We start from the raw sequence: 144179 nt of genomic DNA, 5'->3' as shown, positions 1-144179 counted from the left end.
CATCACAAAATGCTTTACTAATGAAGTACTTTACTTTCAAAATGTAATGCCTGTTGTAATGTAACGTGTGTACAGCAAGCTCCCACAATATGAAAATGACTAGGCAGGCTGTCTGGGAGATAGCTATCAGCCAGGATATTCGGAATAACACCCCTGCCTCTTTCAAATAGTGCCATGCTGTCTGTTATGAATCGGCAGACTGGGCCTTGGTTTAAGATCTCAGGTACCAGCGAACAGGTCAGACAGTGTGGCCTTCTGTCAGTACTGCACTGGAAAGTCAGCCTTGACTTTGTACACACATCCTGGAGTGGGACCTGAATGCAAAGTCTTGCAAATCAGTGGCAAGGTTGAGCCACACTGATAAATAAGGGAGGTTGACAAACAGTAATGACTGACCACTGATCAAATTGAAAACTGTTTTATTTTTACAACGTTTTCATCACTTGCCCTATGATTCATGATTGTGGACTTCTCTTACCTCCCTGGTGTCTATTTATTGTTGGCCAGTCTCATTATTGGGTGAGGAGGTGACTAACACTATGAGGCTCAATACTGACTACCTACACCATGCATTTAAACTGACAAGGATGCGAGACTCTCACTTGAGCCTGGCCCACTAAGAATTGGCTCACCTGCCAGCTCTACCAACCAGCTTTGGTTTGAAAATCCTCTTTATCTTTCCCAACAGATACTTAACAATAGAAAGTGCCGGGAGTACTCAAGTCAATGGTCTTTCCTAATTGTGCATAACCAGCATTTATTTTGTCTTGAATAATAAAAGAAAATATCCTGTATGCCTTCTTAATCACTTTATCTACTGTCATGCTCTTTTTGGAGCTATGTGGACATTCCCTTCCACAGCTCACTGCTCAGCTTCCTTCCAATCATTGTTGAATCCCTTGCCTAGTTTGTCCTTGTCAAATATATTACTTCACACTTCTCTGGAATGAATTTTGCCTGACCAGTCCATTGCTAAATTCTTGCAGCCAACAGCATTTTTCCTCATTATCAACCAAACTGCCAACTTCTGCATCACACTCACAAACTTTATCCACATTCCTTACGTTTAAATTTAATTCATTGACTCCTACCACGGACCCAATCCCGACCCCGTACCGAATCCAGTTAAACCAATGAGAAACACAAGAAGACCCGTCAATGATTGCTCTTTGCTTTCTGCCACTGATTCAATGCAGATCTGCCATCATTTTAACTCCTTTGGTCTCCCATCAAGCTGAAACCATCAGTGCCTCAGAGACCAAAATTGTGACCATTGACTTATACCCATACAAAGGATCAACTTTCGTCGTCCTGATGCTCTGCTAGTATGATCGCAATGAGGTTGAATTGACAAATCTGGAGAAAGATCAATCAGACACCTTTCAATGGAAAGCTTTTTTTTCTGAGGCCCATTTCTTCCTGATGAAAACCTTTCTTTAAAATTAAAAAGGTTCTCTCCGAATCGGCAGACAGAAGAAGATAGCACGCAGTGTTCTTACCAATAATAATCACAAGTACAAATCATTTCAATTAAATGAAGATTAAAGGGAAAAATGATTTGTGTTTAAATTCCTTTATACTAAAATATCTGAGCTTAATTGCAGCAACCATGTCTTATATTATCATCTGAGATTCTGAAACAGCTTCATGTCATTTCTTAAAATATTGCTGCAATTCAAAAGGTCAGAGCAGTTTATAATTGACTGGAACTAATGGCAGTCTGGTTGTGTGGGACTGCGCCAGGTGGGGGTTGGTTGAACTCTCTTCTTTAACTTGGAATGATTAAAACATTTTGAAATAGTGTATGCGAGAATAAGATGTCTCTTTAATTTGACGAAATTGTGCCTTTAAATTAAACATTAATGTCAGCAAAGTGATCATTCTAATGTGTTGACCAGTGATCTTAATCATGTTTGCAACCCACATCAAATCTCTGCTATGTATGTACTGACATGCAAAAATCATATCATCTTCAGCATCATTCTATTCTGACCAAAATCGTTTAAGGGAGACAAGTCAGATAATTATTATGTTCAGGATCTGACCCTTATATCTGCAAATTAATATTGATGACACACATTATAGATTATCTCACTGAGTACATTTCAGAACATTAGGGACAGGATATTCAATCAATGGAGCCTGTTCTATTATACTTTCAGACTGTGGCTGATCTCCACCTTGGATCCATTTGACTTACAGAGGTTTATAAAATCAAGAGGGACATGGATCGGGTGAATAGCCAGGGTCCTTTTCCCAGAGTAGGCGAGTCCAGAACTACAAGGCATAGGCTCAAGATGAGAGGGGAAAGATTTGAAAAGGATCTAAGGGGCAACTTTTCACACAGAGGGTGGTATGTGTATGGAATGAGCTGCCAGAGGAAGAGATGGAGGCTGGTACAATTGCAACATTTAAAAGGCATCAATATGGGAACATGAATAGGAAGGGGTTAGAGCGATATGGGCCAAATGCTGGCAAATAGGACTAGATTAACTTAGGATATCTGGTCAGCATGGACAAGTTGGACCGAAGGATTGATTTCTGTGCTGCACAACTCTATGACTCTATGGCACCATTGCTTCATATCCCTTGACGTCTTTACCCAATAAAAAGGTGAACTGAATCCCAATGATATAACAAAAGGTGCTCATCCAACACCATTAATGTAGCACACAGGGAGTGAACGTCAGGATAGGCTTAACATAAGGAGCCCAGGTGCATGAGTGAAGCAATACATTTTAAGCAAACTTTGGAAAGCTGAGGGAATTGGAGCAAAGTAGATGCAGTTAGAGAAGGGAGAGAATGGAATGCCAAAATGGTGAGTAATAATGGTCTAATGTTGTGCTCATCTAAATAACCCTGATGGGGATTCTGAGTGCACTATCACTGACGTTTTTGAAAGAGGGGAATTTTCTACCTTTACTGCCTGAGTGGTAACTGATCCCTCCATAGCTGAATACTTCACATGGAATGTCATCAATTCCTTGCAAATTTCTCACTGAAAATTGCTCTGTGGCCTTTGTGACCTCTGCTTGAGAAAGTTTGAACGTGAACTCTTCACACCAGTGGTGCTGTGCAAGTGTCTTTATTTTGGAGGCAAAGAGGTGTATTCTCCATTGAGTTCTGGCCAATAGTTATCCAGGTCTTAAAAGCAGTTATTGAGTCTTTATCGCTTTGGTGTTTTTGGGATCATGCTGTGCACCAATTGATGGCTGTGTTCCTTCACTGGCTACACTTCAAAAATACTTCTTTGGCTGGAAAGACTTTTGGACATTAGATTAGATTACTTACAGTGTGGAAACAGGCCCTTCGGCCCAACAAGTCCACACCGCCCCACCGAAGCGTAACCCACCCATACCCCTACATCTACATCTACCCCTTACCTAACACTATGGGCAATTTAGCATGGCCAATTCACCTGGCCTGCACATTTTTGGACTGTGGGAGGAAACCGGAGCACCCGGAGGAAACCCACGCAGACACGGGGAGAACGTGCAAACTCCACACAGTCAGTCGCCTGAGGCGGAAATTGAATCCGGGTCTCAGGCGCTGTGAGGCAGCAGTGCTAACCACTGTGCCACCGTGCCGCCCATCTTGAGATAAAAAGAAATGTAAGTCACTTTTTTATTTATTTCCACTCCAGACATTCCAATAACCATGGTGTGGCACGGTGGCTCAGTGGTTAGCACTGCTGCCTTGCAGTACTAGAAACTTGGGTTTGATTCTCACCTTGAGTGACCATCTGGTGAAATTGGACTGGACTAATTATCTCAAGACAAGGGTTCAACTCTCACCAGAGCAGCTGGGGAATTTTAGTTCAATAAATCTGCCATAAAAGTTACCAATAGTGATCCTGAAATTACCAGATTGTCATAAAATAAAGGGAGGGAAAAATAGAGGTAAACCTTTAGCAGCAATGAACTGCATTTATATAGAACCTTTAACATTTTAAGCTTTCCCAAGAGGACATCAATGGCATCATTTCACATGAAGGATTGTTGATTTATGAGATTGTTGAAGTGCTCCACCCAACAAGTGAGAAGTTCAGGCCTATTTTCTAGGAGCTGATGGCTTTCCACTGTAAATCTTTGTACATCAGGAACACCCTTCAGTCTGGTCTCCCCAAAAGTCAAAATCACCTGATAACAGACACCTGTCCATTTTTGGTCTGTCTAAGACTATTCTTTTACCACCATGTCACAGAGTCATGGAATTAGGCAGCACGTAAACAGACCCCTCAGTCCAACTCACCTGTGCTAACCAGATATGCGAAACTGACCTCGACTCATTTGCGAGCAATTGGCCCATATCTCTCTAAACCCTTCCTATTCATATACCCATCCAGAGGCCTCTTAAATGCTGTAATTGGACCAGCCTCCACCACCTCCTCTGACAGCTCGTTCCATACGTATACAACCCCTTGCGTGAAAAAGTTGCCCCTCAGGTCTCTTTTAAATCTTTTCTCTCTCATCTTAAACCGAGGCCCTCTAGTTTTGGACTTTTCTGCTCTGGGGAAAAGACCTTGGCTATTCACTGTGTCTATTCCCCCTCATGATTTTATAAAGCTCTATAAGGTCTCCCCTCAGCTGTTTTGGAAAGCAGTTTGAAGCTCTTTAAGGTTGACTTTCAGCTTGTCTTACTATCCAAGCTGGGGGTGTCCTGTGGGGTGGGTGATTGGGTTCATCTGGGGTCATTGACTTTGGTATCCAGGTATCCTCCATGTCAACCACATGACGACCCAGCAAAGCTAATGAACATGCTCGAGATACATGCAACATTTGACAAGAACCTCAGGCCTGATGTTGCAAATAGATCTCAGACAGTGAAGATGGAATGCTTCTAGTTGCTTACTGTGATAACAGGAGGCTATCCAAGTCTCACATCCTTGATGAAGGGATGTAAGAGCCATTGCTTGATATACTGTAACCTTTGCTATGGAACAGGCCCCATTTGCTTTCCAAAATCTGTGAGACAACCTGCCAAAGGTTGAGCTTGATTTATGTGATGTGGTGGGTTGATAGTATTTTATTCATTCATGGCACATGAGTGCCGCTAGCTGGAGCAGCATTTATTGCCCATCTCCAGTTGCCTTGGAAGGTGATGGTGAGCTGCCTTCCCAAATGGCTGCCATCTATGTGACCTGGGTGGAGCCACAAAGCCACTGGGGAGGGAATTCCAGGACTCTGACCCAGCGACAGTGAAAGAATGGCCATGCATTTCCAAGTCAGGATGGCAAGTGGCTTGGACGGGAACCTGCGGGGGTGGGGGGGGGGGGGGGGGGGGGGGGGGTGGTCTTCCCAAGTACCTGTTCCCCTTGACCTTCTGAATGGCAGTGGTCATTCCCAAGCCTTGGGCTGTCAGTGCTCCCGTTCAGAACATCTGTGCAGATGTGGGGTGAGGAGAATCTCGGAGTTCAGCTCTCATCCCCTTCTCAAAGCGGAATACTTTGCAGGCATGGAATAAAGCACTGAAAATATCCAACAGGTCAGGAGAATTTTGTAGAGGGGAAAATAGAGGTAAACCTTCAGGAGCAACATCTTGCATTTATATAGAACCTTGAGCATTTTAAATTTTCCCAAGAAATTGGACACTGAGCTCCATATGGAGACAGGCAATCTAAAGTCTGGACAAAGAGGTTGCATACAAAAGAGCAACTGGGAGGACGAGAGCAATGACAAGAGGGTTGGAGAGGAAATTCCAGAGTTTAGGTAACCGAGGCATCGCTGCCAATGTTGGAAAATCAGGAATGTCACCCAATGACCCTGAAACATGCGATCTGATTCCCTCTGCACAGATGCTGTCTGACCCGTTATGCATTTCCAGCCTTTTCTGATTATTTTTCTCCCGGGCTCGAGAGACAAGACCATATGGGGAAAGCACTCTGAGGCTGTGAAATCAGCTGACACTGTGTCTCCTGTGAGCGAATCAGTGAACAACCTCGGGATGAGTATTAGAGAGAGGCAACAACAATATTCAGAAATTCTTGAAAGCAAGATGTACAACTGGTGCCTGTGCCAGGCTCTTTAAATTATTGATACACATGAATCAAAACAGACTGTTGGAGAAATAGAAACAGATCATCTTAAAGTAACGGGTTTTCATAGTTACATTGGGAGGGAATGGAGAGAGGAATGCAACGCTTTCTATTTTACACCTAGTGATGATATTAAACAGTTTAGAGTTAAGCATAACTTGAGCCATGTCAGATCACCTCATTGGACTGTATTTACGAAATGTTTGTGCACAATTACTGAATTGTCTAAAACAAGTAAAAAGGCTGGCAATTCTACAAATAGTGTGCTATTTACAAAGCTTTTGCTAAAACACTGCGTGTCCAAATTCAAACAGGATTGTGTTAGGACATGTCAGTGTCAGGTGGACGGTGCTGAGGAGCAAGAAGGGAGGAGGTGCTGTTTAGTCACACGCTTAGTTATGTTGTCAAACTAGTAATCCAGAGGACTGGACTTATTATCTCGAGACAAGGGTTCAACACTCACCAGAGCAGCTGAGGAATTTTAATTCAATAAATCTGCCATAAAAGTTACTAATAGTGATCCTGAAATTACCAGATTGTCATAAAAAACATCTGGCCTACTGATGCCCTTTAGGGATAAAATAAATCTGGCCTGATGCAGACCCAGAGAATTGTGATTGACTCCTAACCGCCCTCTGGAATGGCCCAGCAAGCCATTCAGTTGTACTCTAGATGGCAGTTCACCACTGAAATAACTCCACAGAGGCTGGTGTCCTGGCTCCGAGTCACCCCTTATTTACACACGGAGAGTCCTTGACACTGATCCAGCTCCCGCAGAACCAGCTCCCAGAGTGAGCAGGAGGTCTGACACCTATCTGTCAGTCAGAGCTCCCTGATTGAAGGCTTAACAGCTCCAATCAAAGAATTCCTATTCTATGAGGTCCACTTGGCTACAACCATCACCTTCTCAAGGGTAATTCTGGATGGCAATAAATGCCAGAGGTACCAAAACCTGTGAATGAATTAAAAAAAAACTTCAAGCGCAGGAAATCTGGAAATAAGTGCTGTCAGTACATAGTTGGTCATGAGGAATCCCTCGCTAAGGGCATTGTGACTCTGCAGACAACACATGGACACCACCTTGTTCCATGAGTGAATTTTTAAAAAATGACAGTAGCAGTGAAAGAATATGATATTTCAGTCTCTGTTCGAGCTGTTGCCCATCCTTGGGCTTGTCAACTACGTCTGTGGGTACCTGCCTTGCCTGGATATGAAAGGAGTTGTGGGTTCTAATCCTGTCCCAGGATCTTGTGCTCTCAGTTCCAGGATGAAGTCAATTCTGCACTATTCAAGGAGAATCTGTCAAATGGAGATGTTAAGATCAGACCCTTTCTGGATTATCTGGTGCAGAATTAAATAATTGTGTAGCTATTATTTGAAGAAGAATTATCCCCGTTGTCTCACAACCAGTACTGCTGGAGTGGTTGATTTATTTCATGGACATTTATATGATCTTGCTCTGCACAAACTCACTGCCACATTTCCTGTATTATGAAAGCGACCACATCTCAAAAATATTCAATTATGTGTGAAGCGCTTTATAATGTTTTGAGATCTTGAAAGATATATAGACACAAGTTCCTTCTTTCTTGTTGACCTGGTTGGCATTGTTCAGTGCTGTTGCATCTGAGTGTTCCTGTATACATATTATATATACAAGGTTATGGGTTAGTGCTGGTGTATTCACATGTGAGGCTGATTGCAGATGAATCAGCTAAGCTTCTTGTAGAGATGCAGCATGAAGCTATTTTCAGTTGTTTTTAATTGAAGTTAGTGTTTCTCTCCTGACGAGCTTCTAATTGTAAAATTGCAATATGGTCCCATGCACATGAATCAGTGCGATTTATGCCAGGTTGTTTTTAACCACATGCTTTGTAAGAATTACTTTTGTTCAATCATAATATCTTGAAAGGATTTGTTGGTGAGACAAGAGGGACAGGAGAGGGAGGAAAGTCATGCAAAACGGAAAAATGGATCTGGCCAAAGAAGGATGGACCTGATGGGTGAAATGGCTTTTCGTTTCTGCTGTAAAATCTTTGTAGTTGGAACGATTAAAAACATAGCACTGCCAAAGCCAATAGAATTACGAAAGTGAACTTTATGGTCAGAATGCATGTAGAAATGTGTAACTGTCTGACCAATCAGGCCTTCCCAGAGAACCTTATAGTTGCCCACTGTGCCTTGCAGTGCCAGAGACCTGGGTTCGATTCTTGCTTCGGGCGACTGTTTCATGGAAAATTGTGAAGTTCTTTGGCCAATAATTATCCTTCAATCTACATCAGTAAAGAAAAGCAACAGATTATCAAGACATTAGCACATTGCTGCTTTTGGGAGCTTACTGTTCTCAACTTGGCTGCTACATTTCCCAGATTACAAACACTTTGCTTGAATGCCTTGGATTCCTCTCAGCACTTTCGAAGCACGCTGTAAAACCTAATGTGAGGTTTCACAATTCTCCCCCTGTCTGTGTGGGTTTCCTCCTGCTATCCAAAGATGTGCAGGCCAGGTGAATTGGCCATGCTAAATCCCCAAGTAGGGGTAAATGTAGGGTAGAAGAATGGGTCTGGGTGGGTTACTCTTCAGAGGGTTGCTGGGCCGAATGGCCTGTTTCCACACTGTAGGGAATCTAATCTAATTCTCCACTTAGTGAACTTACTTGTGATATATCAAAACCAAACTTATCTTATTAATCAGAGACATGCATTTGCAAATAAGAAGTCCAAACTGTAGAGGAATCTAGTCATGTAGGCTCATGGAGATATTTTAATAAAAGTTTAGTATTTGTCTATATGTATAATAATTGAGTGGGAGTTTCAAAACAGTTTTATTTACAGACACCACAGACTCAACAACTTCACCTCCACCCACCAGAGCAGCGAAATAAAAGTGCAGACTTCTGTATTTTATAAACTCAAAATGTGAACCCAGGCTTTGAACATATCCTTTAATCTTAAACGAAAGCTGTGATTCTCAAAGATGAAATGACTAAGATGTAATCCAAAGTACCTTCTCCATAGAAATGAATTCTGTGATCTTCAAAGAAGTGAGGGTCAGTAGGCTGTTTTATACAAGCTGAACTGGTTTAGTAAACCTCACATTAGGTTTTACAGCGTGCTTCGAAAGTGCTGAGAGGAATCCAAGGCATTCAAGCAAAGTGTTTGTAATCTGGGAAATGTAGCAGCCAAATTGAGAACAGTAAGCTCCCAAAAGCAGCAATGTGCTAATGTCTTGATAATCTGTTGTTTTTCTTTACTGATGTAGATTGAAGGATAATTATTGGCCAAAGAACTTCACAATTTTCCATGAAACAGTACTATTGGTTCCTTTACTTATACCTGGGAGGGCAGGCAGGGTCATACTTTAATGTATCAGCTAAAAGATGGCATCACCCTCACTGTAGCTTTCCCTCAGCATTGGGAGCATTCAACAAGATTGTTCCAACACAGTGGCTCAGTGGTTAGCACTACTACCTCACAGCATCAGGCACCCAGGTTCAATTCCACCCTTGGGTGACTGTCTATGTGGAGTTTGTGTGTTATCCCTGTGCCTGTGTGGGTTTCCCCTGGGTACTCCATTTTTCCCCCACAGTCCAAAGGTTGGATGGATTGGCTATGCTAAATTACCCAAGGATATGTGAATTAGCTATGGGAAATGCTGGGTTATAAGGTTGGGGGTGGGATGTTCCTCGGAGCGTCACTGTGGACTTGATGGGCTGAATGGCCTACATCTGCACTGTGGGGGATTCCATGATGTGTAAATCATTGAGATGGAGCCTTCAGTTCTTTAAATATTCTACCCACAGAGCTACAGGCTGATAATAGTCTGGAATTGGTAGTTTTATTCTGTTCATTTTACTGTCTCTGGAGAGTGAAACAGTGAGCAGGACACCAAAAACAGTTAATATTTGGCACTACCCTCACTAAAGGGTTAATGATGTCACAGTGACACTAGGATTATTTAATGGGTCAAATTCTGAGAATAGGATGACCATGTAAGACCAAATGTCATAGGGACAGAAGTAAAGGAATCAAGGTTATGGGGAAGAGGCAGCAAAATGCAATAGTGCATGGGGGGCACTTGCTTTTATCAGCTGTGGCAGAGATGATAACAACAGGGAGGTTATGTAAGAGCTGTACAAAACTTTGGTTAGACCACAGTCGGAGTACTGTGTGCAATCCTGATAAAGGAAGGATATGATTGTACTGGAGGAAAAATTCATAGAAATAGAACATAGAACATTACAGCGCAGTACAGGCCCTTTGGCCCTCGATGTTGCACTGACCTGTGAAACCAATCCGAAGCCCATCTAACCGACTCTATTCCATTATCATCTATATGTTTATTCAAGGATCGTTTAAATGCCCTTAAAGTTGGCGAGTCAACTACTGTTGCAGGCAGAGGGTTCCATGTTCTTAATACTCTGTGAGTAAAGAAACTACCTCTGACATCTGTTCTATATTTGTCACCCCTCAATTTAAAACTATGTCCCCTCTTGCTAGCCATCACCATCTGAGGAAAAAGGCTCTCCCTGTCCACCCTATCTAACCCTCTGATTATCTTGTATGTCTCTATTAAGTCACCTCTCAAGCTTCTTCTCTCTAACGAAAACAGCCTCAAGTCCTTCAGCCTTTCCTCATAAGCCCTTCCCTCCATACCAGGCAACATCCTGGTAAACTATCTCTCCACCCTTTCCAATGCTTCCACATCCTTCCAATAATGCGGTGACCAAAACTGTACGCAATACTCTAGGTACACCAGAGTATTGTACAGCTGCAACATGTCCTCATGGGTCCGAAACTCAGTCCCTCTGCCAATAAAAACAAACACACCATATACCTTCATAACAACCCTATCAATCTGGGTGGCAACTTTCAGGGATCTGCGCACATGGAGACCAAGATCTCTGTGCTCATCTTACCGTTAGCCCAGTACTCTGCATTCCTGTTACTTCTTCTAAAGTGAATCACCTCACAATTTTCTGCATTAAACTCCATTTGCCACCTCTCAGCACAATTCTGCAACTTATCTATGTTCCTTTGTAACCTGAAACATCCTTTTGCACTGTCCACAACTCCATCGACCTTAGTCTCATCCACAAATTTACTAACCCATCCTTCTATGCCCTCATCCAGGTCATTTATAAAAATGACAAACAGCAGTGGCCCCAAAACAGATCCTTGCGGTACACCACTAGCAACTGAACTCCAGGATGAACATTTCCCATCAACCACCACCTTCTGTCTTCTTACACCTAGCCAATTTCAGATCCACACCACTAAATCACTCTCAATCCCATGTCTCTGTACTTTCTGTCGAGAGTGTGGTGTTGGAAAAGCACAGCAGGTCAGGCAGCATCTGAGGAGCAGGAGAATTGATTTTCCTGCTCCTCAAATGCTGCCTGACCTGCTGTGCTTTTCCAGCACCACACTCTCAACTCTGATATCCAGCATTTGCAGTCCTCACTTTCTCCTTCTCCATATTTTGTGCAATAGCCTACCATGGGGAACCTTATCAAACGCTTTACTGAAATCCATACTCACCACATCAACCGCTTTATTCTCATCCACCTGTTTGGTTACCTTCTCAAAGAACTCAATAAGGTTTATGAGGCACGGTAAAAACAATGACTGCAGATGCTGAATACCAAATACTAGATTAGTGGTGCTGGAGGAGCACAGCAGTTCAGGCAGCATCCAACGAGCAGCGAAATCGACGTTTCGGGCAAAAGCCCTTCATCAGGAATAAAGGCAGTGAGCCTGAAGCATGGAGAGATAAGCTAGAGGAGGGTGGGGGTGGGGAGAAAGTAGCATAGAGTACAATGGGTGAGTGGGGGAGGAGATGAAGGTGATAGGTCAAGGAGGAGAGGGTGGAGTGGATAGTTGGAAAAGAAGATAGGCAGGTAGGACAAGTCCGGCCAAGTCAAGGAGACAGTTACTGAGCTGGAAGTTTGAAACTCGGATGAGGTGGGGGAAGGGGAAATGAGGAAGCTGTTGAAGTCCACATTGATGCCCTGGGGTTGAAGTGTTCCGAGGCAGAAGATGAGGCGTTCTTCCTCCAGGCGTCGGGTGGTGAGGGAGCGGCGGTGAAGGAGACCCAGGACCTCCATGTCCTCGGCAGAGTGGGAGGGGGAGTTGAAATGTTGGGCCACGGGGCGGTTTGGTTGATTGGTGCGGGTGTCTCGGAGATGTTCCCTAAAGCGCTCTGCTAGGAGGCGCCCAGTCTCCCCAGTGTAGAGGAGACCACATCGGGAGCAACGGATACAATAAATGATATTAGTGGATGTGCAGGTGAAACTTTGATGGAGGTGGAAGGCTCCTTTAGGGCCTTGGATAGAGGTGAGGGAGGAGGTGTGGGCGCAGGTTTGACAGTTCCTGTGGTGGCAGGGGAAAGTGCCAGAATGGGAGGGTGGGTCGTAGGGGGGTGTGGACCTGACCAGGTAGTCACGGAGGGAACGGTCTTTGCGGAAGGTGGAAAGGGGTGGGGAGGGAAATATATCCCTGGTGGTGGGGTCTTTTTGGAGATGGTGGAAATGTCGGTGGATGATTTGGTTGATGCGAAGGTTTGTAGGGTGGAAGGTGAGCACCAGGGGCGTTCTGTCCTTGTTACGGTTGGAGGGGTGCGGTCTGAGGGCGGAGGTGCGGGATGTGGACGAGATGCGTTGGAGGGCATCTTTAACCACGTGGGAAGGGAAATTGCGGTCTCTAAAGAAGGAGGCCATCTGGTGTGTTCTATGGTGGAACGGATCCTCCTGGGAGCAGATACGGCAGAGGCGGAGAAATTGGGAATACGGGATGGCATTTGTGCAAGAGATAGGGTGGGAAGAGGTGTAATCCAGGTAGCTATGGGAGTCGGTGGGTTTGTAAAAAATGTCAGTGTCAAGTCGGTCGTCACTAATGGAGATGGAGAGGTCCAGGAAGGGGAGCGAGGTGTCAGAGATGGTCCAGGTAAATTTAAGATCAGGGTGGAATGTGTTGGTGAAGTTGATGAATTGCTCAACCTCCTCGCGGGAGCACGAGGTGGCGCCAATGCAGTCATCAATGTAGCAGAGGAAGAGGTGGGGAGTGGTGCCGGTGTAATTACGGAAGATCAACTGTTGCCGGTGTAATTACGGAAGATCAACTGTTTGCCGGTGTAATTACGGAAGATCCACACCACTAAATCACTCTCAATCCCATGTCTCTGTACTTTCTGTCGAGAGTGTGGTGTTGGAAAAGCACAGTAGGTCAGGCAGCATCTGAGGAGCAGGAGAATTGATTTTCCTGCTCCTCAAATGCTGCCTGACCTGCTGTGCTTTTCCAGCACCACACTCTCAACTCTGATATCCAGCATTTGCAGTCCTCACTTTCTCCTTCTCCATATTTTGTGCAATAGCCTACCATGGGGAACCTTATCAAACGCTTTACTGAAATCCATACTCACCACATCAACCGCTTTATTCTCATCCACCTGTTTGGTTACCTTCTCAAAGAACTCAATAAGGTTTATGAGGCACGGTAAAAACAATGACTGCAGATGCTGAATACCAAATACTAGATTAGTGGTGCTGGAGGAGCACAGCAGTTCAGGCAGCATCCAACGAGCAGCGAAATCGACGTTTCGGGCAAAAGCCCTTCATCAGGAATAAAGGCAGTGAGCCTGAAGCATGGAGAGATAAGCTAGAGGAGGGTGGGGGTGGGGAGAAAGTAGCATAGAGTACAATGGGTGAGTGGGGGAGGAGATGAAGGTGATAGGTCAAGGAGGAGAGGGTGGAGTGGATAGTTGGAAAAGAAGATAGGCAGGTAGGACAAGTCCGGCCAAGTCAAGGAGACAGTTACTGAGCTGGAAGTTTGAAACTCGGATGAGGTGGGGGAAGGGGAAATGAGGAAGCTGTTGAAGTCCACATTGATGCCCTGGGGTTGAAGTGTTCCGAGGCAGAAGATGAGGCGTTCTTCCTCCAGGCATCGGGTGGTGAGGGAGCGGCGGTGAAGGAGACCCAGGACCTCCATGTCCTCGGCAGAGTGGGAGGGGGAGTTGAAATGTTGGGCCACGGGGCGTTTTGGTTGATTGGTGCGGGTGTCTCGGAGATGTTCCCTAAAGCGCTCTGCTAGGAGGCGCCCAGTCTCCCCAGTGTAGAGGAGACCACATCGGGAGCAACGGATACAATAAATGATATTAGTGGATGTGCAGGTGAAACTTTGATGGAGGTGGAAGGCTCCTTTAGGGCCTTGGATAGAGGTGAGGGAGGAGGTGTGGGCGCAGGTTTGACAGTTCCTGTGGTGGCAGGGGAAAGTGCCAGAATGGGAGGGTGGGTCGTAGGGGGGTGTGGACCTGACCAGGTAGTCACGGAGGGAACGGTCTTTGCGGAAGGTGGAAAGGGGTGGGGAGGGAAATATATCCCTGGTGGTGGGGTCTTTTTGGAGATGGTGGAAATGTCGGTGGATGATTTGGTTGATGCGAAGGTTTGTAGGGTGGAAGGTGAGCACCAGGGGCGTTCTGTCCTTGTTACGGTTGGAGGGGTGCGGTCTGAGGGCGGAGGTGCGGGATGTGGACGAGATGCGTTGGAGGGCATCTTTAACCACGTGGGAAGGGAAATTGCGGTCTCTAAAGAAGGAGGCCATCTGGTGTGTTCTATGGTGGAACGGATCCTCCTGGGAGCAGATACGGCAGAGGCGGAGAAATTGGGAATACGGGATGGCATTTGTGCAAGAGATAGGGTGGGAAGAGGTGTAATCCAGGTAGCTATGGGAGTCGGTGGGTTTGTAAAAAATGTCAGTGTCAAGTCGGTCGTCACTAATGGAGATGGAGAGGTCCAGGAAGGGGAGCGAGGTGTCAGAGATGGTCCAGGTAAATTTAAGATCAGGGTGGAATGTGTTGGTGAAGTTGATGAATTGCTCAACCTCCTCGCGGGAGCACGAGGTGGCGCCAATGCAGTCATCAATGTAGCAGAGGAAGAGGTGGGGAGTGGTGCCGGTGTAATTACGGAAGATCAACTGTTTGCCGGTGTAATTACGGAAGATCAACTGTTGATCTTCCGTAATTACACCGACACCACTCCCCACCTCTTCCTCCGCTACATTGATGACTGCATTGGCGCCACCTCATGCTCCCGCGAGGAGGTTGAGCAATTAATCAACTTCACCAACACATTCCACCCTGACCTTAAATTTACCTGGACCATCTCTGATACCTCGCTCCCCTTCCTGGACCTCTCCATCTACATTAGTGACGACCGACTTGACACTGACATTTTTTACAAACCCACCGACTCCCATAGCTACCTGGATTACACCTCTTCCCACCCTATCTCTTGCAAAAATGCCATCCCGTATTCCCAATTTCTCCGCCTCCACCGTATCAGCTCCCAGGAGGACCAGTTCCACCATAGAACACACCAGATGGCCTCCTTCTTTAGAGACCGCAATTTCCCTTCCCACGTGGTTAAAGATGCCCTCCAACGCATCTCGTCCACATCCCGCACCTCCGCCCTCAGACCCCACCCCTCCAACCGTAACAAGGACAGAACGCCCCTGGTGCTCACCTTCCACCCTACAAACCTTCGCATCAACCAAATCATCCGCCGACATTTCCGCCACCTCCAAAAAGACCCCACCACCAGGGATATATTTCCCTCCCCACCCCTTTCCACCTTCCGCAAAGACCGTTCCCTCCGTGACTACCTGGTCAGGTCCACACCCCCCTACGACCCACCCTCCCATTCTGGCACTTTCCCCTGTCACTGCAGGAACTGTAAAACCTGCGCCCACACCTCCTCCGTCACCTCTATCCAAGGCCCTAAAGGAGCCTTCCACCTCCATCAAAGTTTCACCTGCACATCCACTAATATCATTTATTGTATCCGTTGCTCCCGATGTGGTCTCCTCTACATTGGGGAGACTGGGCGCCTCCTAGCAGAGCGCTTTAGGGAACATCTCCGAGACACCCGCACCAATCAACCAAACCGCCCCGTGGCCCAACATTTCAACTCCCCCTCCCACTCTGCCGAGGACATGGAAGTCCTGGGCCTCCTTCACCGCCGCTCCCTCACCACCAGACGCCTGGAGGAAGAACGCCTCATCTTCTGCCTCCGAACACTTCAACCCCAGGGCATCAATGTGGACTTCAACAGCTTCCTCATTTCCCCTTCCCCCACCTCATCCGAGTTTCAAACTTCCAGCTCAGCACTGTCTCCTTGACTTGTCCGGATTTGTCCGACCTGCCTATCTTCTTTTCCACCTATCCACTCCACCCTCTCCTCCTTGACCTATCACCTTCATCTCCTCCCCCACTCACCCATTGTACTCTATGCTACTCTCTCCCCACCCCCACCCTCCTCTAGCTTGTCTCTCCATGCTTCTGGCTCACTGCCTTTATTCCTGATGAAGGGCTTTTGCCCGAAACATCGATTTCGCTGCTCGTTGGATGCTGCCTGAACTGCTGTGCTCTTCCAGCACCACTAATCCAGTTTATGAGGCACGACCTACCCTTCACAAAACCATGTTGACAATCCCTAATAAAATTATTCCTTTCTAGATGATTACGAATCCTATCTCTTATAATCCTTTCCAAACTTTACCCAGAACAGAAGTAAGACTCACTGGTCTATAATTACCAGGATGGTCTCTACTCCCCTTCTTGAACAAAGGGACAACATTTGCTATCCTCCAGTCTTCTGCCATTATTCCTGTAGACAATGACGACATAAAGATCAAAGCCAAAGGCTCTGCAATCTCCTCCCTTGCTTCCCAGAGAATCTTAGGATAAATCCCATCCAACCCAGGGAACATATCTATTTTCACACTTCCCAGAATTACTAACACCTCTTCCTTATGAATCTCAATCCAGTCTCGAATAATAGCCTATATCTCAGTATCTCCTCGACAACATTGTCTTTTTCCTGTGTGAACACTGACAAAAAATATTCATTTTGCGCCACTCCTTTCTCCTTGGACTCTGTGCACAACTTCCCACTGCTGTCCTTGACTGGCCCTAATCTTACTTTAGTCATTCTTTTATTCCTGGCATACCTAAAGAAAGCTTTCAGGTTTTCCTTGATCCTACCTGCCAAAGACTTCACATGTCCTCTCCTGGCTCTTCTTAGCTCTCTCTTTAGGGCTTCCCTGTGTAACTTGTCGCTCTCCAGCAGCCTAACTGAGCCTTCACATCTCATCCTAACATAAGCCTTCTTCTTCCTCTTGACAAGAGATTCAACTTCCTTAGTAAACCACGGCTCCCTTGCTTCACCACTTCCTCCCTGCCTGACCAGTACATACTTATCAAGGAGTGGAGAAGAATGAGGGGGAACCTGATAGTGGTGCGTAAAGTTTGAGGAACATGGACAGAGTGGACAGGAAGTAGGTGTTCCTCATAGCTGAAGGGTCATTAACAAGGAAGCATGATTTTAAGGTTTAGGCCTGGGAGTTTAGAGGGGATATAAGGAAAATGTTTTCCATCCAGAGGGTGATGAAAATCTGATGGAAATCTGGAGTGCACTTCCTGGAAAGGTAGTTGAGGTGGGAAACCCCATAACCTTTAAAATGTATGTGGAGCAGCGCTTGAAATGTCATAATTTTCAAGTTCTTGGGTCAAGTGTCGCCAAGTGGGATTGGTAGAAAAGTTATTACAGTCTTGATGGGCTGAAGGGCCTCTTCTGTGCTGTATTACTCTATGACTTAGTGTGCCTTTAAATAGACCATTCAGCCATTTAGTGTCCTCCTCCATTCATTGAGATCATGGCTGATCTGATAGTCTTCAGCCCCGATTTCCTGTCTTTTCCCCAAAACCTCGATCCCTTACTGATTAAAAAAAGTCTGTCTATCTCAGCCTTGAACATACATAAAAACCCAGCCTCTACAGTTAGCTGTCTTCTCTACTATAGAAAATTACACAGATTCACCATCTTCTGACAGAAGAAATTCCTCCTCATCTCTATCCTAAAAGGTGACCCCTTACCCTGACGTTATTCCCTTTGGATCTCAACTCTCCCACATGGGAAAACAATCTTTCCATATCTACCCGGTCAAACCCCCCAAAGGTCGTATCTGTAGGATGTATAGTCTTGAGTCTATCCATTCTAATGCACTCCTGCACAGTCTTCTACACTGAACCACTTGACATCATCCCAAACTCTCTGTTTTCTTACTCATGCCATATCTCTCTGATCCACAACACTATTAGATCCTGAGCCAAAACCCCATTCCCCCACAGACCTGACATTCACCTTGCTCTGGGATCTGACAATCTCTACTCTGAGGACCTGGCACTCACCCTGTCACCAGGCCAGTCAACCCCTCTGTAAATGGAGACCCCAACAACTCCTTTCCCATTATTGGAGCTGACACTCCCTGCCCCACCACTTCTTCCACCACTAGACCTGACAAACCCTCACCACCCCCTTGAAGATCCCACAACCTGCCCTAAATGTCGCTTTGCCAATGTGTGTCCTCGCATCCTACTTGCTTGTCAAGCTAACCACCTGGACACTATCCACCTGGTACCCTAACCACCTGGCTCACTACCCACCTGGTACACTAACCACCTGGCTCAGTACCCAGCTGGTACCCTAACCACCTGGCTCACTACCCACCTGGTACACTAACCACCTGGCTCACTACCCACCTGGTACCCTAACCACCTGGCTCAGTACCCAGCTGGTACCTTAACCACCTGGCTCAGTACCCACCTGGTACCCTAACCACCTGGCTCAGTACCCAGCTGGTACCTTAATCACCTGGCTCAGTACCCACCTGGTACCCTAACCACCTGGCTCAGTACTCAGCTGGAATGCTACCCACCTGGCACACTACCCATCTGGTACCCTAACCAGATGGCACAATACTCACTTAATACCCTAATCACCTGTCACACTACCCATCTGGTGTCCTAGTCACCTGGCTCACTACCCTTACCCACCTGGCACTCTTCACCCCGCCAGGGCATTTTACCCTCCATGTGCCCTAACCACACAGTTACCTTCTGTAATTATCATTTGACAGCATTTCTCAATGTAGCTGCCAGTGATGATGGACTGTTAAATTACAGACACAGCAACTGACTGCTGAGAGAAACAGGACTTGATTCACCTTCCCCTGACTGTTCTGCGGGGGAGTAGGAGCTGTCAGAATGGAAGCATTACTCCACATTTCTGAAGGAGTCCTGACTAGAATCTCCCTTCAGAAATGTAGAGCTCTTTAGTTGCAAATGGAATGGAATGACAGCCCACATCAGATTGCCGTTCACGAGGAAGATCCAGGCAAAATACTTTCGAGCAAGCTTTCAGGTACCTGCCCTAATATCTCACATAGTTTGGTGTTATATTTTGGTTTGGATTGCATCTGTGAAATGCTTGATCACCTTAAAGATATTCTGTAAGTACGAGCTCTTGTTATTGTTGTATTGCCTTAAGTATAGATCAGTAAGGATTAAATGAGTAATTGAGGTGATTAAGGTAATTAAAGGGTTTGATTGAGGAGGATGTTTTTCTGGTGCAGTGATAGTGTCCCTACCTCTCAGCCAGAAGGCCCAGGTTCCCATCTGCACATGCTTAAGAGAATTGTGAGAGAAAGTATTTCCCCCCGGTGGGGGAGCAGACAGAACAACCAGTGTCTGTTTGGGGTGAAGTGGGGAAGCACTTCTTCACCCAAAGGGTAGTGAAAATCTGGATCTCTCTCCCCAAACCACTTTTGAGACTAGAAAATAACAAAACCGGGATTAATCAGTTTGGATTAGGAATGGATAATTAAGGGAGGGATATAGAACCAAGATGGCTGAATAGAATTAATAGACAGATGAGCTATGATCTAATTTCAAGATATAAGAGAGTCGAATGGCCTTCCCTCCCTTTGCCCCAGTGACCATCTTCAGTGGTTTGCCTGAGAATTTATCTATTCAGAAAGATGTTAGTTAATGTGTGTACATTGCCAATGCCACATGAGGGTGTGTGTATAAATGTACACACACATACATACTGTCTGATATCACTGGTATCAGAGCAGGCGTATGCCACCTGTCAGGTTAGTAATCTAGATTTCCCCTTTTGCATTAGTTTAAGCAAGTTGACTCATATGTTACATTAGGTTCCCATTAAAACCCAGTCATTAACTTCTTGGCTTTAACTATGCTAATGACCACATTGACATCTCCAGCCCAAGGACCCATGTTCGATTCCAGCCTCGGCCTACGTGGAGTTTGACGTTTTCCTCGTGCCTGCCTGGGTTTCCTCCGGGTGCTCCGGTTTCCTCCCACATTCCAAAGGTGTGCAGGTTAAGTAGATAGGCCGAGGAAATGCGAAGTGTCAGGGATACGTTGAGGATTGGGGCTTTGTCTGCGTGGCATGTTCTTCAGAGAGTCGGTACAGACTCAATGGGCCAAATGACCTCTTCCTGCACTGTAGAGAATTTATGAACACATTAAGCCAGTGCCTTTGAAGTGGTACATAAAGGCAACTAAAACACCTGGCTACCAAGAAAGTAGAACTAGCAGTTTTGCATCAGATTGAGATGATCCCATCAAAGGTTAACATAAGTAATGACAGGAAAGAAGTGACTGAATTATCCCAAATGTTAAAATCAGGTATAAATGCTTTGGAGAATGCAGTGTTTCTAGAGTCGTCCACACAAATACCACCTCACACTTCTTGAGAAACTATAGGTTTCTAACCATTCCGTAAACCAATGGTTTATGGGTGGCACGGTGGCACAGTAGTTAGCACTGCTGCCTCACAGCGCCTGAGACCCGGGTTCAATTCCCACCTCAGGCGACTGACTGTGTGGAGTTTGCACGTTCTCCCCGTGTCTGTGTGGGTTTCCTCCGGGTGCTCCGGTTTTCTCCCTCAGTCCAAAGATGTGCAGGTTAGGTTAATTGGCCATGCTAAATTGCCCGTAGTGTTAGGTAAGGTCGGTGTGGACTTGTTGGGCCGAAGGGCCTGTTTCCACACTGTAATGTAATGTAATCTAATCTAAAAGAAATCTAATCAATGTTAAAACCACATCAGGAGCAATAAAGCAAAACGGTTTATTTGAAATGCTTATTCAATCCACGCTCCCTATATAGGAGACAGCTACCTGAGGATACAGTCCGAGTGGAAAGAGTTCTTGCCTTATGGTAAATCGGATAATTTGCTCATTTGTTTCAAATAGTTTCTAAAATATCTCAACTCACAAATAAATTGGCTTCTTTTATCATGCGAACATGGAAAATGCAGGGCAGCTGTCTGGAAGAAGCTAATTGAATTACTAGTCTGTTAGAAAGACTGCTGAGTATTTTATATGCTAATTCTAGTGGCATGTCAATCACAAGGAGCTGCAATTTCAATTAGTTTCCAGTTCAAAAATCAGCAGGAAAACTTTGCAATATTAACATATGCAGTTTAACAGACTGTAAATTAAGCAAGTTTAATTTCTGTGCTGGCATATTGAATTGTTAAACAATATTTTAGGATGCCAGTGCTTCTCGAACATTAACACCCACCTTCGAAAGAAACTGAATTTACAGGACTAGTTATAACATGAAATATTCCCCATGGTAAAAATCACACTGTGGATTATTATTAGTTCTGGCTGGTGATTTTATTGTCCTGAGTATGCTGGGAATCTGCATCCTATGAGCTATGGTAATCTGAAAATTCCAGAGTTAAATTCTGAACCACTGAAGGCCTGGCTATGGAGTAGTGAAGGAAATTGTGGATGCATGGATACCAGAATTGAAGGAATACAGAATTCCTGGAGAGTTGTAGGGCTGGATGAGGTTACAGATTAGGGTGAGGGTCTGACTATGGAGGGTTCTGAACTCTCAAAGGATAAGAATCCTAAAGTTATTGTTCTGTTTGACCATGTGCCAATGTAGGTCAGCGAGGACAGACTGAATTCGTAGCAATCAGCCATTTGGCCCATTAACCGTAAAATGCTCTGTGAACGGTTGGGCTGTGAAGGCAGTGTCACATCGACACAGAAACTGCAGCCTAACTGGTCCACAGGGGAATAGCAGGCAACTGAAGGGAATGTAGCAACGATGTCAGAAGCTGTGATTAAAGATTTCCTCTCGACTGTTGGAACAGACCAGATGTGGAATATTTACTGAAGCCTTCTCGTGAGAGGTAATTACAAACAGCAGTGTAAAATAAAACCTGAAAGACAATTACAAACAGCACCAGGCAGAAAGCAGACTGTGGTAAATTTGCCATCTTTCACTGTCAATTTCTATTTCTGTTCAGTGCAAGGAAATGAACTATAAATGATTTTATTCAGCTGAAAACAAGCTGCGAACAAATTAGTTTTCAGGTAACTTACATTGGTATTGCAGTTCATTTCGTGGTACCTTCAGTTGCTTTTCACAAGCACTGATTGTTGCTGTTACCCTGGGCTACTTGCACTGTCACAGACTAATGGTACATGTGCGTCCTGGAAAGTGACCAATTTTTGCTGGAAGATTTACCTTCAAACATTGCAAAGCCTTTAACTCTGAGCCAGGTGGCTAGAGCTCAAATCTGACCTACTGTAGAGGCATGCCCTACCATCTCTGAACAGGTTGATTTTGAGAATATCTGCAGTTAGGCTCGTCATCTTTGGTTACACGTATTTCTGAAGTCTTTGTCATGCGATCTCCCATTCCAACTACTTCTATGCTGGACCAACAGCCCTTTCTTCAGCCTGTGAAGTTATAACAACTATCAAAGCGAATGGTTAAAAAATATGAAACATAAACCACACTTTTTTTAAAAACAACTGGGATTTTTCTCCTGGGGTTGTTCACAGCCTAATCCAAGTAAATGCCTGCGTGTGTTCAGGAATGGTAGGTTAATTATGGAACATTATGAAACACCAATTGGCCTGTGCAGGAGTGAATGAAGTTGAAAAATGTGGTGCTGGAAAAAGCACAGCACATCAGGCAGCAGCCGAGAAGCAGCAGAGTCGATGCTTCAGGCAAAAAGCCTGATAAGGGGACTGTGCCCGAAAAGTTGACTCTCCTGCTCCTCAAATGCTGCCTGCTGTGTTTTTCCAGTGCCACCACATCTCAACTCAGACCCTCCAGAATGTTCAGTTCACACTTTCTCCTGGAGTGAATAAACACAGGATCAAAGAGATAGTTGGTTTGGATTCGGAATAAAGGGGAGCTCTCTGATTTTACATTCCTCCCGGCCCTTCAGGTTCCAACAGGTCAGGATGCTCTTTTCCAAGTGAGTCACAGCTTTCTAATGAATTACTGAACCATTCTAAAGGTCAACCACGCCTCTATCCATTAGGGGTCCTTCTCCAATCAGAAGGGTAATCTTGACATCTTGTTTGAAGATGCACAGATCGAATGACTGACATCCTGTGTGAGCACGATGCCATTGTGCATCGCCATTGGTTGGGAGAGAGTGTGTACCCTGTGTCAGAGGGGCAAAGTTGCAATATGTACGATTCTGTGTTAGCAGCTTGGTAGGAGACATACTGCATGTCAGCCAATCAGCTGAAAAATAAAAGCATATTCCAAATGTCATCCAACGGTTAAGCATCATACAGCGAAGTTGCTTAGTAATACTTCGACGTGTGCATTTATTGAAGGTATGACTGTACTTGAGCTTGTAAATAGAAGCCCCAGTTTGAGTGTGTGCAGTATATGGGTCTGCATGGTCAACAGCTAAACTGGAAACACTGGCATGAAGAATTAGTATCACAAATAGAACAAGGTGACCCGCAGATGTACTTTGAGATACAACCTATGAATGATTGTCCATAAACAATAGAAGCAGGAATAAACTATTTGACCCCCTCAGCCTTCTCTGTCATTCAATAAGACTCATGGCTGAAATGTTTGAAAGTTTCATTCATTGGGATGTTGGCATTGTTGAATGGACTAACTGCATTGCATAGTTATCATTGAGAAGGTGTGTGTGTGAAGGGGGATGTGAGTGTGTGTGTGTGTGTGTGGGGCGGGGGGGGGGGTGGGGGCGTAGTGGGCAGCTGCTTTCTTGAACCACTTGGAGTCTAACTGGCGTAGGCAGACCCAGAATGCCATTGAGGAGGCAATTCAAAAATGTTGACAGTGACAGAATGGCGCTGTATTTCCGAGTCAGCAGGCTGTAGTGTCCCTGTGCATCTGTTACTCACGTCCTTTGAGATGGAAGTGGTCGTGAGTTTGGAATGTGCAGATAAGGATCCTTGGTGAATTTCTGCTGCTCGTCTTGTAGTTGGGACACATTGCTGCTACACAGAGCACTAGCAGTGGAGGGAGTGAATGTTTGTAGTTGGTGTCAGTTAAATGGGTGGCTTTGTCCCAGATGGGTGTTCAAATTCTTGGGTGTTGTTGGAGCGGCATCTATCCAGGCAAATGGGAAGTATTCCATCACACTCCTGGTGGGCAGATTCTGTGGAAATATGGAGGTGAATCACTCACTGCAGAATTCCGAGTCTGTGACCTGCTCTTATAGCCATGCTATTAATATGTCTAGTCTAGCTCAGTTTCTGATCAATAGTAACCCCCTAGGAAGTTAATAATGGGAGAATTCAGCAATATTAATTGGTGGGCTCCTCCATCATTTTATACCAACTCATCTTTTCTGCCTCACCCACAAACATTTGGAGTTTCTCGGTGTTCAAATCTATTGATTCTGTTTTGAGTGAGCAGTCACGATGCCGGTGAAGAAATATCTCCTACTTCCAGACCTAAATGGCTCACCCCTTGTTTTAGGTCTCTGACGCCATGCTCTTAACTTACCAATCTAGGGAAAATGGGCTCTCCACATCTTACCTGTCCTGCCCACCACTGTCGAATCGTACCTTGCCATCATGTTCCATCGGCACCATCTTCTTTCAGTTCTTCATCCCAGATGTTGGGATTAATGCGTACATTCTTGAGTCCAATGGCACTTCCTGGCATGAAGGTTGGCTGGGTCTTCCATGGACCTCTGAGTGTGCCTTTGCTGCCTGGGTTGTCCATGAGGAATACCTTGGTGAACAAGTGTATGGAGAATGGACAACAATAAGGGAAGCAAACTCCAGCAGCAGGGCACTTCTGCAAATATATAGGACACCAAGATATTGGCCAAACTGTTCCTCACAAATCAATTAGCACAAAGAATGTGTTTTATGATGTTGTAAACACTTAATACCTCATTACTATCAATGCCTCACTCGGCCAGCGATCAATGTGAGGCAATAGGATGGAAGTCTGTCTATTTTTGTGCACGTTGCACTTGGGAATTGTACAACTCCAAAATTTTATAAACTTGTTTAAAAGCAACACAAGTGTCAGTCGGTAAAGGACGACTGTGCTTTGGGTTGTGAATCTAGTGGTAAATGCTCACATTTAAAATAAATGGAGGCACTATTAGTTTCTGGAGGGCTGAACATTCCTCCCACAAAGCAGTGCTCTAGTGTCATGTTGGAGTTGGTCTAAACTCAAGGAGATTAAGTTAAAGTATTGGTTAATGATTGTGCCTGCAATTATTAGAGACTGATGTGTAATAGATGTATGAGTTCTCTTTGAGTATGACATGGTAGGCTGTGATTGAAGTTAGCAGCAGGGTGTATTTCTTTTCTCAAAGGGTAAGCAACAGCTGGAAGAGTTTCATTCGAAGAGCAGTGGAGGCTGCGAGGCTAAGTCATTAAACGTGTTGCTGGAGGCTACATTTCTGAGCAGAAAGGGCTGGCAGAATCAACAGATGATTGTCTGCCTTTATTCAAAATGATCTTGCAATCTTTGATGCTAATCTAAAATGATTTCTTTATTTGTTCGCCGTATTACAATCGAGTTCAGAGGCGGTGGACTGATTCATTTCCTTGTCCCATTCTTCCAGTGGTCACAGCAATGTTTGAATTTCAAAGGCCAATTCCATTATGGACTGCACGTGCCAAGTTCCTTACAGTAACAAATAAAGAATAACTTCATTGTGTTAAAAAAAACCACCTTACTCAAAAAAAGATACAAAGGTTGTGAACAAAAGGTTTAAAATATAGCGCGCAATTCTGATCTCCTTCCTATTGGAAAGATGTTGTGAAACTTGAAAAGGTTCAGAAAAGATTTACAAGGATGTTGCCAGGTTTGGAGGGTTTGAGCTTTAGGGAGAGGTTGAATAGGCTAGGGCTGTTTTCCCTGGAGCGTTGGAGGCTGAGGGGTGACCTTATAGAGGTTTATAAAATCATGAGGGGCATGGATAGGATAAATAAACAAAGTCTTTTCCCTGGGGTTGGGGAGTCCAGAACTAGAGGGCAGAGGTTTAGGGTGAGAGGGGAAAGATATAAAAGAGACCTAAGGGGCAACTTTTTCACGCAGAGGGTGGTACGTGTATGGAATGAGCTGCCAGAGGATGTGGTGGAGGCTGGTACAATTGCCACATTTAAAAGGCATCTGGATGGGTGTATGAATAGGAAGAGTTTGGACGGAGGTGGGCCAGATGCTGGCAGGTGGGACTAGATTGGGTTGGGATATCTGGTCGGCATGGACGGGTTGGACCGAAGGATCTGATTCCGTGCTGTACATCTCTATGACTCTAAGTGCAAAGCTGTAAAACCTGCCTTCTTGTAAAGGTGCAGGAAATTGTATATCCTAGTGGTATTATAGCGTGACTGTTAACTCAGATACTCCAGGCAATGTTTTGGGGACCTGGGTTCGAATCCCACCACAGCAGATGGTGGAATTTGAATTCAATAAAAATCTGGAATCAATAGTTTAATACTGACCACAAAACCATTGCCGATTGTTGGAAAAAAAAACATCTGGTTCACAAATGCTCTTTAGGGAAGGAAACTGCCATCCTTACCCAGTCTGGCCATTAATGTGACTCCAGACCCAGAGCAATATGGTTGCCTCTTAACTGCCCTCCGGGCAATAAATGGAGGCCTAGCCAGTGATGCCCTCATGTTGTTAATTAATAAATTACAAAAAAACCACACACACACATAGCCCATGCCCTGAAAGAAAGATAAAACTCTGAGGAATGTTGTCTTAAAATTCATTTGGTCAGATTTACTTTTGCAGTTTTTTCCTTGTTCCATTGGATTATCATCATGTCACCTTGTTGTTGTCCATTGTTTTGGATTTGGCAATAGGTTTGACACCTGGAGGTCCCTCCTGCAGCTAGTTATTTGCCCTGGGGCTGGGAAAATAGCATGGCTGACCAGGAAACTCTCCCATTCTGACCACCTCCCATAGCTGGGTTGGAAGTGCTTGCAGGCTGGCAATGTGGCCAGGGCACAAACACACCTTCCATGGTCATCAGGTCCTGGCGTGAGACTCAAACCCAGAATTTCTGGCTTAGAGGCAAGCACATTACCACATGACCTCCTCAGTAAACTAACACTTATATTCAGAAAGAAAAATTATAGATTGTTCCAAATGAATTGAGGTTTCTTCCAGGGTCAGTCTTGGCTGATTGAATTTGAGGCAGCATGGTGGCTCAGTGGTTAGCACTGCTGCCTCACAGCGCCAGGGACCCAGGTTTGATTCCAGCCATGGGCAACTGTCTGTGTGGAGTTTGCACGTTCTCCCCGTATCTACGTGGGTTTCCTCTCGCAGTCCACAGATGTGCAGGTCAGGTGAATTGGCCATGCTAAATTGCCCAGAGTTTTAGGTGCATTAGTCAGAGGGAACTGAGTCTGGGTTGGTTACTCTTCGGAGGATTGGTGTGGACTTGTTGGGCCGAAGGGCCAGTTTCTACACTGTAGGGAATCTAATCTAATTCCCTTTCTCTGGAAACAGTAGTGTAAATTTAGACTTTTTCTTTACGAACTCTCCACTTGTAGTGATGTGGTTTTCTAATGGGTTTTCAACTCACAAACCTTGATGTGAAAGCTTCCAGAGAAAGAGAGAGGACAAAGGCTGCTGACCTTGTGGCAAGTTCTCACTGACTTCCTCTGTTCAAAACCAATATATTGTTTACTTACAAAGTGGCTCATGATGTAACGTCTCTTTGAAGTTGTTGTCGACTCAGTGACTCGGTCAACGAGCTTGTGTTCTGTCCAAACGGAGCCCTTATTCTTGATGTAGCCACTGTCTTAAATTTGGAAAGTATTATTTTCAAAAGGTTCAAGCTATGTCCCACCAATTATGTTTTAATTATTATTTCATGTAGCACACCATCATAACAATGAGATACGGGCACCATTGGCCAGGTCAGCATTTATTGTTCATTCCTAATTGCCCTGGAAAAGGTGGTGGTGAACAACCCTCTTGAATCTCTGCAGTCCATGGGGTTCAGTATGTGCACTGTGCTGTTAGGAAGGAAGTTCCAGGATTTTGACCCGGCAACTGTGAAGAATTGGTGAAACAGTTCCAGGTCGAGCTCAAATGGAAAATTACAAGTGGTGGGGTTCCCATTTGTCTGCTGCTCTTGTCCTTCTCAATGGCAGAGGTTGTGAATTTGAACAGTGCTATCAAAAGGACCAGCTATGAGATTGCAGTAGTGCATCATTTCGATGGTGGACACCGCTGCCACTGTACACTGATGGTAGGAAGAGTGAATGTTGACGATGATGGAGAGGGTGTCAATCAGGAGCCATTTTTCCAGGACGCTGTCAAGCATCCTTGATTGTTGTTGGAGCTACACTCATTCAGGCCACTGCAAGGTATTCTGTCTACTCCTGACTTGTGCCTTGTAGACGGTGAATCGGCCTTGGGAGAAGAAGGGTCACACCTGAAATGTTGACTTCTCCACTCCTGTTGCCATCTGGCTTGCTTTTTTTCCCAGTCTCCTGCTTGTCTACCTTGGGAGACAGGAGGCGATTTACTTGCCACGGAACCTTTGGTGTCTGACTAGCTCATGTAGATAGGAAACCCCCGGATTATGAACGAGTTCCATTTTTAAGTCTGTTTGTAAGTCGGAACAGATACATGCAAAGTAGTCCGCCCATTCGTTAGTAAGAACCATTGTATATAACTTGGATTTTTTAAAATGATAAGCTTTACGGAGGTTGGTTCATAAGTACTGGCATTCATAATCCGGAGACTTCCTGTAAATGGCTGGACCTGTTAAGTTTCTAAGGTAAGCCTCAGGATATATAATGATATTCTCAAGCTCACAGTATTTACTGTTTGATCAGACAATTTGACCCCTTGAATGTGCTGCACCATTCAATCATGCTGATCATACCATCACCTTCCCAACAGCGGTCAGGGTGGGGCATAAATACTGGCCTATCCAGGGGAAACCAATTACCCATGAACACTGCTTAAACTTAGCCTTAATTTCTCCAGTCCTATACAGGACATTAGGCATCAAGACTCTACTGCCGGTCCTGATCCATCACAATCTCTATCAGTGCAGCCCAGGTGCTATCTTATTCTTGAAGGTCCTGCTTAAATATACTTCAGCAGATCCTGTTTGGCTGTCCCTGTCTTCTTTTCTCATTTAATGCTATCCATTCTGCTGAGACTCTGGTGAACTATTTATCCAGGAGGAGGAATACATGTTCTGCCAGTGTCAGTTGTCTCTCCCTCACAATGTGCCCCAAATGCCTCTGGCCAATTTTGTGTAGCATTTCTTCAGTGATGACGTTGTCTCTTCATGTGGGGCCAAAGGTATTGTGTGGACAAGGTGCTGGAAAGTGTTCTACATATATGATACCCCTTTGCGATTGTAGTCCATGTCTTGTTGGCATACATAACAGCAGGCACTACTATGGATGGGGATCAGCTGGCTTCACGGCTGGCTTTGTGATGCAGAGAGATGTCAACAGTGTGGTTTCAATTCCTGCACTGGCTGAGAACCACTTTCCTTCTTCAACCTCTCTCCTTGCCTGAGATTTGGTGACCCAAAGGTTAAGCCATTATCCACCATCTCTTTCTAATGGCCTAGTAAGATTTTGGAGACTTTACCTTTAACATGTGGAACCAAAGCCTCATGGCTGCATTGATGATGTTGGATGCCGAGACAGAGTGGAACTGTTAGAAGACCAATGGAACTTTGCACTTCTTGTGTGGATGCGTAAGGAAAGTATATTTACCAGGTTCCACAAACTCAAATGTTGATAGTGACAAGATTATTTCTTTTGGTGATTCTAGGTGGGGGATAAAAACTGGCTCAGGACACTGGATAGATTGTCCTCTGTTCCTTCTCAAAAGATATGCTGGATCTTTTATGTCTACCTGAGAGGACAGACAGGGTCTGTGTTTAACACCTCTTTTATAAAACATAAACTCTGTCAATACAGCGCGAGAGTGTTCGCCAAGAGTGTATCTCTGGCAGCTTCAGACTCAGAGGCAAATGGACTGCCATTGAACCAGAAAGGAAGGCTAGAAAGGATCCAACAAAGTAATAGCATTTCTTTATAGAAATATTAGGATATCAATTGAAATGTGTAAAGGGATTCTGCAAAAACCTACCCAGAAGGTTAAGCTTGCAGACCTAGGTGCTGGGTCTGTGCATCACATCACATCAACCAATAATATCTTAGTCCTGATTTTTACAACATCACTTTTGCTCTAATTGTGGCTACTCTGTGGGGTTATTCTCCCACACTCCTGGATAAAATCAAAAAGGAGCCAATTACCTTATGGATAATCCCTCTCTTGTTGTTCTCCACTTGTTCTCCTTCCCACTTGTATCCTCAATGTAGCTAAACTAAGGCACACATACATAGAAGGTGCATGTATAGGTGCTGTCTGCTATAGTGAATCAATTTTCTCCACCATCTTGAAACTGTGGAACTTCTTAAGTCCCACAACTATCCCTTCCTCTGAATATGCACAAACTTTTAAAACCCAAATTTAATTTCACATCACCATGTCGTATTGATTTAGCTCATCCCCTCTCTCACACATTTCAACCTTTAGGCCTTGTCTCTTCACCAACTATTCTTAATTTATTTTGAAATATCTGCGTTAGTAATCAGTCCATACCTGCATTTGTGCAGAGTGAACTGTCCAAAACATTTAATTTAAGTTTTAATGGGAAGCGTGTAAATGACTGAGATTCTTTGGTTAACCCTCTTAAGCTCTAGGAATGTGAGTAATTTACCTCAGCAACCCACGAGATCCATTAGGTATCAATAATTATTAGCCTGTTTAATGAAGGATTTGGGCAGTTGCATAACTTTGTTCCCATGAATTACACACAGTTCCATTGCGGTGGTTAAAAGCTGGAGGTGTTCTGTGAGACCAAAAGGTGGGAGGACTGATGGTCGTATCTATTATCAACTAGGCAAAAGTGAGGACTTGCAGATGCTGGCGTTTAGATCAGAGTGGCGCTGGAAAAGCACAGCAGGTCAGGCAGCATCCGAGGAGCAGGAAAATCGACGTTTCATATCTATTATCAGTCAGCCATGTCACAAACAGAAGCACATAATGCCTTAGAGATACAAGAGGTTTAATTATCTTCATTCAGTCTCTGTTGCATATTTTTGTCAATAAAACTTCCATTGTGTCCTCATGAACTATTATCAAAGATTCAATATTCAGGAAGGATATAGATTTCACAATTAGTATTTACTCACTGTACCACACCCACTATATAATACTCAGTGTAAAGTGTTTCCAATATGCCATATTCTTAATATGTACCTCACTGTATAATACTCGCAACATAAAGATGGAGTAAAGTCACCATAGTCCTAGTGGACCATGGGGCTGTTCTCTCTCTAGACAAAGAGAGACAACTGGTGGTGGTATAACTTGAGGGTTACCACACCTCAAGCAAAGGACAATGTTGAGAAGGTGGGACCATCAATGGTAACCTCAGATGGTGCAGGAATTGAACACTATTGTGTGATAGATGAAACTGGAGAATGCAGTGGAGGCTGTTATGTGTCATTGATACAAGGTACAGTTCTGAGGGAGTGATAATGACAATTGCTTTGTAATGTACATGAAGACCTCTGTTAACTTGTAGATGTTTTCATTGTTGAACAGTTGGAGCTGCAGTATGTAGAAGGCTGAGCTAAGGGACTGTTGGATCTCCTTGTCAATGATGGCCTTTTGTCAAAGTATGGGAAGTGCTGAGGATAGGCCAGAGTCTCTCCTTCAATATGTATGGGAGATAAAATATTTGACAGCTACCTTTGAGTTTTGTTTTGGCAACATTCAAGGACAGGCCAAATGCCTTGTCAGCAGAATTGAAGAAATTGAGAGGGGCTTGAAAATCGGGTTCAGACACTGTAGTCACCTGCATACACAAACCACATATGTCTATGGTGTACCGTCACCAACACCATGTACCATCTACAAGACACACTGTGAGAATTTGCCAAAGCTCCCTCAATAGCATCTTCGTGATCCATGATCTCAACTACCAAGGAAGCAGGAAGCATTTGGGAAGACCATCACCTGCAAGTTCTCTGCAAGTGGCATGTCTTCTCAATGTAGAAATATATTGCTGTTTCCTCACTGTCACCGGATTCTCCCTCTTGGGTCTTGCTGGCAAAACTGTGGATATATCCACAAGATATCCACAATGGCTGTTGAGGAAGGTCGTTCATCATTCCCACCTCAAGGCAAATTAGTGACAGGCACCAAATGTAGGACTAGCCACTGATACCGTGTATAAAACTCACAGTGTTAACTTCATCATGATTGCCCCACGATTAGAATATTTCATTTGCAAGACATAAGAGACAGAAATATTTACGAAAGGCTAGATTTTAACTGTGAATCTAATGGAGAATCCAAATGTCAATTAATCCACCCAGCAACTGACACTGAATCAGGTTTCACGGGGACAATATATGGGCAGTTTATTGTTTTTATTTGACTTGATGTCAACTGTTGCCAAATGCAATAAATAGCTCCTGTCAGAGACAGTGGAGAACTTGAATCTTCTATTGAGACAGACACCAGGAACATCGTGTAGCTTTAGAAAAATGTCAAAGCTCCAATGATATGAACGGTGTTTACAATTTGGTGACACTTGTATTGCTGTTTTACAAGAAAATGCTTCCAGAACATTTGAAGGAACAGTAAAACATTGGAAACCTGGTTTATGAGATGATTGTTTCACGTCGATGACATTGGCTGAGAGAGAAAGTGATATCAAATATCAACCACTCATTGTCAATGAGGAGAGCTCAGAGAATGAGAGCTTTTAAATAACAACAACTTGTATTTATAAAGTGCCTTTAAATAAAATAAACACTGCAGAGTGCTTTATGGAGCATTAAAAAATAAAATATGACAGCAAAGTCCCCGTAAGAGATGTAACCACCAGCTTACCAAAAGAGGTGGGCTTGAATAAGTCTCTTAAAGATCGAAAGGGAAGAAGAGAGATAAAGAGGTTTAGAGAGGGCAGTTCAAAGCTTCAGTGGCGAGGCAATTGCAGACATAGCCACTAATCATAGAGCAAGTCACCCCTCATCGTTATGGTTACTGTTGTGTGGCTGCATCATCCAGTGCATGGATCCTCAGAACACAAATGTCAAGCATCACTATGTGCTGAGTTTGACCTGTCCCCAGTTTGCAGAGCAACATCTCAGATCATAAATTCATCAGGTTATGGTTCACATGTAATATCCTTAAGGCCCCGGAGGGAGAAGGAGGTGGTGGAGCCTGTCAGACAGGTCACTGAGCCGACAGTCAATGACATTTAGCAGAATTCCTCCACCAGAGCTTGCGAATAAAAACCAAGATGTAGCTTGGCTTTCCCTGTCAAATTATTCTGACATCTTCAGAACTTCACTGTCCCTGCATGAGGCCTCAATGGTGGGGAAGAGACTATAGGCCAGCTCCTTCTCGAATAGTAGGAGAGAAGATCTGAAGAGAGATGTAAATGGATGTTATTGAGGTGCATCCTGAGCAGCTATGGCACAATGGTCTGTACTTTATAGGCTATTCCCAGGGACATATACCAAGAGAATCACAGGCTCTGGATACAGGACCATCCTTAATTGCTAAAGGGATTGAGTTTAAAAGCAGGGACGTTATGTTGTAGCTGTATAGGGTGTTGGTGAGGCCACACCTGGAGTACAGCATGCGGTTTTGGTCTCCTTATTGGAGAAAGGATGTACTGGCACTGGAGGGAGTGCGGAGGAGGTTCACTAGGTTGATTCCAGAGTTGAGGGGATTGGTTTATGAGAAGAGACTGTGGAGACTGGGGTTATATTCATTAGAATTTAGAAGAAGGAGTGGGGATCTTATCGAAACATATAAAATTATGAAGGGAATAGATAAGGTAGACGTAGAGAGTTTGTTTTCATTGGCAGGTGAAACTAGGACAAGAGGGCATAGCCTCAAAATTAGGGGGAGCAGATTTAGGACTGAATTGAGGAGGAACTTTTTTATCCAGAGGTTGTGAATCTTTGGAATTCTCTGTCCAATGAAGTGGCTGAGGCTTCCTCAGTAAATGTTTTCAAAGCAAAGGTCGACAATTTTTTGAACAGTAAAGGAATTAAGGGTAATGGTGAGAGGATGGGTAAGTGGAGCTCAGGCCACGAAAAGATCAGCCAAGATCTCACTGAACGGTGGAGCAGGCTCAAAGAGCCAAATGGCTTACTCCTGCTCCTAGTTCTTATGTTCTAATGTTCTATAAAGACTTACCTCTCGGAGTTGCAGACTTCCCTCACCAACACCCGGGATTGACTAAGCGCAGTCACCTACCCCAAAAACATGGACTTCAGGTGAGACTGAATCATCAGGGTTTCAAGTCCCCCTCTCCCAGCAAACATCCAAGCCATTGAAATCATGGTGGATGAACTTAAAGCTGGACTTACGTTCCAGAGGGGATTGAAAGACTGCTGTGTGCTCTGTTTTACAGAGACATGGCTCACTCCTGTTGCACTTGACTGGGCCTTACCCACTGTGAGTTCACCTCTGCTATCCTGACAACGGTCTACATCCCACCCATTGTTGGAGTGGAGAGTGGACTTCATGAAGTAAACACAGCTACAAGCAGCCTTGAGACAGAATTACCCTGAGGCCTTGTTCATCCTCTGCAATAACTTCAACCAGGCCAATCTCAAGAATGTGCTACCAAATTCCACTAATGTTCCTTCTGTCCCACTAGAGGTCCAAACATCCTTGACCATTGACAATCAAAGATGTTTGTTGCTCTATCCTTTATCCACATCTTGGAAGATCAGATCGCAATGCTGGGCTCCTCCTGCCAGCTTACAAGCGGAGATTAAAACATGAGTGAAAGTAGTGCACTGTTCGTCTGGGGCAATGGAAAGACTTCTGTGGGGCTGCTTAGAGTTGGTGGACTGGCCCATATTCAAGAACTTAGCGGCCAATCTAAATGTGTATGCTACTAATGTTAGAGATTTCATTAGTAAGTGTGTAGAAGACTGCGTGCCAAAGAAATTAGTCCAAATTTCCCCGTCAGGAAACCGTGGATGAATTGGGAGATCCACTCCGTACTGATGTCCAGACCTGAGGCAGGCAACCCTGACAGGGATTGCTGAGTTTTGGATATCCTCACATTTGCTATGAGTAAAATGTGAGGGACAAGCAGGCATTAACTGAGAAAAGTGAAAGCCACCATAGCCCACTTTGTCCTTGTGGAGAAACAAGTGGTGCTGAGTTTAAGCTGAGGGTCACTAAAACCTCAGGCAGGGGTGAGAGTGAGCATCGATGGTGACCTGAGTATAGTGCTTGAAACCATGGCTGGGTGGATGTTACTGACTGTGGGACTCTTGATTTGGTTGTTAACATGGGCCAAACAGGGAGCCCTGGCTAACAAATATAAACAGGAGAAGGGAAATATAAGCCCTACCGCAGTTAGGTGGTAGTGTGGGGGTTAAACGAAAAGAAGAGAGAAAAAAGAAAAAGGGAAAAAAAAACAAGAAATAATAAAAAAATTAAAATGAGTGTGCCAACCCCCTTTCATCTTTTTCACGTAAGCATTGCCCTTATCAGACTTTACTTGTTCATGTTTCATTAGCCACGTGGGTGCTTTCCTGGTGATGGAGAAAAATAGAATAATGTTTTCGCACAATGGTGTCTTTTTAATTGTGTCACTATACATACTCATACAGCCACAGATGATCTCTACTTTTTGTCATTTACATAAATGATTTGGATGTGAGCATAAGAGGTACAGTTAGTAAATTTGCAGATGACACCAAAATTGGAGGTGTAGTGGACAGCGAAGAGAGTTACCTCAGATTACATCAGGATCTTGACCAGATGGGCCAATGGGCTGAGAAGTGGCAGATGGAGTTTAATTCAGATAAATGCGAGGTGCTGCATTTTGGGAAAGCAAATCTTAGCAGGACTTATACACTTAATGGTAAGGTCCGAGGGAGTGTTGCTGAACAAAGAGACCTTGGAGTGCAGGTCCATAGCTCCTTAAAAGTGGGGTCGCAGATAGATAGGATAGTGAAGAAGGTGTTTGGTATGCTTTCCTTTATTGGTCAGAGTATTGAGTACAGGAGTTGGGAGGCCATGTTGTGGCTGTACAGGACATTGGTTAGCCCACTGTTGGAATATTGCGTGCAATTCTGGTCTCCTTCCTATCGGAAAGATGTTGTGAAACCTGAAATGGTTCAGAAAGGATTTACAAGGATGTTGCCAGGGTTGGAGGATTTGAGCTACAGGGAGAGGCTGAACAGGTTGGGGCTGTTTTCCCTGGAGCGTCGGAGGCTGAGGGGTGACCTTATAGAGGTTCACAAAATTATGAGGGGCATGGATAGGATAAATAAACAAAGTCTTTTCCCTGGGGTCGGGGAGTCCAGAACTAGAGGGCATGGGTTTAGGGTGAGAGGGGAAAGATATAAAAGAGACTTAAGGGGCAACTTTTCACGCAGAGGGTGGTACGTGTATGGAATGAGCTGCCAGAGGATGTGGTGGAGGCTGGTACAATTGCAACATTTAAGAGGCATTTGGATGGGTATATGAATAGGAAGGGTTTGGAGGGATATGGGCCGGGTACTGGCAGGTGGGACTAGATTGGGTTGGGATATCTGGTCGGCATGGACGGGTTGGACCGAAGGGTCTGTTTCCATGCTGTACATCTCTATGACTCTATGACTCTATTTGGGCAAACCATAAGCACTACTATTGGGCCCCCTTTGGGTGCAAAGGTCGTGTTGGGGAATTATGAGAAAAAAAATAAACAGAAGAAGGGAAATATAAGCACTACTGCAGTTAGATGGTAGTGTGGGGTAAAGTTATTTTAAAAAAAAGTATGCTTGTGAGTGAGTGTCAGTCTGTGCGTGTGTGTGTGTATATCTGTTTGAGTGTATAAAAAATATAAATAGGAGATTCAGAATGGCACCTCAGTCTAGAGACTGGCTTTGAGCTGGCTGGTCTCAGCCTGCGTAAGTCAAGAGTGACTTGGTGATGGGATACCAGCCACTGTGCAGTTATTCAACTGAGCTAATATAGGAATTGGAACCACTGCACATTGGAAACCACTGTTCAAGCTCACTAAACTCCAGATGAATTGAGAGGGGGTGAATTTGGGTAGTATTACAAACTGTGTATTCAGGAGTGTGCCAGTGTGTGTCAGACACCATCAATTGTTGCCTTAATGCTGAGACTCTGGTGTCTTGAAAAGAAGCATCTTCCTCTCTTCAACTCATACAATTCCTGGGTCACCCTGAAGAGGATGGAGGGTGATATAGGAAATTTATTTGGACATTTGAATATCCTTAGATTTGCTTCAGACTTTTTGCAGTCAGACACTCTGGGGAAAGACATTTCCGTGAGACTAGGTTATGGAGAAACAGCATTGCTGGGTGTAATTAGTGAGGGATGAGGTGTAGGTGGAATGGCGAATGTGTGGAATCTGTCCAAGACACACTCAGAAAGCAGAGGTGTAATGGAATGGAACTGTTAAAGATGATAAATGAACTTGATAGAGTCCATTTGATGGGCGGGACCAGAATCAAGGAAATAAAAGATTTTAAAACTTTCCAATTGTTTTATGTGGTACCAAGTGTATAAAATGTGCCAAATATCTTCAGCAAAAAGTATAAATATTCGATGTGAGAGAGGGTAACACGAAGTCAGACAGCTCCAAATTGAGGGTGTAGAAGTGCTTCAATTTCTGTTCAGGAGTCAAAGTTTAAAGTAGGCTTTCATGTAAAGGCTAGTGACGTTCGGAGACTGTCTCCTCAGAAGGGCTTTTCAGAATACCAGCTGGGCTGGGGGGGGGGAGTTTTTTCCCAATTCCTACCTGACAACGGTAGTGCTTATATTTTCCCCAGCACCCCTGATGTGTGTGTGCAGGTGGGAGACCCCGTGAAAGACAACAGGTGGATAAATCTTTATTCATTTCCACCACCAGGAAGAAAGGAAACACCTGAGTGGCCGGTGATAAGCAGTGCCCTTCTCATCAAAGGGCGTGATCAAAAAAGTGAGGGGGAGGGCAGGGATTAAATCAAAATAGAATTGGAATGGGAAATAATGCACTCCACTCCCTGCGGTGCCCACCTCTCCCTGAACAACTCCAGGGTGTTGGTGGACACCGCGTGCTCCTTTTCCAGAGACACCCGGGCTCTAACATAACCGTGGAAGAGGGGCAGGCAGTTGGCCCTAATGACTCCCTCTACTGCCTGGGCCTGTTTATGGCCAGTTTGACCTGGACGGAATTGGGGGGGGGAGTGGGTGGAGTTTTTTATTTCTTTCTTTCCTTCTGTAGCTTTCCAGGACGCACTTGAGTCTAAATTTCATGTGGGTCATGATGGCCCCGATGATGGCCTGTTGAGGATGAGACAACCACACCTTGGACATTTCCGGGAGTCCTGACCCAATTTCGTGGCTATTGGGCAATTCGCCTCTTGGCTTTGGGGTTCCTGACCGTGTAAAGGTGGACACTCAGCCCCTGAGACTGTTAGCCAATCATAAGGCTGGCAGCTCTTCAAACCCAGCAGCGCCAATGGCAATAGAAATTGATATAACTCCACAGAGGTCAGGATTCCGTCACCAAGTCATCCTTCATTTCCATGTACGTTGTACTTGACACAGATCCAGCTTCCACAAAACCAGTTCTCAGAGTGAGCAGAATCTCTGACCCTCCTTTCTGTTTTCCCCACACTACCCCTAACAGTGGTGGCGCTTACTGACACTACTGTTTATTTTTTTCTTTTTTCTTTTTTTTTAAAAAGAGCAACGTCCTTCACTCCACACTGATCCGGCTCCCTCAGAGCCAGCTGTCAGAAGTGTGTTGAATACCCGACACTCCTGTTCTTTTTATTTTCTTTTTCCCTCCCCAGCCCCCATGTTGTGTGTGTGTGCACGTGCGAGACACAGTGAAAGACACAAGGTGCACGAATCTATATTTAATTTCCCAACACCAGGAAGAAAGGAAACACCCAAGTGGCCATTGCCATCAAAGGACAATGCTGTGTGATCAAACAGTGAAGGGGAGGGCAGGGATTAAATCAAAATAGAGTTGGAGGGGAAATAATGCACTCCACTCCCTGCGGCGCCCACCTCTCCCTGAACAACTCCAGGGTGTTGGTGCACACCGCGTGCTCCTTCTCCAAGGACACCCGGGCTCTAACGTAACCGCGGAAGAGGGGCAGGCAGTTGGCCCTAACGACCCCCTCCACGGCCCACTGACTGGACCTGTTTATGGCCAGTTTGGCCAGGCCGGAGTCGGGGTGGGGGGGGGGGGGGGGGGAGGAGTAGAGGTAACTGCAGTGTCCGATATTGAAATCAGCGTCCGATATTGAAATCAGCTGATATTTATTCGGTACAATCAGCAGGGACTTTGGATCAAAGTTGGTGAATAAAGTTGAGATATATTTAATTTGAGGTAGAACATACCTGACAGGTCCTGTTTAGTAGATAAGAGTCCCTGATCTCCTCACAGTTGGTCTGGAGGTGAAGATATCTGAACAAACAGTTAGGCAGTTTTACTCTTTCAAAATCCCTCACGTTCTTAAACCCTGTTATTGAATCTTCCCTTAATCCCTTCTCTGCTCAAATGAGATACCCCCGCACCTCCCAATTTCTCTAATCTCTCCACATTTACCAAAGTGTCTCATCCCTTGATATATAAGTGACTGGGATATATTGAATTGACTCTGTTACAAGTTTTTCTTTAGAAAATGCACCACCCTTGGGATTTCACCCAGCAGAACAGAATGGGGTATACGTAGCCAGTATTGGCTGCAGCTTGAGCTAAACTCCAGGCAGAGAGCTTCCTAGTTTCCGTTAATGAATGCTGGGATATTTGGCTAGGCTTAAGGCAGGTGGGAATGTGGGATGTGCTTGATGTGGGAGGTATTGCACATCTCATTCTTGTCAGTCGCACAAGCGGAACATTTTATTACAACACATCTAATTCCATTCTTGCTGCAAGGTCATTGACCGAAAATGTGGGCTGCATCTTATTAACTTAAAGTATTTCCAGGCTTCAGAAGCATTTGCAGGTGCTGGTCTGTCAGTGTTGGCTGAGAGCACATTGTCACCATCTTGTGTGTAACAGCCTCCATGTTCAGTGTGTGATTAAAGATGCTGGGTATGTTCCTGAGGAAGGAGACCCAATTAGAAACCCAATCACTGTTGATTGTCATAAAAAAAACCCATCTGGTTCACTAATGCCCCTTTAGGGAGGAAAACCTGCCATCTTTACCTCAGTTTGGCCTACTCTTGATCCAGACCCATAAAATGTGGTTGATTCTTAATTGCCCTTTGGGCAATTAGGGATGAGCCAACAATTTGACAGCGATACCATATCCCCTGAGTGAGTAAATAAAATCAAACAACTCTGGTTACCAAGATCTGCTCCACGCCCACTTCTAAGTACAGTGACAACAGGCTTCTGAAAAGCTCTCTCAAGACTTGGTGATTTTGACAGACAGTTGGAAATTTATGATTGTACAATGATCACAGCAGTCAGGGTGATCGTGTGGAGGGGAACCCAAATATGGGAAGAAACTCAAGTTCAGGGGAGCTCTCTCTAAAACGGGGGGAATTGCTGATGGATTCTGGAAATGGCCCCTAGGTGAGACATTAGTTGGATACCTGAGTCTGTGGAGCAAGTTGCCATACCGTGAAAACTAGGAAACTTACCCGCAGGCAGGACTGTGTCTGCAAGTATCTGACATGCATGTTGTGGCTGTTACTGCTTATAGCTGCTCCTGCCAGGGGATCTGCTGTTAGGAAATACCAAAATATCTGTCTTGGACCTTGCTCACTGGAGCCCATTTCCAAATGACCTGTGATATCTGTCATCCAGCCTGGCCTAGATTCACCCAAACCAACACTGCATTCTCAGGAAGAGCCACACCAGACTTGAAACATTAACTCACACAACACCAGGTCAGAGACCAACAGGTTCAGTTGAAATCACAGGTTTTCATAGCGCTGTGCCTTTATCACCTGACAGCTCTGCTGCAAAAGCTTGGACTATAACCTGGTGTCTCAGAGAAAGTGAGGACTGCAGATGCTGGAGAGTCCGATATGAAAAGTGTGTGCTGGCAAAAACAGAGCAGGTCAGGCACATCTGAGGAGCAGGAGAGTTGACATTATGGGCATCAGGGGAAGGTGGCAGGGGGTAAAGGGGGCTGAGAGTTAAATAGGAGGATGTGGGTGGGGCTGGGGGGAGGTAGCTGGGAAGGCGATAGGTAGATGCAGGTGGGGGGGGGGTGATGATGAAAGGTCGAAGTGGAGGATAGGTGGGAAGGAAGATGGACAGGTCGGACAGTTCAAGAGGGCGGGGTGCCGGGTTGGAGGGTTGGATCTGGGATGAGGTGGAGGGAGGGGAGATCAGGAAACTTAGTAAGGTTGATGTTGATCCACATCATTCCTTAATTTCCCAGGTTCATATATCTGGAATGCACCAGCACAACAATTACCCCACATTTTGGTTCTTTTCTTAACAAACTGCATTTTTGATCTTGCCTTGAAGGTTTTGTGCTGTGCTTTTTTTCCCTCCAAAATTCAAATCCAAAAACCAGTGTTTAGGAAGGTCCCTAGGCCTACATCAGCAAGGGATGGAGTTAAAAAGGGCAAGAAGTAAATCAGATATTACCTCGTTGTCTCAGGCGTAAGCGAGAAAAATAATTACAATTTAAATACTCCCCATATTACCCCTTCCCCCCCATGTTAGGTGAGCAGGTGAGCTGGTATTGTGCAACGAGATGGATCAATAAATGATCTCATAGTGAAGGCACCCCTAGGTAGCAGGGGCTATAAAACAATAGCATTTTACATTCAGTTTGAGGGACTGAAACTTTTTGTGGAAATTTAAATCAGGGCAATCATGTGATCTGGCTAAGGTGAATTGACACATTGGGTTGCAGGACCGTAGAATCATAGAGTTACTGCAGTGTGGAAGAAGACCATTCGATCCAGTGACTCCACTCCAACCCAACCAAGAGCATCCCGTTCACACCCCCTCCCCCCACCCTATCCCTGTAACCCTGCATTTCCCATGGCTAATCCACCTAGCCTGCACATCCCTGGACACTATGGGCAACTTAGCACAGCCAATCCATCTAACCTGCACAGCTTTGCATTGTAGGAGGAAACCGGTGCACCAGGAGGAAATGGAGAGAATGTGCAAACTCCACACAGCTCAAGGTTGGAATTGATTCCAGGTCCCTGGCGGAGTGAGGCAGCAGTGCTCATCACTGCTGGGGAAGTCAAGAGGGACTCAATACCAGATATTTCAAACCTTTCAAACATATATTATAGAGACTAAGAAAAATTCCTAGGGACAGAACCACCATTTATGACTAAAAGTTAAAAATAATGACAAACTTAATAGTAGTAAGCTATAATTGTACAAAATTGGATGTTAGGACAGAAGATTGGACAGAATATAAAAATGACAATTAATGTGTTTATGAAGGAAAAATACAGTACAAGAGAAAGCAGAGACCTTGAATATTTTTATGGCAGAGGTAGATAATTTTTTGTTGAGCGAAAGAGGTACAGATTATTGGGGGGTGGCAGGAATGTGGATTTGAGGTTATACTCAAATCAGGTGTGATTATTAAATGGTGGAACAGACTCAAGGAGATGACTTGCTTACATTTGACTTCAGGATATTCGTTTACAATAGAGGCACATGCTTCTAGTAGGGTGTCATGTTTCAAGTGATCTGTAGTAAGATAGAGTATGGGACCGTTTTACCCTCAGGTCACATGGTATGATACAGTGACCATATCATGACCATGTCCCTTAAAGCCACACTGACATATTGACTGTGAGATATGATACAACACAGTTGATAAAATACCCAAGTTATATTTGATCTCAGCTCATCTTTGGAACAATATTCAAGACAGGGATTGGAAGATATTTAGATTCTGAGCACTTAAGGGAAAGGGAGATAATGCAGGGAAGTAGAGTTGAAGTAAAAGGCGAGCTATGATCTTATTGAACGATGGTAAGGTTTGCAGGACCAGCCTCCCTTTTGTTATGCTGTTAAGGTGCACCCCTTCAAAATGATTTAGCCGACAATGTTCTTCTGGGACTTGTTGTGCTAATAAATGTAATTGTTTTTTGACCCAACCATGTCGTTATTCAGACTGAGTGCTAGTGGTTGTATCAGAACCAGTCGCGTTGAGCTGTTGTCAGTAAAATATGACCTCGCTCAGATCGATAGTGAGTCAAACACAGAGTTTATTTACAAAAGCTTTTGGGAAGCACTTGGGAGAAGTGAAGTCCGCAAAGGGGCACCTGGACTTCTCATTGAATACAGTTTGGGCTAGTTTATTTATACAGTTTTATGAAACCAATAAGTTAGTATTGTTCCCGATTGCTGTTGTCAGCCAGTGTTCCAGCTTGATAGGCTTTGTGCTCCTTGATTTGGTTTGTAGATCAGGTGTTAAGTGCAAGCTCTTCAAGTTCTTCAAGCTCTTCACAAGCTCTTCTGCCTGTGCCTCCTTGCCCTTTGTCCTCCTTGATCTGATTTGCTGTACTTCCATTCGCCAGGCTGTTATAAGTCTGATGATCATTTTGTGACTCACTAACATCATCACAGATAACTATGGAGTCTTCCTGAGGTATTAACATATGTTAATTACATTGTTACAAGAATTTAAATATTAACGCTTTCCTCTCCACCTTCAGAGCTGTCTTTCCAATCTGGAGAGTGAGCACCAGAGGTTTGAGCGAAGGAGTGGGAAAAATCTTTCCCAAAGAACGGAAAGATTACAACATGGAGAAAAAGATCAACCAGAATGTTAAAGTCTTGATTAAATTGTTATTGCAACAGTGGAATTCAGCTTGACATTGAGTAGTTTTACCGGGCCAAAGCAACTAGAGAGTCTCTCGATTGGCCGGAACTCTGAGGTTTAACAGATATAACTGAAGAGGAAATAAAGTAACAATCCATAAATTGCAGGGTGTGTTACTGTATAACTTGCCTAAATGCATGGCGCAAAAGAATTATAGTGGATTATAGTGTCAAGGAATCGCACAATGTTGGCACTTTGCCAGTTGGAGTTAGTTGCTGAATCTCTGCACAAACTTGTTTGGAGTATTTGGTAAAGTGAATTAGACAACAATGAATGTGTACCAGAAGAAATCAGTCATCTCAGGTATATGGACAGGGTGTGGGGAAGGAAGAAACATTTTCCTTTCCCTGCATATATCAGATCTAACACTTGGTCCTCACTATGCCTGGCCCTTTTGATGGGGAGATCCAACAATTCAGGGAAATCAAAGCAGTCAACCAATGTCTACAAACACGCCACATTGAATATAGGAACTGATCCAGCTCTGAGTCTGTCTACTCACCTGATGTAAAGAAACTATCAGACCTTGGCTTTCTAACAAGCAATCACGGGCCCCCAGCACTGTCTCCTGCTATAGGGTAAGCTGTTGGAAGAAGCAGATGCGTCAGAAGAAGCAGTAACAAAACAAACACTGTTACAAGAGGGAGCCACTGAGACAAAGGGTGGGAGGAAATAGAAATCACTACCACACTCCTCAATGTATTGTGGAGAATAGCAAAAGGAAAGAGAATTCAGTGCAAGTTGACCAGAATGACACTGGAACTGAAAAGGCTGAGGACTGGTTGGGTGAACTAGTCAAGAATTCACTTGAAAGTAGAAGATAGAGTGAGTGGAGGTGTCTAATACTAAGCTGGTAGAGAGAAATGATATTTTTCTGGTTGGGGGAATCCAGAATAAGAGGAGAAACCCTAAAACAAGAGTGAGATCATTCAGAGCTGGTGTCAGGAGGGACATCTTCAAACCGAGACCAGCAGAAATCTGAAACCATCTTCCTCAAAAATCTGGGGAGCAGTTGAAAACCTGAAGCCTGAGACTGGTCAATGTTTGTAAAGTAAGGGATTAGAGAGCCAAGAAACAGATGAAATTCGGACATAGATCTATCAGGACCTTAGCGAATGTCTGAACACGCTCAATAATCTAAATGACCTGCTCTTGTTGCTATGTTCATCAGTTAAAAGGACTGATCCTATAAAGTGTCCTGACATTTCTTTTGTTATGAAGCCAATTAAAACAGTTGAGAAGAAAATCTGTTTGTGGGCTTTGATGCAAAGCCAGGGCAAATGAAGATAGTGATTTATTTGGCACCGATATTGAGAAAGCTTTTGTGCACTGGATGTTTCAGGCATGTAACTGAATCTGCTGCTTGTTCGAGCCTGCTGTACAACACTTCCTCCAGTGTAACTCATGCCTCATGTGGGGAATCTTCATCTCCTGTGTCCAGTCTCAGCTTGCTATTGCCTGCTCCTGCTGCTGAGCTTCTGCAAGTTGTGCTTGGCAATATTTTATCCGATGATCATTCTTGCAAAGTTGCTTGGGACTACTTTACTTCATTAATAAATGAAAACGGTTGTTGCGTACAACTGACAACAATCATTTTGGACATGGCTGACTGGCTGTATTGCAGTCATTTCACCTTTGATCAGCCAGAATACTTGCTTCAGAACACTTGTTCCATAAAGTCTTGAACAACTCACTACGTTCCCTTTGAGTTTGGTTCCCCCCCTAACCTCCATAGCCTTAAGTTCATCTGAAACTCTAATCTGGACCTATCCAAACTCACACCAAATCCTGTTCACTTATTACTCCATGTTCTCCAGCTCACATTGCCTCCTGGCAGAATACTGCCCTGGTTTTAAAATTCTCTCCCTTATTTTCAAATCCCTCCATGGATTCACACCTCATCCTCTTTTTGTTTGTAAGCTCCTCCTGTCATACAGTCCTCAGACAGGTACATGGATGGGATAGGTATGGAGAGAAATGAACCAAATGCAGTCAAATGGGAAGAGTTTAATTATGCAAACTGGCTGGCATGGGCAGTTTGGGCCGAAGGGCCTGTTTCCATGCTGTAGACCTCTATGACTCTATCTCTGACCTCCATTAATTCTCACCTCTTGTGCTTCCCTCATATTCATAGTTTGCTTAAAGTGATTTTTTTTCAGAGGTTGTTGATTGGCCTAACTGCCCATCATCGGTGATGTCATCGGTCCTGCTTCCCTCTCTTGTCCGGAATTGGAAAGGTTTAACGATTTCGCTTGTAATTTCCAACCCGCCCTCACTCTCACCTGGTCCAACTCTGACTCCTCCCTTCCCTTCCTCGACATCTCTGTTTCCATTTCTCAGGATAGACTGGCGATCAAAGTCCACTACAAACCCCCCAACTCACACAATTACCTGGACTATATTTCCTCGCACCCAGCTTCCTGTAAATACTCCATCACTAGCTCCATTCCATTCTCCCAGTTCATCCATCTTCATCGCATATATTCTGATGATATCAACTTTGACAAGGCAACCTCTGAAATGACCACCTTCTTCCTCAACCAAGGATCCCCCAGCATCATTTTAACAGGGCCCTCAACCAGGTCCAGCCCCTCTCCCACACTATTGCCCGCGCCCCCTCTCTTCCCTCCCGCAACAGTGATAGGGTTCCCCTTCTCCTAACCTACCATCCCACCAGCATCCATAAGTAGAAGATCAGCCACCATTTCCGCCACCTCCAGCGAGATGCCACCATCAGACACATATTCCCCTCCCTTGTCTGCCTTCCACAGAAACTGTTCCCCCTGAGGCATCCTGGTCCATTCTTCCTTCACTCCCGAAACCCCCCAAAAGCCCCACGGCACCTTCCCCTTTCAACTGCCGAAGGTAGCTAGGAAAGGTGGGTTTATGCAGATGATAGGGTTGAGGGGAGGAGGTAAGGAGTGAACTATAAGTACGGATAGAGCCCAAAAAGAGAGGAAAGCAGTTGGACAGGCAAATTTACCTGCTTATTTACCTCTGTCTCCTCAGTATCCAAAGACCCAAATGTACCTTCCAAGTGAAGCAACGCTTTACCTGCACTTCATACAATCTGGTCCACTGCATTCGCTGCTCACAATGTGGTCTCCTTTACACTGGGAAGTGAAGGTTAGAGTAGGGGGCCGCTTTGCAGAATACCTGTGTTCTGTCCACAAAAATGACCCTGAGCTTCCAGTTGCCTGCCACTTTAACACACTATCCTGTTCCCTGGCCAACATCTCTGTCTCACGCTTGCTGCAATGCTCCAGCAAAGCTCAGTGTAAGCTGGAAGAACAACATCTCACTGGGGACCCTGTAGTATTCTGGACTTAATATTGATTTCAATAACTTTCGGGCTTGAACTCTCTGGTGTCCTAGCCCCCACCCCTACACATCAAACCTTGTTATCACACACACTGCTATTACAAACAACCCATTGTTAGCCACTAACAGTCTCCATTAACAACTATTCACCCTCCTGACCAGATCAGTATCCACTACTTTGCCTGTCCAACTGCTTTCCTCTCTTTTTGGGCTCTATCCCTACTTATAGTTTACTCCTTACCCCCTCCCCCCACCCTATCATCTGCATAAAACCCACCTTTTCCTAGCTACCATAAGTTCTGGACCTGAAATGTTAACTCTGCTTTCTCTCCACAGGTGCTGCCAGATCTGCTGACCTTCTGTTTTTGTTCCTAATTGCCCATGAACTTAATGTCTTGCTTTGTCACTTCAAAGGGCAGATAAGGGTCAGCCATCTTGCTGTCAAACATTGCACTGGAATTCCTTCCAGAACAGAATTGTTTTTCTGTTCATTAACAATTTGCCATTGGGATCCACGCTAGGGATAAACATCCCCTGCTCTTTCTTGTAGAAAATAAAGGTCATGCATTTATATAGGACAGCTCACAGCATCACAAACAGCTTCACAGTCAATAATGTCCTTTTTGCAGGTTAACGACTGCTCTAATGCAGCAAACACAGCACGTTCCCACACACTACAGTACGATAATGATCAAATAATCTCTTTATTGATATGGATAGAGGGATATTTGTTGGTCAGGATGCCAAGGGAAATTCTCCTCTTTTACTTTGAAACTGTGTCACAGAATCTTTTGCGTCTTGTCATAATCACAATAAAAATAGATGATAAATACGAACTCCCATCACCTGATTCTAAAACCGAGGACCTTCATAGACTAAAGTGAATTTTTAAAAAGAGGTCAAATACTGACCTAAAATGGCTGATGTGATCAGCTAACCATGTCGAATCAAGTTCATAAAGCCATCAGTAAACAAGAATCAGTCTGAGTTGTATTTACCATTGTTATAAAAAGCATTTAGATCTGTGTCCCCTGTGTCTCTTTCTGGAAGTTACACATTGGTGTGTTAGCTGTCTGCAGATCAGTCAGCTTGGAAAGGCAATCAAACTCGACTCAGGAAGACATACTGAACTATATTTCAGCAGCCGCTCTTAAGCACTAGAGCAGAGACAAGAAAAAAAAGGGTTTGTAGGTCGTGTTCCCATCAATCTGGTTTCTTCTGCAAGGAGAAGTCCAAAATCTGTGTACAGAGGTTAACACCTGCAAACACATTGCCATACCGCACCCTCAGAGTAGATGTATGTGCACGTGGCTATGCAGCTTCGATGGAATTGCTGGAAAAGCTCGGCAGGTCTGGCACATCTGTGAAGAGAAATCAGAGTTAACGGTTTGGGTCGAGTGACTGGGTCTGAGTCACCAGATCTAAAACGTTAACTCTGATTTCTCTCCACAGATGCTGCCAGATCTGCCGAGCTTTTCCAGCAGTTTCTGTTTTTGTTTCTGATTTACAGCATCCACAGTTCCTCCAGTTTTTATTCAACTGAGACAGAACATTGTTTGTAAGCAAGAACTGGAAAACATAATCTCTTTCTTTCTCTGCCTGTCACTGTCAACCTCAAAACCTCATGCCTGGTTATAAAAAAAACGTTTAACAGCAACCAATCACCAAGAACCCAAGGATATCAGCAAACTTTGCTATTACCGAAGAAAATAAATAACAATGAAATGTTTGGGACTGAGATATGCCAGTCAAGACTAAGATAAACCAGTCATAGTTCAAGGACTTTAAAGAACAATAAACTGCAATTTCCTCTACCTTCTTGTCTGTACCAGACCACACTCTTTTGAAACTTTTGCCTTTGTTTATTTTTTTCAGGATCTTAAGTAATAAAAATTCCTCTTTCTTATATTCAAGAACACTTTGTAATTTGACACCTTCATTTTCTCTTTCTTATATTCAAGAACACTTTGTAATTTGACACCTTCATTTTCTAGATAATTACAATTTAATTGAAATATGGTAACTGCGTGCTAAAAACAAGATAAACAATTGAAAAAAAGTAAAATTAGTTGTGACTGGCTGTGGGCGGGGTCATACATCGGGGAGTCGATTCCCTCTCCTCACCTAGTCATCACAATCCAGCTGGGAAGGCTGACAGGACATTAATACATTGTTTTATTGGCAGTGCCTCTTCTGTACCACACAGGAGTGCCAACCTGGGTTCTTTTCATTATTCAAGTCTTTGGTACACGAAATAGGCTCACAATGTTCTGGCTGTGAGGTGAGAATGTTACCCACCGACTGGAAGATGACACCACAGTAAAAAAAACGGTCAAAAACAGGCTTCCCTTGCGTAACTAGATGTTAAACCAAGAGAAGAAACAACCTGCTTTGAACAGAAAGGTACTGGCAACCTGGATGAGGCAACTATGCCCTGCAGGATTGGCAGGATGCACAGGTGGTTCTTGCTGGTGTATAAAAGTGGTGCAATAGGGTTAACAAGGTTAGTCCATCTGTGCTGGTACCTCCCGGGTTTTACTGTAAGAATCTGTCAATTTTAATGACAGCTTCAGGCCGGATGACAGGTCCGAGCCCTAGTGATACGATAACGGGGACTCATTCTCAAGAATAGACCCATCTCTCTTTCCCATCACTTCTGTTCCTACTCTTGGGAAGCCTGCAGACTCAGGCTGTCGATAGGGATGGCCCATGTGTAGATACTCTGTTAAACTGTTTTTCTTTAATTCGTTCAGAAGATAGTTCCCGATGAAACCAGCATTTATTAGCCACCCCCACACACCCAAATGGCTTGTTAGATTTTTTTGGGTGGTCAACGACATTGCTGTGGGACTGGAATCACGTATTGACTAGACTGAGTCAGGGTAGCAGATTGCTTTCCTTAAGAGGCATTTGGATGGGTTTGGAGGGGATAGGGGCCGGGTGCTGGCAGGTGGAACTAGATTGGGTTGGGCTATCTGGTCGGCATGGACTGCTTGGACCGAAGGGTCTGTTTCCGTGCTTTCTATGACTCTAAGTGAATGGATGGATGGATTTGATGAAAAACCACCAGTTTCGCGGTTGTGATTTCTGAAATTGGCATTTTATTCCAGATTTATCTAACCTAAAAATCGACCATAGTGGATTGAGTGAATCTCTCAGACCCGTGGGTTCCCATTCCGGTATCATCAGCATTCTAATCGGAAAAAGAATTCTCCGACAACACTAGGTCATGCAGTGTACGTGGTGACCTGCTGCAGGAGAATATCCAAATACTGAACTTCTTTAGGGCTTCTCATTTCAATTAACAGCTGCAATGGCTAAGTTGGAAGGAGCAGCACCGTTTCCAGCTGCACGTCCTGTAGTCAGCTGTGGCTCAATGGGGAGCATTCTTGCCTCTGAGTCCAATGGCTATGACTTCAAGACCCACTCAGAAATTTGAGTACAAGATTTTCACTGACAATCCTGGTGCAGTAGGGAGGTGTGCTCCACTATCCTTGGGGTCATCTTTAGGAGTCTGCTCACTATACTGGACATAAAAGATTCTGACCAATGCTCCAAGATTACCAAGGAAATCCCCCCAGAACAAAAATAATTCATTCTGGATTAGTGGTGCTGGAAGAGCACAGCAGTTCAGGCAGCATCCAAGGAGCTTCAAAATCAACATTTCGGGCAAAAGCCCTTCATCAGCCCTTCAATAATAATTCATTGCTCATCGAAACACCGCTAATGCAGATTACTCAATCTTCATCACACCCTCATTCGTTGGTGCTGTCTGTGTGCATATTGGCTGCTGCATTTCCCATATTACAACAATATATAAGGACTTGATTGACTGTAGTGTACTTTCAGATGTTTGAGGTGGTGCGCGGAGCTGTAGAAATGCAAGGCTTTCTTTTATTGATTCAGTGCCAATGTAGTGACTGAGAAGGTGGGTTCAATAATCCCTGGGACCTTTTTTTTCTTTGTCGGACTAACAGCGCTCCGTCCTTCTGCAATGGATAAAATGATTGCTTGATCCCCTACAGAGAATCCCCACGGAAATGCTCCCCTCTCGATTTGGCCTATTTGCAATGAATGAGCTAATGCCGCTACAAATCTATCTGCCAACGAATTCCATAAGAACGCTCGACGTATTTGTCACAACATCAACCCAGGTATGAAATAAGGTTAGATAAAAAATGGACCTGCCAAAAGAATAGTTTGAAATCAGAAGCAATTCTTTCAAGTCTGGCAGGTTATCTACTGCAGTTCTGAATTGATTCATTCAACCCCTGCTGGACATAGTGGGAGGCTGAGCTTGGAAACCATTTATTTTGTGGACAATCAGTAAAGTCTTATGGTCTCTCAGCTTCTGTCTCTGACAATCCCACTGTGCTACAATATGATGTAAAATCGCCTGCAAATAGCTCAAATAATTCACGAGGCAAGATCTTTCACCTTTAACATTCTCATTTAATTGTTTACAGTGTTATTTTGTTCAACTTGACCTTTCTGAAATGAACCAACATTGTTCCGAGATCTTTCTGCGGGAGGGGGAGATGATATAGCTGGTGATGAACAAGTCTTTATGGCTGTGAGAATGGGTTCTCCTTGGTTCACTTGTTAACCCTTTGGCAAGAGCCAGACTGGAGCTCGAGAGCGGCCTCAAATCAGGAGAAAGTACCAGGGAATGTTTAAGCTGTTTGAAAGTTTCCCCTCTTAAATAAAAACAGGAAGAATAAAAAAGGAGTAAAGTTGAAAATAATACGCTTACTCACTGGGTTGAGGCTGTATTAAAAACGGTGAATTTTCACAGCTTTCAAGTTTCACAGGATTTGGTGATGACTGTTGTAAATCAAGGTGGGAGCAGGCAGTGAAAGATTCCCACTGTAATATCACAGCTGTGTAAAGGCAGTTCATTGACAGCTGCAGACTGAATAACTTTTGAAATTATTGGAAGGAAGTGTGGGCAGCTCTTTTCTTAACACTCAACTCTTTGTGTACAGGCGATATGTCACAACAATTGATACCTCACTCCCAGGTGGTACCTCACTCCCAGGTGATACCTCACTTCCAGGTGGTATCTCACTCCCAGGTGGTATCTCACTCCCAGGTGATACCTCACTTCCAGGTGATACCTCACTCCCAGGTGATACCTCACTCCCAGGTGGTACCTCACTCCCAATTGGTACCTCACTCCCAGGTGGTACCTCAATCCCAGGTGGTACCTCACTCCCAGGTGGTACCTCAATCCCAGTTGATACCTCAATCTCAGGTGGTACCTCACTCCCAGGTGGTATTTCACTCCCAGGTGGTACCTCACTCCCAGTTAATACCTCACTCCCAGGTGGTACCTCACCTCCAGGTGGTATTTCACTCCCAGGTGGTACCTCACTCCCAGTTGATACCTCACTCCCAGGTGGTACCTTACTCCCAGGTGGTACCTCACTCCCAGTTAATACCTCACTCCCAGGTGGTACCTTACTCCCAGGTGGTACCTCACTCCCAGGTGGTACCTCACTCATAGTTAATACCTCCCTCCCAGGTGGTACCTTACTCCCAGGTGGTACTTCACTCCCAGTTAATACCTCACTACCAGGTGGTACCTCACTCCCAAGTGGTACTTCACTCCCAGGTGGTATTTCACTCCCAGGTGGTACCTCACTCCCAGTTGATACCTCACTCCCAGGTGGTACCTCACTCCCAGGTGATACCTCACTCCCAGGTGGTATTTCACTCCCAGGTGGTATTTCACTCCCAGGTGGTACATCACTCCCAGTTGATACCTCACTCCCAGGTGGTATTTCACTCCCAGGTGGTATTTCACTCCCAGATGGTACCTCACTCCCAGGTGGTACCTTACTCCCAGGTGGTATCTCACTCCAAAGTAATTAGATAGGGGAGGCAGCCTCTGGGACAAGATGGTTGTACAAAATCAGACAATAGTTCATTAAAGTCACCTTGAATGAGAAGTCAAATAAAGCAGCAAAACCTCTTTTAATGAAGAAACAAATGGAGAGTTGATTTTGTTTGCGATTATGTCCTGAAGGAAGATTTGGAATTGATTGAAGATGATGGGATGCCTGTCACAATTACAAGTAAACATGATTCTTAGCCAATTGGAAATAAAAAAACAGCTCTCACTGTTGATGTAGTCATTAATGTTTTCCTTAGAGGGGAATTTTGAAAGCAAATCCATGTCCATAAATTTCACACCAACTATATCCCTTCATTAGTTCCAGTTGGGAACCTGTCAAGAAAAGATTTAAGTGATGTGTATTGCGGATTAACTCTTATTTTGCTGTAACAATGTGAAAACCATATATCATTCTTCTGTCCTTAGTTGGCACCTCAGGATGGTTTATTCCTCTCCAGTTTGATGGGATTGGAGATGGCTGCTCAGTTCAGTGTGTGATCTACACAACTCTGCCACAGTTTTGGCTGATGATGCTCGAAGCATTGGGCGGGTGAGTTGTTTGGAGGTTTGTGAGCTTTGACTGCTTCTCATTGGGTTCCTGACAAAAGTCTCTAAAATCGTTTGGTGCCTTCTTGAATAATTACTCTGAAATGCAGTGACTGTTGAGCAGGAAGATTCTACAGCAAGATCCCCTCAACAGGATGGTAGCTGTGATCCATTAATGCGTGAGCGACATTAGTGCAGGAAACCACTTAAAGTGAATAACAAAGAGAATCACCGGATTTTTAGCCTCAGGCATGAGGAGCCTTGTTTTATGATCAGAGCACTACCTTCAACAATGTAGCACTCCATCGTTATTGCAAAGTAATCCCAATGCAGCTTCTGAGTTTAACACGGGAACATTGAAAAGGAGTTGGCCATTCCACTCCTCAAAGTGATTGTGGCTGATCTGTTTTCTAACTCCATGTATTGTACCCGCCTTAAGCCCGTATCCCTTAGTAATAAAAATATCTGTCTCAGATTTAAAATTAACAACTGATCTGGCGTCAACTGCTATTTGTCAAAGGGAGTTCCAAGCATTTGCCACCCTTTGTGTGTAGAAATGTTTCCTAATATCTGTGCTAAGCAATCTGGCCCTAATTCTCAGACTCTGCCCCTTCATTCTAGAATCGCCAACCAATGGAAATAGTTGATCTTTATCTACCCTGCTTTCTCCTTTTAATATCTTGAACACTTCATTCAGATGCCCCCGTAACCTTCTATGTTCTAAAGAAAACAGGCCTACTTTGTATGAGGAGAAAGTGAGGACTGCAGATGCTGGAGATCAGAGTCAAAGAGTGTGATGCTGGAAAAGCACAGCTAGTCAGGCAGCATCCGAGGAGCAGGAGAGTCGACGTTTCAGACAGAAGCCCTTCATCAGGAATGCTTCACCATTTCTGATGAAGGGCTTATGCCTGAAACATTGACTCTCCTGCTCCTCAGATGTTGCCTGACCGGCTGTGCTTTTCCAGTATCACACTCTTCGATATTACTTTGTACTATCCCTCCTTATAACTTAACCCCTGAAGTTAATTTTTATTCATTTGTGGGACATGGACATCACTGGCTGGGCTAGTATTTCTTGCCCGTCCCTGGTTGCCCTTAGAACGGTGGTTGTGAGCTGCCTTCTTGAAGCACTGCAGTCCTAGTGCTGTAGGTTGACCTACAATGCCTTGAGGCAGGGAATTCCAGGGTTTTTCTCCAGCTTTAGTGAAGGAACAGTGATATATTTCCAAGCCATGGTGACGACTGGTTTGGAGGGAAACTTGTAGGTGGTGGTGTACCCTTGTATCTGCTGCCCTTGTCCTTCTAGACTGAAGTGGTTGTGGGCTTGGAAGGTGCTGTCTAAGGATCTTTGGCAAATTTCTTGTCCAGGCATTGTTCTTATAAACAATGATGGACCATGAACCCAGAATTTCCTGAGTCAGAGCCAAGTATGTCACCAACCATCAAAACACTCTCTGTTGTCTATGTGCTTAGTCACTGTGGTGTGCTACATCTGACAGTGATAAACACAAATTGTCTTTCTTAGAGTCATAGAGTCATAGAATCATAAAGTCATACAGTATGGAAATGGATCCTTTGGTCCAACTTGTCATGCTGAACAGGTTTCCCCAAAATAAAATAGTCTCACTTGCCTGCATTTGGCCCATATCTCTCTAAACCCTTCTTATTCTGGTACTATCAAATATCTTTTAAATGTTGTAACTGTACCTGCACCTACATTTCCTCTGGCAGTTCATTCCAAATTTGAACGACCCTCTGTGTGAAAAAGTTGCCCCTCACGTCTCTTTTAAATGTTTCTCCTCTCACCTTAAAAAATATGCCCCTAGTTTTGAACTCCCCCACCCTGGGGAAAAGGTCATTGCTCTTCATCTGATCTATGCCCCTCATGATTTTATAAACCTCTATAAGGACACTTGTTAACCTCTTACACTCCAATGAAAAAAGTCCCAGCCTCCCAGGTTCGATTCCAGCCTCCGGTGACTGTGTGGAGTTTGCACGTTCTTCCCATGTCTGCGTGGGTTTCCTCTGGGTGCTCCGCTTTCCTCCCACAGTCCAAAGATGTGCAGGTCAAGTGAATTGGCCATGCTAAATTGGCCATGCTAAATTGGCCATGCTAAATTTCCCAGAGTGCTAGGTGCATTAACCAGAGGGAAATGAGTCTGGGTGGGTTACTATTTGATGGGTCAGTGTGGACTGGTTGGGCCAAAGGACCTGTTTCCACACTGTAGGGAATCTAATCTAATCTATCCAGCCTCACCTTATAACTCAAACTCTCCAGTCCTGGCAACATCCTGGTAAATCTTTTATGAACTCTCTCCAATTTAATAATATCCTTCCTGTAGCAGGATGACCAAGACTCGACATAGTACTCCAGAAGAGGGCTCACCAATATGCTGTACAACCTCAACATGACATCCCTACTCCGATACTTTAAGGTCTAAGCAATGAAGGCCAAGTCTTCCAAATGTCTTCTTACCCATTGTCTAATTGTGACCCAACTTTATAAAACTATTTACTTGAACCCTGAGTCTCTGTGTTCAACAACCGTACCCAGGGCCCTATCATTACCTGTTAAAGTCCTTCCCTTGTTTGTTTTACCAAAATGCAACACCTCACATTTCTCCAAATTAAACTCTATCTGCCATTCCTCAGCTCATTGGCCCAATTGATCAAGATCCCTTTGTATTCTTAGATAACCTTCTTCACTGACGACTATATCACCAATTCTGGTGTCATCCACAGACTTACTAACCATTTCTCCTAAATTCTCGTACAAATCATTCATATAAATTACAAACAACAGCAAACCCAGCACCAATCCCTGTGGAACACTGCTAGTCACTGGTCTCCAGACTGAAAAAGAATCCTTCACCATCATCCTCTGTCTCCGACCATCAAGCCAATTTCGTATCCAATTGACAAGATGTCCCTGAATCCCATGTGATCTAACTTTACTAATTAGTCTACCATTCTTTATCTAAGACTTTACCAAAGTCCATGTAGACAACATCTACAACTCTGCCCTCAATTTTTTTTGGTACGTCCTCAAAAAACTCAATCAAGCTTGTGAGACACGATTTTCCAAGCACAAAGCTTTGCTGTCTATCCCTAATGAGTCCTTGCCTCTCCAAATGCATGTAAATCCAATCTCTCAGAACCGCCTTCAATAACCTACTCACTGCTGATGTCAGATTTACCAGCGAGTTGCCACGCTTCACCTTATGCCCTTTACTAAATGAAGGCACAGCATTCGCCACCTTCCAGTCCTCTGGCAACTCACCCGCGGCTATGGATGACACAAATATCTCTGGTGGGGACCCTCAATTTCTTCCCTAACTTCCCACAATGTCCTGGGATACAGTTGATCAGGTCCTAGAGATTTATCTATCTTTACGTTTTTTTAAGATCTCTAGCACTTTCTCTCTGTAATGTGGTTTCAAGACAACAATATTTATTTCCCTGCATTCCCTAGCATCAATGTCTTTCTTCACAGTAAAAACTGAAGTGAAAAATATATTTAGTATCTTTCCCAACTACTCTGGTTCCACACATACATGACTTTGTTGATCTTGATGGGGCCATATTTTCTCCCTAATTGCTCTTTTGCTTTTTCTGATGCAATTGTTTAATCTCTTTGAATTATCCTTCATCTATTTGCTGATAGTATCTAATATCTCTTCTTTGCCTTCCTGATTTCTCTCTAAGAATGTACCCCTTATACTTTTCAAGACATTCACTTGATCCCAGTTGTCTATTGCACAGTCATAGAGTTGTACAGCATGGAAACAGACCCTTCAGTCCAACCCGTCCATGCCGAGCTAATCCAGTCCCACCTGCAGCACCCGGCCCATATCCCTCCAAACCCTTCCTATTCATATACCCATCTAAATGCCTCTTAAATATTGTAATTGAACCAGCCTCCTTCTTGTTCAATTTTAATGAGTAGATTTAAATCACATGTGCCTCCTAGAGGCTAATCCTTATTCTGTTGAGCAGCTGCGGCCGATATGCTACTCTGGCAGCTCATTCCATACACGTACCACCTTCTGCGTGAAAAAGTTGCCATTAGGTCTTTTTTATATCTTTCCCCTCTCACCCTAAACCTATGCCCTCTAGTTCTGGACTCCCCCACCCCAGGGAAAAGACTTTGTCTCTTTACCCTGTCCATGACCCTCACGATTTTATAAACCTCTATCAGGTCACCCCTCAGCCTCTGACGCTCCAGGGAAAACAGCCCCAGCTTATTCAGCCTCTCCCCATAGCTCAAATCCTCCAACTCTGGCAACATCCTTGTAAATCTTTTCTGAACCCTTTCAAGTTTCATGACGTCCTTCCAATAGGAATATTGGAATTCTTTAGGAAGGAGACCAGAACTGCACGCAATATTCCAAAAGTGACCTAACCAACATCCTGTACAATCGCAACATGCTCTTCTAACTCTTATACACAATACTCTGACCAATAAAGGAAAGCATACCAAACGCCTTCTTCACTATCCTATCTACCTGCGACTCTACTTTCAAGTAACTATGAACCTGCACTCCAAGGTCTCTTTGTTCGTCAACACTCCCTAGGACCTTACCATTAAGTCTTGCTACTCTTATTATTCTTTTTCTCCTGTCTATTCTTATTCTCCTTCTTATTTTTGACAATCATTTTTATCTTTCTTCATAATATTTTGAGAGGTTCAACTTAAACCTTTCTCACTCTCCCATATCCCAGGAGAGGGAAGACTGTGTGCAGACTCATCCCAGCCACTAATTTGTCAATGGTCCTCCAATGACGGGTGATTGTTTTACTGAAGAGCCTATTTGACATTGAAGCAATGTGTGTTTTGCAAGTGGGCAGATACTTGGGAGATTCCTGTGGTGACTGAGCAGAATTTAACGTTCCATTGAAGTCGTTTGTGCTGACATGGGGTCTTTAGAAAAAAAGTGTTAAATAAAAGGCACTGGAAAGGAACAATTAAATGGCTATCTTCTTGTTGGAAAAATCTTCTGGGGTCACAATACAGGAATAAATATGAAAGAGGTCACCAAAGCAGATACCCGTTGTTTATTCCATGCAATAAATCCGAAGTGAATGGAACGGTCTGTTTGTCCAGGAATTAAGAGATTTTAGTTGAACAATTAAATAGAGATTAAAAGTAAACTGTTATACTCTATGTACATTGACATGTTATCCAATTACAGTTTCAGAGGCACACAGCGATAATATTTTAGGCTTGTGTCATCAAACTACATAGTGTTAAAGATCCCCTATTGGGACCTTTTTTTTTGCAGTTATAGAGTGTTTTTGATGTTTAGACAGACATTTAAATTAAATCACTAAATAGTAATTAGGATGAAGCCCCAGCTAAGAGATGATTTCATGAAGCATGCCAGGGAAAAGCTGGCTTTGCAGTGTCTTATGCTGCTTTTACTTTGAGTCCCGACCCTTGTATTTGCTGTGACTCTCATACCAGAGAATATAGCAGCACAAGGTCTCTGAGTTCTTCCCACATTATCACGTTCTTACTCCCTCTGGCTCCGTGTGTAATGCCAGCTGTGGAGAAAGAAAAGGCATGCATTTACGTGGCGCCTTTTCAGGCCATTCTAATGCACCTCATGACAAATGACGAACATTTGAAGTTCATTCACTGCTGTGATATATGAAACACTGAAAACTGTTGGGAAATGAGAAATAAATGAGAAGCAAACGGGGAACATGAAAAGAGAAGCACCTAACATTAGAAAGATCTCTAAAATAGAAGAAAAACTGCAAACGCTGAAACCAAAACAGAAATGGCTGGATAAAACTCAGCAGGTCTGTGGAGAGAAAGCAGAGTTAACATTTCGTGTCCAGTGACCATTCTTCAGAACTAGCAGTAGTAGCTAGGAAAAGGTGGCAGATGCTGAAGTCAGGGGGTGGGGGCGTGGAGGTTGCATGAAAAGACTGAGAGGATAGGTGGAGACTGAGCCCAGAGGGACCGAAAGACAAAGCAATGGATATGGTGTGCTCGGGAAGGAGAAAAGCTGGTAGCATGGAGCACATCTAGGTGAAAATGGGGTGACCGTGCTGGCAGAGCCTGCTGGGTAAAAGACATGGAAGAGGTGTTCATGCCCTAAAAGGATTGAACTCAATTTTGTGTCCAGAAGACTGTAGGCTCCCGAGATTCCACTCCACTGAGAGATGTACTGCATTTAAAGGGCCAGAGGTTCCCATTTCTGCCACCTCCATTGGGATGCCAGTCTCCGGCACGTGTTTCCCCTCCCCTCCCTTATCAGCGTTCCGCAGAGACTGTTCCCTCCAGAGCATCGTGGTCCACTCTTCCTTCACTCCCAACATCCCCCTGCCCATCCCCCGATAGCACCTTCCCCTGTAACTGCAGAAGGTGTAACACCTGCCCATTTACCTTCTCCCTCCAAGGCCCCAGACACACATTCCTGCACTTCGCTCAATCCCTGGATTCACTGCTCACCATGTGGCCTTCTCTACACCGGCCAGGTGAAACACAGACTGGGTGACCGCTTTGCAGAACACCTACATTCTGTCTGTAAAAATCACCCTGAGCTTCCATTTCCTGCCACTTTAACTCACCACCCTGTTCCCTGGTCAACATCTCTGTCTCAGGCTAACTGCAGTGTTCCCAGTGAAATTCAGCACAAGCTGAAAGAACAGCATCTCATTTTCTGCTTGGGGACCCTGCAGCCACCATGAAATCAATATCAAGTTCAATAACTTACTGACCCGAGCACCACCTGCCATGTTCTTTAACCACCTCCACATGCAGGTCTTATGAGCACATTGGCAGCTTTCAACATCATTTCCACCAACTTATGGACCCTGTCATCAATGTTCCCCCTCTCCCAGGTCACCATTGCCCATCCCTTTGTTTGCCGAACTGTCTTTCTCTCCCTCTGGGCTCCGTCCCACTCCTTTATCATTCCTCCATCCTCTGTCTTCAGCCTGTACCTCACCTTTTCCTAGCTACTGCCAGTTCAGAAGAAAAGTCAGTGGACCTGAAACATTGACTCTGCTTTCTCTCCAAAGATACTTCCAGACCTGCAGAGTTTCCCCAGCAGTTTCTGATTATGTTATAAAAAGAATCTCAATGTCTTCAATAGAGATATAAACAGCAGAAGTGTGATAAAATGAAGAGTGGATTTGATTATGGACTAAAACAGGGACTGGGGGTGAGAATGGGAATATTAGGAGATATTAGGATAGATGATAAATGATTTAAATAACTCAAGCCAGGAAGAATGTTCCAGAAAATAAGCGAAAGCACTGTAGTAATATTTTATTGTTCCAAGCTTAGATAAAAGTGATGACCAAAATGGTATGTTGGCTGTCCACAGGATCATGCTGCCCTTGTACACATTTCCAGAGGACAGTGACATTTGCACGTATTAATGTTTAACTAGTACAGACCTATGATTCTGTTCACAGTGTGTCAAAGATCTTCTCAGAACATTGGTACTGTCCCCAGCTTCACCAGGGACATGGTGACCCCCAAAGTTTGTGTACAATGAGGGGGTTAGGATGTTTTTGACGTGGGTTTCTCAGTGTTCGAGAGTGCTCAGGCTGGGTTCCAGAGGTTCCAGCATGGGCACAGATAGCATCAACAACAATTCTCATTTAGATAAGCATCTTTAACATGGTAACACTATCCAAGATACTGTGCAGGAAAATGGTGATCCATTAAAATTTGGCATCGAGCCATATATACAGCTGCTGGCGAGCAAAGGGCTAGAGCAAAGAGATAGATTTAACCCAGCATCTCGAAAGAGGAGACAGAGGAAGGGAGAATTAGTGATTGAATTCTGTAGCCTAGGGCCTTGGCAGCTGAAGGCAGTACTGCCAATTGGGGTGCCACTCAAATTGGGATAGTACAAGAATCTAAAATTGGAGGGTCCATCAGGCAGACTCAATGTGATTCCCTGTGGGAGAAAAGGGAAGCAGAGGATTTCTCTCGGAGGGCTGGGAGTGCCGGGAACTCTTCCTCAAAAGGTGAAGGAAGCAGATTCCTTGTTTACATCAAGTTAGAAATAGATCAATTCTTGGTAAGTGAGGAGGTGGTGAATAGTTTTCGGGGCTAGGCAGAGAGGTGGAAAATCAGATCAGCTGTGATGTACTGAAATGGTGAAGCAAAGACCGACTGTGCCCTCCCTTCCTGCTCCCATTCACATTTGGAGCTCAGACATCTCAGTGAGGACTGAGGGGTTGACAGGACCTTATAGGGAATAGACGACCATTGAGGAAACCAAACACAACTGCACAAATTTCAATATCAAAGACATTGCTTGACTAGGGGACAATGTTGGTCAGCAATCGAGTGGCAATGGCTAAGTAGAGCTCAGTGTGAGTTAAGAAACAGATAACAGAGTTTTGGATAATTTCAAGCCAATGCAGTTTGGCAAGTGGAAGGTCAAGTCTAAAGGCGTGGATGAAGGTTTCAGTAGCAGATGAGCTGAGGCAGGGATGGTGATGAGGCAATTAAGAAATTCCGTATTGTCAAACCTCCAGCCCTACCTGGATGAGGGGAGTTTGGGTGAGGGGCTCCGCAGTGTTTCTGCCTGGGGCAGACAGCTGGAGAGATACCGCCCACTGTGCATTTGGCTGGCCTAGCTCATTAACACAAGGTGTAAGATGCTCTTGAAAATCACTCTGCAGTTTAACAGTTGTAAACCATTACCCTTTCACAATTATTGCTGCAGCATATTAAGCATGCCTTTTGAAACTTGCACTTCTGTTCACTGCCAAATATGATCTTTTCTCAGAACAATCTGAGGTAATGTTACAGTTCAGTGAATTGTCGCATCATTATCTGACCCACTAGTGGTGGGCTATTTTATCCCACTCCTGATAGATTGTGTATCCTACTCTGGGAACCATGGAAAGTTATCAGAATATTTTGTTTTTAGTTGGTGCCCCTGAGCTTTCCCTCTGCAAAGATATTTTTCCAGTATTTTTTCATCTCACTGGTACAGTGACAATTCTCATACTGACTCCTGATCATGTTCACGGACACTAACACATCTCACTGTTCAGGATTCCTGTCCCTGAAGTCTGATTGGAATTGCTACTGGAACCACAACCATCTTTTATGTTAATCTGGAAGCTCAACTGGAGGCCTAATTTTCATCAAACGCACTGCCAATCCTTCTCTTTTCCCAACTGGAATGGTCTACATTTAGGTTGAATTACCCCTCTTAGTATCTTACCCAATCTCACTGCTCATTCACATCAGAATGGAATATTGTGTTGTGTCGGGTGTCAGTGTATCCCAGTTTAACCTCTGGTACTGCAGCACATTCTCAGGATGTGGGTATCACTGGCTGACCAACATTTATTACCTGTCCCTAGTTGCCCTTGAGAAGGTGACAGTGAGCTGCCTTCTTGAACCACTGCAGTCCACCTGCTCTGGGTTGATCTACAATGCCCTTACTGAGGGAATTCTGGGACCTTGACCCAGCAACAGTGAAGGAACAACGATAAAATTCCAAGGCAGGATGTACGTAGCCTGGAGGGGAACCTCCAGGTGATGGTGTTCCCATGTATCTGCTGCCCTTGTTCTTCTAGCTGGAAGTGGTTATGCATTTGGAAGATGCTGCCTGAGGATCTTTGATGAATTTCTGCTATGCATCTTGTAAGTGGTACCCACTGCTGCTACTGAGTGTCGACTTGGAAGGGAATGGCTGCCTGTGGATGTAGTGCCACTGGAATAGGTTGCTTTGAGCTGGATGGTGTTGAGGTTCTCGAATGTTGGTGGAGTTGCAACCACCCAAGCAAATAGGGAGTATTCTATCACACTCCTGAGTTGTGCCTTGTAGATGGTGGACAGGCTTTGAGGAGTCAGGAGATGAATTACTGGCCAGAATATTCCTTGCCTCTGACTTGCTCCAATAGCCATTGTTTTTATGTGGTGAGTCCAGTTGAGTTTCTGGTCAATTGTAACCCTGAGGATGTTGTTAGTGGGGGATTCAATGATGGTAACACCACTGCGTTAGTAATTAGATTGTCTGTTATTGGAGTTGGTTATTGCTTGGCATTAGTGTGGTGCCCAGGTTGCTTGCTACTTGTCTGCCGAAGTCTGGATATTGTTGCATTTGAACATGTACTGCTTCAGTCCCTGAGGAGTTGCAAGTGGTGCTGAACATTGTGCAATCATTGGCCAATATCCCCACTTCTGATATCACGCTGGAGGGCAGGGCACGTTATAAACTCACAACTTGCATTACTCAGCGACAATAGCACCACCCAGTGACCCAATCACTGACACATTTAACAGAATACCTCAAGAATGAATGCAAAGGAAATAACCCTGATCAAATCTGGCAGAGCAGTTGTTATCAGTGAGCGGGAACTCGAGCTCTCGGTAATCATCGGGCATGAATGGGTGAATTGTATTGCTGGCTTCAGGAGCCTAATGAGAATGGGGCTGAGGGGATTGCATGTGCCAACAATGAAGGCACCTCAGGACTCTTCCTGGAGGTGGCTGCCAATACCAACACTGAGCCGACCACCCAATCAGAGTACTCATGGTCTGGAGCTTTGGGAAGCCATGGGCATTCGTAGGACAGTTTGGAGAACTTCCTTCAAAGAAAAATGGGAACACTATGGACGCTGGAAATCTGGAACAAAAACAGACGTTGGTGGAGTAGCTCAGCAGATCGGGCAAACAGGTGTCTCTGTTATTGGAGTCAGTGATAATTGAAGGGAGGGGAAATTGGATTGGAGGGAAATGCTATTTGCTTGATAGCTGGGGTCACAAGGTCAAAGGTTATCCCTCGATTCAAGGGATGATGCCTACTCGGGGACATGGGATTCTGTTGTGGGCCTTTATGGAATCAAACATGCTGATTCTTGATCCATAGAACTCTGGGCACAACTACATATGGAAAATGCTGGGGTAAACTCAGCAGAATCTGGCAACAGCTCGCACCTTCCGATTGAACAGGGCTGGCTAAGTAACAGTGTTCACAATGTAAAAAGCGAGGGGTGAGGAGAGGGCGGTGTTGTAGCATGGAGTGGAGGAGGGTTGTGGAGGATCAAGTGGAAGAGAAGGGGAAGGCATTCCACAGCAAAGGGCAAAGGAGGTGCAAATGCAAGTAGAGAGGACACGTCGACAGAAGAGTACATGTTCAGGACCCAAAATAGTCAGCTGTGCTGAAACCGACTAGGGGAAAGTGAGGACTGTAGATGCTGGAGATCAGAGTCAAAAAGCGTGGTGCTACAAAAGCACAGCCAGTCAGGCAGCTTCTGAGGATGAAGAGTTGATGCACGAAACGTCGATTCTCCTGCTCCTCGGATGCTGTCTGACCGGCTGTGCTTTTCCAGCGCCACACTTTTTGACTTTGCTGAGACCGAGCCCGTTGCAAACAAACATTGAGGGGATGGGAAGCAGTCAGCAAACTCTTCAGGCGTATGGATCAGGACATCCCATGAGCTATTGGGATACGGAATGCAGGATTTCATTCCATATCTGCTGCCACCCGGCCCAATCATGAAGGCATTTGGATTCCAAATGTGATGTAGCTTGATGGATAAATGGTCACCATTCTGAGCAATTCGTAACAAATTTTTTCCAGTCATTTATGTCGATGCTGCCACACTACACACAGAGGGTCTATCAAGTGTTTGTCCTCCCCAAAAGAGAAGATGCTGGAAAATCTCAGCAGGTCTGGCAGCATCTGTAAGGAGAGAAAAGAGCTGACGTTTTGAGTCTAAATGACCCTTTGTCCTCCACTGGAATGTTGGCCATTTGAGAACTGAGAAACCAACGCTGTATGGAGGGAGTTGGTGAGGGTGGGATATTTTCGATGTGTGGACAGTATCCTGTCCATCGCAGTTGATTTTTGCAGAGGTTTTGTCTGAATGCTTGTTCGGCTGGTCTCTAGAAGGGCCTCCCTTTGAATCCAGAGGACGTAGCAGAGGCAGCTCCAGCGCTCTGGTGTGTGACTGACACACAGTCAAGATCTCAATGCAAGAGTCTGGAGTGGGGTGCAGCCTTTGCTGCTGATGGTTCCCTCTTTGAAGATGGAGACTTCTGCTCTGAGGCTGTGAGCATTAAACTGTCATGTTCCACACACCGTGGGTTTGGGTGGGGGTGGGGAGCTGCAGCATTGGCTATCGATGATGAGCTGAAGAAAGGTATACAATGGCCCCCTACATTTGAAAGTCCTAAAACAGACTTATTGAGCAGCACTCCCCTGAACCCCTGCAACTAAGGCCACTATGTTTTTCAGACTGGAGGCCTGTGACCAGTGGAGTGCCACAAGGATCGGTGCTGGTTCCTCTACATTTTGTCATTTACATAAATAATTTGGATGCGAGCATAAGAGGTACGTTTGCAGATGACACCAAAATTGGAGGGGCAGTGGACAGCAAAGAGGGTTACCTCAGATTACAATGGGATCTGGACCAGATGGGCCAATGGGCTGAGAAGTGGCAGATGGAGTTTAATTCAGATAAATACATTGTGCTGCATTTTGGGAAAGCAAATCTTAGCAGGACTTATACACTTAATGGTAAGGTCCTAGGGAATGTTGCTGAACAAAGAGACTTTGGAGTACAGGTTCATAGCTCCTTGAAAGTGGAGTCGCAGGTAGATAGGATAGTGAAGAAGGTGTTTGGTATGCTTTCCTTTATTGGTCAGAGTATTGAGTACAGGTGTTCGGAAGTCACGTTGCTGCTGTACAGGACATTAGTTAGGCCACTCTTGGAATATTGCATGCAATTCTGGTCTCCTTCCTATTGGAAAGATGTTGTGAAACTTGAAAGGGTTTAGAAAAGATTTACAAGGATGTTGCCGCGGTTGGAGGATTTGAGCTATAGGGAGAGGCTGAACAGGCTGGAGCTGTTGTCCCTGGAGCGTCAGAGTCTGAGGGGTGACCTTATAGAGGTTTACAAAATTATGAGGGGGCATGGATAGGGTAAATAGGCAAAGTCTTTTCCCTGGGGTGGGGGAGTTCAGAACTAGAGGGCATAGGTTTAGGGTGAGAGGGGAAAGATAAAAAAGAGACCTGAGGGGCAACCATTCCACACAGAGGGTGGTACGGGTATGGAATGAGCTGCCAGAGGAAGTGGTGGAGGCTGGTACAAATGCAATGTTTAAGAGGCGTTTGGATGGGTATATGAATAGGAAGGGTTTGGAGGGATATGGGCCGGGTGCTGGCAGGTGGGACTAGATTGGGTTGGGATATCTGGTCAGCATGGACGGGTTGGACCGAAGGGTCTGTTTCCATGCTGTACATCTTTATGACTCCATTACTCTAAAGAATTGATTTCTCTGAATGCTTGTCTGCTTAATATTTCAAATAGTGTTATACTGGAATTATTGCTATGGTAACAGTGTCAGGCTCTTCCCAGGCAGTTCTCCAGTACATAGCTGCAAGCCCTTGACTGTCTACTGAGAGAATCTAGTGCTTCTCAATGTGCTAATTTATTCACATTGTTGAGGTAACTGCCAGGTACAACACAGCCCAGAAGCCAATTTAGGCCAATATCAGACAGGAAACATGTCAGGAGCTATGCCATACCTTACTGAGTCAATTCAACTTGGAAAGAACATGCCTGTTAATGTTCCCTCCAACATTCACTTTCCGAGATACAACATTTACTCAACTTCAACAATTTTTTCATGGACTGTCCTGAAGACAGTAGGAAAGACAATTCTTTTTGTTTCAATGTGACTGTGCTGGCTTAACATGTTTGAGGCTGCTAAAAGCAACAGATAATGTTGACCATGTCAGGCTGGTCAATAACAGTACAAGTGCAGGTTAGGGTCTTCGCTGGAAAAGAGATCAATTCTCAACACATCAGCAGAAAAAATCTCTTCAGCGAGTGAGGAGTTAGTTTGTAGGAAACCTCCCACCCACAGGACGAGGGAAACAGACACATGGAATCACCAGCGTTTACAAATCACCTTCTGTTCCAACCCTTGGACAGGGCAACAGCAGAAAACTAACTAACCAAATTTACTGAAAGTGACACCCCGTCCCTGCAGTACAATGAAAACATTTACAACAGGATTTCACTTTCTATAGACTTTATCTTAATACAAATTAGGATCAACACAAATTTAACATCAATTGATAGGAAACGTGACTTTGATTTGATATGACAAAGGTATGTCTTACACAACCACATCAGGGTGGTACCACTTAGAATCATATAATCCCTACAGTATGGAAGAAGGCCATTCAGCCCAACAGTCCACACCGCCCCCAGACCCATCCTATCCCTGTAACGCTGAATTTCCCATTGTTAATCCACCTTGCTTGCACATCACTGGATACTACAATCTAAGTTTGTACGAAGATTTGTAGCTCGGGTACTCGTTGTTGTGGTTCTGATCGCCGAGCTGGGAATTTGTGTTGCGGACGTTTCGTCCCCTGTCCAGGTGACATCCTCAGTGCTTGGGAGCCTCCTGTGAAGCGCTTCTGTGATCTTTCCTCCGGCATTTGTAGTGGTTTGAATCTGCTGCTTCCGGTTGTCAGTTCCAGCTGTCCGTTGCAGTGGCTGGTATATTGGGTCCAGGTCGATGTGCTTATTGATTGAATCTGTGGATGAGTGCCATCCCTCTAGGAATTCCCTGGCTGTTCTCTGTTTGGTTTGTTCTATAATAGTAGTGTTGTCCCAGTCGAATTCATGTTGCTTGTCATCTGCGTGTGTGGCTACTAAGGATAGCTGGTCGTGTCGTTTCGTGGCTAGTTGGTGTTCATGGATGCGAATCGTTAGCTGTCTTCCTGATTGTCCTATGTAGTGTTTTGTGCAGTCCTTGCATGGGATTTTGTACACTACATTAGTTTTGCTCATGTTGGGTATCGGGTCCTTCGTTCTGGTGAGTTGTTGTCTGAGAGTGGCTGTTGGTTTGTCTGCTGTTATGAGTCCTAGTGGTCGCAGTAGTCTGGCTGTCAGTTCAGAAATGTTTTTGATGTATGGTATGCAAGGACTGCACAAAACACTACATCGGACAAACAGGAAGACAGCTAACGATCCGCATCCATGAACACCAACTAGCCACGAAACGACTCGACCAGCTATCCTTAGTAGCTACACACTCAGATGACAAGCAACATGAGTTCGACTGGGATAACACTACTATTATAGGACAAGCCAAACAGAGAACAGCCAGGGAATTCCTAGAGGCATGGCACTCATCCACAGATTCAATCAATAACCACATCGACCTGGACCCAATATACCTGCCACTGCAACGGACAGCTGGAACGGACAACCAGAAGCGGCAGATTCAAACCACTACAAATGCCGGAGGAAAGATCACAGAAGCGCTTCACAGGAGGCTCCCAAGCACTGAGGATGTCACCTAGACAGGGGACGAAACATCTGCAACACAAATTCCCAGCTCGACGAACAGAACCACAACAATGGCCAATCTACTTACTCTGTACATTTTTGGACTAAATCAGAATTGACATGATACCAGGTTATAGTCCAACAGATTGGTTTAAATCACAAGCTTTTGGAGAAGCACCTCCACATCATCTTTGTACACTGGGAGGAAACCTGAGCACCCAGAGGATACCAATGCAGACACTGGGGGGATATGCAAACTCCACACAACCATTCACTCAAGGCTGGAATTGAACGTAGGTCTCTGGCACTGGTGAGGCAGCAGTGAGCCACCATGCCACCCCCATCTGCAGATCCAAAGTTCCCTAACTTGGTGGCCAATGCAGAGGATCTCTCAGTTAGCCCCCTAGCCATGTGCACTGCAACTTTTTAAGATTAGATTAGATTAGATTCCCCACAGTGTGGAAACAGGCCCTTCAGCCCAACTAGTCCACACTGACCCTCCGAAGAGTAACCCACACAGACCAATTACCCCAGACTGAAGCAGCTAACTCTACGGGCAAGTTAGCATGACCAATTCACCTGACTTGCACATCTTTGGACGGTGGGAGGAAACCCACGCAGACATGGGGAGAATGTGCAAACTCCACCCAGACAGTTGCCCGAGGCTGGAATCGAACTTGGTTCCCTGGCGCTGTGAGGCAGCAGTGCTAACCACTGAGCCACTGTATTCCATCCAAGCTCACAGTCACCAGTTAACACTGACAGGGGACACCTCTTCACCCAGGTCTCGTTTGTCCTGACGATGCAGTTCTCCAGAGACCTTTCAAGAGGCCGACATAAACTCAAAACCTCTGACACCAACTCTCTGTCTGAGCTCTTTGTTTCACTTTGAGGATTCAGTTTCTCCTAGCTCGCCCATGCATCATCTCACCATGAGTTTCTAGATTGTATTTTTCTTCGTACTACCAAACAAAAAACTCACCTATTACTCTAAAGCTTTGCTGGCTTCTCCTCACATGAACTCAGTGTTCCCTTTGTGTCTCTGTCTGTAAGCTGCTTAACTGCAGCTTCCAGCTCTCCTTTCTGTCTGGCCATACTGTGTCCTTTTCTTAACTTCCTTCCTGTTGATAACTGTTCAAACACCAAGGATTGTCAGGTTGCTTACATTCAACAAAACAGGCCCGTAGGCTATTGTTGCAAACTCTCAGAAGTTGTTTTTTTCAAACCATTTTAAAAACAAATAAAGATATCCCAAACATTTCTCAGTAATTATAAAGTTCCTTAGTGTTACTGTTTACTGGGTTAAAGTTCATCACACCTCCATAACATCTTGACTTGGAAATATAATGCTGCTCCTTCTCCGTTGTTGGGTCAGTATCCTGGAACTCCCTCACTAACTTCACTGAGGGTGTACCATCACTTCATTGAGGTTCAAGAAGGAAACTCTACCATAAAGGCTAGTTTGGTATGCTCAATAAATAATGGCCTCACCAGTGACACTCTCATTCCAAGAATGAATTTAAAAAAGTCATTCAGACATTGAAATGCAACTCTTGGTTTATTTTATTCAATAATACCATTTTAGAGCTGTAGTATTTGAAGAATTTAAGAGATTCAGTTAATTGGGCTTTTCCCCTTTCTTTTATTGAACAGTCATTGATAGAGATTGATTATTGTGACTTGTCAACAACTCCATTATTATTGTATCATGTGATTATCGGGACAGTAGAAGGCGCGTGAGGTGCACCTTGATCTTTCTTCACAGAGCAATTTTTACATGTCTGTGACAACCATCTGAAGTTACTAATTGGATGAAGCACTTTTCAATGTGAAAGGAGCTCTTTGTATTTACATAATGGGCAATAATTTACAGTTATTATTACCAGGCAACTGGCTGAACAGTTCAAATCAAAGCCTGTGATTTATAAAGAAAAAGGTTTTGAATTTTTGTTTTACTATAATTGAAAAGAGTAGTTGAAGACTGAAGGCCCCAAATCCCAGGGAGCCACCAAACAGGAAATATTGCCAGAATTTTGAAGATGTTCTCTGCATTAGTTGTTCAACATGTCCATCACCATGACACGCACTTTCCCACAACCAACTGGGAAACAAATAGACTTCTCATGACTGGACTGGATGATTCTTGACTCAAATAACCACGTTCTTTTAGCTTTGTACTTTGATATGTGAAATGGAGGCATGTTCAAGTAAAATGAAAAGTAAAGCATAACTCTTTCTCAGATGCTTCCTGTGGATGTCTTTTGGAGATTATTCAGCATTACCTGAAGTTTCCAGAATAATCCTGGGGGTTGGCAACTCCTATCAGCACTGCCAGATATAGCAGAGAGGTGGAATGAATCAACAAGTGATGGCTGGTGATGCCAGACTTGCAGGTTGCAGGTGGAAAGGAAAGATATCTCATTGTCTTCTCCATTAAGACCTGAATTAGAACATACCTCTCCCATCAGCCTGTTGGTCCCCGGTCCTAAAATCTCATTAATGGCTTGATGTCAAAGGTCATTTGATTCCACTCCTGTCAAGTACTTTGCAATCTTTCCACTATTTGGGAGGTGCTACATAAATTAAACATATTGAGCTGCGGCTGCCACATTATCAAGCCCTTGGGAGTTGGAATCGGAGACAATGCTATTGAGCCTTGGCTCCAAAGCTTGGAGCTAAAGTATGTCAGAGTTTAAGTTAGTTGAAACTGATTTGCTAACGTAACATTCACAAAGGGATAGGCATGAAATGGTAACCTGAAATAACTTCACAGTGGATAGTATCCCATCACCAAGTCACCCTGTATATACATGGAGAGACTTTAACACTGATCCAGTTCCCTCAGAGTGAGCCAAACCTCTGACACTCCTGTTTTTATCTGTCAGTCAGGGCTCCCTGATTGGACCAGAAAAACCGGCCCAAACAGGAAACTCACATTCCCTGAGGTGCCCCCGGCTGACCACATTGCAATCACTACCGCCAGGGCCAATCACTCCCCATGAACAAATAAAAATTCTCAGCCATCAGTCAGGAAATGGTTAAAACCTCTTTTTCTACTTTATTTTATTAAATGTCAGCAAGCAGCTGTTAGTACTTATGTGTAAATGTGAAGCATTAAGTATTTAAGCTAAAGGCACACATGGAATCAAAGCATCAAGTACTTGTTTCAAGTTAACACAAACACTGGCTCTGTCAATTAAGCCGTGTCTATGAAAAATAGCCTTTATTTTACTGAGTGAAAGCAATGTGCACAAAAAATGTTTCACCATGGAGCTTGTGTTTGGGAAGTATGTGGAGCATTGTAAATGTATCATTGCAATGGCCAAGAGCACTTTTCCAACATTGTCTTCCATGCCAGCTGGACCATTTGAGACAATGGGTTGGTTTTTCAGTATTTCAGAGTCAGGCTTGCCTCCTTAACACATTTTAACCCTGCATTAGCAATCAGTATGGAGGAATTTCATTCCATTTTCACTGTCGTAACACAAATATATCTTGGAGGATAATTGAAATCCGTTTGATTTAATAGTTTCAATGATTTTTTGGGAATCTGGACTGCTGTCGGATTTCCCCCTCTCTTTTCTCTGACTTTTTTTTAACTCTTGAGTATAAAATAAATTGGATCAGAAGGAGCAGGTCAAATAGATCTTCAAACTTATCCATCATGGTGGATCACTGGCCTTAACTGCCCTTTACCAGCTGCTGCCCCTTGGTGCCTTGACAGACCAAAAACAAAACTTTGAGTATATTAAACAGTGATGCTCCCCACAACGTTCGAGGATTGAGTGTTTCAAAAATTCACAACCCCCACAGTAAAGGAACTTCTCTTCATTTCAGTTCTAAATGGCCAAGACTTTGTTGTGAAACTGTGCCATCATATTTTAGATTCCCCACTCAGAGAAATCTCATCATCTTGGTTTTTGTCCCACTTTCCATTTCCTGCATTTAATTTAAACTTTTATTTTTACATCAAATAATTTTAATCTCCCCATCTTTCATTCAGCGATTTTCTGTTGATATCTGTTTTTTTTTCCCAAAAGCCCTCCCTTCTTTCTCTCGATCACTCTGTCTTTCGTAGAACATAGAACAGTACAGCACAGTACAGGCCCTTCGGCCCTCGATGTTGTAAGATCAGACTGACCTACGTACCCTTCATTATACTAACTTCCATGTGCCGATTCAACAGTCGCTTAAATGTCCCTAATATATCTGACTCTACTACCACTGCTGGCAATACATTCCACACACCCACCACTCTCTGTGGAAAGAACCTACCTCTGATATCTCCCCAAAATCTTCCTCCAATCACCTTAAAATTAAGACACCTTGTGATAGCCATTTCCACCCTGGGAAAAAGGTCTCTGGCTATCCACTCTATCTATGCCTCTCAACATCTTGTACACCTCTAACAAGTCACCTCTCATCCTTCTTCGCTCCAATGAGAAAAAGCACTAGCAATCCAATGTAATTCCTTCTTACCAATTCTTTAACACCTCCTTCCAATTGCTTTACTCTGGTTGTATAAGTTTTCCTTGGACTAGTGGAGACTGAGTGAAGACATGATTGTGATATACATCATTATGAGTGGCATAGACAGTAAGAAACATTCCCCCTTGGTACAGGGATCAATGACCAGGAGGCTTAGATTTAAGATGAGGGGCAGGAGATTTGGAGGGGATGTGAGGAATATATGTTTCACCTCGCTGGCGGTGGGGATCTGGAACCCATTGCCCAGAGGAGCGGTACAGGCAGAAATCCTCACAAGATATAAGAATGATGTGGAGGAGCCAGTGTTGGACTAGGTTGGTCAAAGTTAAAAAATCACACGACACCAGGATATAGTGCAACAGGTAGCTTCGAAAGCTAGTGCTCCCAAATAAACCTGTTGGACTATAACCTGGTGTTGTGTGATTTTTAACATTTAAGAACTAGTTTGATGTGCTCTTGTGATGTTGAGACATACAAAGCTATTGTCCCAAGTTTTGGAAAATGGAGTCAGAATTATAAGGTGGTTGATTTTGACTGGCACAGACTAGATGGACCAAAGGGCTTTTTCTCTGTGCTGTAGACCTCAATGACTCCCCTTTCTCTTTCCATCTTGCTTTGTTCTTTTTTTAAAATTTCTATCCCCTTTCTCTTAATTCCTTTTAACTTTTGAATCCTTTCATCCATTTTCCTTCCTTTCATTCTAATTCCTTCTCATTTGCCATGTTCAAATTGCTTTCCTTCTTACTTGTCTCTTCTCCATGTCATTCCCTTTCGCCTTCTCAGGAAGCAACAGGCTCTGTGTCTCTGACTCATATCCTGGGTGATTTCCATCAAAACAAGGCTCCTAGTGAACGTCATTTTCTCGATCTGTTGCATAGTTTAGGGTTTTAAATTGACACAAATTTATATTCAGTTCCAATTCCACATGCAAAATTATATCTTCTGCATACTTTACTACATTTCTATATGAGGTAATCAGGAGAGAGGGAGTAAAGTCAAATAGAAACACAGTAAAAGATTTGAGAATATCTTAGGACTGGATTGTTGGTTCTGTAATATCAATAGATTGAAGCTAGAAGCTGTAAATATAATCATCAGTACATCTAATCATGAATTAAGAAAAAAAACCTCATTATTCAGAAGGCGGAACTTGCTTCCACATGGTATACTGAAGTGAATGACAGATATATTTAAGGGAATGCTGGATAAACAAAGAAGCTAGAAGGATATGCTGATAGGGTGAGATACGGAGGAGTGGAAGAAGCTCCTACAGAGGATAAACAATAACAGAGTCTTAAATGCCCTTTACAATACAGAAACATACCATTTAGAATTGTGGTTTTTCATGCCTGATACTCCTGTAAACTTGTGCTCAACTTACTGAATAGTGGAAGCCCTCTGTAATGAGTCCCAGCCTACCTTGCAAGGGCTGACTCCTTCTGTGCTCATTATAATGGGACCGACTCCTTTTGTCAATGCTAACCTTCACTGCAAGCTCCTGGTGATTGATACCATTGGTGGAAGTTCAATCACCACAGCGTCAGCCTGTTCCTCTTTGTTGGAGCACAAATGTCTAGTTACTTCTTACCAGTGGAATGTGAATAATTCAATCAAACTGAGGCACAGTGGCTCAGTGGTCAGCACTGCTGCCTCACAGCACCAGGGGGTGGGTTTGATTCCAGCCTTGGGCGACTGTCTGTGTAGAGTTTGCACATTCTCCCTGTATCTGCGGTTTCCTCCCACAATCCAAAGATGTGCAATTTAGGTGAATTGCCCATGCTAAATTGCCCATAATGTTCAGGGGTGTGTTAGCTAGAGGTAGATATAGGGTTAGAGAATGGGTTTGGGTTGGGTACTCTTCAGAGGGTCAGTGCGGACTTGTTGGGCCAAATGGCCTGTTTCCACACTGTAGATTATGACAAGGTATGAGAGGTGAATGGTTTCCTCTCAGTGTTTTGTGTGACACACATCCATTGCAAGCTGCAAAACTACAAATCGCATAGTGGATAAGTATACATTGTTTTCATTAACCAGTTTTGCCATTTCTCAATTAGATGTTCCTTCGAAGTCTAGGGTACTGGTTGAATGACGCAGCTGTTTAAATTGGGGCATTTTCTTGCAGATGGTGATCCAGAGGTGAAGACTTCCTTTAAAAATCTATCTGCAGCGATAATGTTTCCCATTGGTTACGCGAACCAGATTGCAATGTTGGAGAGAGATCTTGGAGGGAAGGAGGAGGGCTACATTTTTTTTTGTATTTGTCGCAATCTCTCATGATGTTTGAAAAGAGGGGTCTGTGACGATCCTGGAACAGTCTGGTTTATATTTGACCGTGAAGATAGCTACTGTCTTTGGAATAGCTTTCAAATGGTGAAGTCTTGGTCCCAAATGAGATATCATGGTAATTCCATCAGGTATTGTGTTCACTCCCCACACCTGGACAGAAATGGGTTAGTCCTGATAAAGGCAAATTCAGACTCTCTCACAATGAAGTTATAGTGGAGTTTAGTTTGACAGTTGTGAAAAAAGAGTTGTATCAGAATCAAAATGTTAAGTTTCTTTCTCTCTCTACATGTGCTGCTGAGTTTCTCTAGCACATTTTCTCTCTGTTGTTCTTGAGATATTCCTGGATATTAGCATGTCTGAAAGTCCTCCAGTTCTCCAGGCTTGTCCCTTCGTATTCCACTTTGGAATCTTCCAGACACCAGCAAAGAGACCTGGCAGCCATCTTAGAGTCCACAACGTCCATTTGAAATGAAGTTTATTACTTGAAATCAGCCTATGAAAGGCAAAATGAATCATTGATATGGTGGATCTTCCTGACAACAATTAACATCCAGAAGGAAGTGCACTGCATCTGTCTGCAGTTCTTTAGCACAGCCTATGAGGCAAGAACTCTGTTCAACACATTCCTTTCCTCTCACTCATAGGTCTGTTCTTGCTCTTCTTTCAGAAGCAGAGACCATAGATCACAAGGGAGAGAGGGAGAGAAACAGAGACACACGCATCGAGAAATGGGGATGTACCTCCAGCGACCTTGTTGCTAATCTCTCAGCACAGGAGACGAGCAAAGTCTTGCAGTACTTGACTGTCAGCGACAAGCAGCTAGGACACTTCATCTACTTGATAGCAGAATTAAATGTCACACTCCACATTGCGTGAAAAACTCGCTCATATTTAGATCTCACTTGCGAGACCTCAGCTGCAATCCAGCCGTTGAAAGGCAACAGGACAAAGACATTTCAGCTGACCTGCAAAACTAAGCATCTTGAAATTAACCACTTGTGTACCAGCCTCAGTCCGACTGGCCTCACCCAACACCCCATCATCTATTCTTCATGGAACTATGAGACTGGTCCACATAACATTTTGAATCTTTACCTTCTTTGAACTCAGCTCATGATTCTAATCTTTGTGTATCAGTGTTGATTTGTTATTTATTTTTATATTTAGTAACCAATAAACTGACTTCTAATTAACACAAGAAAGGCTCTCTAAATGGCTGCTCTGTCTGGGAGAATGGTGAAGGGACTGATCAAGGTCGGTGTGGCGGGGGGGGGGGGGGGGGGGGGGAGGGGGGAGGGGGGAGTGTAAATAAAGAAAGGGAGTCAGTTCATCCCTCCTCATTCAGGAGCTTGATAATTTGAGGCTGGGACTATTGTAAATTGGGAAACTTCATTTGGTGACTGATTTAACCCATCACTTCCTGTGATATTCTGTTTCATTGGCGTATCACATGGAGTCATACAGTCATTTAGGAGGCAGGCCCTTTGGCCCAAACTGATCCATGCCGACCAAAATGTCTGCCCGTACTAACCCCATTTCCCTGCACTTGGCCCATATCCTTCTGAACCTTTCCTATCCACGTATTGGTCCAAATGCCTTTTAAATGTTTGTCAATGTACTGAATCAACCTTTTCGTTCCATACTGCCCTTTGTGTAAAAAAGTTTCCCCTCAGGTTCCCTTTTATTCTTTCCCCTCTAACCTTAAACTGATGCCCTGTAGTGCTCGATTCCCCAGCCCTGGGAAAAAGAGTGAGTGCGTTCACCCTATCCATGCCTCTCATGATCCTATACACCTCTATATGGTCCACTGTCAGTCTCCTACGCTCTGAAGAAAAAAGTTTCCCAGCTTGTCCAATTTCTCCCTATAACTCAGTCCCTCGAGTCCTGCACATCCTTGTAAATTTCTTCTGCACTCATTCCAGTTTAATAACATCCTCCCCATAGCAAAGTGACCAAAACTGAACAGAATACTCAAAGTACAGCCTCAACAACGTCCTGCACAACTCAAACATAAACTTCCCAACTTCAATATTTGATGCCCTGACTGATGAAGGCCAGTGTACCAGAAACCTTCTTCATTGCCCTGTCTACATACTCTGAGCTAAAGACTTATATCGTAATTCACAGCTCACAAGTGAGAGACAGCAGACGGTAAAGACAGAAACCAATACAGAAAATGCCTGAGAAACTCAGCATCGGTGGAGAGGGAAACAGAATTAATCTTTCGGGTTCAGTATGATTCTTCTTTCGAACAGGGATAGCAAAATGGAATCATTGCTGGAGGGTGTAGGTTACTCAGTGCTCTGCACAATTTGAGTTTGATACTCAGCCTTGGGACTGTCAGTGAAGAGGAATGTACTGGAGCTACAGCAGAGAGTATATGATGGACAGGCAGGCATGGGATCAGACTGTGCACACTTGCAAAGTGATTGGAAGAACCTGTCCCCAGCAGCAATGGCACAGTCCTGTGTAATGTTGCCTTCTTTAATGGATAGAATAGCATCCTGCATATAGCATCAAATGAGAGCGTGTTGGCCCTGACAATTGTGAAGCACACCATGGCCTGGATTCTGTTTGGCTTGTGGTGGTCTTGTTCAAAGGCATTCATTGCTGGATCAAAGGACCAAGTATTGGACAGTAAGGCAGGGAGAATGGGAGCCATCCCCTTCCAGAAATAATCGCTCAGAGACCGGTATCCCATTACCAGGTCACCCTTTATTTCCAGGTGCACAGTACACTTGCTGTGGCCAGCCAACTCAGAGTCAGTCTCTGAAGTTGAGGAGATTCTATATCCCCTGTTTATATCTGTCAGCCAGGGCTCCCTGATTGGCCATGGTTAACAATCCCAATCAAGGATCTCATAGTCAATAAGATCCACCCGGCTCCAATCACCGGATGTCCCTTACTGCCAACGCTTCCTCCCACATTTCCCATGACCCCAACCCCGTGACCCTCCTCTTGCCTCACTCACCCATGGCTTATTATCCTTGGGTGATCTTGGGTAGGTGCATTACTGGCAGCAATCATCACTTCCCTGGTGGCATTAGTGACCAAAGTACAGATGCCTGTCTCTGATTGGTGGGCATTTTTCAGTGGGTGATCCTCCTGTGCCAGGGTGCACTATCCCAGTAGAGCCCACTGCTACCTTTTTAACTGCCCAATTGGCACTTAATGCAACACTCCTTCCTGAAAAGAGGCAACACTGGATTCTCTGTAGTTCTCCTCATAAATATTGCTCGTTACTTCAAGGTAACTGAGTACATGAGTTCTGACAGAAAATGCTGGCAATGCTCAACAACTCTGGCAGCATCTGATTTCCTATTTGAAACATTGACTGATTTCCTATTCTGCAGACGATGCCTGAACTGCTCAATATTTCCTGCTTCTTCTATTGTTTTTGTAAAGCACACGCTGGACATGACCGTATATATTACAGACACCTACAGCCGTGTGCCACAGCAATGGTCAGTTTTAAAAGGATCTTCGGGAAATTAGTATTTCATGAGGCCAATGAATCTCACAGCACAGAAGCAGATGCTTGTAGCTTTAGGAAGTGGCTGAGTGGATCCCCTGAGTCAACTCCAACTCCTTTACCCCTGAGTGCAATCAAAGACAGACTGGAATTTAGAAGCAGTGGAAATTGGAGTTCTGCTGCACTTGTAGCTGAACTCAAAGAGCTGAGACCCAAATGAAATTTTTGTTAGAATTCTGGTGCAGTGAATCGAGTGCTCCGCCTTGCAACTCAGTTTTACCGAAGAAATTGGCTGTTGCCTTTGTTTAATCTCATCTGTTCTATGTGTCTCCATGTCCAAGGGTGAGTTAGAGTAAGAGATGGTCTCTAGCAACTTGCACTCACAGCACAAATGTGATAACTGTGATTACACTGGGAAATGTGAACAACCTCTGATTGTACCGATGAAAAAAATCAAGCTGCTTTCAATTATCCGTGAGTCCCTTCATTCCCATTTCACTTTCTCAACACTTCTAGTTAGCAGTGCTGTTAAAATCAGTCACCCTAATGCCATCTCATCCATCTGCTGCTAAATGTCACTAACTGTTACCTTGAACATGCCCATTAGCTGCCAACCAACTCACTGGCTTGTTCAATGGCCTTGATCGGAATTGCAAGGTCCCTGAGTCAAAAATGGCACATGAGCAGGAAAAACAAACAGCCCCAGGAATGGCTCTCCATCAGAGATGAAGGGGATGATTACTGTTCCATTCAACCTCCGAAGCAATTGGGAGGGGGTGGGATGTCTTGATTAAGTGAGCAAGGCAGTTCTCTTAATCAGATCCCATCTAACTTTCTGTGTGCATAGTCCAGCGTCTTACAATTTAACTCTGGACTTGTGGAAATTGTGTGTTTTTAAAATCAATTGTTTTCCTCCCTGCCAGATTTCACATCTTGCATATTTACGGATTGCTCTCCCTTAGATCGCTGGCAATTATCAATAACAAATAAAAGTGAGTTTTCATTGGAAGCTGCACTAAAGCGTTTCAAACAGAATTTGATTTCAAAGCAGAGCATGAAGCATATGATTCACATTGCAAAATTATTCCATTGATGGTCCAAAATCCGGTGATCCATATTGGATGATTTTTGTCAGCACTTAGTTAATGTGTTTAGCACTCAGTAAGAGTTCCCAAAACATTGGCTGCAAGCGACTGAATCCACAAAGTGAGGGGGAGGTAGAACAATACTGAACGTACAGCACAAAGGAGGCCATTCACGCCAGCTGCTCTATGCTTGTATTTGCACTCAAATATGAGCCCTCTTCTTATCCTTCTTTATCTTAACCTGTAAGTAAAAGCTTCCTCTCTCATGTCATAGAGTCATAGAGTAATATAGTATGTAAACAACCCCTTCAGTCCAACTCATCCATGCTGACCAAATATCCTCAACTGATCTAGTCTCATTTGCCAGCATTTGGCCTATATCCCTCTAAATCCTTTGCAATCATATACCCATCCAGATGCCTCTTAAATGTTGTAATTGTACCAGCCTCCACCACTTCCTCTGGCAGATCATTCCATACACACACCACACGGTTCATGAGAAAATGCCTCTTAGGTCCCTTCCAAATCTTTCTGCTCTCACCTTCAACCTATGCCCTCAAGTCTTGGACTTCCGTACCCTGGGAAAAAGACTTTGTCTATTTACCCTATTCATATCCCCCCATGATTTTATCGGGAAGGTCTCCCCTCAGCCTCCGATGCTCCAGGGAAAACGGTCTCAGCCGCTAAAAAAATGGCTGAGATAGAATCTCTATGGCCATTCAACACATCAAGTCCACACCAACCCTCCAAAGGCATCTCACCTAGACCCACCCTCCTATCCTATCCCTGCAACCCTGCATTCCCCATGGCTTATCCACCTAACCTGTACATCTCTGGATCAATGGGCAATTTAGCATGGCCAAACTACCTAACCTACAGATCTCTGGATCAATGGGCAATTTAGCATGGCCCAATCATCTAACCTGCACATCTCTGGATCAATGGGCAATTTAGCATGGCCAAACCACCTAACCTACAGATCTCTGGATCAATGGGCAATTTAGCATGGCCCAATCATCTAACCTGCACATCTCTGGATCAATGGGCAATTTAGCATGGCCAAATCACCTAACCTACAGATCTCTAGATTGTGGAAGAAGACTGGAGCACCCAAGCAGACACAGGGAGAATGTGCAAACAGTCACCCCATGGCTGGGGATCAAATTCATGTCTCTGGCACTGTGAGGCAAACAGTCACCCCTTGTAAATCTTTTCTAAACACTTTCAAGTTTAACAACATCCTTCCAGTAACAGGGAGACTAGAATTGCATGCAGCATTTTAAAAGTGGCCGAATCAATGCCATGTACAGCCACAACACGACCTCCCAACGCAATGCACTGACCAATGAAGGCAAGGATGCTAAATGCCTTCTTCACCACCCTGTCTATTTGCATTCCTTTGTTCAGCAACACTCCCCGGGACCCTACCATTAACTGTAGAAGTCTTGCCCTGATTTGCCCAACCAAAATGTAACACCTCACATTTATCTAAATTAATCTCCAAGTATCATTCCTTGGCTCGTTGGCCCATCTGATCAAGATCCTGTTGTATTCTGAGGTAACTTTCTTCGCTGTCCACTACACCTCCAATTTTGGTGTCATCTGCAAACTTACTAACCATGCCTCCTAAATTCACATCCAAATCATTTATATAAATGACAAAAAACAGCAGTTACAGCACCGATCCTTACAGCACACCACTGTCTCAGGCCTCCAGTCTGAAAAACAACCTCCACCACCACCCTCTGTTCTCTTACCTTCAAGCTAATTTTGTATCAAATTGGCTAGCTCCCCCTGTATTCCATGAAATCTAACTTTGCTAACCAGTCTATCATGTGGAACCTTGTTGAATGTCTTACTGAAGTCCATATAGCCAAATCTTCCACTCTGCTTTCAATAATCCTTTTTCTTACTTTTTCAAAAAACTCAATCAAGTTAGTGAGACATGATTTCCTATGCACAAAGCCATGTTGACTATCCCTAATCAGTCCTTGCCTTTCCAGATACATGTAAATTCTGTTCCCTCTGAATCCCCTCCCACAATTTACCCACCACTGATGTAAGGCTTACTGGTCTGTAGTTCCCTGGCTTTTCCTTACTATCTTTCTTAAATAATGGCACCACATTAGCCAACCTCTAGTCTTCCGCCACCTCACCAGTGGCTATTGATGATACAAATATCTCAGCAAGGGGCACAGAGTTCCCACACCTGTCGAATCCCGGAGATTTATCCACCTTTGTGCTTTTTAAGATGTGCAGGACCTCTCCATCTGTAGTATGGACACTTTTCAAGATATCACTATTTAATCCTATTTGCCAAAAATATCTCATTTCCCCTTTTTGCTTTCCTGATTTCCTTCTTAAGTATGTTCCTACTGTCCTGATAGTTCTCCAGGGATTTACTCTATCCCAGCTGTCTATTCCTAACAAATGACTCCTTTTTCTTGACCAGAGCCTTGATTTCTCTCGTCATCCAGCATTTCCTACATGTACCAGCCTTACCCTTCACATTAACAGGAACATGTTGTCTCTGATCTATCAATATCTCATTTTAAAAAGCCTTACACTTTCCATCCATCCCTTTACCTGTGAATAGTCTCTCCCAATCAATTTTGAAAGTTCTGGTCTAATACTATAAAATTGGCCTAATTCCAATTCGGAACTTTAACTTGTAGATCTGGTCTATCCTTTTCCATTACCATTTAAAACTAATAGAATTATGGTCGCTGGCCCCAAAGTGCTCCCCCATTGACACCTCAGTTCCTTGCCCTGCCCTATTTCCCAAGAGAAGGTCAAGTTTTGCTCCTTTTCTAGATGGTATACCACATACTGAATCAGAACATTTTCTTGTACACACTTAACAAATTCCTTTCCATCCAAGGCCTTAATGCTATGGCAGTCTATGTTTGGAAAGTTGAAATCTCCGACCATTACAACTCTGTTATTCTTACAGATATCTGAGGTCTCCTTACGATTATTGGGTGGCCTTTAGTACAATTCCAATACGATGATCAGCCTTTTCTTATTTCTCAATTCTATTCATATAACTTCACTGGACGTACTCCCAGGAGTATCCTCCCTAAGTACAACCGTAATATTATCCTTAACCAAAAGCATTGCTCCCCCTCGTCTCTTGCCCCCTTTTCTATCTTTTCTATAGCATCTATACCTTGGAACATTAAGTTGCCAGTCCTGCCCCTCCCTGAGTCATATTTCTGTAATTGCTATGATATCCCAGTTCCATGTTCCTAACCATGCCCTGAGTTCATCAGCTTTACCTTGTCAGGCATCAGACTTATCTTTTTTCTCACCATCTGTTTGAGGTCCTCCTGCCCCCCAGCCCACTTACTAGTTTGAAGCCTCCCAATTGGCACGAGTAAATCTCCCCACCAGGATTTTGGTCCCCTCTCATTTCAGGTGCAATCTGTCCTTCTTGTACAGGTCACTTCTACCCCAGAAGAGATCCCAATGATCCAAAAATGTGAGTCTCTGCCCCTGCATTAGCTCCTCAGTCATGCATTCATCTGCTCTATCCTCCTATTCCCACTCTGACTAGCACATGGCACGGTGAGTAGCCCAGATAATACTACCCTCGAGGACCTACTATTTAACCCTTGGCCTAATTTGGTATATTCTCTCTGGTGAACCTTGTCCCTTTCTCTTCCTATGTCATTGATACTAATGTGTACAATGACCCCCTACTAGTTACTCTCCCTTTTAAGAATATTCTTCACCCTTTCTGAGATATTCTTGACTCTGGCACCAGGGAGGAAAAACACCATTTTGATGTCTCGCAGTCGGCTGTGGAAATGACTGTCTCTGCCTCTGACTAGATAGTCCTCTATCATATTGCTTGGAAGCTGACGTATCCCTGATTACAGCAGAGCCAGTCTCAGTATCAGAAACCTGGCTGTCAGGGGCTACATACCCCTGAGAGTCCATCAGCCCCAACAATAACCAAAGCAACATCTTTATTTGAGAGGGGGATAGCCGCAGGAGACTCACACTAGCTGTCTACCTTTCCCGGCAGTACCCCATCCACTGATTGTATCTATGGTTTTTCTACCATGCATCATATCCCCTCGCTCCTATAAATTCCTCTTTGCCTCGAATTGCTATTCCAATTGATCCATGCCATCCACCTCTTCACCTTAAACAAGCTACAGACCTAGAATATACCCAAAAAGCAATCGCAACACATTTTCCCCAAAACTCACTGTTAGTGCAGTCTTACTGCTCAAGAAACATGGCTCGAGGATGACTTGATACGTTAAAAATTTAATCAAGAGACAGATGTCAGGAAAACATTAAAAAAATACACTCACTCTACTCACTATTATAGATTTACAAAAAGAAATAACAGATTAAGATTGATAAGCTTTATAAGTCTTAAAATCAAACATTTAGTGGATCAGGCTCTGAAATCACTGATCACTCCCATTTGCTACGTGTAGTTCCATTAAGGAGTCTCCCATTGTCAGCTGTGAAACTGCACAGCTCTGTTTGTTTTTCTTTGACTGTCTCCAGAGGTGTTTGTAATTTCACAGTCAGTCAGCTGTGAAAGTTCATTGCTTGATTCTTTCAATGGATTCTTGTTGATCTCTAGAGCCATTCTCTGACCTCTCCATGTGATCACTCTCCCGAAACGTCATCTCCTGTTCTCTCTGTTTCCCCCCATTTAAAGTATCGCTGTTTATGATTTCTTTTTAAAAGTTTCGAAAACAATGCAAAACTTATAACAAAAGTAGTTAATTACTGCTCTAAGAAATTGAGGAAATCAGCTCCAGCATTGAAAAAAACCCCCTCAAAACAAGGAGCAGCACCTACAGTCAGGATCCTCTCCTGCCCACCATTTTGTCTTTTTTTGGTATCTAACTAATTTCCCTGAAATGCACCTATGTTCATAATCTCGACGAACCCTCATGGTGGCGGCTTCCTCATTTTCACCACGATTGGAATGTAATGATACTATGGCTTTTACATGTATATTTTGTCCTTATTTTTATGAAGAAAGGGGTGCAAAGCAATCTGCTCAAAACGAATAAAGTAAGCAGCTTGAGAGGCCTTGGCTTTTGTTTTAAAGTTAAAACAATAGAGGCATCCTGAAGGGGTGGCGTCAAGTTCCAACAGTACCAGGAATATTTTTAGTTTTAGCCTTCAGTAGCAGTTGCTGGAGTCTTGAAACTGGATTTGAAAGTTTTATTCCTCTCCCTGGTACAGCTAAAAGCTGTGGTTTTCTTCCTATTGATAGAATTGCATGTGAGACAATCTAATTTACTGAATTTGCCTTTGCCAAGGGTGTGTTTATAGGGTGTTACTATATTGGAACAATCAATTTGTTGTAGTTAATATATAATGCTTTTGTTAAACACTTTGGTAGAGTTACAGTTAAACCAATGCTTTCCTTTTATTTTTACTTTGTCTATATTTTAATTATAGCGTATGTATAAAATGTGCTTTGTTTCAAACCTGGTAGTTTGACCAATCAAATTGCATCTGGAATGCAATGTCTTACACTTAGCCTAGACCCTAACTTTTTCTTATTTTAAAGGTATCTTTCAAACCTGTTTTGTGAGGGTTTGGTCTGGTCCATAACACTGAGTAAGGACATTCCCATTAGATAAATAAATGACACCCTTACATCTATGGCCCCCAGTTGCTGTCTCACCCACTGATGGAAACATCTTCTTTGCCTATCAGAACCTTTCAGAAACTTAAGGACCTCTGTCAGATCACACCTCAGTCTTCTCTGAAGAAAAATAATGAAAATTGTGCAACAGAGAAGAGGAGAATGATGAATGATGAATGACAGGCTTTCAGCATGGGCACCTGTTCTCAATGTTATGGGCCATTCAACACAATCCTTAAGCCTCCTCTTAAACACTACATCCAAGAGAGAACAAATAAAATGATGTATATGATTGGACAAGGATCTTCAAGGTTCCTAAAATTACTGGTTAGATGCTTGGACTAAATATTCCTCTTCACAGTGAGGTTTCTCTTAAGCACAACAACATTGGTTGCCACTCTAGTGCAGTACTGAGGGAGCACTGCATTGACATTGTGTTTTGGCTGAAATATTAATCTGAAGCTCAGTCTGCCCTTTCAGGTGGATGTTAAAGATCCTATGGCAAGCAGGGAAGTTATCCTCAATGTCCTGGCCTATATTTATCTCCTTATCAACATCGCACAGATTATATGGTCATTATCACATTGCTCTTCAGGGAGCTTGCTGGGTGCACATTGGCTGTTACATGACAGCAGTGGCTACATTTGATTATCGATAAAGACCTTTGAGATGTCAGTGGTCAAGAAATGGGCAAGAAGTGTTGGCCCTGTCGGCAATGACTATATCTCCTGAAAGAATAAAAATACTCTCAATACATCCAAATGCATTACAATATCAAAAGTCAATATCCCAAATCTTATGTGCAAGTTGGATGGACCTTTAAACAGCGCTTGTGTGAGCTTCATGAACTTTGAAGTGCAGCATGGGATTTTGTTCAGTGGCCATTTGTGATGCAGTTTTGCAAGTGTGGTTGAACATCAGCTGGTGGGACTGTGTGACATCAGGATAATGTGCACTCAGTTGCTTCTGGCACTTTCAGGGTATCTCCTATAGGTGGCGCAAAGTGTGGGAAGCGCTGGAAATAACTAGTGGCAGAGCGTTCACTCCTGGAGGTCCTGGTGTTGCAGGACTCTGGGAAATAAGTTTGTGACATGTGGTTCTACACTTTACACAAATTAACATAGGAACAGTTCTGAGGGCAGACAAATACAAGCTTGCATTTCTATAGCACCTTTCATAACTTCAAGATGTCCTAATGTACTGTTCAGTCACTGAAATACTTTTGAATTGACCCTGCTGTAATGTAGGAAACACGACAACCAATTTTCACACAGCAAACCCTCACAAATGGAAATTGATGATGACCTATTTATTGAGTGATAAATATTGGCCAGTTAAACCATTCAGGGTAAGTCCCCTGCTCTTCTCTGAAGTAGTGCCATGAGATATTGTATGTCCACCTGACAGGCCAAACGGATCTTTGTTTAACATCTCTTCAGAAAGCAGCAGAGTGAATGACCCCCTCAGTACTGCACTGGAGTGTCAGCCTTGATTAGTGTGCACAAGCCTTGGAGTGGGACTTGAATCTTGTGGCTCATTTGGAGTTTAGGGTGTAGGTTTGCTCGCTGAGCTGAAGGTTTAATATCCAGACGTTTCATTACCTGGCTAGGTAACATCATTAGTGGTGACCTCCAAGTGAAGTGAAGCTGTTGTCTCCTGCTTTCTATTTATATGTTTGTCCTGGATGGGGTTCCTGGGGTTTGTGGTGATGTCATTTCCTGTTCATTTTCTGAGGGGTTGATAGATAGTGTCTCGATCTGTGTGCTTGTTTATGACGTTATGGTTGGAGTGCCAGGCCTCTAGGAATTCTCTGGCATGTCTTTGCTGAGCCTGTCTCAGGATAGATGTCTTGTCCCAGTCGAAATGGTGGTTTTTTTCATCCGTGTGTAGGGCTACAAGGGAGAGAGGGCCATGTCTTTTTGTGGCTAGCTGGTGTTCGTGTATCCTGGTGGCTAACTTTCTTCCTGTTTGTCCTACGTAGTGTTTGTGATAGTCCTTGCATGGAAGTTTGTAGATGACGTTGGTTTTGTCCATGGGTTGTACTGGGTCTTTTAAGTTTGTTAGTTTTTGTTTGAGAGTGTTGGCGGGTTTGTGTGCTACTAGGATTCCGAGGGGGTCTTAGTAGTCTGGCTGTCATTTCTGAAACTTCTTTGATGTATGGTAAGGTGGTTAGGGTTTCTGGCTGTGTTTGGCCTGCTTGTCGTGGTTTTTTTCTTGAGTACGTCATTTGGAGTACGTGAATAGAAAGGGTTTAGAGGGATATGGGCCAGATGCTGGCAAATGGGACTAGGTGAATACTGGATAGCTGGTCAGCCTGGACGAGTTGGACCAAAGGGTCTGTTCCTGTGCTGACTCTATGATAACAGTGCTGACAGATCTCCCGAATATAGGACTGAAGATTGGCTGCATCCCAACATACAGAGTACATAATCCATCTTTTCAATTTATCGACAACATGGTGATTTGTTCAGCATCATTTCGAAGTAAGAAACATTCAAACAGTTAACAGTTTATCTGGATTTAAAATGGTGTCATGCTTCATTAAGCTTATCAAGTTCCAAATTTCTGACTGATCTCATGATTAAACAGCTTGACTATTGCCAATCTAAGTCTTGGCACTTTTATCAGAATGACAGCTGTTACTCTTTTGTTTATCTATCAGCATCACAGCAGATCTTAGTCACTTTCTCACCTATAACAACTCTCTAGCATTAATGCAATGTTAAAGTTCTTGTTAATGACTTGGTGTAGCAATACCTTAATTTATGAAACTCCTGACCCTGTTTTCAAGTCTCTGCAAGTTCTAACCTTTCCTATTTCTCTGTAACTCCCTCCTGTGTTCTCCATATACCTCTAATTCTAGGTTCTGAAGTTTCACCATTCCATCACTAAGACCACACTTCTGGCTGCCTTCGGCCTAAACTCTATAATGTTCTCCCGAACCTCTCTCAGCTCTCTCTGCTCCTTTCACGTGTTCCTTAAATCCTACCTCTTCAATTATTCTTATAATTTCCTGTCCTACTATCTCCCCCTTATCTGATTCTGTGACACATTTTCCTTGTCAGTGTTCCTGTGAAGTGCCTCAGAATATTTTAATCTAAAGGCACTTCCAGGAAAATCTTTTATTGCCTTTTATTATCCCATTAGCAAGGTCTGTGAGCACCCAGTCTCTCAGAGAATGCTAATTTCTCTCTTTGGCTGTTTAATACAGTTACTGGTGGCCACTCCATTAGGCACAAACTTATGATAGTTTTCCTGGTCACGAGTCATACCTGAAGAGACACAGACATTTTTAATGGCATCGACCCTTTTGGTTTTGTCACTGGAGTTTTTTGCAGGATGCCAAAACCAACTATTTCTGTTGACATGCCCTGGCTTTCCTTCGCAGAACCGCTTTAAGTGAGATCCCACCTTTATCCAATTGAAATCCCTTCTTTTAATGCTAAAGCACAGTTTCAATTTCTCTGCCTAGCTTCTATTTTCTCTTCAGCTTATCCCAGGGGTATTTCCCTGGCCTTCACTTTGCCTGATCTGTGATAGTCCAAAGCCTCAGTCTCCCTGAGTTTATGGTTCTGTGTGGACCTGTCATTGTCATCCTGAATAGCTGTCTGTCTGGGTGTTGCGTTTTTGAATTCCTCTTGGAAAACAAGCTCACGAAGGTCTCTAAAGGCAGCCTGAAATTGCAGTGCCATACCTTTCATCAAAAGCAAACGGCGTTAACCATTCAAATTTTAGATCTGACTGATCAAGCTGTTATTTGAGGGAATGAAATGTTTTAACGTGTGCTGCTGGCACTAATTGTTGTGTACTTAAAATAGCATCTTTAGCTGCCTCACAGTCTCTCAGGCAAGAGGCAGTCAATTTTGTAGGCTTTCTCTAGCTGCCTATTCTGCAACAGCATTACTGAATGTCCACTGCTTGATTAACGGCTGTGCTAACCTTTTAAAAAAGGAAGGTGGTGATCTCTTCCTTAGGCATTAAATGAGCTTCAGTATGGATTAGATCTTCTTCCATTCCCCCTTTCTCAGCTTATGCTTTTTCAATTTCAACTTCCCTTTTTCTTTCCTGGAACTTTGTGTTTTTTTTTTCTTTCTTCTTCCTCTTACTCATTCTCTCTTTCTATTTCTGGTGTTCCAGCTCCAATCTTAGTCATTTCAATTTTAATGTATCTGCTTCACTATCTCTATCCAGTGAAGTACAACTCCTATCATCGCTTTAAAACTTCTTACTCAACTACTGAGGTCACAAGCGTTTCTGTTCAGACACTTTCTGCACATTCACTAGATGCGATTGTCTCCCCCTATCCCAGAGATACAGCAGACATATGTTAACTTACTGACCTTCCTCAATGAGATCGAAAGATAGCTGAAAACAGCTTTCCAACTCCAATAGCCTGAGGACTCCTACAAAGTAACCTCTTCCCCTTGCTGGGAGGAATCTTTTCTTCTCATAGTGGCCCCTGGTCATCTGTCTCTGCAGGTCACAGACCTTCAACATTGTCAACACTTTACAGCAATTATCTCACAAGGTACCTTGCTTGTCCATTCGTCATATATCTATCTTGGAAAGGCTGTTCTGAATTCCCTGTTCGCAAATGACTTTACGGCCTTTCTAAAAAACACACACACAGCTCACCTTCACAGCATGAAGACCGAAAAACCATTTCAACTCTACTTTCGAATCTAAGTTCCCCAACAATAATAAAAAAAATTATAAACCTATATCACACTTCTCCCTGTTTTGCTGCTCAAAATCAATGTCTTATATATGGTTCCGAAAGTAGCTCTGTAGTCTTCCTAAGCTGAACAGTTGTAGCCAACCTTTGACGATCAATATGTGCAGTTACACAAGTGTGAATTTAAGCAAACAGCTTCACATTCTCCCATTGGTCTCTTGGATTTCCATAAATCTATAGTCTAGCAGCCACTTCAGACCAGTATCTGTCCCCTTTCTAAAAAAAATCATTTTAGTCCATGAACAGGTCTCAGGTATAAAACAACATGTGATAGAAGTTAACATTTGATAGTCCATATTTACCATTTTGATAGCAAGGTCACTATCTCTCAGTCCCATCCAACAAGAGCAGAACTCCTGGCCAGTGACTGACACATGGATTAGATTAGACTACTTACAGTGTGGAAACAGGCCTTTCAGCCCAACAAGTCCACACCAACTCTGCAAAGACCAACCCACCCAGACCCATTCCCCTACATTTACCCCTTCACCTAACACTACGGGCAATTTAGTATGGCCAATTTACCTAACCTGCACAGTTTTGGACTCTGGGAGGAAACCAGAGCACCTGGAGGAAACCCACGCAGACACGGGGAGAACGTGCAAACTCCACACAGACAGTTGCCCGAGGTGGGAATTGAACCCAGATCACTGGCGCTGTGAGGCAACAGTGCTAACCACTGTGCCGCCCATAATTGATTGATCATGCTAATTCCTTGACCCCACACATTTACAAAGTCAATTTCAAAGGTTGGGTTGCAACTTGATCGACCCAGTTCTCACAACTAATGCCAACTCCAAGTAGTTTCCAGCTGGAATTATTGACGTTCTCCTCACATCCAGCTTTAAGGCATAAATAATTTTTTTTCTCCCAAAAGGGTAACGCTTCATTCCTGCTCCTCACTTGAATACTTGTGGGACTCAGAGGCATCAAAACTATAAAATATTTTAGTAATTTTTACATTTTAGAACATAGAACATAGAACAATACAGCACAGAACAGGTCCTTCGACCCTCAATGTTGCGCCGACTTGAGAACTATTCTCAGCTCGTCCCCCTACACTATCCCAAAATCATCCATGAGCTTAACTAAGGATTGTTTAAATCTCCCTAATGTGGCTGAGTTGACTCCATTAGCAGGTAGGGCATTCCATGCCCTTACCACTCTCTGCGTAAAAAACCTGCCTCTGACATCTGTCTTAAATCTATCACCCCTCAATTTGTAACTATGGCCCCTCGTACAAGCTGACGTCATCATCCTAGGTAAAAGACTTTCACTGTCTACCCTGTCTAATCCTCTGATCAACCTGTATGTCTTTATCAAATCCCCTCTTCACCTTCTTCTTGCCAATGAGAACAGGTTCAAGTCTCTCAGGCTTTCCTCATAAGACCTTTCCTCCAGACCAGGCAACATCCTGGTAAATCTCCTCTGCACCTTTTCCAATGCTTCCACATCCTTCCCGAAATAATGTACACAATATTCCAAGTGTGGCCACACTAACGTTTTGTATAGTTGCAGCATGATATTGCGGCTCCAGAACTCAATCCCTCTACGAATGAAACCTAACACACCGCATGCCTTCTTAACAGCACTATCCACCTGGTTTGCAACTTTGAGGGATCTATGTACATGGACTCCAAGATTCCTCTGCACATCCACACTACCAAGAATCTTTTCATCGACCCAGTACTCTGCCTTCCTGTTATTCTTCCCAAAGTGCATCACCTCACATTTAGCTGCATTGAACTCCATTTGCCACCTCTCAGCCCAATTCTGCATTTATCCAAGTCCCCCTGCAATCTGTAACATTCTTCCACACTGTCCACTACTCCATCGACATTAGTGTCATCTGCAAATTTACTAATCCATCCACCTATGCCTGCGTCTAAGTCATTTATAAAAATGACAAACAGCAGTGGTCCCAAAACTGATCCTTGTGGCACACCACTAGTAACCGGACTCCAGGCTGAATATTTTCCATCAACCACCACTTGCTGCCTTCTTTCAGAAAGCCAGTTTCTAATCCAAACTGCTAAATCACCCTCAATTCCATGTCTCAGCATTTTCTCCAACAGCCTACCATGTGGAACGTTATCAAAGGCTTTACTGAAGTCCATGTATACCACGTCAACTGCTCTACCCTCATCTACATGCTTGGTCACCTTCTCAAAAAACTCAATGAGGTTTGTGAGACATGACCTGCCCTTGACAAAACCATGTTGACTATCTGAAATCAAATTGTTGCTTGCTAGATGATTATAAATCTTATCTCTTATAATTCTTTCCAAAACCGGTCCTATAACAGAAGTAAGGCCCACTGGTCTATAATTACCTGGGTCATCTCTATTGCCCTTCTTGAACAAGGGCAAAACATTTGCAATCCTCCAGTCCTCTGGTACCGAACTTGTAGACAATGACGACTCAAATATCCAAGCCTAAGGCTCTGCTATCTCCTCCCTAGCCTCCCAGCGAATCCTTGGATAAATCCCATCTGGCCCAGGGGACTTATCTACTTTCACTGCTTCTCGAATTGATAACACCTGTTCGTAACTAACCTCGATCCTTTCTAGTCTAATATCTCATATCTCATTCTTCTCCTCTACAATATTCTCCTTTTTCTTCTTGGGATGTGGGAAATGTTGGCAAACCTCACATAAATTATCCATCCCTCATTTATCTTCAACAGTGGGAGCAGTGAGAAAAAAACAAGACCCAGACTCTGGGGGAATATCGTATTTCAGGTGAAAGCTTCCATGACCAACTTGAGCCCAGTTCTGAAACAGCAGGTGATGGCAAACTGGAGATAGAGACTGTGATCATCTTCGGTGTAAACCCCTGACAGATGTCTACCCGCTTTAGATTTCCGCCATTTTGCAGAGTGTTTCAAAGGCAAGATAATAGAATTGCAAAATGTGTCACACGCACATATGCCCCCATCATCCCCCCACTCCCGCCACAACCCTTTGGGCCTATAGCAGCCATTCTCAATGGGGGGGACATATGGCCCTGGCACATTTGAAGGGGGGGCATAGACTGAAAACTGTGAGAAGGGGAGCCCAAGAGTTTAAAGGGGCCCTGGTAACTAAACAGATGAAACACCCAAGCAACAACCTTCATTGGAGTCACAGTTTCCCTCCTATTTATAATATCTTTCCAACACACCATTTGAGTTCAGTGCACCTGGTAAATTAATTACTTAAGATCCTCTCTTCAGAGTCAGTCGTAAACCAGACTGCACCAACATATTCAATCAAACGTTCTCGCAACTGGAAATGCTCACAACATTGGTGAGTCACTTATCCTGCCGGCAGTATCCTGCCTGATGCCATGAATTTGAGGGCCAAAGAAGCAATTCAGGCAATTTCTTTGAGTAATTCTACTGTTGCCAGATGAATTGTTGAGATGGTCTGGGACGTTGAAGAGGGATTGGTCAGTTCGTTACAATCCAAGAAATTCTCTTTACAATTCGACTAAACTACTTAGCAAGATAACGACACTCTTCTCATGACTTAACGTGAGATCCTGGAACAGGAACAAACTAATGGAAGAGATGTTGTTTGCCAGGAGGATTAAAACAGGTACTAAGGGGCTGTCTATTTTTGAAGAAGTCAAAAGTTACTGAAGGGAGAACAATATTCAAATGGAGAATATAATTGCTTGTGCAACTGATGGTGCTGCTTCCATGGTTGGTTCGATACAGAAGATTCATCACCCACGAAAAAAAGAGTTATACCTCTATTCATTGCATCATTCACAGGGAACGCCTAGTTGCTAAAATCTTCGGAGGACGTCTCAATCTTATGTTTACGGCTGTAAACTTCATCAAATCACATGTCCTTCAGGAATGTCTTTTCCACAGCTATATGAGGAAAGTGATGAAGAATTTAGGATGCTGGCTCTGCATAATGAGGCGAGGTGGCTTTCTCAGGGAACCTGTCTTCAACGATTTATTATACTGTGGGACACCATAGTTTCCTTCATGTCTGATAAAGAGCTTGGAGAAAGACTCGTTGATGCTAAGGCGGACATATTTTATCTGGCAGCTATCTTTCAGAAACTTAATTTGTTAAACAAGATCATACAGGGCAAAAACAGTAACCTCATAAATTGTGAGGAAACCATTGTTTCTTTTCTTAAGAAACTCGAAGTTTATTGGCACAACTTTTACAATTTCCAAACCTGAAGACTATCGCAGAGGCACCGAAGGACGATGACCTTACCGTTTACGTGAAACCTCTAATGCAGATACACAAGGATATGCAAGAAAGATTTCATAACCTGTTAAACTTCGGTATCCCAGATTGGATTTTGAATCTACTTTTCATCATTTATATAAATGATTTGCATGTCAGCATAAGAGGTACAATTAGTAAGTTTGCAGATGACACCAAAATTGGAGGTGTAGTGGACAGCAAAGAAGGTTACCTCAGATTACAATGGCATCTTGATCAGATGGGTCAATGGGCTGAGAAGTGGCAGATGGAGTTTAATTTAGATAAATGCGAGGTGCTGCATTTTGGGAAAGCAAATCTTAGCAGGACTTATACACTTAATGGTCAGGTCCTAGGGAATGTTGCTGAACAAAGAGATCTTGGAGTGCAGGTTAATAGCTCCTTGAAAGTGGAGTCACAGTTAGATAGGATAGTGAAGAAGGTGTTTGTTTTGCTTTCTTTTATTGGTCAGAGTATTGAGTACAGGAGTTGGGAGGCCATGTTGCGGCTGTACAGGACATTAGTAAAGGCACTGTTGGAATATTGCGTGCAATTCTAGTCTCATTTCCTATCGGAAGGATGTCGTGAAACTTGAAAGGGTTCAGAAAAGATTTACAAGGATGTTGCCAGGGTTGGGGGATTTGAGCTATAAGGAGATATTGAATATACTGGGGCTGTTTTCCCTGGAGCGTCAGAGGCTGAGGGCTGACCTTATAGAGGTTTATAGAGGGGTATGGAAAGGATAAATAGACAAAGTTCCTTCCCTGGGGTGGAGGAGTCCAGAACTAGAGGGCATAGGTTTTGGGTGAGAGGGGAAAGATATAAAGGGGACCTAAGGGGCAACCTTTTCACTCAGAGAGTGGTACATGTATGGAATGAGCTGCCAGAGGAAGTGGTGGAGGCTAGTGCAGTTGCAACATTTAAAAGGCATCTGGATGGGTATATGAATAGGAAGGGTTTGGAGGGATATGGGCCGGGTGCTGGCAGGTAGGATTAGATTGGGTTGGGATATCTGGTCGGCATGGACAAGTTGGACCGAAGGGTCTGTTTCCGTGCTGTACATCTCTATGACTCTTTGACTCTATGAAGTACAACCCACCAAAATTGAGCCAAAATTCAAGAGAGATTGATTGATCTTCAGAGTGGTATAACTGCACATCATCAGTTCAGTCAATTTCAAAACGATTTTTGGATCAAGAGTGATCTGCCAAATAAATTTACAACACTCTGGGTAAAAGCCCAAATATTTTTTATTGCCTGTCCCTCAACATATTTGGTTGAGAGCAGATTCTGCCAGGTAGTTTCCTTGACAAAATCCAGGCACAGAATTGATATCACAACAAGAGGTGACCTCTGACTGTCATTGTCTAATTTGGAGCCCGATACCATGAAGCTTACATAAAAACACCAAGGTCAAGGATCGCTTTAGGGCATGATAGATGTTCCATTTCATACAGTCTGTTTTAACGTTTTGTCCAATATGCCAGTATGTCAAGTTTTCTTGTGCTCAGTAATAAATGATTTTCTGTCTCTCTGTTTGTGGTGCATCCCAGTTTGAAAGTGGGGTCCTGGAACCTGAGAAGAGCTCCTTGGGGTGCCTTGGCCATACAAAACACGAGAGAATCACTGGCCTACAGCATTCTTAACATGATTTTGTTTCTGATGTAGCATAAGCTAATAAGCAGTAGATTTGTTCTGCTGGATTAGTCAGAACAGTAATCATTTACGTTATCGCTGCATTCCGATAAAGGACAAATTTGGAACAGGGTTCAGAAGATGCAAGTATATTCTTTGGCATAGTTTCTTATCAGCAAGATCAGGCTTTCTACATGTTGATGTTGTGTGACGCCTGGAAGAATGTGTCTGTCAGTTTGATCGGTGCCTGCTCAGTTTTTCTGTTGATGAACATGGTGTTCATTCTCAGATCCCCTCCTATTCAGCTTTTTTGAATTGGCAAGTTCGGGTTCTTCACAATAGATTCATTTCACAGTGACTATAGTTGCTGTGCAAGTGTAAAGGCAAAACACATGTACACACGTGCACACAAAAGCACGTTTTTAAAAGATAATAGTCTTTCACATGGTTCTGTAAATCAGTGCACTGCATTCCTTGGTCCTGGCCTACATGGAGCTGAAAGGCTTAGCTAATCTTATCTACGACTGCAGTGGGCAATGATTAGATTCGCCTGTGCTGGACTGCTGAGCATTAACTCCTAGCTGAGAGCTGGCAAGTTGGGCGAAGGTTAAAGGTGCAGGATCAGCTATAATTTTTATTCATTTCCCCTGCTACCATGTCATTTAGACAATCCACAATAACCAGGGTCTCACATTGACTGGAATGATACCAGATCTTAAAGGGTTAAATTACAAGGACAGATTGTATAAACTTGGCTTGTATTCTCTTTGAGTTTAGGAGGTTGAGGGGTGATCTAATCAAGGTCTCTAAAATATTGAAAGTATTTGATTGAGAAGATAGAAGCAAGCAATTTCCTCCATGCAGAATCCAGAACAATAAACACAATCTTATAGTTTGAGTTAGCCCATTCAGGAATGAGAGCTAGAGCTTTTATGTACATAAACATAAATAAAACTATGGAACTCTCTCTGGCAAAGGGCCTACGGGTCAATTGAAATGTTAATGAGCAAGATCAGAAACACTTTTTGCAACAAGGACATCAAGAGCAAAGCTGTGAAATTGGAGTTGAGGTACAGAACAGCTAGGATTTGATTGCATGGTAGAGCAGGTTTGAGGGGCTGAACTGCCTTCCCTTGAAGAAAGAGGAAACATTTCTATTCAGAATTCCAGAGATTCAAGTTAGCTCTCAACATTGCCTGAGCTTCTTGAGCATTAATGTAGCTGGTATTGGTTCCTTTATCATACAGTTAAATATTCAGGACATAAGATGCTGCCTCCAGTTAAACAATTTAAGGTAAACATTCAAAAAGTGTGCAAACAAAATTGACAAAAAGTTTCTAAAAGTATTTATCGAATTTTGGAGGATGGTGGTATATTGGTAATGTAACTGGATTAATTACCCAGAGATCTGGTCTAAACTTGAACTTATCTCCCCATTGCAGCAGTTGGAAGAATGAAAATTCAGTTCATTCATAAAATCTGCATTAATCATTGATAATGATCTTGAGATTACTGGATTGTTGTTAAAAAAAAATCTCGTTCACCAATGCCCTTTAGGAAAGGAAATCTATTTGTGTTTACCTGGGTTGATCTGCATGTGACTCCAGACTGACATTTTGTATCAACTCTTTACTGCCCATTGAAATGGCCTAGCAGGGCATTCAGCTGTGAACTGATAAGGAACAAGAGCATGAAGACACTGCACAGCTCGATGAAGAAGCTTCGCTATTCAATAAGATCCTCGCTGAGATGGGTCCTACTTTGCTGTCAATCTCCCTGAACTCTTAACTCTCTTGTTGATCCAAAATCTGTTTAATATATTCGATGAGCCAATCTCCACTGCTCTCAGTGAAAGAAAATTTCAAAGTCTCTTTATTCTGAGGGGAATGAATGTTCTCTTCATCTCTGACTTAAATGGGAGAAGCCTTATTTTTAAACCATGGTCACTGGTGCTAGAGTTCCACATGGGAGGAAACATCTTCTCTGTATCTGCCCCTTCAGAATCGTATATTTATCAATAAGATCACCTCCTATTCTTGCAAACTCCCAAGAATATAGGCCCAACCTTTTCATGTAATACAATCCTCTCATTCCAGAAATCAGTCTCAGAATCAATGAAACATCCCTGAACTGCTTGAAACATATTTAATGCAGATATAGCATATTTAATGTGCATAAGTCCCTCCTTAAGTAAGAAAGTACACAGTACTCCAGATGCAGTCTCTTTAAGGACCTACCCAGCTTTAGCAACATGTCTTTACGTTTGACACACTTCACACCAAAGCTGACATTCTAATTGCCTTCCTAACTCTGGAGATGTAGACATCACTGGGTAGGCTATGGTGTTGTTTCCAATTCCCATATTGCCTTTGGAAAAGCAGGGGTGAGCTGCTGTCTTGAACTGCTGCAGAACATGTGGACTAGATCTGACCACAGTGCTGTTAGTGAGGGAGTTCCAGGATTTTCGGCCAGTCACAGTGAACGTACAGTGGTGTAATTCCAAGTTTGGATGGTGTGTGACTAGGGAACTTGCATGTGGTGATGCCCCATGTTTCAGTCGCCCCTATTCTTCTAAGTGTGAAAGGTTGCACGTTGGAAGGTAGAGTGGGACCATTTGGCGTAGCCACTTTGGCGTGAGTGATTTGGCGCGGCCCATTTCGGCGCAGACCCATTTCGGCACAGAACTGTTTTGTAGTTATTCAGTACTAGTTATTAAACTACTATTATTAAAATTATTGAAATATATTAAAATAAAACATATTTTAGACACAAATTATTAAAATAAAATAAAACCCATTAAAATGCCATCAGCAATTTTGTATTTCCCTTATTTCTTTCATTTTTATTTTCTTTTTAACATTTTTACTGAAGAGGATAAACATTAGTTTTCTTTTTGCTTTCATTAATGCTTGTAAGTAAGCCTGAAAAGGAATAAGAGCTGCGCCGAATCGCTCACGTCGAAATGGGTCTGCGCCGAAATAGGTCGCGCCAAAGATGCTGCGCCAAATGGACCTATACCCTTTGGAAGGTACTCTCTAAGGCGCCTTTGTGAATTGCTGTTGTACACTTTTGCCACAGTGACTCAGTGGTGGACAGAGTGACCATTGAAGGTGTTAGATGGGGTGCCAACCATGTGGGCTGCTCTGCTTTGCTCTGCACGGCCTCACGTCTCTTGAGTGCGGTTGGTTCTGCACCCACCTCAGCAAATGGGAAGTATTCCAACACACTCCTGACTGGTGCTTTGTAAAAGGTAGATAGGCTTCAGGGAGTCAGGAGATGAGTCACTCGGTGCAGCATTCCTAGCCTTTGACTTGTTCCTGCAGCTAATGCACTTTTATGGCCAGTCCAGTTCAACAGTAATACCCAGGATGTTGTTAGTGGGGGATTCAGCAATGGTAATACCATTGAATGTCAAAGGACAATGGTAAGATTCTCTCTTGTTGGAGATGGCCACTGTCTTGCATTTATAAGGAGCAAATGTTACTTTCTACTAATCAGACAGAATCTGGATGATGTCCAGTTCTTGTTGCATTTGGATATGGACTGCTTCAATATCTAAGGAGTTGTGAATGGTGCTGAAAATGGAGTAATTATCAGCAAACATCCCCACTCTGACCTTACGATGGAGGGATGTTTACTGATGAAGCAGCTGAAGACTGTGAAGAATTCCTGCGGGAATGTCCTAGAGCTGAGATGACTGACCTCCAACAACCCCAATCATGTTCCTCCATGTTATGTATGGACTACAGCCAGGAGAGAGGATTCCCCTTGAGTGCAAAGCAGCATTATGCCAATCTTGATCAAGGTCTTCATTGATTTGTCCCAGATCCTGCAGTATGTTGGCATGAACTGCTGGTTTGTACCTGTATTTGTCTGGGTGACGGTAATGCACATGGCGTATCTCATTATAACAACATCACCGTGGATTGGGTCCAATTTTCTGCTGATGCCTTATGAGTCTGTTGTGTAACTGTCATATGGACATGCCAAAGCTGTGTGCACCTGATGTAACAAGCTGCCAGCCTATGGTCGAGGATGGGCTATGCCAATTCTGTGTGGGAGATGCTTTGCAAATCTTGAACTATTTTTCTGCACAATACAATCACAATTCAGACAGGCCCCCCAGCTAGGTAACCTTAAGGTCTCTGTCATACCTGATATATGGACTGACTTCCTGTGACGCCTGTATTGCCCTTTCGATGTTTCTTGAGGCTACTTCCTCCATCTGCTCTCTGCATGCACAGTGATGCTGCAGCTTCTAGAGCCTGTGGTTGTGATCAAGCAATCGCCAACTGTTCCTCTGCTGGTTTTGTTTATGCCTTTCACTGCTGCCTGTTTAATTCCAGATGGCCCAAGGTTATGCATCTACGAAATAAAAGAATTATTTTCAGTAACATCCAACACAGAAACAATTCCTTGCCATGACTGACGTAATTCTTCACCACATGATACTAAGTTTACAGATGAGTGCAGGAGAGTTACAATAGTCATTGCTGCCTGTGTGTTTCTTGCATGTTGACACCATTTATCGATTGTTCTGCTGATGTAACTCTTCTGAGGCAAGGAATGCTTTACTCTTAAGAACTAGAAGGTTAAATGCAAATTTTGGAGGTGGAGGAGGGCAAGTTTTGTACACAACCTTTTCCAAATGTCTTTCCTGTTCTAATAGGCCCAGTCCTGAAATCTCTTAGGCTGGATTTTTCACACCCCCTTATTGGGAGTATGAAGATGGGACTAGTAATGGCTTCCTACCACCCACTCACCTGTCCCTGAACTGTGTGAAATTTTACCCTGAGGTGAGGCCATTAGGGATTTTCCTGTCCTTTAGAGAGACAATTAAGATCTTCATTCCTCCATCCCTAGTATTTTACTTATGATTGGAGGAGGCCAACATCATGCTAGTTTTAGCTGCACGGGCTGTGGGGGTAGACCAGATGAGAGCTAGGGAGATCCTCTGTGGTTTCCCTGGAGATACTGCCTCCACAAATCCATCATTTCCTGTAACTTGACTCCCTGAACTTGATTCCCCCACCCCTCTCAGTGAGCTGCCTCAGTCTGGGCCTCTTTGTTTAGCTTTGGAGACTGCCTGTAGTTCCAGCAGTGACCAGTGTCTCCCAGTGGCGTTGCTGGGAGTACAGACCTGCTGACCCGGCTTGATAAGTTGAGATTTCCTCTTAAGATCATAGGATCCCTTCAGTGTAGAAAGAGGCCATTTGATCCATTAAGTCTGTACTGACCCTGCAAAGAGCATCTGACCCAGACCCACACCACGCTTACCATAGCTAACCTGCTTAGCCTGCACATCCCTGAACACTATAGGGCAATTTAGCACGGTCAATGCACCTAACCCACCCATGTTTGGAGGAAACCAGAATACTCAACAGAAACACACACAGACACAGGGAGAATTGCAAACTCCACGCAGTTACCCAAGGCAGGAATTGAACACAGGTGCTGTGAGGTAGCAATACTAGCCACAGAAGCATCGTGTAGATATCTCACCTTATGGCGATTATTGTTGCTCCCTGTGTTAAATTGCACCTCATACTATCCAACACCTCATTTAAGACAGCCATTCATGCTTTAGGATCAAGTTTCAGTCAATACTAATCTAAAGAAGCGAAAAATACTGAATGTATGGGTGTTTTTCACAACCTTAGGATGTCCCAAGCACTTCATAACCAATGAAGTACTTTTAAAGTTTATTCATTGCTATAACTTGGAAAGTGGGACAGCCAAATTGTCCACAGCAAGCTCTCAAAAGCAGTTAGCTCTTTTTTTTAAGTGATGGCTGAGGAGTAAGTATTGGGAAGGATTACAATCATTAACATGAATTTCCTCTCAGGAGCGCTACTTTTCATACGGTCTGCGAACATGAATTAGCTTACAAAACCGTGTAATTTAAGTCAGAACCTTTTAGCATTGAACAAAAAAAACGGTGTAGATTGTATTGGACTTTTGCAGGCTGAAATTGCCAGCATTTAATTGTAGCTGAATCACATGTACAAGGTTTTAGAATTACTTTAGATAATAAGGTAATATTTTGTATTGAGTGCACAAGGGCCATACAGTACATTTATCTCTCTAGCTGAGGCTATTTCTTTTTTGCAGATAAATCATCTGCAGAATATTGACATAATCAGCCCAAGAACCTCCACACCCGCAGTGCTGTCTGCTTCCGGAGCCTTTTCTTGTGAAAAGAATATAAACTACCAGTGTTTGCCACACAGCTCTGCCTGCCTATGTCCTTCGAATGAGAGAAAGGTTATAGATAGAGCCCTTTACAGACCCTTCTGCCACAATGTTGAGCGGGGTTGAACCCATTCTTAGGCACAGTATGCTCATCCATCCTCTCAGAGTGCAAATACCTACACCTAATAAGTACCACCCTCCATATTGGGTCAGGGTAAATAATGTTGATCAATTACCCCAACCTGAATCTGATCGTTCCATGTGGGAATACATAACAATGCCACAGGAGCAATGAGAATGGAGTCATTGGGAGGAAATCAGTCCACTTTTTGCTAAAATCTCCCGGGACTTTCTAGTCAATGACAAGGACAATTCTTTGGAATTTGAATAGTTTTTGAATAGATATGTTGCTATGTGGAGAGTTCAGCTGTATACTTTCTTTGTTCTACCATGTGTTTCAATGGTCACAAAGCACCTGCGATATTTAGTGAAGCATGTATAACGAAGACACCATGAGCCAATGGGACAATTTGCAGACAGTACTTTTCACACAACATTTCATTCAAGCTGTGTTTATTCAACTCCTCGAACTTTCAGTATAGGAGATCTGAAGGCAAGGCCACCAATGATAAAGTGAAGGAAATCTGATGAGCAGAATTGGAGAAGATTGTTGACCAGGAGGAGGTTACAGAGGGGTGAGACCAGGAGGGAATTGAACACCATGGTGCGTATCTTAAAATCAATGGATTGGTTAACTGGGAAGCAATGTAGGTCAAAGAGCACATGGGTGATGGGTAAGTAGGGAGTTCAGAATGGACAGGATGAAATGGAGTGATGGAACGTGGTCAATGGGGGAGCAGTCAGGAGGTGATCAGATCATTCAAACTGGAGGAAACAAAACCCAAGGTGAGGAGTGCAATGTTGTATAGAGTTATAAAATGTGAAAGGACTGATGTTATGGCTCACATTAAACAGACCCCAATACGATTATGTCATGGAGACTTAGATGGGAAAACAGCTTTGGATATTGAAGGAGTCAGACCAAAACATCAAAGTCTCTGTCCTAGTCCCAGCAATAATGTCTACCATCCCAATGTAACTAATGTCTACCATCCCAATGTAACTAGTGTACCATCCCAATGTAACTAATGCCTACCATTCCACTGTACTTTGTGACTATCAGGCAATGGATTACACCTTGTTGAAGTTGACAGCCTGTTCTTATTTGACGATCTAGTGGTTTTCCTCTCTCACACGAGATCAAACAGATCAAGTAGATTCTTACCAGCAAAGAGGATAATGGCAGCAAATCTACAGGATGGATCTTACACCAAGATGATCTGTGGTGAGGTTTCATTTTACATTAGGTAGCACTTGGGCTAAAGCAGGGGCAGGGAGAGATGGATGGTGTTAAGGAGGGGGAGGTAGGTGGATTTGGTATTAGAGAGGTTTTGAGATATAAACTCAGCTTGAAGTCATATCGAAACCAAGAATGGAAGGTTCCCTTCAACGGTGCAGGGGAGCTGTGGCAATGGGTTAGCATGGGACTGTATTGACCTGATAAGATGATCAAGGAAGAGAAACTCTTTGTGTGGATTTGATAGTTCCTGTACATTGCTCTCAATTTAACACAGCTCCACAAACGTAATGCTCCTGAAACAGAGAGAATCTCACAACTCACAGGATGAGAGTTTATGAATTGAGCAGCGCGCCCATACATTTTATCACTTCAGATCAAGGATAGACAGCTTTGGTTCCAGCATACATGTCGAAGGGCTACCCAGCTCCAGGGCAAAATCAAGCTGAACATGAAAAACTGCTCCTTTTGTGCCTGCGTTCTGCGTTAATGAAGAGAAATCCCAGAGTGTGAGAATTTTTGACAGGAACGCTGCAGTTATGGGCTCTTGCTATTCTCCATCTACTCAGGCAGATAATCCTGAAAGTGAGAACTCTTACAGAGAAAGGCACAACTCCAAAATACAGATAATGGAGTCTGCCTGCAAGGAACACAACAGTAGCATCTGGTAATTGAATGCATCAATAAGCCTTCAGAAACTTATACAGTTTCCGAGCACTGGATATATTAGTGTTGAATATAATCATATTTTGATCAATAGAAATTGTATGAGATAATATCAATTTTATTTAGTGAGCTGTCCCACATTCATCCGTTGACTGTAGTCCTCAAGCTGTGAATGATTTTTTTTATATATCAAGACTGCATTTGGCTGGAGGCTAAGATGAGAAAGGTGAATGGGTCTATAACTCTTTTCACACAGACTGCCAGCGACATTCCGTCCAGAGGACATTGATCAGACCTTTCCCGAGGGAATCAACCCAGGATGAGTACAACTGGTGACATAACGATCCGGGCTCTGTCCCATTGTCAAAACTTTCTTCATTCCATCAACATCCCTGCTCCCATTGAGAGTTACTCACCTCACTGAGCTTTCGTCAATGGCACCTAACCTTCTGTTGAGTTGACAGCACAGGAAGAGGCCATTCAGCCCATTCATGCCTTGCACGATCCTTGTTCTACTCCTCTTTATCTCACTGTTAGTTATTCTGCCACATATGTTTCTCTCACTTGTCCCAAAATGGATTTATTCTATTCCCCTTAACCACTTCTGGTTACAGTAAGTTCCACCTTCTCGCCCTCTTAGGAGAAACTTTCTTAAGCAAAATTTGTCAGATTTAGGGACTGAGTTTTCGTTCCTGACAACAAGTGCAGGAATTTGATCAAATTGGTCACCACTGTGAAGATTTTATAGAATCCCTACCATGTGCAAGCAGGTCATTCGGCCCATCAAGTCCGCACCAACCATCCAAAGAGCATCCCATCCAGAACCACCCCCTTACCCCATCCCTGTAAGCCTTGCATTTTCCTATGGCTAATCCACCTAGCCTGCACATCCCTGGATACTTTGGGTAATTTAGCATGGCCAATCCACCTAACCTGTACATCTTTGGACTGTGGGAAGAAAACTGAAGCACCCGGAGGAAACCCACACAGGCATGGGGAGAATGTACGACCTTCACACAGACTGTCACCCAAGGATAGAATTGAACCCAGGTCCCTGGCACTGTGAGGCAGTAATGCTAACCACTGAGTCACCTGCCCAAGGTCAGACCACATCGACTGGGGACCGGGAATTGAGACCCTGGGAGGGCAGCGTCAAGGATAAAGAAGGAAGCCAGATGTTCAGTTAGGTCAGGTGGATTGCCCATAGTGTCCAGGAGTGTGCAGGCTAGGTGGATTAGCCATGGAGAAATGTTGGGTTACAGGGATAAGGGTAGGTCCGAGTGGGATGCTATTTGGAGGGCTAGTATGGACTTGATGGGCTGAATGGCCTGTTTCTGTAGTATGCAGATCCTATGATCCAACCTTGTCACCCTACATAACTTGACCCTACCCACCTAATCATCCATTTACCTCACTCTTTCAACCCTGCCACACATCTTCCCATGCAACCATTCACTCACACACTTATTCATGAACAATAAGCTTTTCAATAAATAGTTAATTACTTAGAAACAAGCTTCTGAAGTCATGGTTTTTGGATTGATAGTTTTTAGGGATCTCATTAGAAGTTTAATAGTTGCGGATTAAAATATAGAATTCACACCTGATAAATTGTCTGCAGAAAGCACTTCCTGTGGTACAGCCAAGATGTGTTAAAACCTGACCTTTACTTTGGTTCAGAATTAGTGGACCCTCAATGAAGTCAAATGCCAAAAACAGATCCAAGCTGAGGAGCTTAAACATTTTTGTTGTTTTCAATAAAGTGAAGAAGAGTTGGTAACTAATTTTAGTCACAAAACAAAATGATAACTCTTTAACGTGTGGCAAAATGAATTTCAACAGTGAACACACCTGTTTTTTGATTTAATTATTATCATGAGTATCTTGCTTTAAAATCCAGTGAAAAGTGTTGTATAGTGTTCCCACTTTCTGGCACGATCTTAAAAATAAACTAAAACATAGAATACACAGGACGATAAATGTAGAAAGCAAGGAAGGTTTCAACTTTACAGATTTTCTTGTTAAGTTCACCCCTCTGTTGCTTTCCAAAGAAACGTTAGGATATTTAAACTCTTTCTTACCAGAACACGACAATTAACGCTATAAAAGGTGACCTGGATTTTGCGTGGACTTACTTTGTTGATGTCTCCGAGGCTTCCTATGATGAAAGGGTTTTGCAGGTTCCTCTCTTGGACGTTTTTGCCGGCAAAATTGGAGGAAGGAAACTGGGCCCTTGGCTTTGTCCAGGCAATGTTGGAAACAGAGTGCGGAATGTTCCGGTCCTGCCCAGAGAGCTTTTGGAGAGATGGTCAGGAAAATGAATTGGACAGAAACAAAATTTCACATTCCCAACATCAGGTTCAAGTCTTGCGATCAGGTTTTCAGAAGCTTTCATGAGGGCTGGCATTCCTGCTTTGCATTAATTGATGTGCAATGAATTCTCATTAACACCAACCTCACTGTGAGGTATATTGACGCGTTAGACAAATCCGTGAGATATGAATGTTCACAAACACTGCTATACGTATGTTGTGAGTGCCTGCTGAGGTAGACTTCTTCTAAGCACTGGTGAGTATAAGTTTCTTGAGAAACTTTGCTCCTTTTTTACAAGGTGTGTCTTTATGCACATGTTTACAGTTGTATGACTGATGCTCTCCATGTTGATTAGTTTGGTTGTTCAGAGTTTACAGTGTTGGCAGTGAAGCCTGACTAGGCCAATAAGCCTGTCCAACTGAAGTAGCCATATTAGTAAACATCAGCAAACCTAAATGAGGCATGCGAGCACTGAACTTAAAAGGCTATCATTTATAATCGTGTCCTTCTCCATTCAAGTGTAAATCTATCACATACAGTTCTCCTTATTGTGATGAAATTTCAGTGACGTGATAGTGTGAGAGCTCCTGGTTCTTGCAGCTCCTTTATGTTTTAAATGTGAAACCTACTGTGTGCAATTCTGGTCACCCTGCTGCAGGTAGGATATTATCAAATTGGAGAGGGTTCAGGAAAGATTTACCAGGATGTTGCTGGCAACGGAAGTTTTGAGTTAGAAAGAGAAGCTGGATAGGATGGGACTCTTTCTGTCCCCGGAGCGTAGAAGGTTGGGGGGTGACGTTATAGAAGTTTATAAAATCACAAGGGACATATACAAGGTGAATTGCAAGGGTAGGACTTTTCTCTGGGGTAGGGCTGTTCAAAGCTAGGTGAGCATATTTTTAAGGTGAAAAAAAAGATTTAAAAAGGACATGATGGGCAACATTTTTACAGACTCTGGTTTGTATGTGGAATGAACTGCCAGAGGAAGTGGTGGATGCAGGTACAGCGACAACATTTAAAAGACATTTGGATAAGTCCATGAATAGGAAGGGTTTAGAGGCAACGGGCCAAACCCTAGCAAGTGGGAGCAGTTTGATTTGGGAACATGACCAACACGGACTAGTTGAACCTAAGAATCTGTTTCTGTGCTGTATGCCTTTATAACACCTCAGGAGAGAGTGAGGACTGCAGATACTGGAGATCAGAGTCAAAACGTGTGGCGCTGGAAAAAACACAGCCAGCCAGGCAGCATCTGAGGAGCAGGAGAGTCGAAGTTTCGAGCATAAGCTCTTCATCAGGAATGAGGGGGTGGCCCAAGGAGGCTGAGAGATAAATGAGAGGGCGGTGGGGCTGGGGGGAAGGTAACTGGGAAGGTGATAGGGGGATGGAGGTGGGGATGAAGGTGATAGGTCAGAGCGGAGGGTGGAGCAGGTGGGAAGGTGGGAAGAAAGATGGACAGATGGAATAGTTCAAGAGGGCGGTGCCAACTTGGAGGATTGGATCTGGGATAAGGTGAGGGGGGAGAGATCAGGAAACTGGTGAAATCGACATTGATCTGTGTGGTTGGAGGGTCCCAAGGCCGAAGATGAGGTGTTCTTCCTCCAGACATTGGGTGGCTAGAATTTCGCGATAGGGGAGGCCCAGAACCTACATGTTCCTGGCAGGGTGGGAAGGGGAGTTGAAGTGGTTGGCCACAGGGTGGTGGGGTTGTTTGGTGCGTGTGTCCCAGAGATGTTCTCCGAAACATTCTGCGAGTTGGCGTCCTGTCTTCCCAATGTAGAGGAGACCACATCGAGAGCATCAGACACAGTGGATGACGTGTTTGCAAGTATAGGTAAATCTCTGTCAGATGTGGGAGGATCCATTGGGGCTTTGGATGGAGATGAGGGTGGAGGTGTGGGTGCAGGGTTTATACCTGATGAGGCAACAAGGGAAGGTGCTGAGAGTGGAGAGTGGGTTGGTGGGGGATTGTGGACCGAATGAGGGAGTCGCGGAGGGAATGGTCTCTGCAGAGTGCTGGTAGGGGTGGGGAGGGAAATATTTTTCTGGTGGTGGGGTCTGATTGTAGGTGGCGGAAATGGCAGAGGAGGATGCATTGGATCCAGAGATTGGTGGGGTGGAAAGTAAGGAACCGGGGGGGGGTTCTGTCCTTATTGTGGTTGGAGGGGTGGGGTTCAAGGATGGAGGTGTGTTAAGTGGAGGAGATGCGTTGGAAGGCATTGTTGACCATGTGAGAGGGGAAGTTGCAGTCCTTGAAAAAGGAGGCTGTCTAGGATGTTCAGGAGTGGAATTGGTCCTCCTGGGAGCACATGCAGCGGCGGTAGAAAAATTGGGAGTAAGGAATAGCATTTTTACAGGAGGGTGGGTGGGAGGAGGTGTAATCCAGGTAGATGTGGGAATCGGTGGGTTTGAAATAGATGTCTGTGTTGAGTCTATCACCAGAGATGGAGATGGAGAGATCCAGGAAGGGGAGGGGGGGGGGTGTTTGAGATGGTCTAGGTGAACTTGAGGTCAGGGTGGAAGGTGTTTGTGAAGGTGATGAACTGTTCAACCTCGTTGTGGGAGCACAAGGTTGCACCGATACAGTATCGATACAGCGGAGAAAACTATGGGGAATTGTGTGGGTGTAGTCGCGGAAGATAGACTGTTCCACGTACCCGACAAACAGGCAGGCATAGCTGGGGCCCATGTGGGTGCCCATGGCTACCCCTTTGGTCTGAAGGAAGTGGGACGATTCGAAGCAGAAGTTGTTGAGGATGAGGACTTGTTCAGCCATCGAATGTGTGTGTCTGTTGAGGTGTACTGGTTGCGTCGGCGGGAGAGGAGGAAACGGAGGGCTTGGAGGCCTTCATCCTGGCAGATGGACGTGTACAGGGATTGGATATCCATGGTGAAGATGAGGTGTTGGGAGCCGAGCAACCAAAAGTCACTGAGGAGGTGGAGGGCGTGGGTGGTGTCCTGAATGTATGTGGGGAGATCCTGGACGAAGGGGGACAGGACGGTGTCATGTAATGAGGAGATAGGTTCGATGGGGCAGGAGTGGGCAGAGATGATGTGTTGACCAGGGCAGTCAGGTCTGTGAATTTTGGGTAAGAGGTAGAACCGGGCAGTGCGGGGCTCCTGGACTGTGAGGTTGGAGGCTGTGGGTTGGAGATCCCCAGAGTTGATGAGATTGTGGATGGTCTGGAATTGAGAGTTTGGTGATGGGAGGTGAGGTCGTGGTCGAGGGGATAGTAGGAGGAGGTGTCCATGAGTTGGCACCAGGCTTCAGCGCTGTAGAGGTTGGTGTGCCAAACTACCACTGCGCGCCTGCCTTTTGTCCGCTGGTTTGATGGCGAGGATGTGGTTGGAGCAGAAGAAGTGAAGAGCTGTGTGTTGTGAGGGTGAGAGGTTGGAGTGGGAGAGGAGGGTGGACAGGTTGAGGCAGTCAATGTCACAGCGGCAGTTGGAGATAAAGAGACCGAGGGCGGGTAACAGACCAGCATGGGGTATCCCAGTGGATGGGGTGTGTTGGAGGCGGGAGAAGGGATGCTCGGAGGGTGGGCAGGAGTTATGATGGAAAAAGTAAGCATGGAGGCGGAGGCGTCAGAAGAAAAATTCGATGTCACGTCGCATGTTGAATTAGTTGATGTGGGAGCTTAATAGGATGAAAGTGAGGCCTTTACTGAGGACTGACTGTCCATCCTCAGTGAGGGGGAGGTCTAGGGGGATGGTAACATCACCAAAGGAAGTAAAGCACACTGTGGGGGAAGCAGTACATTCGGTGGCATCCGCAGGGGAGGCAATGACGTTCCATGAGATGTTTGCAATGTCTTCGGTGGTGGCTGGTTGTTTGTCGGCAGTGTTCCAGTGAGTGACATTCATCTGGGCAAACGTTGCTGAGGCGACAGCAACCACAGGGGCAGAAGTGACATGTTGGACATGTTGGGGGGTCTTCACGGTGGTTTTGGCAGCGGTGGTTCTGGCAGGAATCGCAGAGGGGGTTGTCTTGGTGATGATGGTGGAGGCAGTTGTCTTGGTGATGACTGTGGAGGGGGTTGTCTGGGTGGTGATGGTGGAGGGGGTTGTCTTGGTGGTGATGGTGGAGGGGGTTGTCTTGGTGATGATGGTGGAGGGAGTTGTCTTGGTGATGATGGTGGAGGAGGTTGTCTTGGTGGTGATGGTGGAGAGGGTTGTCTTGGTGGTGATGGTGGAGGGAGTTGTCTTGGTGATGATAGTGGAGGGGGTTGTCTTGGCGATGGTGGAAGGGGTTGTCTTGGTGATGGTGGAGGCGGTTGTCTTGGCCGCGATGGCGGAGTGGTTTGTCTTGGTAATGATGGTGGAGGGGGTTGTCTTGGCAGCAATGGCAGAGGCAGTGGCTGTGCTCCTCCACCGCCAAATTCTAGCTACCTGAAGCCTGGAGGAAGAATGCCTCATTTTCTGTCGAGGGACCTTCCAACCTTACGGGATCAATAGCAACTTCACCAGTTTCCCCGCTCCCTGATCCCCACCTTATCCCAGATCCAACCCTCCAACTCAGCAACCGCCCTCTTGAACTGTCCTACCTGTCCATCTTCTTCCCACCTATTCACTCCACCCTTCACTCGGACCTATCACCATCAGCCTCCACCCTCATCCACCTATCGTCTTGCCAGCTACCTTACCCCCAGCCCCACTGCCCCCCCACCTCCATTTCTATATCATCACCACAATATGATGAACAGCAGTCGAAAGCATTGAGCTGATAAGGTGAATCTCGCTTCAACAGTCATGAAGCAAGTTAATATGCGAGTGAAACAGATGGTTGACCGTCTTAAATTGTGTTCAAATGCTTAAGTGTGTTTGTGAACACAGCTCCTTGGGAAGCAGACAATTCCCTTTTGAGAGAGCAGTTTAACTCCTTTGAGAAAGGCAAGAGATCAGGCTGTGTGCTGGATTGATATGAAGCAAGGGAAGGACAAAGGCATACTGTCAGACTGATCACAAAAGTTGCAAGTTTCAATAGGAAACAGCAAACATCCTAATGGAATTTAAAATGATTGAACAGCATTCAGAGCTAAGGTTTCTGGATCCACGTATACACAATACAGAAGAAACAAGCTGCGTAGATTTGCTGTGATAGTTCTTTTTCTTCTTTTTATCTAGCCAGCACAGAGTCAGTGTCCCAAACTCAGGCAACTCTAAATCTCCTGGTTATATATTTTTTTCCTTTTTTTAAAATTTTCCCCAGCACCCATGTTGTGTGTGTGCAGGTGTGAGAACAGTGAAAGACACAAAGTAGCTGCGATGGTTCTTATGGTGCAGTGGTAGTGTTAAACTGCGGGCTAGAAGGCCCAGTTAAAAGTCCCACCTACTCTAAAGGTGTGTCACACAACTCTGAATGGTTTGATTAAAAATACTTAGCAATTGGGAATGAAGGTTTACCCAGAATAAACACATCAGAATTAACAGTGAAAGAATTATAAGATACGAGCCACATTAGAAGACCAATTCAGATTCAATTGAACTTTCATATTCATCAACAAAAGCTCATGTCATCTGGATAGAAATGTATAGGCTGCTTCAAGATCAGATGTAGAGAAAAGAGCTCAGGGTGTGATTTTTCAGATGGGGCATTAGCACCCAGAATTGTTGAGTTGATGATCACATCCACCCATGCAAACTATCCAGAAAGAATCTCGAAACAAACTGAAACCGTACCACGTCAAAGAGCCATTGACGGAGAGACAAAAGGGAGAAGTGATCCTTGGAAGGCAATGAGGCTTCCAGATCCGAAGTATACACTCGTCACAAGCTCTGAAACACTCGATAAAATGCAGACATGTCAAGGGTCTGGCCTTCAGCCTTCACCAAGGACATGCCCAGATTTCAATCAATTTGGCGAAGCATGTGGCAGAACAGGCCATTGGCAGAGGCAGTGTACTGCAGCCAAGGCTGATGTAACTACAAAGATTCAAGCACGAATCCAAACAGACCATGCAAAACTTTCAAGCCGCAATAATAAATATCTGGTATTCTACCAGTAGTGAATACATGAAGTGATTGACCAATCAGCATCTGACCAGTACATGTAATAAGACATAAAGAACTGAATATGTTTCACACTATCAATTGCATGGTAAACATTAATGTCATCACATAATCCAAAGTATTTGCAAAAGTTCAAATGATCTGTTCTCATAAAATAGATGACTACTAGATATGGGCTGAGATTGACTCAGGATCACGTGTGTATACACTATCTTTGTGAATTCAAGATTACATGTAGTCATGGACATGACAAATCCTATAAATGTAAAACTCTCCATATACAATAGTTCAATGATTCCATGTGCAAGATCTATTCTGCTGGAATGTGAGTATAGTCTATCTGCCAGCACATCTTCAGGTACTGTATAGGTATGGTGGTTGTTCCCCTACCTCTGAGCCAGGAGAGTTGACTTCAAGTCCCATCTGCTCCAGATGTGTGTAATAACATCTCTGAGCACATTAATTAGAAAATGCCCCATTTTACCTCCCGTTAAAGTTACCCTTAATCTCTTGGGGGAAAAAACAGCGAGCTACAATGGGTATATCAACATGCTCTGATCTCAGATTAGTCATACAGATGAATCAGTCAAACCTCAAAGACATAACAGAAACTGTGCAGTCTATTCAAGAATTGAATACTAAAGAAGGGTAAAATGCCACTTGCTTCTACATTAGTGAAACTAAAATCTTAGCTCTCTTCTATGGGAGGTAAATAAATGTTCAAGAGGAAAAGGTTGAACAAAAACCTCAGGAACAATCCAAACTTGAGAATACCATATCCAAGTCTTTAGGGAAGACCTCACTCAGCTCACAAAGATGAATGAACCACTGAAAGAGCAAACAAAGGATGTGGGAGGCATGATGCAGATCTACTAACTCTGTACCATCAAGTCAAAGGTTGGTTGTTTAACCAAAAAAGATCAGGAACATCTCAGATCTGGGGCATTAGGTCATACTCAGCAGGAGCAGCTACAGAAACATTGGATTGAGTTGAAAGCAACGTTGAAGGACAGGACAGACCTACATAAACAGGACTGAGATACACAGTGCAAACAATAAGGATCTGCAAATCACTCATGAAGTAATACTTTTGGAAATGAATTCTGATGCTCTTGTAAAAGACTTTAAAAAGCAGAGAAAGGAAACTTGAACAATCGCTGAAACAGCAAGTTGAAGAGGTCTAGGCATTAAAGAAAAAGAAATTGAAGAGGTCAGATTGTTATTAGTGCAGGTTTAGAGAAAATATACTGGACCAACAGAAGGCAGCAGCTTTTATAGAATTAAAATAATCCAGGTGTGAGAAGCAAAGCTCACACACTTCAATAATTGCAGTCCGAGACAAAATCTGAATCAGTAGTGTCCTTTATTTTACTCTTGCAAGAGGGTGTGATGTCCATTGTCTACAAGGCAAGGGACACACACACCAAATTCAATTAATACACGATATTTATATAATTTGGTTTCATTTCTTTTCATTGCTCCTCCCCTGTTTACATCTTCCACTTCCCTAAGACTGGCCCCATTACTCCTGTTTATCTCTTGCCTTACCCGGCCTTGTCTGTGACAAAATGCTTATTTCTGGCCTCACAAGGCCGTTTGACCTCATCCCGCTGTGGGTCATTGTTAGGCATATCCTTTCTTCGTCATTATCTACCCCCTTCATCTGTACCTTCCCCTACCATACTGATCCTTATGACCCTTTTAATTGGGGTTTGTTCCTGGGTTTCTGTAAAAATGGGAAACAGATGTTTATACCTACTGTTTGTACAGGCGTATCTAGCTTAACTTCCTCCCCTCACAGAATCTTATCTATTCGTCTGTAATATCTACCATTGTTTTGCAGTCACGTTTCATTCTTGCATACAATTTTAGCTAATACAAAAACAATTATGTATTTCCTCCACATCGTTTCCATTCTTGTTGACTCAGCTCTTGGCCAAAACAATTACACACTGGTGTGAGTTCATTTACTTTGTATAAGTAATTAGAATTGCAGAAGTAACACTACTTTACCTACATCCCACACAGGGTATAAACCCAAGACCCTCAAAATGCGCTAGAAATTGTTAAGGAACGGTGAATGTCAAGAAGATTTGAACCACTTGAAACAGTTTGAGGAATGAGATCAATCAGTGTGTAATGTGGATAAAACCTGGTTGTGGTTGTGTCAGGATAAGCAAATCCTGGGGCAGAACCTGCAGCCCTTGAACAGAAATCTTGAGAACATAAACAGACGATATGCCATAATCAGTTTCACCCCAAGCCAGAGGTTATTTGACGATGATCATTTACAAGTCAGCTAAAGTTAGCATGCACCATTTAATGTCAACTTGCATTCCTCAAAGATGATGAACATGCCTGGTCTATGCCCAGGCTGGAAAAGGCGAAAGTGAAGTTAATATGCAGGACAGCCTTGGAAAATGGAAAAATAAACCTGGGCTCTCCCATGTAGCACTGAGCACCTCGGTGAAGCAAGGTAACAATATCCTCAAATCTCCAACATTTCCATAGACTGTGGTAAGTAAGCAACAATTTGGCAGCCAGTTGTGTGAGGTTAAAAGCTTGATGAATGGCTGGGTTCAACTGGGGAGCCCTTGCATCAAATGCTCATTGCACACTGACTGAGACCACAGTTTGACTTTCTCACACATTTGCATCACATGCTCCTAGCACCCATGCTAACATCAGCATCCAATAGCATTTGGTCAGAGCCATGCAAGAAGTGAATGCAAGCCTGTAGACTCCGTTTTGGCATCCCTAAGGGTGCAACACAATCTAGTTTTACATCCGAGATTATTAAACATGCTCTAATCTTCTTGGCTTGAACCAAATTAAAATAAACCATAAAACATAGCCTTAACTTTTTGGACTCTCAGTAATCAGAATATCTAATGCCAAAGCACATTGGAAGTTGAATGTTTAGCACCTGTAGTTGATATTATGGGCTTAGAGTCAATGCTAATTATCTGATCAGTGGATGTTGCACTATCTAACGTAAGGTGTATGCTAAGCTTATTAGCAAAGTATATCTGATCAATGCTGGTGCGTGACAGAGAGAAAGTAAATTACTGAACTGGTGTATCACACTTACCTTGCAGTTAGAAAGTTGCCACAGTACTGAGTTTTCTCATGTCAGAAATAATAAGCTGTAGCACTTAGTTTGGATTGTAGCCATGGGCATTGCTGGCATTTAGCTTTGAAGCAGTGCTTAAGCAAGGCCATATGTAGTACCAAGGTTGACAATCTGCACCCATTAATATGACACCAGAGTGTATGAAGAGCTCTCTGTGCTGTGGTGTGGGGATAGCTGAGTAATGCTGCCTTTCCTAATATAGTCCTAGTAGGGAAGCTGCGACACTGTATGTCACCTGTTTCTAGATGACTCTCAGACCATCTCCCCAATCCATACACTCTGTAATTCTTGCTCCTTTTATGGTTCAGTGCAGATGACACCAAAATTGGAGGTGTAGTGGACAGCGAAGAGGGTTACCTCAGATTACAATGGGATCTGGACCAGATGGGTCAATGTATTGAGAAGTTGGCAGGTGGAGGTTAATTTAGATAAATGCAAGGTGCTGCATTTTGGGAAAGCAAATCTTAGCAGGACTTACTCACTTAATGGTAAGGTCCTGGGGAGTGTTGCTGAACAAAGAGACCTTGGAGTGCAGGTTCATAGCTCCTTGAAAGTATAGTTGCAGGTAGATAGGATAATGAAGAAGGCGTTTGGTATACTTTCCTTTACTGGTCAGAGTATTGGAGTTGGGAGGTGATGTTGCGGCTGTACAGGACATTGGTTAGGCCACTGTTGGAATATTGCGTGCAATTCCAGTCTCCTTCCTATCGGAAAGATGTTGTGAAACTTGAAAGAGTTCAGAAAAGATTTACAAGGATGTTGCCAGGGTTGGAGGATTTGAGCTATAGGGAGGGGCTGAACAGGCTGGGACTGTTTTCCCTGGAGCATCGGAGGCTGAGGGGTGACCTTATAGAGGTTTATAAATTCATGAGGGGCATGGATAGGGTAAATAGACAAGGTCTTTTCCCTGGGATGGGGGAGTCCAGAACTTGACGGCATAGGTTTGGGGTGAAAGGGGTAAGATATAAAAGAGACATAAGGGGCAACTTTTTCACTCAGAGGGTGGTACGTGTATGGACTGAACCGTCAGAGGAAGTGGTGAAGTCTGGTACAATTACCGCATTTAAAAGGCATCTGGATGGATATAGAAGGGAAGGGTTTAGAGGGATATGGGTCAGGTGCTGACAAATGGGATTAGATTAGGTTAGGATGTCTGGATTAGTGGTGCTGGAAGAGCACAGCAGTTCAGGCAGCATCCCGAAACGTCGATTTGCTTTCCAGCATCTGCAGTCATTGTTTTTACCTCATAGGTTAGGATGTCGCTGTTCAGCATGGATGAGTTGGACCAAAGGGTCTGTTTCTGTGCTGTACATCTCTATGACTCTATGAATAATGTTCTGATGACTTCATCCCTACAGTGCCTTCCAATGCAGGAGGAGGCTACTGACCCATCATGTCAGAGTCAGCTCCTTGAAGGATGAAGAAAATAAAAGGTGTGCATTTCTATTGCACATATCATGACCGATAGCAACATTGAAGCACTTGAGAGATGTCGCTATTGTTGTACTCGAGGAATCAGAGCATCCAATTTCCACACAGCAAGCTCTCACAATCAACAGTGCGATAATGAACTGATAATCTGTTGAATTGATGTCGGTTGTCAGATAAATATTGGCTAGATTAGAGCAGCTGTTTTTCACAATGGTGCAATGGGAATTTTATGTGTGCACCTGAGCAGACAGATAAGGTTGTGGTTTGACATCTCATCTGAAAAACAGCCCCTGTAACAGTGCATTGTTCCCTCAGCACTACAATGGAGTGTCAGCCGACATTTTATGTTCATTACCAATGGAGTGATGGCCTACATGGCTTTTTCCACATGACACTGCAATTTTTTCTGCTTCAAGTATTTCATTTCCTTTTGAAAGTTACTATCGAATCTGCTCCCATCGTGCTTTCTGAGATTGCATTCAGAACACAGCTGCTCACTGCATTTACAAAAAAACCCGTCAAAAAATGTCTCCCGCTTGGTTATTTCAGCATTTTCAATCCATTTTTCCTGGTCACAATTTCTCCTTATTCATCTCTGAAGTTTGAAGAAGAATTTTTAATGTGAGATGTGAGATGTAAAAAGCATTTATTTGGGTAGCTGCAGAGACTGGAACACAACAACTACATTCCAGTCTGACTCAATTACAGAGGTCAAGTGGCTAATTTCTGATTTCCCCTTTTTTGTGAAGTGAATTTATGCAATTTTCACCAACAGGGACAATTTCCTTTTCTTGTAATATGGAACAGAAAGTGTGAATAACTGATAACTGTGATTCTTTCTGGTATTGCGTTTCACTCTATTTGATTACGAGCGGCGTACAACTTGTAACCCAGCACGAGAGAAGATAAGGGATGATTGTAATCAGAGTTTCTTGAAAGAGTGCACTGTCGCCTTCGCCATTGGCACATTCACTGGCTTGCCTTACTTTGCCAATGAAATCAGAAGCCTGTTTTATCAAATGTGAAAGTAGCCAGCTCTGTTCCCCACAGATGGTGAGGGGTAGAGCGGGGAATGGAGAATGGGAATGTACGCTCTTCACAGTTTCTGGAAGTGGAAGGCATTTTATTTTTTATATGGGGGAAAACAGTGACACACTACTGGTTAATAATTTTTTGTCTCTCACATCAAAGCAGGGTGGGAAAACTAACCACTATCAGATGAAGGGTGCACGTGTGTAATTAATTACTCTCCTTTTTCACTCTGTTCTCTTTCCTTCAAGATCCATGAATCCCCTGGATTTCTTTTTAAATGTCACCTTAAAAGCTCTTTTGATGTCTTCCATGTCCGTCCTGCCCAGAAACAGAAGAAGTTCATTCTGTTGATTACAGACAAGATGGAAACCTAATAATGAAAGGCCTTTGCACTAACTGAGTACAGTCAACTGTGCAACCATTGGCTCTGGCAATCTTAAAGAACCCTCGGTCAACGTAAGCGTTCTCATTTCCTGGTTTGAGTTGTGAGTAGCTGGAAGTTGACAGGTCTTTGACAATTACCATGTTGGTGGATGAATCCTAAGTTGGAACACTAGCGTCTAGTGCCCACAAATAACATAAAACCAGGGTAGTTCCAAAAGAGACTTAAACGTTATGTCTGCCCTCTGACGGTCTCTCATCTACACCTAGGTGGCCTGTCAAGACAACACATGAGACACTCCTCCACCCTGTCTTCCCCTGTCCCTGCTTCCACTCTGTTCCTTAGTTTTTTGGAATTAGTGTTTTCTCTATTCATTAAGAATTAGTTGCTACGATGGATGTTGTGAAACTTGAAAGGGTTCAGAAAGGATTTACAGGGATGTTGCCAGGGCTGGAGCATTTGAGCTACAGAGAGAGGCTGAACAGGCTGGGGCTGTTTTCCCTGGAGTGCCAGAGGTTGAGGGGTGACCTTATAGAGGTTTATAAAATCATGAGGGGCATGGATAGTGTAAATAGGCAAAGTATTTTCCCTGGGGTGGGGGAGTCCAGAACTAGAGGGGCATAGGTTCAGGGTGAGAGGTGAAAGATATAAAAGGGACATAAGGGCAACTTTTTCACACAGAGGGTGGTGAATGTCTGGAAGGAGCTGCCAGAGGATGTAATGGAGGCTGGTCCAATTACAAAATTGAAAAGGTATCTGGATGGGTATATGAATAGGAAGGGTTTAGAGGGATATAAGCCAAGTGATGGAAAATGGGACTAGATTCAGTTAGTATAACTGGTCAGCATGGTTGAGTTGGACCAAAGGATTTATTTCTGTGCTGTACCTCTCTATGACTCTGTAACTTATGTAGAAAAAGGATTTTCAAAATGGGATTGGAACAATTTAACTACAATCTTCAGTAGCTCATTGTTTCCTTGATGCTTGTTTATGCCAGTGGGCAAGTTTTAAGGTTCAGGTCCCATTGCAGGGCTTGAGCAGAAAAGTTGAGGATAACACTGCACTGCAGTGCTGAGGGAGTACGGTCTGCTTTCTTTCAGATGAGAAACTAAGCCACTTAGAGGGCATCCCATTGCACAGTCTAGAAGTAGAGCCAGGGAGTGAATTATTTCCAAGGTCCTCAGGGCTAATATTTATTTCTCAATCAACATCACAAAACACTATCTGATCATTTACATGCGGCTGCTAATTGAATCATCCTGTTATAAGAAGGATATTATTTAGCTGGAGAGGGTTCAGAAGAGATTTACTAGGTTGTTGCCGGGAATGCAGAGTTTGAATTATAAGAAAAGGCTGGATAAGCTGAAACCTTTTTCACTGGTGTGTAGGGGATTGAAGGGTGACATTACTGAGGTTTATAAAATTATTAGGGGCACAGATAAGAATAGAAGGTGCTTTTTCCAAGTGTAGGAGATTTCAAAATGAGGGACATATTTTTAAGGTGAGAGGAGAAAGATTTAAAAATGACACTAGGGCAGTTTTGTTTACACACAGAGTGGTTTGTATGTGGAATAAGTGTCCAGAGGAAATGGTGGATGCAGGTACAGTTACAATACTTAAAAGACGTTTGGATAAATACACAAAAAAGAAAGGTTTGGAGAGATATTGGCCAAGCGCAGGCAGGTGGGACTCATTTAGTTTAGGATTATGGTCAGCTTGGAATGTTTGGATTGAAGGGTCTGCTTCCATGCTGTATGATGCTATGACTCTATGCGTCATGTTGTGTGCAAAGTAGACTGCCATGTTTCCTACACTTCAACAGTGACAATGTTCCAAATGTAACTGGTTGTAAAGCACTTTGAGATATCCAAAGGTTGTAAAGCACTATATAAATGCAAGGCTGTCTTTCTTTATTAAAGCAGCTTCATGTTTTACAGCTGATTAAATGACAAAGTCATCTCTTTTTCCTTTAATCAGGAGTATACAGCGCATTTTGGATAATAATCCAACTTATTTATGTAATAATAATGTATGCAAATTGGATTTTCAGCTTAGCTTTTGTGATTCTGGAATCAGATGGGATACAGATTATTTGTAGTTAAAGAATGCACCCCAAGATGTTTCCTCCTGTTTTCGGAACTCTGATATGATTTATCATCCCTTGTTTGGGAAGTGCAGCAGTCCCTGAGTGTAGCAGTTAAGACATCACTTTGTGTTGTTGTAATTGTGGCGTTAGACTGCAGTGGTGGCAGATAACTCAGTCTGTGAGGCATAGATAAGGGTTATCAGGGATGAACAAACTGGCTGTGAATCAAATATTCTGTATTGTCAGACTCCAAATGTCCAAAATCTATTGAGTATAGAAGATTAAGGGTTGGACTAATTGAGGTGTTTAAGATGATAAAAGGGTTTGATAGGGTAGATAGTAAGAAACTATTTCCTTTACAATGGGGATCAGACTATGGGGAGTAACCTTAAAATTACGAAGCTCAGCTGCTCAGGGGCAGTGGCTGGGAAGCTCATGTCAGTAAGATCTAAGCTGAATCCCCAACATTGTAATCAGGAAATTGGAATTGTTAAAGCAGGGATTGGTGTCCTGGTTCTGATAGATGTCAATGATCTCATTGCATTGTTACAATATGCTATGGCCAAATGCTTTCCCTACATGCATTTGTTGGTTTAATCTGTCAGCAAGAGGAAGTATCCAAGGGACACATTTACAAGATGGCAGACTCTCATACCTTTACATCAGTGATGTGATGGGAGTAGACATTGGGCATTGTGTATCAATTCTAGGAATACAAGTGATGTGGAATCTTTCAATTTGCCAAGTTATCATTGCATTTTACATTAACTGTGCCTGGAGGACCATCAATTTGGTGAAAGGTTTTCCTTGGTTTGCCCAAAGCTTGCTGGTCTCAAAGTGCAAGAAGTTGCCCTCAATCGCATTGGCTGAACTGTTAAGTTGAGTGTGCACCTCATACTGGGGTAGGTTTACTGCCACCATTCTCTTTAAAGAAGGGACTCATTGGTCTAATATAATCAAAGCACTTACTGCTCTAACTAGAACAGGCTCCTTTATTAAACAGAAAGTCGTTCATTTGATGTTAGAAACTGGTTACAGTCACATTTATACAACAGCTATCATTGCAAAAACAATGAGCAAGAGCTGGGTGTTAGATCTTACGCCTCTGAAATTCTCAGCTGTTCTGTTCATAAGTCCATTTGACATTATAATAATGGATGTATCATAATGGCAGTACTAACCCTTTAAAACCCTTTCACTATTATACCACATTCTGCACCCCCTCCACCCCAGAACTGTTTCCATGCTTTATAATATGTAGTAGTGTGTACCATGATTCTATCTGACCCACAAAGTCTCTGTCTTCACAAATTTGCACAGTCTGAAGGTTTCACTCTTCACGTTTTGCAATGTGTTCTATTTGAATTTGGAAGTCGCTCGGTTTCTGGGTTGAAGACTGTGGGGTTTGATTATATCCTGACAGTGTGAGGGTTGCAGGTCTCTGTACTTGTCAAGTTCCTCGATAGGAAAATCCTAATCGAGCAATGGTAGAGGATAAAGCTGCAATGGGATGAGGTTCCTGCAGTTTCTGGTGTATAGACAATATTTGATCACTTCTGGTCTCCAGCTCTTTGGCTTACCATCATTATGACTTGGCCCTGTGGGAGTTCAATTTGTAACAATTCTGGACAGGATACCCCAAGATTGTCATGCTCCTGGGTAAGGAGGAGGCCCTATCCCTTTGGTTGGTTGCAATAAGACTAATTTATAAAAGATCCCTTCTCTTGTGGATACTTTCTCCCACAGCAAATGAATCGACGTTTCAAAAAGAGCCAATTTGACCAGGCTTCCTTGAATTACCAAAAATGTGGGCTTATTCATGACTAAATATTAAGAAGAAATAATGCAACATGCGTATACACAGATTAGGAATAAAAAGTGTGTCCAAAAACAATACAAGTTAAAAAGATGTACTGATCAATCTCTGAGTAATTCATGAAGAGTAGGTTTTTTTTCTCTTTTAATTAGAATGTCTGACACGCTCGTTCTTTTTTTTTAACCCCTACACTCCCGCCTAACTGTGGTAGTGGTTATTTTTCCCCCAGCCCCCATGTTGTGTGTGTGCAGGTGTGAGACACAGTGAGAGACACAAGGTGCACAAATTTTTATTCAGTTTCCACCACCAGGAAGAAAGGAAACAGCCGAGTGGCCAGTGACAAGCAGTGCCCTTCATATCAAAGGGTAATGGTGTGTGATCAAAACAGTGAAGGGGAGGGCAGGGACTAAATCAAAATAGAGTTGGACGGGGAAATAATACACTCCACTCCCTGTGGTGCCCACCTCTCCCTGAACGACTCCAGGGTGTTGGTGGACACCGCGTGCTCCTTCTCCAAGGACACCCGGGCTCTAACGTAACCCCGGAAGAGGGGCAGGCAGTCGGCCCTAACGACCCTCTCCACGGCCCGCTGCCTGGACCTGTTGATGGCCAGTTTGGCCAGGCCCAGGAGCAGACCCACGAGGAGGTCTTCGGACCTGCCCTCCCTCCTCCGTACCGGGTGCCCGAAGATCAGGAGCGTGGGACTGAAGTGCAACCAAAAGCAGAGAAGGACGTTTTTAAGAAAATCAAAAAGGGAATGCAAACGCCCACACCCAGTATATACATGGTCCACGGACTCCACAGCGCCACAGAACAACCAGTTGGGCTGGGAGTCCATGAACCACCGCAATCTGCGGTTGCAGGGGAGTGCTGCGTGCAGCACCCTCCACCCCAGATCCCCGAGAGAAAGGGAGAGGACTCCCGCGTAGAGAGCCCTCCACTGGGGATCTCCACCGCCCGGTGGCAAATGGGCACGCCAAGGCGTGTCCGGACGGTGGATGAGGGAGAAGAGGTGGATGGTGTGCAGCAGCAGTTGATACAGGCCGTCTTTTTACATCCTTAAAAAAGGGACAAAACTAAAATTTTGGAGGCGGCTCAGGTTGTGGGGCACAGGCTCCCGCGAGAAGTACGGGACCTTGGGGCCAATGTGAAATTCCGACTGGGCTGGGGTGAGCGCGGATGGGATCCCACCGCACACCTGAGCGTCCTCCAACTGGTGCACTACGTCGGGTCCGAGCACCGCCGTTTTAAGGCGTCGGATGGCAGTGGCCACGTACCGGACGTCTACCGCTGCCCTGCTCGCTATGTCCTGCGGCAGCGTCCAGCCCAGGCCCCTGGCACCCAGCACGTCCCCGACCCTGGTCGCCCTCGCCGCCACGGCCCTCCCCTCCCACAGCCACTCGAACCCACGAGTACGGAGGTGCGGATTCCTGAGCAACGGCTCCCTGACGACAGCCGCTACTCCAGCCGGAGGGTAGGCGTGACGCGATTCGACCATGTTCCAGACAGTGATCAGGTCCTGGTAAAAGACAGGCAGCACCTTGAGGGCGACCTCTAAACCGTCACGGTCGACGAACAAGAGCTGCGTGTCGTAATTGAGGTTACACACCTGGCGGAAAAAATACGGCGCCAGGGCGCACCACCTGGGAGGAGGCTCGATGTAAAGGTATCGCCGCAAGGTCTGAAGGCGGAACGTCGTGACCTGGGTGTGGACGCACACCAGCAACTGACCGCCGCATCCTCCCCAGGTCAGCCGGGTCGGTAAAAGTGAGGAGCACATCGTCAGCGTAGGCCAAGAGGACCACCCCCGTGCCCGCGCCGCGCAGAACCAGCCCCGACAACCTCCTCCGCAAGAGGCGCAGGAAAGGCTCCACGCACAGGGAATACAGCTGGCCGGACAGGGGGCAGCCTTGACGCACTCCTCTCCCAAAGCGAAGGGGCGCCGTCAGGGACCCGTTAACTTTAACCAGACACTCTGCGGCGGTGTACAAAAGTTGGATCCGGGCGATGAACTGCGTCCCGAACCCGAACGCCCGCAGAGTCCCGAGCAGGTACTCGTGATCGACCCTGTCGAACGCCTTCTCCTGGTCGAGAGACAGGAAGGTGCTCGGCAGACCAGCCCGTCGACAGAAATGGATCAGGTCCCGGACCAGGTGGACGTTGTCGTGTATCCTCCGGCCCGGGACCGTGTAGGACTGGTCCGGGTGAATCATGTGGGCCAGCACGGAAGCCAGGCGGGAAGACAACACCCTGGCGAAGATTTTGTAGTCCGTGCTGAGGAGGGAGACCGGACACCAGTTAGACATAGACATAGACATAGAAGAATACAGCGCAGTACAGGCCCTTCGGCCCTCGATGTTGCGCCGATCAAAGCCCACCTAACCTACACTAACCCACTATCCTCCATATACCTATCCAATGCCCGCTTAAATACCCATAAAGAGGGAGAGTCCACTACTGCTACTGGCAGGGCATTCCATGAACTTACGACTCGCTGAGTGAAGAACCTACCCCTAACATCAGTCCTATATCTACCCCCCCTTAATTTAAAGCTATGCCCCCTTGTAATAGCTGACTCCATACGTGGAAAAAGGTTCTCACTGTCAACCCGATCTAACCCCCTAATCATCTTGTACACCTCTATCAAATCACCCCTAAACCTTCTTTTCTCCAATGAAAACAACCCCAAGTGCCTCAGCCTTTCCTCATAGGATCTTCCTACCATACCAGGCAACATCCTGGTAAACTTCCTCTGCACCCGTTCCAGTGCCTCCACATCCTTCCTATAGTATGGCGACCAAAACTGCACACAATATTCCAGATGCGGCCGCACCAGAGTCTTATACAACTGCAGCATGACCTCAGGACTCCGGAACTCAATTCCTCTACCAATAAAAGCCAGTACGCCATATGCCTTCTTCACTGCACTATTTACCTGGGTGGCAACTTTCAGAGATCTGTGTACATGGACACCAAGATCCCTCTGCTCTTCCACACTACCAAGTAGTCTACCATTAGCCCAGTAATCCATCTTTTTATTACTCTTACCAAAGTGAATCACTTCACACTTAGCTACATTGAACTCCATTTGCCACCTTTCTGCCCAGCTCTGCAGCTTCTCTATATCCCGCTGTAACCTGCCATATCCTTCCTCACTGTCTACAACTCCTCCGACTTTCGTATCATCCGCAAACTTGCTCACCCAACCTTCTAACCCTTCCTCCAGGTCATTTAGAAAAATGACAAACAGCAATGGTCCCAAAACAGATCCTTGCGGAACACCGCTAGTGACGGCACTCCAAGATGAACCTTTGCCATCAACTACTACCCTCTGTCTTCTTCCAGAGAGCCAATTCCTAATCCAAACCTCCAACTCACCCTCAATGCCATATCTCTGTATTTTCTGTAGTAGCCTACCATGGGGGACCTTATCAAACGCCTTACTAAAATCCATATATACCACATCTACCGCTTTCCCCTCATCTACCTCCTTAGTCACCTTCTCAAAGAATTCAATAAGGTTTGTGAGGCACGACCTGCCCTTCACAAAACCATGCTGACTATCCTTGATCACATTATTCCTATCCAAATGTTCATAAATCCTATCCCTTACAATTCTCTCTAAGACTTTGCCCACAACAGAAGTGAGACTCACTGGCCTATAGTTACTAGGATTATCCCTACTCCCCTTCTTGAACAAGGGAACCACGTTTGCTAGCCTCCAGTCCTCTGGCACTACTCCTGTCGACAAAGAGGACACAAAAATCAAGGCCAATGGCTCTGCAATCTCCTCCCTTGCTTCCCAGAGAATCCTAGGATAAATGCCATCAGGCCCAGGGGACTTATCTATTTTCACCCTTGCCAGAATTTCCAACACCTCTTCTCTACATATCTCAAAGCCATCCATTCTACTTATTCGTGCCTCAGTATTCATATCGACAACAATGTCCTGTTCCTGAGTGAATACTGACGAAAAGTATTCATTCAGCGCCTCCCCAATCTCTTCAGCCTCCACACGCAACTTCCCATTACTATCCTTGATTGGACCTATTCCTTCCCTAGTCATTCTTTTATTCCTAACATACCTATAGAAAGCCTTAGGGTTTTCCCTAATCCTACCCACTAAGGACCTTTCATGTCCCCTCCTTGCTGCTCTTAGCTCTCTCTTCAGGTCCTTCCGGGCTACCTTATAACTCTCAATCGCCCCTATTGAACCTTCACGCCTCATCTTTACAAAGGCCGCCCTCTTCCATTTAACAAGGGATTCCAACTCCTTATTAAACCACGGCTCCCCCACACGACCCTTTCCTCCCTGCCTGATAGGTACGTACTTATCAAGGACACTCAATAGTTGCTCCTTGAACAAGTTCAACATATCAATTACGCTCTTGCCTTGGAATCTACTTTTCCAATCCACACATCCTAAATCATGCCTCAACGCATCATAATTTCCCTGCCCCCAGCTATAACTCTTGCCCTGTAGTACACACTTATCCCTCTCCATCACTAGAGTAAAAATCACCGAATTGTGGTCACTGTCCCCAAAGTGCTCACCTACCTCTAGTTCTAATACCTGGCCTGGTTCGTTACCCAGAACCAAATCCAGTATGGCCTCACCTCTTGTTGGCTTATCTACATATTGTGTCAGGAAACTCTCCTGCACACATTGCACAAACACTGACCCATCTAACGAACTTGAACTATAGCTTTCCCAATCAATATCAGGAAATTTAAAGTCTCCCATAACAATCACCCTATTACTGTCACTCTTCTCCTGAATCATCTTCGCAATCCTTTCTTCAACGATTCCAGGACTATTAGGAGGCCTGTAAAAGACTCCTAACAGGGTGACCTCACCTCTCCTATTCCTAACCTCAACCCAAACTACCTCAGATGACAAATCTTCGTCCATCTTCCTTTCCACCGCTGTAATACTATCTTTGACAAGCAAAGCCACACCCCCCCCTCTTTTACCCCCACCTCTGACCCTACTAAAACATTTAAACCCTGGAACCTGCAACAGCCAATCCTGTCCCTGATCTAGCCACGTCTCCGTAATAGCCACAACATCGAAGTCCCAGGTACCAACCCACGCTGCGAGTTCACCTACCTTATTTTGTATACTTCTGGCATTAAAGTATACACACTTCAAGCCACTCTTCTGTTTACAGGCACCCTCCTTTAAGATTGATGCCATATTCCTAACCTCCCTACACTCCAGGTCCTGCACCCTAAAGCTACAGTCTGGGTTCCCATGCCCCTGCAGAGTTAGTTTAAACCCCCCCCAAGAGCACTAGCAAACCTCCCCCCAAGGATACTGGTGCCCCTCAGGTTCAGGTGCAGACCATCCTGTTTATAGAGGTCCCACCTTCCCCAGAAAGAACCCCAGTTATCCAAGTACCGAAATCCCTCCCTCCTGCACCATCCCTGTAGCCACGCATTTAACTGTTCTCTCTCCCTATTCCTCGACTCTCTATCACGTGGCACGGGTAACAAACCAGAGACAACAACTCTGTTCGTTCTAACTCTGAGCTTCCAACCTAGCTCCCTAAAAGCCTGTCTAACATCCTCAGCACTCCTCCTACCTATGTCATTGGTGCCAATATGGACCACGACTTCAGGCTGCTCCCCCTCCACCTTAAGGACCCGGAAAACACGATCAGAGACATCACGTACCCTTGCACCTGGGAGGCAACATACCAAACGTGAGTCTCTCTCGTTCCCACAAAACCGCCTATCTGTGCCCCGAACTATCGAGTCCCCAATTATTATTGCTCTGCTCTTCTCCACCCTTCCCTTCTGAGTAGCGGGGACAGGCTCCGTGCCAGAGGCCTGAGCCCCGTTACTTACCCCTGGTAAGTCGTCCCCCCCACAAGTATCCAAAACGGTATACTTGTTCTTCAAAAAACGAAGGTCCCCCTTCTTTGGCAGCAGGACGATGACCGCCCTGCGCCAAGAAAGGGGCAACTCTCCGGCATTTAGACACTCCCCCAGGACCTGTGCGTAGTCGTTCCCCAGGACGTCCCAGAACGCCCTGAAGAACTCCACAGTCAGCCCGTCCAGTCCCGGGGTTTTGCCCCTCGAGAGCCGGTCAAGGGCGCCGGTCAGCTCCTCTAAAGTGATGGGAGCGTTGGGCCTTCCGGCGTCCTCTGGGTCGAGCTGCGGCAGGTCCTCCCACAGAACTCTGCGAGCATCCTCTCTGGACGGATCCGGAGAGAACAGAGCCGTGTAATAGTTTCGGACGTGGGCCCTGATGCCCTCCGGATCCGAGACGAGGGACCCGTCGTCAGCCAGCAGCACAAGGAGCTGCTGACGGGTACCATGCCTTTTTTCCAGCGAGTAGAAGGGGAATCCGCGACCTCATGTACGCGCCCCGAGCCCCGAGGAGCTGCAGGTCCCGGAGCGCGGCCTTCTTCTCTTCGTACACCCCACGCAGGGCCGGGTCCGCGTCGGGCTGACCGAGGCGTGACTCCAGGTTGAGCATCTCCCTCTCCAACTCCCCGATCCTGGATTTCCGCCTCTTGGTCGACCCCCTCGCGTATTCCTGACAGAAGACGCGGACGTGAGCCTTGCCCATGTCCCACCATAGCCTCTGGGAGGGGAAGCTTCCCCGCTTCCTTCTCCAGCCGGCCCAGAAACGACTAAACGAGTCCCGGAACCGCTCGTCCTCCAGCAGCAGGTTGTTAAAGTGCCAGTACGCGGAGCCAAGCCTGGCGCCGAACGGAAGGAGTTCCGCCCACACCAGGTGATGGTCCGTGCACGACACCTGCCATGTGGAGGCCCTCGGAAAACAGGAGGCGTACGCCCACGAAACGTACAGGCGGTCGATTCTGGACGCTCCGACCCCAGGCCTCACGAAGGTGAAGGCGATGGAGTCGGGATGGAGATTCCGCCAGACGTCCACCAGGTCGAAGGACTTGACCAAGTCCCCCAACCTCTTCCCCGATGCACAGCCAGTGCGGGCACCGCCGTGGTCCCTGCCCTCGAGGACACAGTTAAAATCTCCCCCGAGGATGACGCACTGGTTCTCGTCGATGGAAGCGAGATGAGCGGACTCTTCTCCGAAGAGGCTCGCTTGCCTCGGCCCGGCCAGGGGAGCGTATACGTTCACCAAGTGAAGCACCGCGCCCCCCCAGCTGAACCGTCAGGTGAAGCAAATGGCCTGGCACAGGCTCCCTGACCCCCAAGATCTCCGGCTGAAAATGCGGGGCCAACAGGATAGCCACCCCGCCAGATCTGCGGGTGAGGTGACTCATGTAGACCCCCCCTCGCCACTCCAGGAGCCAGGTGGCTTCGTCTCCCGGGGTAGTGTGGGTTTCTTGCAGGAAGCACACCACATACCTCCCATCCCGAAGGACCGAGAGGGTCTGGAATCTACGCTGTGACTCCCTACTGCCGGAGATGTTGAGGCTGGCTTTGGTAGTCTTCATGTCAGCAGTCCTGTGCAACCACCACCAGTACAGTTAAAACTCTATACATTTACTGGGAGGACAAGGGAGGGGCATAGAAGTCCCTCGCCCTCACTAGCAGTGCACCCAGGAAGTTCCTCATCCACTTTCGCTTGTAAAAGGCCAAGCCCAGGTGCCTGGCGAGCAGCGTGGGCTGACCAGTATACACGCTCAAAGGAGCTCCAGCGGTCGAGTGCCAGGTTGGCTCTATCCCAGCGACTCCAAGTTTCCTCAACAAATTCCCAGAGTTCCTCGAGGGGGATGAGGGGGAGCTTGTGGGTGGCACTTGGGACTCAAAATCCTCGCTGGAGCAGGACTCTGCGTTGTCCCCAGTGTCTACCACTGATCCCAAACCCTCCTCCAGGAAGTCCCCCTCAGTCACCGGCCCCTCCCCCACTGTGAGACTGGGGGCTGGTCCAGCCTCAAACCCCCAGTGACCCCACCCCCAGGGTCACCGGCAGTAACTTCCTCAGTGCTCCCCTTCCTGGAATGTACCGAGGTTGGGTCATCGGGTGGCAGAGGTTCAGGGCCCCGCTCCTTTCCCAACACCGGGCCACCCAGCTCCTCGGGGAAAAGGTCCTCCCCCAGGGCCAAGCCTCCCGGAAAAACAGTCTGGGAGGGAGGAGTGAGGATAACACCGTCTGCCCCTCCACTGCTTGATGACCCGGTAGTGTTAAAAATTATTATTACAGCCCGCACTGTGGCCTACACAGGCTGGTCCCTGGGAGGCTAGTGGAATGGCTGCAGCAGAGGGTTCTGGGTCTTTGGGTAAGTCAGGTCACAATGCAGGAAACACAGGAAGTGCCACAGATACACCCCCCTGGGTAGTTCTAGCACTGCCAACATGCTGCAGGGAAGTCCTCTCCCTCCTGTTGGGACAGTGCCTCTGCCCTGAGGTGACAGTGCCTGTGGGAAACACTCTCATCCTCACCTGCCCTCCCTGGTAGTCATGGGGCCTGAGGCTCCTCCCCCAGCTTCTCTCTGAATATGATTGGTTGGGGGAAAGCAGGGGGTGTGGCAAGGTCAGGGAGTGCCATCTGTCTCGCTTCCTGTCCTGGTGGGTGGGGCAGGGACCCAGAGTCCTGCTGAGGGAGCAGCAGTGGGTTCTCTGAGGTCAGAACTGGGGCCTGGAGGAGTGGAGCAGGGTTCAGGCTCAGGGATCCCGAAGACAGGTGTCACATGATGAAGTGTCAGTGATGCCCCATGGGTTGTCACAATGGGGCAGGGTTTGGGCACGGAATCGTGGGGCTGGGGGCCAGGGTTCCTGCGCCTGGGTGAAAACCAGGCACTTTCGCATCAGTGCTGGGGCAGGGCAAGTGTCTCATTCCAAGGGAGGTGTTGGAGTTGGCTCCACAGGGGTGGGCTTGGCATGTTGTGTGTTCTTCCATGCCTTCTGTCTGTCTGGGCGCTCACCCCCCTCCCTGCCAGAAGCTGAGGCACTGGATGCCCCTGGCTTAGATCCCGCTGATGGGCTTTGCGTTATTGTCCTTGGGGGAGGGGGGTGGGTGTGGCAGTGCAACCTGCGGCTGCTGGTGAGGGCATGGCAGCCTCCTGGGTGGGGCAGTCCTTCCGTATGTGCCCCACCTCACAGCACAAGTGACCCCGTATGCTGTCTGCCTTCCAGTTGGCCGCGCTCTTGTGGAGGAGGGTAAAGGAGTTCTTAGTGACTTTCTCCTGGGCCAGGCAATTAAACACCTGGTGGTGGAAGGCATAGACGTGTCTGAGGGCAGGGTCCTTCAGACCGAAAAGGAGTAGTTGGATGCCCGACTGGATTTTCACCACGGTGTTGAGATGGAGGAGAAGGAGCTCACTGGAAATGAAGGGTGGGACGTTAGAGATCATGACTCTCTGGGCTGTGGCCTCCAATGGGTAGGTAAGTCCCACCCACTGTGAGCCTCTTCTCCATGATCAGGTGGACCACCTGCTTGGTCCTCGGGAAAAATACGGCCCTCCCATACATTCGGGCAGCATCCCCAATGGCTAGAGGGCTGACTGCACTCGCCATGGCTTTACTGCAAGCCTCGATGGTCATATTTGGGTGGGGATAGGCTCTAATCCCCAGGTGTTCAGTGAGGTGCCTGAAGAGGGTCGGGTTTGTGTTTAAGACAGCGGATACCCTGCCATAGGTGTGACTGGGGTCTGCCATTTTTGGGCTCGCTATGGTGTACTGCTGTGTAGCCTCAGAGGATCTCCTCACATGCAAGTCTCAGGAGACTGTGGTGATTCTGGCACCAGAAGGCCCTAGCAGCAGTAGCAATAGTCCCAGATGTTGATGGGGCAGCAGTGAAGGCAGGCCCCAGGGCAGCAGCAGCAGGCCCAGATGTAGTTGGGGCCCAGTCTGCAACAGCAACAGGTGTAGGCGAATGTGGGGGCCCAGGCAGCAGCAGCAAAGCTAAGCTGTAGGCAATGCCCAGGCTGCAGTGGTAGGAGCAGGCCCAGGCTGAGGCAGCAGCAGTGGTGGTGGTTGCTTGTGCAGCTGAACGCAGCTCAAATTAAAGGAAAAACAATATAGAAAATCAAAAGAACAAATACTGTCCCTGGAAAAGGAGAAAGGAAAAGAGACTCTTCTTCTCAAAACCAAAAGCAGCAGGAACACACTGACTGTGGCCCAGCCAGCACAGAGCCAGTCTCCTAAATTAAGGGGTTTTTAAATCTCTTGGTTATATTTTCTTTTTTCTTCTTCTTTTTCTTTTTTCTTTTTTGTTTCTGAGAGGATTCTAGATTTCCTGGTTATATTTCTTTCCCCCCCCCCCAACACCCATGATATGTGTGTGTGCAGGTGTGAGACACAGTGAAAGACAACGGGTGCACAAATCTTTATTCATTTTCTACCACCAGGAAGAAAGGAAACACCCGAGTGGCCAGTGACAAGCCGTGCCCTTCTCATCAACGGGGAAGAGAAAGGGAGGGCAGGGATTAAATCAAAATAGAGTTGGAGGGGACTCTATTTTGATTTAATCCCTGCCCTCCCCTTCACTGTTTGATCACACAGCACTGCCCTTTCGTGAAGGGCACTGCTTGTCACTGGCCACTCGGGTGTTTTTCTTTCTTCCTGGTGGTGGAAATTGAATAAAGATTTGTGCACCTTGTGTCTCTCACTGTGTCTCACACCTGCACACACACAACATGGGGGAAAAATAAGAAAAAACAAAATAGAGTTGGAGGGGGAAATAATTCACTCCACTCCCTGTGGCGCCCGCCTCTCCCTAAAAACCTGGAGGGTGTTGGTGGACACCGCGTGCTCCTTCTCCAGAGACACCCGGGCTCTAACATAGCCACGGAAGAGGGGTAGGCAACTGGCCCTAACAACCTCCTCCACTGCCCACTGCCTGGACCTGATTCCTGGTTATATATTTTATTCCTTTTTCTTTAGAATGAGGGGATTCTAAGTCTCCTGGTTATATAGTTTTTATTTTGCCCCACACTACCGCCTAACTGCGGTAGTGCTTATATTTTCCCCAGCCCCCATGTTGTGTGTGTGCAGGTGTGAGACACAGTGAGAGACACAAGGTGCACAAATCTTTATTCAGTTTTCAGGAATAAAGGAAACCCCACAGTGGCCAATGACAAACAGTGCCCATCTCATCAACGTGCAATGCTGTGTTATCTCCTGGTTGTATTTTTTTTTGTATGTTTTCAATCAAGGATCTCGTAGTCAATGAGCTCCACCTGATTCCAATCGCTACGCAGTTGAATGTTACATTGATTTACCAGATGTACCCTAAGGAAGACCTGCATATTGGGTCTTAGATTTTCTAAGGTCCTGGTCTAAAATCTTTCAGCCATAGTATTGTGAATGGTCAGAAACCATGCAAGAATCCTTTGTGTGTATTTCTCACAATGAATATACATCCAGAAAAACCAAAAATATTGGAATTATACTGCGGCATATCAGTTTGGAAGATGGTGTATAGAGCAAAGTTTAATTCTATTGCACTTTCAGGTTGAAATGTTTTAGCCCTGGGCTGAATGCCTGGAATGAAATGTATTTTGTCAATATTAAGAGTATTCCAATTGCATTCAGGAACCTGAGAGTGGAAGATGCTTTCAGGGACAAGTTGAATGTACTGCACGTTATGTAATTTTCAAGCTGTCAGGTTTGTAATATACATTTACGAATTTTACAAATGAAGTATATCTTTTGGAAAAACTGCTTTTAATATTAGTACCTATATTACTAATAAAATATTGCAATTTTATTAAACTGCTATCATTTTAAACATTGAACTAAGGAAAAATTGACAACAGACCCTAAATTTATTAAGCGCCCCATCATGAGAGAATTCTTGTTTTATCTTCCCACAACAGTTTTCCTTCTAAATGTAAACTTAGGGACTGCTATTTTCAGAATTCGAGGTCAACATGTCCAAGGTACAGATCTAAAACTCAGCTACATCCTCAGCACATCTCTCTGATCATTTGTAACGTGGGAGACTGCTGGGCTAAGAAAGTCTAAAGGAAGATTAATTCCTTTGTCCATATCCTTCTGTAAGGAAACTGAAGAATAGCTGTAAGGAAGTCCGTGATGTCTTTGTGGCTGAAAGTGATCAGCCGGTTATAAATAACAGGGATAAAATTAGGAGGAAATGCAAAAACCTCGAAACACTTCCTGTTGCACAGATGTTACTGAGACAATTGTCATTCAGACAAGAATAGAAACATGGAACTATATATGAGATAGGAACAGGAATAAGCCATTCGGCCCTTCGAGCGTGCTGTACCATTCAAAATGATCATGGATGATCATTCAACTCAGTACTCATGCTTTATGGGAGCAAATTACTGTCGATGCTGGAATCTGTACTGAAAACAACAAATGCTGGAGATCACAGCGGATTAGACAGTATCCATGGAGAGAGAGCAAATGAACATTTCAAGTCTGAATGAGTCTTCATCAGAGCTATATCTAAGTCCGAAATACCATATCTTCACGTTTCTTGAAAGACTGCAGTGTTTCAGTTCAACAATTTATTGCAGAAGAGAATTCCACAGGCTCACTACTCTCTGGGTGAAGACATTTCTCCTCACCTCTGTCCCAAAGGCATACCCTTCTCCTTAAACTGTGACCTCTGTCTCTGGACTTGCAAGTCATCAAGAGCATCTCTGTCTAATTCTGTTAGAATTTTATAGGTTTCAAAGAACAAAGAACATTCCAGCACAGGAACAGGCCCTTTGGCCCTCCAAGCCTGTGTCAATCCAGATCCTCTATCTAAACGTACTGTCTATTTTCTAAGGATCTGTATCCCTTTGCTCCCTGCCCATTCATGTACCTGTCTGTTTCACTCCCGCCCCTACCATCTCCACTGGCAACACATTCCAGTCACCCACCACCCTCTGCATAAAGACCTTTCTACGTATATCTCCCCTAAACTTTGCCCCTCTCACTTTGAACTCGTGACCAGTAATTGGTCCTCCACTTTGGGTGAAGGTTTCTTGCTATCCACCCTGTCTATGCCTTTCATGATTTTGTAGACCTCAGTCAGGTTCCCCCCCCCCCCCCCCCACCCCCCGCCCCATCCAATCTCTGTCTTTCCAATGAAAATAACCCTAATCTACTCAACCTCTCTTCATAGCTAGCACCCTCCATATCAGGCAACATCATGGTGAACATCCTCCGCACCCTCTCCAAAGCATTCACATCCTTTTGGTAATGTGGTGACCAGAACTGTACACAGTATTCCAAATGCGGCCGAACCAAAGTCTTATACAACTGAAGCATGACCTGCCAACTCTTGTACTCAATACCCCGTCTGATGAAGGAAAGCATTCCGTATGCCTTCTTGACCAGTCTACTGACCTGCATTGCCATCTTCAGAGAACAATGGACCTGAACACCCAGATCTCTCTGTACATCAATTTCCCCAGGGCTTTTCCATTTACTGTATAGTTCACTCTGAAATTTCAAAATGCATCACTTTGCATTTGTCCAGTTTGAACTCTCTCTGCCATTTCTCTGCCCAACTCTCCGATCTATCTACATTCTGCTATATTCTCTGACCGTCTACTTCACTATTTTCTACTGCATTAATTTTAGTGTCATCTGCAAATCTACTAATGATGCAACCTACACCTTCCTCCCTTCTCATTTATGTACATCACAAACAAAGGTAGTCCCAGCACGGAACCCTGTGGGACACCACATCATAGATCTCCATTTTGAGAAGCTCCCTTCCACTACAACTCTCTGCCTCCTGTTGCCCAGCCAGTTCTCTATCCATCTCGCTAACACCCTGGACCCCATGCAACTTCCCCTTCTTCATGAGCTGATCACGGGGAACCTTATCAAACACATTACTAAAGTCCATGTATATGACATCTACATCCCTTCCCTCAACTTTTTCACCTTTTCAAAGAATTCTATTAGGTTTGTAAGACATGACCTTCCTTGCACAAAACCATGCTGCCTATCACTGATAAGCCCATTTTTTTCCAAATGGGTACATATCCTATCCCTTAGTATCTTCTCCAGTAGCTTCTGGCTTACTGGTTTGTAATTACCTGGATTATCCCTGCTACCCTTCTTAAACCAGGGGACAACATTAGCAATTCTCCAGTCCACTGGGACCTCCACCATGTTCCAGGATGTTGCAAAGATATCTGTTAAAGCCCCAGTTATTTCCTCTCTTGCTTCCCTTATTAACCTGGGATAGATCCCATCCGGTCCTGGGACTTGTCCACCTTAATGTCTTTGTGACTACACAACATATCCTCCCTTCTTATGCTGACTTGACCTAGAGTAATCAAAGACCTATCCCTAACCTCAACATCCATCATGTACCTCTCCTCAGTGAATACTGATGCAAAGTACTCATTAAGAATCTCAACCATTTTCTCTGACTCCACGCATAACTTTCCTCCTTTGTCCTTGAGTGGGCCAAACCTTTCCTTAGTTACCCTCTTGCTCCTTATCTACAAATAAAAGGCTTTGGGGTTTTTCTTAACTGTGCTCGCTAAGAATATATCATCACCTCCTTTAGCCCTCTTAATTCCTCGTTTCAGACTGGTCTTACATTCCCAATATTCTTCCAAAGCTTCATCTGATTTCAGTTACTTAGACTTTATGTACGCATCCTTTTTCCTCTTAGCTAGTCTCAAAATTTCACCTGTCATCCATGGTTCCCTAATCTTGCCATTTCTATCCCTTATTTTCTCAGAAACATATCTCTCCTGAACTCTAATCACCCTCCCTTTAAATGCCTCCCACATATCGAATGTGGATTTCCCTTCAAACAGCTGCTCCCAATCTACATTCCCCAGCTCCTGCTGAGTTTTGGTTTAGGTGGCCTTCCCCCAGTTTAGCACTCTTCCTTTTTCATCTTTGTCCATGAGATTTCCCCAAAGTCTTCGAGTGAATATAATCCTAAATGCTTCAGTCTCTCCTCATACATTAGTCCTGCTGTCCCAGGAGTCAGTCTGATAAACCTTTGCACTCTGTCAATAGCCAGAACATTCCTCCTTAGATAAGAGATCAAAACTGAATATAATCACCCACTTTATCTCAGGCCTGGCTGGTTTTTCACTTTTTTAAGGAACTTGTTTTTGAAAACATGGTCAATTTAATTGGGCAATAACTGTGATATATTTTATTTTTAAAATTGGATGTAAATCAACTAATTATATCTGACAATATGACAAATAATTTGTAAACTTTTACTTCTTTATTTTTTCTTCATTAATTTGACTTTGAAACCTGCCTACCCCCCCCCCCCCCCCACAATGCAGCCTCCATCTCTGAGAGGTTACCAGCTCAGGATATTCCAGAGTGCTTCACAAGTCTTTGTGAAGTGTGGTTGCTATTGCATGATGGGAAAAGGGGCTCATGGTTCACTCCAATAAACAACTAGAGAGCTGCTGCCAGATGTCCAGGCCCCATGCAAATGGCGATCAAAAAGTGTGGCGCTGGAAAAGCACAGCAGGTCAAGCAGCAACTGAGGAGCAAGAGAATCGATGCTTCGGACATAAACTCTTTTCAAATGTGATCTCCAGAATCTGCAATCCTCACTTCCTCCCCTGTGAATGGACTCACCGAAGCAGTCAGTTTCCTCCTAATATAGGAGGGCCTGGATTCCAGGCCTCATCTGTTCCTTGTTCTTCCCCCACCCTAACCCCCCTGGCATGCTGTTCAGTGCCATTTGCCATCAGGTGTCATGCCTCCGAATGGATTTCCAACAAACCAGCGACTATCTGCTTTGGGTATAACCACCCCAGTCAATTGTTCCCAAGTCTGACTGTGGGCCACACAGACTGGGACATTGTTGGGTGAGAACCATCCTCTCCAGCATAGATAGGGTAAATAATCTAGCAGGGTGGTAGCATACCCAATCCACACCACCTCCCTGTCTCTAACAAATTTAGGTTTAGGGTGAGACTTCGGATTCCCAACCAGTTGAAGCCTTTAATCGGACAATTAAAAAGCAGTTCAGGGCCTTGGCCATCAGTTCACAACCACTGGGAATAATCAGGATGCAGCCAAGCCTATCAGAGAGCATATCCAAGAGCTGGTAAGCTGTGGGTGGCTTGGTACCTGGGGGTGAGGAGGGAGGGAAAGAGGGGAATCCCTTGAGCAAAGAGGAGCCTGATCATGGACATGCGTCATTGGGCAGGGGTCACCCAATGGGACTCAGAGGTTTCCCTTCAGGCAGCGAGCTGAGTGCAGGAGCCACTGGCCCCCTGATTGGTTGGCAGTGCCTTGCAGGCAGGATCTCTGTCCCTGAGGAACTCAGTCAATAGGGAGGCCCACCTTCACTGGAAGTGCTTGGAATGGCCTGCAGGTCTCTCACCGATTCTACAGGTGACAACCAAGACCCCTTCCACCAACATGAGGTTCTACCCAGCTGAAGAAGAGTCCGTTCAGCAACACCCCCCCCCCAAACTTGGTCATGACTGAGCTGAATCTTAATTGTTTGAGAGTGTGAACCAAGTGGAAGGCGGATGACAGCATGAACAGGTGAGAGAGGAACATCCAGATATGATTTTGACGAATGTCGAAATGATTTCACAGATGATTAAGAGTCAGTTTTTGGTGACATATCCATAAAGATCAGAAAGAAGTGAGGGGAAAATCCCTGTTGTTTTGTGACAGACATTTACATGGTGGAACGTAAGGTGCACGGGTTACTTAACCAATGACAGGCCAGGGGCCCACTGCATTCTTGGTGTAACTATACCTCTTAGGCCTAGATTTAAGGCAAACTTTTGACTCATCAGCTTTTTATGAAGCTCTGGGCCATTTTTTTTTGCCTATTTTCTATGTCATTGTGTCTGCTCACAAGAGAATAAGGGAGGCTATGTTTAGCTCAATCAAGCAGGGCCCTAATTCCCCACAGTAATACTTCAGCATCTTTTAAATGGTCCCAGAACTCCCACTCTCCTGCTCTGCAAATCCATTTTGAGCACTGATTGTTACTTGGGTAGTAGGTACATCGGTACTAAATTTGCCACTGTCCTATTAGTTACAACTTCGTTTGCCTAGGACACTTACATCAGTAACTGCATGTTGATGTGAGCAGCAATTTAAAATTTATGTTTAACTTTATGTTATTTAATTTAAGTTTATTTTATAGCTCCTGTTTTTCAACACCGCATGCACCAGTCACGTCCGTGCAAAGCTGCATTGTACTTAACTTCGTCAACTATTCTGTGTCTCTCAAAGAAGTGTCCCATCAGGTCCTAGTGCTGGCTTTTCCCCTGCCTCACCTTTGAATATCTCAGCCTCAGGAATCCTGGCTCAATAGGTCAAAGGCCGTCTCAGATACCAGTTCAAGGGCTTGCACACAGTCAACTGGAACACCACATGCCAATCAAAGAGTGAAAGAGGAACTTGCATTTATATAGCATCTTCTTCGTGTCCAAAGGAAATGTACTCACCCTTTTAATGTAGGAAACACAGCGAGGAAATTGCGAACAGTTTCAATAAATAGCAATGAGATAGCTGAGCAGATAGGAGGTCATTGTGCAATGTCCCTACCTCTGAGCCAGAAGGTCTGGGTTCGAGTCCCACTCTATGAGTCAATGGCCAGGGAAGGTGCATTTGTAATATGGCCAAACAGATGCCACAATCACAAGAGCATCTTTCCAATGTGCTATTTGGCAGAACAGGAGAGTCTGTTGGTCAGTCAAAACCAAGTGGTGGCTGTGATGGAGGATCAGCCTCCCCATGTTAAAATTCAGCACACACAGGCTCACACTGGGAGCTGAACTCCATGGCAAACTGCCCTCCTTGTTACTAGGGGCTACCAGGAACAGAGACTTGACCAATTACTGTAATCCCTTACCGTCTTGCTTTTGGTTCAGGATTAACCAGGACATTGGCAAGAGTGGCTCAGACCTTATTCTCAGTACAGTTTCTAATACCCTTCTGAGAAGAGAGATGGGGGCCTGGGTTTAGCAGCTCATCAATAGCATGGCATCTCCGACAGCACAGCACTCCCTCTCTGTGCTACCGAAACCGATATGGGGGGTGCTGGGCCAACCTCAGGAAAGGAATTATCTTCATACAGTGGACTGAAAAGCTAGGTTTAGCAGAGTACTCAGGTACCAGGGCTATCGTGGATAATCACAAATTAATTTTCACTGACATGTGCCGAGATACAAGGCTATCTACAGCCCAAAACAGCTGCTGCAACTGCTCAGGGCCCCGCAGGAGATGTGTTTTGCAACAGAGATTTGTTCTGAAAATAATGAAAATAAATTATTCTGTCCTTTATTAAGCACTGGCAATGCTGCTTATAGAAGAGGGATGATTAATTACTGTATCAGTTTGCTGATCAATAAGACTGATGTGTATCGTTAACTAGTTCTGCAACATATCAATATGCCCAGTGGCGTTAGATTGATTGTATATAATCTCACCAGTACATTGTGTCGACATCTTCCTTCTGGGGAACTGGCTGCCTTTTTTAAAAATCTAAAATTACCATCATTTAAAGAAAGGGATTTTAATACTTAAGTTCCAAGTTAAATGTTGATTATTCTCTCATCTCATAGGGTTTATTTTCAATAGCAACGATTTTTATAGCAGTCAACATCCTGAGGTGCATCTTAGAGGTGATTGTCAGACAACATTTGACACAAAGTGGCATAAGGAGATGACAAAATGGTGGGTTTTGAGGTGTGCCTTAAAGAAGAAGAGAGAGGGATAGAGATGTTTCACAGGAAATCCCAGAGTTTAGGACCCAAGGGCATGGCTGACAACTGTGGAACTATTAAACCTGGGGAAGAAACAAAGGCCTGAATTGAGGAGCAGAGATAGATAGGTATTTCCCAAAGTGTCACAGAGGTCGAAGAGAGTTCTCAAAAACATCTCATTCACCAGGTTCCAGATGAAAGGCCATGGGAGGAATCTTATAGTTGTTTAAATGGCAAGAATTCATTTGAGAATTTCAGCGAGGACCATCTTGACGTTGGGAACAACTCACTAAGTTCCAAGCATCAAGACAAGGTTTTTGCTCGGCAGCCCTTATTGCCGTTGACTATGATGGGGGATTGATACTTGATTAAAGGCACAGTTTACCTCATTAATATGCAGCCATCTATCCTCCCACCTGCCCATGAGCAAACTGGGCAGCAGGAATGGAAGTCAGAGCGGGTACTGGGACTTCAGCTCACTGCTTGCTCCCTTTTGGACATTGGGTACCAACACCTCAGGGCACACCTCATGATCAGCAGCCGCAAGCACCCCACGTCGATGGTCATTGGCATCCAACATGTACCAACATTGAGGAACTGTCATGGCACATCTCTGATCTCATCCCAGGATGTTTCTATACGTCATCGTGGGACACAATGGTAACTATCATTGGAATGCTGCAGCAAAGACAGCTTATTTTCAATGATGTGCGCCCAGTTCAAAACTGGATTTCTCAGTGCTATTTGATTACTTACTTAGTGTGGAAACAGGCCCTTCAGCCCAACAAGTCCACACCGACCTTCCGAAGAACAACCCACCCAGACCCATTCCCCTACACCTAACACTATGGGCAATTTAGCATGGCCAATTCACCTAACCTGCACATCTTTGGACTGTGGGAGGAAACTGGAGCACCCAGAGGAAACCCACGCAGACACGGGGAGAATGTGAAAACTCCACACAGACAGTTGCCCGAGGTGGGTTTTGAACCCAGGTCTCTGGCGTTGTGAAGCAGCAGTGTTAACCACTGTGCCACCGTGCCGCCCATTTGCTTGCTCTCATGATGTTCCCTCATTCTGAGTGTATCTGAATATTCACTGCATATTTGCCTTGCTTCGCCTCTAGTGCCCTGTCTCAGCCAGAGATACCAGAATCTCAGTATTGCCCAGGCATTTAGCACAGCCACAATGACAGGACTCTTGTTACAGTGGTCAGCAGTCCTCGGTCAAGTGAATGGAGATAGCCTTTGGCCACAGGATCCTGGCTCAATAGGTCAAAGGCCATCTCGGGTACCAGTCCAGGGGCTTGCACACAGTCAATCAGCTGCTCAGGGCTGTCAGGGTCTGGATTCTCCAGTCATAAGGGGTGAGGAGCTGTATGTTGGATGTCCACCATCCCTTTTGTACCTTTCTGCCCTGTTGTGGGCTCCCTAGCTCCTGGAGTGAGAGATAGGCAGGAATTAATGGTGATGAAAATGGGGGCACAGGCTGGTACTGTTGGTACAGGTCAGGAGGTGTTCCAAGTGAGTGAGTAGGCAGGACAGAGGGCACACAGGACTAGTGGTGTCAAAGTTGGGGTGGGTGAGAGCAAGTGAGGGATGATGTGGCAGGGAATACTGGGAGAGCACCTATAGCTAGAGCAATAGAGTGCAAGGTCTGTGTGTGTACCAGGCAGACAATGACTGGGTCTCTATGGCATTAAGCAGCCTGATAATGGAGACAGTCAGATATATGCAGACCAGAGTCAACACCGCACTGATAACCTTGGTACGGTCCTCTAAACATTGAGGTTCCTCCCAAAGAAATGATTGATGTGTCGAATAATGCTGCACAGGGGGGGCATATCATTTGGCACCTGGTACACCACACAAGCTCGTTTGAAATTTTCCAAATAGATCGACCACCTTTCTCTGACCCCACTGTCTTGTCAATGTTTCTCCTTCACAGAGCTGTCCCATTTCCTCTTCAATCAGCTTCAATTCTCCCTTCAGGCAACACCTTCCAGATGACAGCACTCCGCTGCTCAAAAACAATGGCCACGTTATTAAGCCATTTTCATAAATATTCAAAATCATGAGGTTGAGTGGAAAGAGGGAAGAAATGTTTTCACTCATGAAAGGTTTGAGAATGAGAGGCACAGGGATCAAATAATTAGGGGAAAATAAACAATGAGCTGTAATGAGTGATGAGGGCCTGAGAGTGTGGATAGAACACACATTTAAGGGTGAACTGCAAAAGAGACAAAATTATTCCTGATATCCAGATTTGACTTGTTCTGAAACATGGCAAGGTTACATGTCATGGGATTGAAACTTAACGTTTATTTGGCTACATGTCAGTTTTGTACAGTTTCATGGAGAGTTTCTCTCTGCAAGACCCCCAGTGAGATCTCCCATTCTATCTTATCAAACTCACCTCATTCACTACCTCCCTCCATCTAGCCCCATGCAATACTCACTGTACCCAGAACAGCTTGCCACTGCCGGGATACCCCAGAATGGACAGGCTGGGCTACTTTGAAAAGGCTG

General features: G+C 44.6%; 1 long non-coding RNA gene across 1 annotated transcript; it reads right to left on the bottom strand.

Annotated features, from left to right (window-relative positions):
* Window positions 1-59311: 59311 nt before the first annotated feature.
* On the bottom strand, window positions 59312-101631 carry LOC140464581 (uncharacterized). The gene is made up of 3 exons (XR_011954942.1): window positions 101423-101631; window positions 100814-101024; window positions 59312-59359 (listed from the first exon to the last, which is right to left on the bottom strand). It is a non-coding gene; the product is annotated as an uncharacterized lncRNA (long non-coding RNA).
* Between the last annotated feature and the right edge of the window lie 42548 nt (window positions 101632-144179).

Source organism: Chiloscyllium punctatum, chromosome 40 (genome assembly GCF_047496795.1).
Source record: "Chiloscyllium punctatum isolate Juve2018m chromosome 40, sChiPun1.3, whole genome shotgun sequence".
NCBI lineage: Eukaryota > Metazoa > Chordata > Chondrichthyes > Orectolobiformes > Hemiscylliidae > Chiloscyllium > Chiloscyllium punctatum.
Note: the sequence above shows the minus strand (reverse complement) of the source record. Positions and strands in the feature narration are given on the sequence as shown.